General features: G+C 38.2%; 1 protein-coding gene across 1 annotated transcript; it reads right to left on the bottom strand.

Annotated features, from left to right (window-relative positions):
- Window positions 1-82,690: 82,690 nt before the first annotated feature.
- Window positions 82,691-143,357, bottom strand: LOC109050814 (nuclear pore complex protein Nup160-like). Its single transcript, XM_042715813.1, has 35 exons — window positions 143,220-143,357; window positions 140,218-140,326; window positions 137,006-137,216; window positions 136,560-136,785; window positions 134,342-134,417; window positions 134,150-134,264; window positions 133,800-134,039; window positions 133,616-133,713; window positions 125,508-125,592; window positions 125,344-125,412; window positions 121,743-121,826; window positions 121,503-121,673; window positions 120,207-120,306; window positions 119,782-119,947; window positions 119,573-119,697; window positions 119,218-119,378; window positions 117,565-117,701; window positions 114,799-114,869; window positions 114,547-114,706; window positions 113,801-113,870; window positions 112,449-112,547; window positions 107,434-107,556; window positions 107,248-107,343; window positions 106,472-106,566; window positions 105,790-105,886; window positions 99,223-99,328; window positions 98,864-99,024; window positions 95,416-95,476; window positions 93,825-93,935; window positions 92,625-92,748; window positions 92,433-92,534; window positions 92,211-92,352; window positions 91,194-91,319; window positions 83,416-83,511; window positions 82,691-83,076 (listed from the first exon to the last, which is right to left on the bottom strand). Exons 1-35 carry the CDS (start codon window positions 143,308-143,310, stop codon window positions 82,993-82,995), a joined length of 4,188 nt encoding a protein of 1,395 aa, XP_042571747.1. The 5' UTR covers window positions 143,311-143,357; the 3' UTR covers window positions 82,691-82,992.
- Between the last annotated feature and the right edge of the window lie 822 nt (window positions 143,358-144,179).

Raw genomic sequence — 144,179 nt, 5'->3', positions numbered from 1 at the left:
CGACTTGGAAGGATTCAAGACTTGTCAGTTAGCTGGGGTTGATCCGACCATGTGCAGTTATGATGGACAAATGCCCATTGAAGGGGAAAGTTAAACCAAAAACAAAAATTAAAACAAAACCAAAACACACTCAACCCAAACCAATCCTACTTTAACTGTATATTCGCCCAGGCCTGGGCCTGGGTAATTTTTGAGGTCTGGTAGAAAATTATGATATGAGCTACAAAATAACATAGGGTGTAAACTCATATGGATTAATCATTAAAAGAAACACACGCATTCTTATTGCTATGACGATGATTCCGCAATGTCTATTAAACATTTGAATCACATGGGAATATTTAAACCTGCTTTCACACAGCCACTTATCCAGAGACACCTGCCCTCATTATGTAAGCTTTATGTCTGAAACAGCTTCACAAATAGTCTACAAAATAGGCTACATTTCTGTTTTGCAAACCATTAAATAAAAACAAAAGTATTAGGGTAAAGGTTTACAGTCGCAGATATATGATGTTGCAGCAACTGCGTTCCAAATAAGAAACTGACCTTTGGAACTCATGTTATGCGTCAAATATAGATTGTATATGTTACATTAGGCAAGTATAGCAACCCAGTGACTGTTAAAATGCATTTGATGTCTAATTCATTCAAGAGTACAAGAGTTCATTAATTTATTTCAAATATTTTTTACATATTTTTATTTTTAAAAGGCTCATTTATAACATTATAGGCTCATTTATAACAATAAATAAAAAAAATAAGAAAGTGAATAAGCCTACATATTATTTTGTTTTTGTCTAATGTTGTTTGTTTTCAGAATCATAGAAGAGCCGATATCTCTATTCTAAAAATCAATTATCCAGAGTCATGTTTACACATTTGTGAGGTACAAACACACTAGGACGAAGTAGATCAACAAAAAGGTATTGTAAATAGAAAATCAAGGAGAAAGGCGAGTAAACAAAAATCACATAGAGGAGAATGGACACTAAACTGAGAACAGAGCACAACTAATAATGGGAAGCTAATAACGAAAATTGATGACATACACCTGAACCAAATGACACAATCAACAAGAGACAGAAACTAGTTCACAGGGGAACAGGTTAACAGAAAACAACAGACATGTGACAGTTCGCCCCGCCGGGAAAGGTGCGTCCCTGCGCGTAAACATATTCCATCTGAGGAGGAAGGGTGGGGGCTCCGGAGGAGGGCGAGGAGCAGGAGCAGGGCAGAGAGGTGGCAGAAACAAAAAGAGTTTTGCAAAATAATTTTATATTATTATTTATGTTTATGGAAATTTTCATAAACCTTCTCACCAATGTCGATATCAAACTAACACAAGAAAAAAAAAGAAAAAGAACTCAAGCTCACATGGAGATAAATAAACAGTCAGTGATTAAATGTAGTGAGAGATTTTCTCTCAGTGTTGTTTGATTAACATGAATGGCAGACAGGACAAAATACCTCACAAACTCTATTAGCCGCTAATGCGCGGCTTACACACTCCTCTCACACAGAAAGAGAGACAGCGCGTGCATAAAGTGTTGTTGGTTCATTAGCCTAAAGTCAGTTGTTTTAAACCACAGTGCTTAAAAACACGTGCAAACATGAAGTTTTCGTGACTACACGCACAGCAACATGACATGAGCATGGATGCTGTTATTCACGTTTCTGGCTGCATCCCTGTGTAATAACATGTAAGACTGCTGTCATTCAAATGATGAAAAAGTATTGCCGTAAACAATGTATGTTGCGGCACCTCAAAATAAAGGATAGAGCATAATATGAAACGATTGACTTTTAATTTTGTCCATCCGATATATGTCATCATATTGCCAGCCCTACATGTATCCAGATAATTCCATACAACTGTTGACACTGCAATATGCAATTTGCAAAATTAACCTTGGCATTACTGCTTTTATTTGCATGAAAAGTGCAGAAGTGTGCTCAAATTTCTGTCTTTGTCTCTTCTCTAGAATGGCAAATTTATCCAGTCATACTTCCTGTTACTTCCTGACATTATTTTCCATACTTGGACAAACATCTTCTTAAAATACAAAGAGCTTAAGCCATGCTTTTTAAGTTTGTCCCTCTAAGGAGTAAACAATAAGATATGAATGTATTGTGATGTTGATAGTAAACATTTCATACTATTTCTGTACAAGCACATTATTTAGACTATATTATAGTACAGGTACTGTGTGTGTGTGTGTGTGTGTGTGTGTGTGTGTGTGTGTGTGTGTGTGTGTGTGTGTAATTTATGATGGCCAGGGTAGTGAGTGCACTGGAGTTACACAAGTTTGTGCACTCTTAGTGCTGAGTTGCAGCAGGAAGGGCATCCTGCATAAAAAGTGCCAAATCAGCTGTGCAGATTATTCAGCTGTGGTGACCTCTGACTATGGTAGCAAGCAGAAAGGGGAGAGAGAGACTTTGACATTAAAAAGCTATTTATTTTCCATTAAAAGCATTGTAAACATACATTTATAACTTACAACCAGTTAAAAAGACCCTTATCATCTACAAAAAACCAACCCCGTCTTTACAGTGCTATCCTTAGCTGATGTGGGGGCCCAGTGCGAGGTAGGGAGCAGGGCCCCCTCAATCTTTTCGTGATTGCGTTCCAAGTTTATTCACTACTAACACTCTGCCTCTGTAAGAAAGCCGGGCTTGAATCCATTTCCATCTCTGCAGCTTTCCTGTCACTTTTTCTATAAGTTCTTCCCTATTCCTTTTAATGTTCAGTACCAAAAAACAGCTCAAGTATCTTAACACCCTCTTTATTACAAAGGCACTGACGTGGAAGCTGAGATGGGTTCTGATCTGACCATTGATCCAAATACAATGTGTCAGTTTTTTTTTTTCCCAATTAACCCTTGCAGAAGATGCACTCTGAAAGATATTGAATCATGAAAGCAGATGTTTAACATCATCTTCAGTTCTATAGATAACTGTCATGTCATCAGCATAATCTGTAAATTTCACTGTTTGTGTATTTGAGAGGCAAAATAATGAAATTGTCGATCCTTTCAACTTCTCTCTCAACATCCTTCGTACATAAAAAAAATTAAATAATCCTCTGCGCTTCTGCCGCGAAGCAGTTTTCTATTATCTATCATTTCACTGTGTGAAAAATTGGCGCCCCTGCTTGCTGAGAAGGTGCCATGCACAGAAGCTGTGTGTGAGAAGGGAAAAGGGAAAGGGGAGGGGAGGGGAGCGGAGTGGGGCGGGGCAGGGCAGTGCGGTGCGCGGCGTGGTGCGGGGGACAGTTCACCTCTGGGTCTCTCTCCCAAATGGAACGGTCCCACTGTATAGAGCAATACTCTAATGAAATTAGTGGGCTAAAGTCAGTCAAAACTCGACTTTCTTCCAAATAACTCACATTTCATTCATAATATTATAAATACAGGCCTATAGTTCCTGCACATTTTTGTTTTTCTGAATTGTGTAAAAATGGCTAATAAAAATAGGTAATACAAAATGATTATGTGGTCACCAAGATGAATTGGTTTAGTCTTGACTTCTGGTCATGAGTGACCAGTGTTGGGGGGGATGGGAAATCTGTTGATTGTCGAGTGCCAAATAAACACAGAGGTGGACAGGAAAAGATCAAAGCCATCAGGTGCCCAATTTAGAAGAAAAAAAAGAGGAAGAGGAGAAACGAGCAAAAGATAAAGGTATGCAATTATGTTCTCTCTGTATGATTATTACAGTATCCATATCATGAATGAAGGGCTAATGTTAAGTGGTGGGTATAACTCTTAAGCTGGTAGCCTTTTTGCTATGATCCTTGCTATGCTTATATAACAATTTGGTTTTAACTCAATAAACACGATATATCAATCAGTTGGGTTAATGTTAGGCCCTGTAATTAACCAACAGAATTTTCAAATCTGTGTAATTATAATTTAAATCGTACTACTTTTCAAATTGTATTTGAAATAAACCAACATCTCAGACATTATGTCAAAATGTTATGGGGTTTCAAATCAAAAAATGACTTTCTGTTACTGAACAGGGCATTGATTTCAACAACTGAGTCCTATTGACTACTACAGAGGACATAGCATAACATACGAATAAAATATCAATTTTTCAAAAATGTTTTTTTTTTTTTTTTTTACCATTTGTTTATTATGCTCTAAACAATGTGATGACATGAAAAAAAAAAAAAAAATCTAAATTCAATTATGTAACCCTCCTATTATGTTTTTAGCTGTATAAAACATAATCCTACGGTCTTTTTGATTTCAATTTCAATTCAAAAATTGTTTGTATAGAATGTTCCTGTGGCTCAGTAGTGGTAACATTAAAAGGATTATCAATTCCCATAAAATGCAAAAACACTATGCATTCCATTTTACACAGCACACAAAATCAACACAAAATGAACTTTTTTATTTGTTCAAATTTCTTAATGTAAAGTTTGGGGGGGGGGGGGGGGGGGGTTTTTTTTAACAGTCATCTTGCAGACATGCTATCCGGGATAGGCGATGAGTTAATGTTTAACCCCACTACTTAAACGGATCCCCTGCTCTTGAACACCGCTTTTATAGTTTTGGAATAAACTATGTGAATGAGCATAGGCGGACAGTGAACCAACTCCAGGGTAAGGCCAAATGCATTAAACATCATAAACCCTTCTTTTTTAGGCAACATCCAGACATGGGTGTCATGTAGGCCTAGGCTAATAAAATATGTTTAATGGGATGGAATTTGTATCAAATGTGATTACAATTTATTAAAAACATTAGAAATTGATAATTAGGCTATATAACGTTTACTTGCCATGGTTATTCAAACAGCGAATAAAATTATATAGAAAGTGACATTATCAATAACTTTGATCTATGGCGAGTTTAAGCACTCTCAAAAAAAAAACAACTATTGTTATAAATCACTGAAGCTGTATAAAATGTGAAATAAATCTCTTACATTTTACGTGCATCTGTGCTTTGTTGTTTATGAGAGAACACCTAAAATGAAAACACGGTGCAACATGAGCAGATCTTAATTTGATGGCACAATAGACACTGTCTGTTCATTTTTCACTTTGTTAGCAACAGACGTAATAGATTTAATTTGTTTGTGCAGGGGCATTTTTGTCCTGAAAACAATATTCTCAGCTCTTTTCAACATTAATAATAATAATAATAATAATAATACTAATATAATAATAATAATAATAATAATATAATGATGGTTTTTTTTTTTTTTTCCGTTGTAGAAAATCAGAATATTAGAAGGATTTCTGAAGGAAATAAACTGTTTAACTGCACTTCTCAAATTATTTTGTGGGATAACTAAATATATTCTAAATAAACTACAAACATAAAAATATATATACATACATTTTGTCCTCACATTCTTTCTTGTAACTCCCTTCCCTCTCAGTCACACACCTGGCTGAAAGGCTTATTATGCAGCTCATTATGCAGGGCTTTGTCTTCTCAGGTGTGAATCACACACATATTCATGACAGTTGACGCATACTGGCATATGCCCTAATTGAAACAAAAAGTGTCTTAGAAAATTTAAATTAATCTATTGTTTTTTGTGAGCGAGTAAACAAGATGATTTCGCATCATTTTGAAGCAAAAATTCTAGGCTACAAGGTCCATGTTTGAACAAATGCTCTGTATGTGTTTTATGACCTTATTTCAGTGACTTCAAAAATTTTAGTTTTTTGCTAACCCACGCATAAACGTTGTTTTCCCGCCGTCTCAAAAACACAATCATGTACATACATGCTATATACATATTATTGTAGTCCAGTTTGTACTGAATACAGTGTTTTCAGACTTAAGCCATGTATATTTTTCTAAGCAACTGAAAAAAAACACAACAGTCAGGGCATGTCAAAACTTCTCCAGACCCCCCAAACCCCCTTAGACCTCAGAGGGTTAATACTGCAGTGGGAAACTGTGGATTTTAATTATTGTGATCCAACATTTGCCTTGCCTTTCAGGATGAAAAGAAAAAACATTTCAGGCGAAGGATAATACACTTAGAGACTGTTTTAATGATCTATGTGACTATTATTATTATTATTTATTATTATTATTATTATTATTATTATATATTGTGTGAGTATTAGGCTTATCATTATTCCTGATCACTGTTTGTGTGTGCTATGATATTGTAATATTTACCATTATATAATCAGAAGAGTATAGAAAAGTTTATGAAAGTGTCACTCCACAATACATAAAAAAAAAAAAAAAAAAAAATATATATATATATATCTTATATATATATATATATATATATATATATATATATTATATATATATATATATATATATATATATATAAAACGGGGCAGGAATAGCCCAATATTTAATTCCCCTGGTGATTTCCCTCTTTTTAAGTTTTCGTTATGATGCAGTTATGCGTGCTGTCTCCTTTAAGAGTTTGTGCATGCGCACGATAGAGAGAGTGCGCGTCAGAGGGGAACAGAGAGCGCGCTGATTGAAGCAGCAGGTAAAAGTGAGGAGAAAATAGTTGATAAGAAATTGTTAAATGCATATAATACAGGCTGATTATCAACTTGTGGACCTGTGGTGGTTTCAGTTGTGTGACTGCCACCGAGTGGATGACCTAAGTCAGTGTTTATATTAGTATTTGTTTGCTGCATATGAGAGATCTCCGGTGGGGGTAGGGGGGGATTCAGGCCTACTTCGACGGAGATTGAGCGTAAGTTAATTTAAAATACATTTTGAAGACTGTTATAATGTAGAATAATACAGTGTAATACATGTATAGAAGGAATATGGCAGTAATTGTTTTATATTATACTATTAAGAGGGGAGAACAAGCTTGTGAGATCGCATGTGCCAGTTTCCACGTGATTGATAATGCGGAGTCTCATATAACAGTGAGTTTCTTTTTCATTTTATTCTCCCAAAGTGTGTTTACATATGTGGCATGAAAAGTATTGTACCCTGTATAAAGCGTATACTGTTATCTATAGTCTGTTTACTGATTAATATGTTTAAAAGAGGTTAAAAGGTGAACTGTGTGTAATGTGGGTGTTGTATTTATGTGGCAAGATGTGCAGATTTTTCATGTTTGCTCATGCTGTTGTTTTTTTGTTTTTGTCTGTTTTACCAGGCACATATAAGCCACTGCCTTTGTATTGCACACCTTTATTGTTTCTTTAACACTGGTTGCACTATTTCAAGTCAATTTGGGGCTTGTGATCTGGTGTTTTGATTAGAGGTTATTATTGTAAAAGACTTATTTTTATTCTTTACATTTCTTTTTATACCTTATTTCACTTTCTGTGCCCATTGAAGTGAATTGGGTAACGTCACTTATTTTGTTTTATTATTGTTTTATTTGACTTTTCTTGTTTAACTGGATTGAAGTCCTGAGAAAATACTATTTTTTCCCCTGAACCAAACATTTATGCTGGGTCTCCATTTGAGGCTCAGTCAGAGAATAAAAGAATCCTTTTCAGTAGATGTCTTGGCATTGTCTTTTTCTTAGTATATTAGAAGGACGTCTAGCCGGCCACATATATATATTGTTAATATGTTATAGCACTTTTAAGTTACAATAATCAGTGTCTAGCACACTACCTTTAACATTTATCCATTATTTGCCGCCCATTCTATCTGCCCCGGGAGTTTTCATTGATCATCGTTACTGCTGTCTACATTCCACCTCAGGCAGACACAAGCTTGGCATTGTCTAAGCTTCACAATGTGCTCTCGCGGTTACATTACCAAAAATGGCTGGTCAACGAGTTAAACTCTTTCTCCAGCCACTTTGAATGCAACCGAGGCAGCACGAGTCTGCCGATCAGCGCGTCATGAAACAGCAGTCAGAGCAGCAATATTCATGTAATCAGAGGACGAGGTTCGGAGGGCTCTAAAGCGAGTGAACGTCAGGAAAGCAGTAGGTCCTGATGGGATTTCTGACCGTGTTCTGAGGTCCTGTGCTGATCAGCTCGCTGGTTTGTTTACGTCTATTTTCTAATGAGTCATCATCCCTGTGCCTAAGAACAATAACCCCCTCTTGCCTGAATGACTATCGTCCAGTTGCCCTCATGTCAACATTCATGAAGGTCTTTGAGAAACTTATAAAAAAACAACAACATTTGCTCCTCCATCCCTGATACTTTGGACCCTCTTCAGTTTGCCTATCGCCCCAACAGATCTACTGAAGATGCCATCTCTCACGTACTGCACTCTTCTCTCAAGCACACTGACAGCAGCAATGGGAACTATGTAAGGCTGCTATTCATTGACTATAGCTCAGCTTTCAATACTACAGTCCCCATCAAGCTAGCTTCCAAACTCATGGATCTCAGCCTGAATTCTTTAATCTACAACTGGATTCTTGATTTCTTCACTGGTAGACCTAAAGTGGTGGAAGTGGGCCAGTTTTACCTCCAACTCCATCACCCTGAACGTAGGAGCCCCACAGGGCTGTGTCCTGAGTCCCCTGCTCTACTCTCTCTACACACATGAGACTGCGTGTCTTTCCCACAGGTCCACATCTATTATCAAATTTGCTGATGATACTGTGGTTCTGGGTCTCATTTCCAACAATGATGAAGCCGCATACTTGGATGAGGTTAAGAAACTCACATCATGGTGACAGGAAAATTGTCTCTCTATGAATGTGAGTAAAACTAAAGAGCTGATTGTGGACTTCAGGAAGAGATAGAAGTGGCCCTATACTCCTCTTATGATCAGTGGGACCCCTGTGGAGAGGGTGAGCAGCTTTCAAGTACCTTGGTGTAAACATCTCCGAGGACCTGACTTGGACTTCACACATCCAAATTCAGACTGCAAAGCCCCTGCAGAGAGTTGTGCACTTAGCTGAGCACATCTCAGGGTCTGCGCTCCCCCTCTCTGCAGGACATCTACCTCAAATGCTGCAAAAGGAGAGCTGTTAAAATCATTAAGGACTCTAACCACCCTGGTAAATATCTTTTCATTTTACATTTTACTACCATCTGGTAAGCGCTTCTGTAGCTTGAGGGCAAAAACTGAGAGACTTAGGAGGAGCTACTTCCCCCAGGCCATCAGGCTCCTAAAACTTAAATTCAGTCTCTTAACTTCTACATGACCTCACTTAATTATCAGTAAGATACTTAACATACGCACATTGTCACTACCACACAGCATTTTATATATATATATATATATATATATATATATATATATTTTTTACTAAATTAAAAATTAAACCTTCTATTGCTTCTATGTAAATACCATGTACAACCTGTTTGCACATTCTCCTCTTGTACATTCCTGCCCATCTTAATATTTATTAAGTCCACAGTATACTGTCCTGCACATTTTATTTTATAACCATTTTATCTTACTTTTTTCCATACCATATTTATGTATAATTTTCTTGTGTTTGTATTCTTTAATTGCACTGTCCATGGAGCAGACCTGACTTACATTTCACTGCTGGACATATCCTCTCCATATAACCATGTATGTGACAAATAAAAATCTTGAATCGTTGAATCTTGAAAACATTGTGCACCAGTATGAGTTTGAACTTGCGCCAGCTGAGTCAGTCGGCTGCTCTCGAAACGCTATTGCGGTACTGTGATGCCACACGTGACAGTGACATGACAGTGACAGAATTTCTAACCAGCATGCACTGCTTCAAGTCAGACACCAATCGGTCTGCGCAGTGCGGCATGAAGTCAAACGCACCTATCCTTTCTGAATGCGAAACCAACGTGTTTCAATTGCACCTAGGACTTTACCGCAGCCGGCAAAATGGCACGGGGCTCGGCCTGGGACATGGCTGCATTTGTCGCTTCGCCCCATGCTGATTAGCAGGCCATGCCCACTTGAGCTAATTTGAAAGTGAAAGTTGCACTTTTCAGTTATTTCCACTAATTCAACTCAAATTGTGGAGTGTATTAAATAAATTCAATGCACACAGACTGAAGTAGTTTAAGTCTTTGGTTCCTTTAATTGTGATGATTTTGGCTCACATTTAACAAAACCCACCAATTCACGATCTCAACAAATTAGAATACTTCATAAGACCAATAAAAAAAATTAACATTTTTAGTGAATTGTTGGCCTTCTGGAAAGTATGTTCATTTACTGTACATGCTCTCAATACTTGGTAGGGGTTCCTTTTTGCTTTAATTACTGCCTCAATTCGGCGTAGCATAGAGGTGATCAGTTTGTGGCACTTCTGAGGTGGTATCCTCCTGACGGTAATCTTTGACAGTGGCCTTCAGCTCATCTGCATTTTTTGGTCTCTTGTTTCCCTTTCTTCTTTTGTTCTTCCTGAAGACCTGGCACACATCACCCTCACTGATTTGAAGAGCAGCAGGTGGGGAGAGGGGGTTTGCAGGAGGACAATAATATTGTGTAAAGAGATGGTCTGAATGGGTGTGGGGCATTTCAAATTTACAATAAAACTTATTCAGATCCTCAGCAAGTTGTTGATTCGCCTCAGTGCAGGGGGATGGTATCTTGTAGTTTGTGATGTCTTTCAGACCTTTCCACACTAAAGCTGGGACACTGGAAGTGAACTGATCTTCCAACTTTTTAGCGTAGCTCCTTTTAGCCACTTTATTCAGTGTGTTCCTGGCCAGATTGTACTAGACTCTGTCCCCATTTCTGTAGGCAACCTCTTTGGCCAGACGAAGATATCTGAGTTTTTGCTGTAAACCATGGCTTATCATTGTTGAATGTTAAATAAGTCATGGTAGGAATGCATATATCCTCACAAAAACTAATATAGGATGTTACGGTCTCTGTGAGTTTGTCCAGATCGGTGGTAGCAGCTTCAAAACACTCCAATCAGTGAAGTCGAAACAGGCTTTTAAAGCCCACTCTGTTTCATTGGTCCATCTCTTTACAGTCTTTACTACAGGTTTAGCAGATTTAAATTTTTGCCTATAGGTTTGGTATACGATGAACCAAGAAGTGATCAGACAGCCCCAAAGCTGCTCATGGAACAGAGTGATATGCAATCTTTATTGTTGTGTAACAGTAATCCAGTAAGGTGCATCTCAATAAATTAGAATGTCATGGAAAAGTTAATTTATTTAATTTATTTCAGTAATTCAACTCAAATTGTGAAGCCCCTACGAAGTATTGAGTACATGTACAGTAAGTGAACATACTTTCCAGAAGGCCAACAATTCATTAAAAATGTATTATTATTATTATTATTATTATTTTTTTTTTTTAATGATTGGTCTTATGAGGTATTCTAATTGGTTGAGATTGAATTTGGTGGGTTTTTGTTAAATGTGAGCCAAAATCATCACAATTAAAAGAACCATAAGACTTAAAACTACTTCAGTCTGTGTGCATTGAATTTATTTGTACACACGAGTTTCACAATTTGAGTTGAATTACTGAAATAAATTAACTTTTCCACGACATTCTAATTTATTGAGATGCACCTATAGAGTTCTAATGTGTGTTTCACAGTCTTGCCGAGAGTGGCAACTTAAAAGAATTGAAGACTTGGCAATTAGATGGGGTTGATCTGACCATGTCCAGTTATCAATAAAAGATTGCGATCTTGATTCAAACACACACGCAATCGTATTGCTATAACGATGATTCTGCTATGTCTATTAAACATTTGAAATCACAATCATGTTGGGATATTTGAACCTGCTTTCATGCAGCTGCTTATCCAGAGAGAGCGGCGCTCATTATGTGAATTAATTCAGTCAAGAGATTCGCTTATTTCAATTTCTTTTTTTTACATATTTTTATTTTTACTAGGCTCATTTATAACATTCTAGACTCATTTATAACTATATATATATATATATATATATATATATATATATATATATATAATATATATATATATATATAAAAAACCTAAGTGAATTAGCCTACATATTATTTTGTTTTCGTCTAATGTTTTGTTTTTCAGAATCGTGAAATAACAGTGATCTCTTTTTTCTAAAAATCAATTATCCAGAGTCATAGCTTAATAAAAAAAATATGTAAAATGTACAATCTTACAGACATAATGTACATTATTAAAACTTCTTTCTTTCTAATAAACAACATTAAAAAAACTTCCTTCCTTATGTAGTACAACAACAAGGATTTGGCACATTAATAATGCATTATAATAAAAAATTCTGTTACGCTCTATGAATGTGTGTTCCACTGTGCTGCTCGTAGCCAGTCCCAGATTAAGTACAAATAGGGCTCTCAGGCTATAGCAAAACCCCAAGGGCCCCCCGACATAGTAGCGTATCTTGGTGCCTTTTTTTTTTTTTTTTTTTTATATACAGTTTTTTTTTTTTTTTTTTTTTTTTTTTTTTTTTTTTTTGCAAATTTTCCAACATACATAGATACAATGGGTATCCACATCAATATTTCAGGCTACAATACATTAAAAGTATAAATACATAACACTAGATATTAAGTCAAAGCAAACAGGTTTCCAAAAGCAGCAACAATTTTTGAGCATATAAAACTACCTTAAGGAGTTTATTTTAAATAGTTTTATTATTAGAATCTCTTTCTAGCCCTAGAATCATCTGGACTGGTGCTGAAATTTCGGCCCATCTGGCCCACACCGCTCCCCATTAATGTCTTGCTGGGGTTAGGGCAATTGGAATAAATACATTATTTAGTAATAAATAATGGACGAAAACAAAATTATATTTTTGAATACTTAAAATGCATTTAACAATATTAACAATTAAATTCTCCTTTGTTGTAATTCATATTTTTCTGCTATTTAAGTTTATTAGAACAACTAAAATCTACAAAGTAAATCTATAAATAAAAAGCTAATTCTTGAATCCAGAATTAACCGTATTAGTAAACCTTTATAAAAGTGACCTGTTTGCCTTTGTTTGACCCAATATTTAGGCTATAATTTGTAATTTTCATGACATTAATAATAAATATCATATTTCTACAGTGTCAGTAACTGCATGTTAAAGGTGTCATATGATGTATATGCTAAAAAGAACATTATTTTTGTGTGTGTCTGGTGTAATGCAATTTGTTTATGTGGTTTAAGTTAAAAAAAACAAAAAACCTTTTTTCATTATTTTCCACATAATGTACATTATAGTTTCTCCTCTATGCCCCGCCTTTCTGAAATACATCAATTTTTCCAAAGCTCATCATTCTGAAAATCGAGGTGTATACTGATTGGCCAGCTATATAGTGAATTGTGATTAGCTAAATGCCTCATGCGTGTTTCGGAAATGTTACGCCCCTTACCATACTGTGATGACGTGACCCGGCGGGACAAGATAAAACTAATAAAACCCATTACAAACAAGGCATTTGTTGCATCCAGTGAGGACATAATTACTGATTATAATAATCTTTTTGCATATCATGCTGCCTAAATATAAAACCATGTTTGCATTTGTGATCGGAGAAACAACAAAAACAACAAGTGCAACTCTACACTGCTTAAAAACTCATGTTTGAATCATCAGTGCCAAATTCTTTAAATATTAAAACTTACTTACAGACTGTGAGTCAGAAGCGCCAGACTGTCCGTGCACAGTTGGAATTGCCCCACTTTATAGAAACAGACACCCCATTGTAGGCTACTCTCCCAGGACAAGGCTCGCGTTGGCGCCGCACACGGTTGCTTCAGTGCTTGACTCTCCGGTGTTTGTACTGTTTTCGTTTGTTTTTTTCCTGTTCTTTGTTTATCAAACACGATCAGTTTCACCAGGGATGAACTGCTGAATATTCGGCAGAACACACCACAAAATCTTCTACCGGATTTTTCAATTATTCGGAAGTTTTACTGAACCTTGTAGTAGGCGGAGCGATCAAGCACTTCAGGACACGCAGACCGGGGAGAGAGCCGGCATGCTCATCAAGCTCAGAAAGCGTGGATTTCGAACACCGTTGCCTTGCATCCATCTGGCAAATCTCCACTCTCTACCCAACAAAATGGACAAACTTCTTCTGCTCTCTTGGACAAATAAAGATTTCTCACACTCTGCTGCTCTGTGTTTCACGGGAAACCTGGCTGAATGATGCCATTCCGGACAGCGCGTTCCACCTGCCCAACTTTCAGCTGTTTAGAGCAGATCGCGACGCAGAATCATCAACGGGGAAATCATGTGGGACAGGACATGCTTAACATCAATGAACGGTGGTGTACAGATGTAACTGTGTTAAAGAAGATGTGCTATCCTGAACTAGAAGCGCTCTTCATTAACTACAAGCCGTTCTATTCAGCGTGGGAGTTTCACTCGTTCATTCTTGTGAGTGGTTACATTCTGCAAATGCACGTGAGCTCAGCTTTACAGAAACTTGCTGATCAGATCACAGACTCAGACCCCGGACTCTGTTTTTATCATCTTGGGGACTTTAATAAAGCAAATCTTTCCCGTGAACTGCCAAAGAATGTTGTGGAAAAGTTAATTTATTTCAGTCATTCAAAATATACAGGTGCATCTCAATAAATTAGAATGTTGTGGAAAAGTTAATTTATTTCAGTAATTCAACTCAAATTGTGAAACTCTTGTATTAAATAAATTCAGTACACACAGACTGAAGTAGTTTAATTCTTTGGTCCTTTTAATTGTGATGATTTTGGCTCACATTTAACAAAAACCCACCAAATCCAATCTCAACAAATTAGAATATGGTGACATGCCAATCAGCTAATCAATTCAAAACACCTGCAGAGGTTTCCTGAGCCTTTAAAATGATCTCTCAGCTTGGTTCACTAGACTACACAATCATGGGGAAGACTGCTGATCTGACAGTTGTCCAGAAGTCAATCATTGACACCCTTCACAAGGAGGGTAAGCCACAAAACATTCATTGCCAAATAAGCTGGCTGTTCACAGAGTGCTGTATCCAAGCATGTTAAACAGAAAGTTGAGTGGAAGGAAAAGGTGGTGGAAGAAAAAAGATGCACAACCAACCGAGAGAACTGCAGCCTTATGAGGATTGTCAAGCAAAATCGATTCAAGAATTTGAGTGAACTTCACAAAATTATCGACTGAGGCTGGGGTCGAGGCATGAAGAGCCACCACACACAGACGTGTCAAGGAATTTCCTGAACCACAGACAACGTCAGAGGCGTCTTACCTGGGCTAAGGAGAAGAAGAACTGGACTGTTGCCCAGTGGTCCAAAGTCCTCTTTTCAGATGAGAGCAAGTTTTGTATTTCATTTGAAAGCCAAGGTCCTAGAGTTTGTAGGAAGGGTGGAGAAGCTCATAGCCAAAGTTGCTTAAATTCCAGTGTTAAGTTTCCACGTCTGTGATGATTTGGGGTGCAATGTCATCTGCTGGTGTTGGTCCATTGTTTTTTTGAAAACCAAAGTCGCTGCCCCAGTTTACCAAGAAATTTTGTAGCATTTCATGCTTCCTTCTGCTGACCAGCTTTTTGAAGATGCTGATTTCATTTTCCAGCAGGAATTGGCATCTGCCCACACTGCCAAAATCACCAATAGTTGGTTAAATGACCATGGTGTAGGTGTGCTTGACTGGCCAGCAAACTCACCAGACCTGAACCCCACAGAGAATCTATGGGGTATTGTCAAGAGGAAAATGAGAAACAAGAGACCAAAAAATGCAGATGAGCTGAAGGCCACTGTCAAAGAAACCTTTCGCTTCCATACCACCTCAGCAGTCCCACAAACTGATCACCTCCATGATCACCTCCATGCCGAATTGAGGCAGTGATTAAAGCAAAAAGAGCCCCTACCAAGTATTGAATACATGTACAGTAAGTGAACATACTTTTCTAATTTGTTGAGGTCGTGAATTGGTGGGTTTTTGTTAAATGTGAGCCAAAATCATCAAAATTAAAAAGAACAAAAGACTTAAACAACTTCAGTCTGTGTGCATTGAATTATTTTAATATACAAGTTTCACAATTTCAGTTGAATTACTGAAAGAAATTAACTTTTCCACGACATTCTAATTTATTGAGATGCAACTTACTGGATTACTGTTACACAACAATAAAGATTGCATATCACTCTTCAAAAGTTCACTTCCAATGACTCAGCTTCAGTGTGGAAAGATCTGAGAGCCATCACAAACTATAGGCACCATCCCTCTGCACTGAGGCGAATCAATCAACACTTGCTAATGACTTGAGTGAGTTTTATTGTAAATTTGAAACCCCCTCACACCCATTCTGACCATCTCTCTACACAACCGTTAACACCCTCCTGCAATCCCCCCCCCCACCTCCTGCACTTCAAATCAGTGAGGGTGATGTGTGCCAGGTCTTCAGGAAGAAAAAAAGAAGAAAGGAAACCAGGCCCAGATGGTGTTACACCAGCCTGTCTGAAAACCTGTGCTGACCAGCTGGCCCCCATCTTTTCACCAGATCTTCAACAGATCTCTGGAGTTGGGTGAAGTCCCTTCCTGCTTCAAACACTCCATCCATCATCATCCCTGTTCCAAAGAAACCCAAGATAACAGGGACTTAACGACTACAGACCTGTGGCTCTAACGTCTGTCATCATGAAGTCGTTTGAAAAACTGGTTCTGGCTTATCTGAAAGACATCACTGGACCCTTACTGAACCCCCTGCCATTTGCTTACTAAGCAAACAGGTCCGTGGATGATGCAGTAAACATGGAGGACGTGCACTTCATCCTTCAACATCTGGACAAAACAGGGACTTATGTGAGGATCCTGTTTGTGGACTTTAGTTCGGCTTTCAACACCATCATCCCATCAGCCCTCCAGACCAAACTGACCCAGCTCTCTTTTCCTAGCTCTATCTGTCTGTGGATCACCAGCTTTCTGACAGACAGGCAACAGCTAGTGAGACTGGGGAAATTCATGTCAAACAGCTGCTACACCAACACTGGTGACCCTCGGGAGATGATACAGTGGAGATGATCGTGGACTTCAGGAGAAACCCCCCTGCACTCCCCCACTCACCATCATAGACAGAACTGTGGGCGGAGTGGAGTCATTCAGATTCCTGGGAACCACTACCTCTCAGGACCTGAAGTGGGACAATCACATTGGCTCTGTTTAACCCTTAGGGGCCAACAAACGCTAATATGCGTTTTGTGGCATAAATCCCCTGATAAGGCTGAAAAGAACTTAAATTACACTTTCAGTTTTGATCGTACAGATAGAGCAATACATCAATCAAATCTGTAAAGGGTCTACTTTATTAATATACACTCCTAATAACAACAAAACACTGTGCTTTTTGTAGAATAAGAGAAAATAAACAGAGTGCATTCTCTGCCCTCTCGGTCACCACTCTTCACAGACACATAAATAAAACAACCCGAATCTCAGCGAATACTTGCCTCAAAGACAAGATACATATATGCATAAAAAGCTTGAAATGTCTTCTTTAAATTAACCAATTAAAGTCAAAACAGAATCTATTTTTATGTAATCCGTATGAAAGTAAGGAGTTGTCTGGTTTCTCTCCTGTATCGACTCATTATAGATAATAGGCTTGTTTGAGATGAGCAAAATCTGTGCAGAACCGATCACCGGAGATCACCGCGAGATGCATGCCGGTTAGAAAAGTGTCCTAATTACATCCGCCTTGCTCTGATGTCATGCTGACGTGTGCCAAAAACTCTCGCAAACGGCGAGGCGGCTGTGTTGGATGATGAGCAGTCGAGTGCAGTTGCTCTCCACCCGACTGCGCTACTCAAAACAAAGACTCCAAAAGAGTGATTACTGTATAAAAACATGGACGTAGTGTCCGTGACGTCACCCATAGACTCCTGAAGAGTGATTTTAAAGCTCAAAGTGTACAGAGCGGGCCGTTGTCATTTTCACAGCGCGTCACCGCGCGACTCTCCCGGATAATCGAAAATGGGCAAAAAGGCGGGAGCTGGTTGCTGAAGCCACGTCCACCTAGCTCACTGGCAGTGTCAGCAGCGGCAATCCACCAGTCACTCACGTGGCCACGCCTTTAATTATGCAGAACTTTAAGGCTTAATATCATGAAGGGCAAAAGAGTTATAAAAAAAAATCACCCCCCTCACAGTTGTCATGAAGGGCAAAATTAGCTATATATACCAAAATCATTTTTTGCACCAGGCTGTAAGCATGTTTTTTCCTGCTGTAAAGTTGGGCAATTTAACATGGGGAGTCTATGGAAATGACTCCCTTTTGTAGCCAGCCTCAAGCGGCTAGTCGATGAATTGCAGTTTTAGTCACTTCCTTTAGGCCGTTACATAGTCAACACGGCCAACGCGAGCAAGCAATGCGAGCGACGTGAACGACGCGCCCCCTTTCATAGTCTAAACAGTGGACGCAAGCATCACGGGCGATGCGTGTATGCAAACACCCGCTCACGAAACAGGGGGTAGTAGAGTCGGGTGATATTAGTAGAGTCGGGTCACGTGATATTCAGATCACAATGACAACTGAAGAGGAGTGCATTCTATTGCTGGATTTTACATCTGACGTCAACAAAGGCAGCACAGAGATTAGCGTTGGTATCATTTGCTTAGTTGCACTAAAAGAGTGTTTCTGTTCACAAAAGCGCTAAAACTGAGCGTTTTATGCCTAGAAGCTCAAACATAAGTTCATGATCATAAATCTAGTAACTCACTGAAATCTGTTTTCTGCAATGCAAAAACATTACATTTAAGATGGTAGAAACACCTTTAATGTGGCAAGCTTTAGTCTTAACTTTGTATAAAACCATCATACTATGACAGAGAAAGAAGGTTTTCAGCACTTGTGTGCTTTCTTTCAGTTCATTTGCTTAGTTGCACTAACAGAGTGTTTCTGTTCACCAGAAGCGCTAAACTGAGCGTTTTATGCTTAGAAGCTCAAACATAAGTTCATGATCATAAATCTAGTAACTCACTGAAATCTGTTTTCTGCAATGAAAAACATTACATTTAAGATGGTAGAAACACCTTTAATGTGGGCAAGCTTTAGCCTTAACTTTGTACAAACCATCATAATCTGACAGAGAAAGAAGGTTTTCAGCACTTGTTTGCTTTCTTTCTTTTCACATTTTAATGTTCATTTGCTTAGTTGCACAAACAGAGGTGTTTCTGTACACAGAAAAGTGCGCTAAAACTGAGCGTTTTATGCTTAGAAGCTCAAACACAAGTTCATGATCATAAATCTAGTAACTCACTGAAATCTGTTTTCTGCAATTGCAAAAACATTTCATTTAAGATGTTAGAAACACCTTTAATGTGGGCAAGCTTTAGACTTAACTGTGTACAAACCATCATACGCTAACAGAGGAAAGAAGGTTTTCAGCACTTCTGTGCTTTCTTTCTGTGCCTTTGCTTAGTTGCACTAACAGAGTGTTTCTGTTCACAGAAGTGCTAAACTGAGCGTTTTATGCCTAGAAGCTGAAACTTGAGTTCATTATCATAAAACTAGTAACTCACTGAAATCTGTTTTCTGCATTGCAAAAAACATTTCATTTAAGATGGTAGATACATCTTTAATGTGGGCAAGCTTTAGGTTTAACTTTGTACAAAACCAACTGAACATACTCTTCTGACAGAGAAAGAAGCTGTTTTCAGCACTTGTGTGCTTTCTTTCATTTCATTAAGTAGTTGCACCTTTAACAGAGTGTTTCTGTTCACACAGAAAAGAAGGTAAAACTGAGCGTTTATTTCTTAGAAGCTCAAACATAAGTTCATGAACATAAATCTAGTAACTCACTGAAATCTGTTTTTCTGCAATGCAAAAACATTACATTTAAGATGGTAGAAACACATTTAATGTGGGCAAGCTTTAGTCTTAACTTTGTATAAACCATCATACTCTGACAGAGAAAGAAGGTTTTCAGCACTTGTGTGCTTTATTTCTGTTCATTTGCTTAGTTGCACTAACAGAGTATTTCTGTTCACAGAACCACTAAACTGAGCGTTTTATTCTTAGAAGCTCAAACATAAGTTCATGATCATAAATCTAGTAACTCACTGAAATCTGTTTTCTGCATTGCAAAAACATTTCATTTAAGATGGTAGAAACACCTTTAATGTGGGCAAGCTTTAGCCTTAACTTTGTTCAAACCATCATACTCTGACAGAGAAAGAAGGTTTTCAGCACTTGTGTGCTTTCTTTCTGTTCCTTTGCTTAGTTGCACTAAAAGAGTGTTTCTGTTCACAGAAGCGCTAATCTGAGCATTTTATGCGTAGAAAACAAAACATAATTAAAATAAAACCAATATTTCAACTCACTGAAACTCTGTTTTCTGCATTGCAAAAAAATTCATTTAAGATGTAAGAAACACCTTTAATGTGGGCAAGCTTTTAGTCTTAACTTTGTACAAACCATCATACTCTGACAGAGAAAGAAGGTATTCAGCACTTGTGAGCTTTCTTTCTGTTCATTTGCTAAGTTGCACTAACAGATTGTTTCTGTTCACAGAATCGCTAAACTGAGCATTTTATGTTTTATGCTTAGAAGCTCAAACACAAGTTCATGATCATAAATCTAGTAACTCACTGAAATCTGTTTTCTGCAATGCAAAAACATTACATTTGAGATGGTAGAAACACCTTTAATGTGGGCAAGCTTTAGCCTTAACTTTGTACAAACCATCATACTCTAACAGAGAAAGAAGGTTTTCAGCACTTATGGGCTTTCTTTCTCTTCATTTGCTTAGTTGCACTAACAGAGTGTTTTCTGTTCACAGAAGCGCTAAACTGAGCGTTTTTATTCTTAGAAGCTCAAACATAAGTTCATGATCATAAATCTAGTATCTCACTGAAATCTGTTTTCTGCAATGCAAAAACATTACATTTAAGATGGTAGAAACACCTTTAATGTTAAAACAAACAAACCATTGCAAAGTCTTAACACTGATCCAGGTACCATTTCTGTATATGTGGGGGATAAAGAGTTAAAGAGGTGAGTCCTTGTGCATGATGGAGAAGGACAGCGTTACCTGCAAGTAATCCTGTAAGACAGAAAGAAAGGAAATATTATTACATTTAAAAGTTTTTGAACAGTAAGATTTTTTATATTTTATAAAGTCTCTTCTGCTCACCAAGCCTGCATTTATTTGATCCAAAGTACAGCAAAAGTAGCAATGTTGTGAAATATTTTTACTATTTAAAAATAACTGCTTTCTATTTAAATATATTTTAAAGTGTAAATTGATTGCTGTGATCAAAGCTGAATTTTCAGCATCCTTATTTCAGTCTTCAGTGTCACATCCTTCAGAAATCATTCTAATATGCTGATATTCTGTTCAAGAAACCTTTTTTAATTATTATTATTATTATTAATATTTAAAACAGTAGAGTACATTTCAGGATTCTTTGATGAATAGAAAGATCCAAAGATCAGCATTTATTTGAAGTAAAAAGCTTTTGTAACATAATACACTATACCATTCAAAAGCTTAGAGTCATATTTTTATTTTTTCAGAAAAGAAATTATAGAAATTATAGAATTAAAGAAATTACTTTAAATTGATAAAAAGTGATGATAAAGACATTTATGAAAAGTGATGATAAAGACATTTATGTAATGATAAAGTGTTAAGTGTTTTTTCTGAACTTTCTATTCATCAAAGAAACATGAAAAAAATATACTCAGATGTTTTCAACACCATCATAATAATAAATGTTTTTTTTGAGCAGCAAATCATAATGTCCTTCTCCGTGTGCTGCAACCTTGTCGTGGTGGAGAGTCTTGCGTGCTTCTATGATCCTGAGAGCTATGCTGGAGGGAGCCTATTGCTCCTGGTAGGTTCAACCATACCAGACTGGTCTTGGGTGAGGAGTGAGACGAAAGGCAGCACCTGGGCCTCCAGGTTGGGGGTTGGGCGTGGCGCTAACAATGCCACCCTGTAAAAAACCTACTGTTACAGAAACTACAATGAGCAATACTACTTACATCTGGCCCATAGTAGACCCTGGTCACCCAAACTCTTCGGATGGCAATATGACCACCCCTGATGAAATCCGAAGGGAAGTCAGGAGTGTGAAAGAGGGCCTACTAGGACCTAAAACCAAGATCCGCATTGGAACATGGAATGTCCGTACCATGTGGGAGACCACCAAGACAGCACAAGTCCTCAGTGAGATGAAAAAAGGTACCACCTGGACATCTTGGGGATAAGTGAGAGTCACTGGATCGGCTCTGGTCGTCAAGTTCTGCATGAAGGGTCTGTTATCCTCCATTCTGGTCACGAGAACACCCATACACATGGTGTAGCCATTCTAATCTCCAAAGAGAAGGCCAAAACCCTGCTAGAGTGGGAACCAGTAAGTGAAAGACTGATCCAAATACGCCTCAACTCAAAGTTCTGTAAACTCACCATCTTACAGTGCTATGCACCAACCAATGAGGCTGAAGAGGAGGTCAAAAAAGACTGGTAACTGCAAATGGCGGTTTCCAAAGTACCCCAAAACGACGTTATTCTCCTAACTGGCGACATGAATGCCAAAGTGGGAACCAACAACCTCAACAACGAGAGAGCAATGGGCAGACATGGATGTGGCGACAGAAACAACAATGGTGAACGCCTTGTTGATTTCTGCACGAGTAACAACCTGGTCATCGGTGGCACCATCTTCCCACACAAAAACATCCATAAGCTCACATGGCAGTCACCTGATGGTAGGACCATCAACCAAATCGACCACATCATCATTAACGGTAAATGGCGCAGGTCACTGCAAGATGTTAGAGCCTACCGAGGTGCAGATGCCTATAGCGACCACTACCTAATTGCTGCCACCATTAAACTCAAGTTGAAGAAGTTAATCCCACAAGGCCATTGGCAGAAGAAAACTGGACATTGCAAAGCTCCAACATCCTAAAGAAAAACAAGGAGTTTGTGTTGGAACTCAGAGACCGCTTCGGCACACTAGAGGCTTCCTGTGAAATAGAAGAAGAACCCAGCAAATGGAATGCTATCAAAAACCATATATTCTGAAACAGCACAAAAAGTCCTGGGCTTCAAACAGAAAAGGGCCAATGAATGGATATCCGCTAACACTTGGCTGAAAATCGAAGAGAGGAAAGAGCTGAAGGCAAAGTTGCTGAACATCAAGTACCAACGACTCCTCGAGAAAACCAAGATGTCCTATAAAAACAAGGACAGAGAGGTGAAGAGGAGTGCTAGAAAAGACAAAAGGGTCTTTGTTGAACACCTGGCAAGTGAAGCTGAAAAAGCTGCAGCCTATGGAAATCTGGGCACAGTGTACAAAATCACAAAGCGACTCTGTGGCAGATGCACAAACCAAACTACCCATGTTATGGACAAGAATGGCAACATCTATACATCAGAGAGTGAACAAGCAGCCAGATGGGTTCAACACTTCCAGGAAATACTCAACCTCCCTGAACCTGAACAACCAGCCAACATCACAACAACAGAGGATATCCTGGAAATCAACACCAACCCCCCTGACTCTGCTGAAGTTAAAGCTGCCATTCAAACCCTGAAAAGTGGCAAGGCATGTGGCATAGATGCTATTCATGCCGAGATGCTTAAGGCTGACATTCTAACATCAACAAGAGTGCTGACGGACCTATTCCAAAACATCTGGAACAGTAACACCATCCCTGAAGATTGGTCCAAAGGCCTCATTGTCAAAGTCCCCAAGAAAGGCAACATTAAGAACTGTGACAACTGGCGTGGAATTACTCTTCTGTCTATCCCAAGCAAGGTGTTCTGCAGAGTCCTTCTCAATCGCATGGAGACAGCCATTGACACCAGAATTAGACAGGAGCAAGCAGGCTTCAGGAAGGGAAGAGGATGTATGGACCAGATATTTGCTTTGCGTAACATCATAGAGCAGTGCTTGGAATGGAATACACCCCTCTACATAAACTTCGTGGACTTCAGGAAGGCCTTCGACAGTGTCCATCGACACACCCTTTGGAAGATACTGCAATCCTATGGAATACCATCAAAGATCATCTCAATCATAAAAACATTCTATGAACATTTTAAGTGTAGTGTCATTATGGGAAATCACCTCTCTGAGTGGTTTCCTGTGCAGTCTGGAGTGAGACAAGGGTGCATCATCTTCCCTATCCTCTTCCTGGTCGCCATAGACAGGATTACAACCAACACCATAGCAGACAGACCCAGAGGCATCCAGTGGACTCTGCTCTCCCAGCTGGAAGATCTTGACTTCGCTGATGATCTTGCTCTCCTATCAACCAACCAGTACAACATGCAGGCTAAAAACTGATAGGCTGAACAACTTTGCCAGACAAGTTGGGCTCAGTATTAACACCTCCAAAACACAAGTGATGTGTGTCAATTCCATTCCCACAGCACCCATCCTTGTTAATGAGGAACCACTTTAGTTTGTGGAAAATTTCACCTATCTGGGCAGTCTCATCAGTAAGGACAGTGGGGCATCTAAAGATATTAAAGCAAGGCTGGGAAAGGATCAGGGTGCCTTCTCCCAACTCCGTTCTATATGGAGATCAAAACAATACAGCCTTAAAACGATGATGATCCTATATAACTGTAATGTAAAAGTCTGTTCTGCTGTACGGTTCAGAGAGCTGGCCAGTTATCAAAACTGACATGAGGAATTGAATGGAAGTGTTCCATAATGGATGCCTCTGACGAATATGCCAGACTTTTTGGCCTAATAAGATCTCCAACAATGAATTGTACAAGAAAACGGGAAGCTGGAGTATGACCGAGGAGATTACACGAAGACGCTTGAGATGGCTAGGACACGTGTTAAGGATGCAGCAGGACAGCGTCACAAAAGTCAGCCTAAGTTGGACACCACCTGGTAAAAGAAAACCAGGGAGAGCCAAAACCACCTGGCGCAGAACTGTGACACAAGAGCTGGAACAGATGAACCGGTCATGGGGAGAGGCCCAACATGCTGCCAGGGACCGAATACAATGGAGAGTGCTCATTGAAGCCTTATGTCCCATAGGCTATGTTCATAAATCAACATAAACAAATCAGAATGTCAACATGATTCCTGAAGGACCATGTGACTGGAGTAATGATGCTAAAAATGTATCGTTGAAATCATAGTAAATTACATTTTAAAATATATTCAAATAAAAAAAGTTATTTTAAATAGTAAAAGATATTTCAAAATTTTACTGTTTTGCTGTACTTTGGATCAAATAAATGCAAGCTTTGCAAAGAGAAGAGACTTCTTTAAAAAACATTAACAATTTTACTGTTTTGACTGGTAGTGTATAGGCAACTTTATTTTTTTCTATTATTTCTAGCTTTTAATTGGCATAGAAATCAGATAACTGCTGGACAATAATCAATAATAATGATTTGTTAATGTTTATATACTACAAACACTTTTTTAGTACACAATAAGGCAGAATATTACAGTTTCTATACTGTAATAAATACTATGTCAATTAGCACTGCATTGTAACTTCATATACTTTATTTATTACCTGGAGATGACACAAATAAACCATATATTGTCACAGTCGTATGTTTTAACGTCTTCATGTTTTCAAACGTTTTTTGTTTTTCTGTGAAAGCAACTGTTTTCATACAGCAATAGCTGGACGCTGTTGTCCATTTCCTGGTTTGACTTTCTGCCCTTCGGCTTCAAATATGAATGAAACACACACTGCATGAGTGTTTAGCGCTCTGTGATGTTCATTTCACCTTATTCTGGGTCCAAATAAAATATCAGGTCATCGCAGACTATCCTGTATCTTTGAGTTTAAATCTATATTTATTCACACCAGCTCTTGAAAACCTCCATACGAACACACTTGCCCAAAAACGTGCGGGGGACGAATTTACGTGATATTAAAAGTGTTGGATGGGGGGGGGGGGGCCACGTCCCCTGCTTAATCTACGCCCATGCAAGCTATATTTCATAGGAATTCTTTTAAACATGATTACATGCTAACAGGACTGTTATCAGTAGTGTAATTGATCTGGTTCTGTCAAATTAATCAAAGATTTGATATATCTTGTGACACATCAAACTAGCATTTCCACTTGTGGATTTACCAATGTTGTGATAATGTCAAATGAGACTGTACAGGGGCTGAGGCAATGACTAAGGACAGCAGTAGTGTAAACACTTGTACATTATCATACAAGTGTTAAATTGAATTACTGAATTAAGACTTTGATGTGAGACTCTGTTTAGAGTTCTTACTAATGGGGCATTTTACAGACTTTTACCCTGTCCAAATACCCACACTTGTAGTCGTGGCCACTTGAGAGTGCATATGTGACAGTGCGGGCACAAGACTGTCCTAGGTCTTAATAATGCCAAAGCACAGTGCCCTTAACGCACATAAACCCACACTATCTTGAATACTCTGGATCGTTTGTCGTGGAAATTCTAATTCAATAACAATTTTGTAGAGGACCGAGAATGAAAAACCAAACAGAGTTTTGTATTTGTCTTGCTTAAATTCTCAGAGAGCAGGGTGTTCGCATTCTCAACTATCTAGATGATTGGCTGATACTAACACAATCTCGGGATCAGTTGTGCAAGCACAGGGACCTGGTGCTCCGGCTCCTCAGCCTGTTGGGCCTTCGGGTCAACTGGGAAAAGAGCAAACTCTCGCCGAAGCAGAGGATCTCTTTTCTCGGATTCGGTCGAACAGACAGCACGCCTCAAAAGAGGAACGTGCGCAGGTCGGTGCTAGCCTGCTTGAATATGTTCAAGGGCAGGACAGCGGTCCCACTGAAACTTTTTCAGAGGCTCCTGGGGCAAATGGCAGCGGCACTTACATACGAGACCGCTCCAGCACTGGCTTTATGGCCGAGTCTCATTGGGTCTAAGTTACACCGACCTGTCGCCAAACCCTCACCCCGTAGTCAGATCTTGTGTTTCTCCGGGCAGGGGTGCCCCTAGAGCAGGTCTCCAGGCATGCTGTGGTCTACACGGATGCCTCCACCACCGGCTGGGGGGCCACGTACAATGGGCATGAAGTCTCAGGGGTTTTGACGGGCCTGCAGCTGCAGTGGCACATCAATTGCCTAGAGTTGTTAGCAGTGCAGCTTGCCTTGAACCGTCTCAAAGGTCGCTTACAAGGCAAGCAACCCCCCACCCAAACATACAACACAACGACCATTGCGTACATCAACCGACAAGGTGGTCTGCGCTTCCGTCACATATTGCAACTCACCCGCCACCTCCTCCTTTGAAGTCGGAAGGTTCTGAGGTCACTTTGTGCTGTTCACATTCTGGGCCTGCTCAACCGTTACAGCCGACAAGCTGTCTCAAGCAATGCTCCCGGGAGAATGGCGACTCCATACCCTGACGGTCCAGCTGATTTGGAGATGCTTTGGAGCCGCTCAGGTAGACCGGCTCCAAAGCATGTAAGCATATATGACATCTCCACACAGCCAATACCAGTCTTCCAGCACACTGGTACCTTCGTTGTCAGGCACATGGGCAGCTATTGTGGTAGGCCTCTGTGTGTAAAAGTGATGTTAAGCAGATAGTGTTGTGGAGCAAACAATGGTCTTCTCAAAGTCGAAAATAAAACTCAAGAAACGGAGTTCCAGACTTTATAGAACACAGCAACAAAGCCGAGATGACATCTGCATCTAAGTCTTTGTCTGTCCAGGCACCCATATTTATACCTCATTCTTATCAGTCTTTTCAACCAAAAAACTGACAACTCAGTCTCTGATTGGTCTTGCCCCATTAGTTTTGCTACGATAAATTCATTCTCACTTTGGTTTACCTTCTAATCGTAGATTCCTTCTAGTTTGAACCATTTTCCATTTCAACCTTGGTCTCATCCTCACTCCCTAGATGCAGGTGTCCTCATGGCCAATCATCATACTTGTTTGTGCCAACCTTAACATATTCTTGGAAGTCACCCAAAGTTCAATAGTTCACTCTAGTTCATTGGCGCTGCCCAAAGGAAAGCACCATACTTGCCCATTAGGGGCATCTAAGACTCACAGCCTATATTAAGATTCTAATATTGAAATAATGATAAAAACAATCACTATTTTGATTGTATTTATTACCATACATAATATTTTTGAGTAAAATTTCACAACAACAGCTCATGTACATGTATCTTGTTGCATCACTTGTCGAGCTGGTCATGTAGATTTTGCTGCAATGGTTCGGATGGTATGTTTCCTAAAAGCTCAAGTCCCTCGCTGTCATCGGTTGGCTTGTACTGACCTCAAATCACTCCCACACAGTGATGTTGCTGCGTTGTTCAGCTCCCATACACCACTGTATGTTTGTTCACCTTAGTCAGCCAGACGTCCCCCCCTTGGCATGGGGCAGCTGGTCAACCACTTTATTGATCTGTGGCCCTCTGGAGGCGCTGGAACCTTCCAGCAGTGACTGGCGTGTACCCACGTAGCTCTCTTTGCCACTTTCACCGCAATGTGTTATCAGCAGGACCTGGAGCTGACCGTTCCACCTCTTAGATTTCCAGTGTTTCCTCCTCAAGTCCTTGATTACTACGAAATTTCCAGGCCTAATATCATGCAAGACTCCTTCAGCTGGCTTGGGCAGATCATCTGAGAGAGAACAAGAGACAAATTTCGACAGTAGTTTAGCATGTCATCTGCACACAAAGCTGTAGAGAGTAGTGGTTGTGCTTCTGGTCTGCCAAACAGAATTTCAAATGGACTCAAGTTAGACTTTCTTCTTTTTCTCATTCTCATATACATTAACACAATGGGGAGTGCCTTTACCCAAAACAGACCCGTCTACTCACAACACTTCATTAATTTGTTTTTTATGTCCCACCTGAGTGATGGCTTCATTTGCAAAAGGTGTGTCATTGTCACTCGAACATTATATGACTGAATGGCTTATTTGGAGGTGGGTGTGCCGCTTAAGGCAATCAATTGCCCTCTGTGCACATTGCTTGTGGCACTGATCATACATGATTAACAATACTTGTCCACAAAGGAAAGTGAATCACTTTGTGAACCAATATTGATTAAGCAAAATCAAAACATTCTCTCTTTACTCACGTAATCTATGCCATGTACAAGTTTTGCATAGTGTGGGAAAAAGTGTTTTGGTAGACATGGTTTGTCTTCAGTAGTCAGCCAAAGGTTCTTTTTCAGTTTGCACTCGGCCTTCAACCATTGTTTTTTCTCCTCTGCTATGGCAAAAGCTTGCATTTCTGTAAGAGAATCAGAAGGGAGTGTGAATGAGTCATTGTTAAAGGGGTCATATGATGGTGCTAAAAAGAACATTATTTTGTGTATTTGGTGTAATGAAATGTGTTTATGCGGTTTAAAGTTAAAAAGACCTTGTCTGGCCGGAGCGACGAGACATAAACATAAAAACCCATTATATACGTGATATAAACATGATTTTTTAGTCGTGTTTTCTTTTGGAAGGCAAAAACTAAAGTAATTTCCTTTCTCAATGAAACAGCTTCACACCCCACATTGACTTGATAGAGCCGTTAGAAATCACAGAAGACGCTGCGCGCGGCCGGTGTACGGAAGCCTGTAAGCTTTAAACTCGCTCTCGCAAATGCTTGACGGCTCTTAAAAATAAACATTTATCGCTTTGTTTTACTTAATTTTAATAAAGATATGAGACCTGGAGAAAGTCTGCAGTATTTTTTATTGGCACAATAAAATGAATCTTAACATAGTCATATAAACAAATAACACTGTAAAATAAAACGTTATAACAATTATATGTAAATAATATCTATAATAGTATAAATGTTTTAATAAGTTATGAAATTTGTTTGTAATGTTATGTTATATTTATGGTTCATTGGCCGCTGCTTATGCTGTGATTATGCGGTCCGTTAAGCAAGAACGCAGCACATCTCAATACTCGTAATGGTGTGTTCTCGCGTCCTTCCGAGTTCGTTCTTCCAAGGAAGCTTAGCAAGACTGGTCTCCACGAGAACGCAAGTCCGTTCTTTGCGTTCTTGGAATTGAAAAACAGCCATTGACTCTCGCCGGTTTCGTCATAGATTGCGACATGCCGTGTTTCCGGTGATGCGTGTTTTGGTTTTGAATGAGAAACACGCGCCTTAACAGAGTGGATTGGGTATTTTCAGCGTTTAACAATTTAGATTATTCCCTGCACCTCGCACTACTATTATATTCTGCCAGAGAGGACTGCAACTGCAATGTATCGTCATTTGGACTACTGTGGTACTGCTCTTTGACACACCTGTAATAAATTATTATGATTAAGTTACATGCGTCTATCTGTTACGTTTCTCTTATAGAATGCATTCTTTATATACTCACTCTTTATTGGTTGATTTGTTCTTTATAAAAGTAAATAGAAAAATCAATGCAAAATGTTTTATATATTTATTTATTTATTTTTTTAATTGCACAGTTACATGATGTGTGATTTTTAAGTCTGATTTACTTCTGTTATGTCACAGCTTTATTGGCATAGTTTGTGTGTACATTAATGTACAGATGTGGGCCGGGATCTGGGCCAACACTATGTTGCTGTCTGGTTTACCAAAGCATGTCACAAAATGAATAATTGTGATTATAGTAATATACAAGGGCAATAATCTGAAATATTAAGATTCTGTATTCCCAGACAGCAATATAGTGTTGGTCCAGATTCTGGCCCGCATGAAATCCAACAAACTGCTTGCTGTCTGGGCTGGGTCTGGGCTATATAAGGCTCAGGTGTGGCTCAGATTTTGGAGATTCTGGTTTACTTAAGGCTGAGAATTGGCACCAATAATAAAACCTGTTTTTGCCCAGTTCAGGGACAGTTCAGGGTGATTAACTGGCTGAGATTCGGCCCGGTTATGGCCCATGTGTTGCCCTTGTCTGTAATCCAGTTCTGGGCCACTTCAGGGCCGTCATTCTTTGCGGCACTTGGGCCGAGGGAAAAGTGATTGTGTGGCCCGGATCTGGGCCAGAAGACATTTGCTATGTGGGACACTGCTGCCTTGAGTGAGCAGAGGCCGGAGGCCTAAAGTGAGCCACGGTCTAGGTGAACCGCGGCCAGCTTGAGTGAGCAGAGGCAGACTGCTTGAGGCGGATTCTACAAAGGAGCGTACCTTGTGCTTGAAGCAACTTCGTCCATGGTGAAAGCTGATCCGGCGATCCACAGCGCAAAGTTGATGTATTTCCTCAGCGACCAGCATGGATCAGCCCCAGACATGACGAAACGGATATCGTCCTCTTTTGGAAGGCCAAACAAAGTAGTTTCATTTTCACAGTGAAACACACAGCATCTACTGTATATGACATGGCGGCGGCAACAACAATACTACAACGAGAATAAAAGGTACGGCTTCTTCCTTTGCGTGAACATCTGGGCGGCATTATACAAATCTTCCCACATACTGACGTAGATATGTGGGGGCATGTTAGAACGAGCCATTTCAGGAGTCTCAACTATTATAAAGAAAATCTCTTTGGATTTGATACTTTAGTCTTTGCAACTTTACATATCTTCTTTATTCACCAAGAGCTTGTAACACTACAGAGAGAAAATCACATAATATGACCCCTATAACTTGATCATTTGAATATCACAAAATCATTATTTTGTGTGTTTGGTGTAACAGAATATGTTGCCATGCTCAACATTTGTTGTACATTATTATAGGTCCTCTATGCCCCGCCTCTCTCAAACTCGTCGTTTTCTACAAAGTGCCACCTTCTGACAAACGCAGTCTTCTCTGATTGGCCAACTGACCCAGTCCAAATTTAAAGACAAAACAAAAACAAAAAAACTAAACACAAATAAAAATCCCCTTACCATAACCACCAGCTCAATCCCGAAAAAAAAAAGTAAAGACAATTAATAATGTCCTTAGTTTTACCATCAGTTCAAGCCCGAAATTGGAACAGGGTTGCGTGACAGACACAGTGAAGAAGCTCCTATGTGTTTGCAGTACACAAACCACGGATGGTTAAGACAGCTGACTCCACTGTGTGACCCTCTCTCTCTCTCTCTCTCTCTCTCTCTCACACACACACGCACACGACACGCAAAATGCATTTGAACAGTCAATAGCAAATACTTTAATAACAAAACATACTTGCAGTAACTGATTCAGAAGTGCCAGATTTTCATAGCAATTACCTCCTCTGGTTCACGAAACGGTCATCCATAAAATGTGTTGCTTTTCTGTTGTAAGTAATCTTAAAGTCCTAAATGCATCTACTTTCGGAAGACCAAACACAGTGCTTTCGCCTAGATACACACAGCATCTCCCTGACATGGCTGCTTCAACACTAACTGCGGTTACTGAAACCATGCCTTCTTTCTTTGCATGAACATTTGGGAGGCATTACGCAAATATTTCCACATAGTGACATAGACATGTGGGGGCGTGTTTGAATGAGGTATTTTAGGGGGGCATGGCAGAGTCTTAACTTTAATAAAGAATATCTCTTTGGATTCTTATATGTGCTTATAACAATGCTGCTATTTTGGATTCTTATATGTGCTTATAACAATGCTGCTATTTTATCTTGGTTTAGAACAGGCTTACCATCAGACTTTAGAAATTTCCTGTGTTTCCACAATGCCCCACAATCATGTATTACTCGAAAAATAGGCCACAGGTCTCCCCCATGATCCTGTAACAGAACAGAAATCATGAACCCATTTTCTCATCAACAGTTTGTACAAAATTTCTCTCTGGGTCCGGAAGTCCCAGGGTTGGTGATGTTTGTAACAGTAATATATTCTCAAATGCTTTCTCTGCTTCTGTATAAAAAATAAACCATCCATAAACATTTATTAACCACAAATAAATCATAGAAATTGTGTACACATATCGGGATTTATAAAAAATAAACTTGCCGTAAATATGTATGCACCTTATGGACATTCTAGACCATGCGTACGCACTCTTTTTCCTGGCGTGAGAAAAATTAAGTATGCAACGATTTTAAAATCTGTTTTCATTTTGATATACACATTTACATTAAATATTCCACTCTCATTAATGGAGATAAGAACTGAAAATACATAAAGTCATTATGCAGAAAAATTATATGAATTTAGACATATTTAGCGGAATGCGCTTGATCACTTTTCCTGTGGCATGCTGTTTGGATGCACACTGCTGGCTGCAGGAGTCAATGTTCTGTGGTAAGAAGGAGCAGAAGGAGTAGAAGGAGAAGGAATAAAGAAGTATTCATAATGATGTGAAACTAGGCATTCTCTCTCTTTAATTCTTCATCACGAGTTTCATACATTACAAAATCTGGCGACGATGTCTGTATCTGTACCCATGCCTGCATCTTTTCTTCCGACTGTCGGAGAGCCCACTATTCCATTTTCTACATGGAAGAAAATTTTTCAAAACTACTTGCGGTGCATGAGGTGATGCTTGGCCTGATGCCAGAGTTCGTGCAGTTTTGTTACATTGTCTCAGAACGGAAGGTCAGAGACTTTTCTATACGCTGCCAAACGGGGGTGCAACATATGATGAAGCCATGATACTCTTGATACATCTTGATACTCAGCGCTGTCTGAAACCTCAAGTCAGTATATAGCGGAGTTACGTCATCTAGCAGTGGATTGTCAATTCGGAGAAATGGAGGATGAAATGCTACGGGACCAACTAATTGAATGGGTTTTCCTGGCCGTAGTGAGAGATAGATTGTTACTTGAGTCGGAACTTACATTGGATCGCGCTTCAGCGTTAGCATTTCAAATGGAATCGGCAGTACAAAATGCTACACTCCTTTCAACTAATAGTTCAACTTCTGCTCAGGTTCAAGCCATCTCGAGAACAAAGTCCAGTTTCAAACGAGGTAAACAAAAGAGTGAAAAAATGCCATTACAAAATGGGAAGCCACAGACTTCAAATAAAAGACGCTGTTTTCGCTGTGGAACAAATACTCACTTGGCCAATGCACAAAATTCTGCTGCGTCAGCCACATGTCATCACTGTGTAAAGAAAGGACATTTTCCAAAGGTATGTAAATCGGCAGTTGTCAAAGAAGTGAAGGAAGTTATGGTGCCTGAACTGACTGTGCTGCTTGTAAATCAGTCCCCTGACAAAATTCGATGCCAAGTAGAATTGGAAGCACCACAAGGTAATAAAATACCAGTTGAATTGATTGTCGATACAGGATCAAGTGTGTCCATTCTGCCTGAGACACTGTTCATGAAACACTTTGCTAATTGTGAATTGAAGGAACCTCAAGTGAAGCTAGTCACTTAGTCACATGAACATTTGCCAACCTTAGGCTGTTTCACTGTTTCTGTGTCACATGATGGTGTTGCAACCACTGCCAATTTTTTTGTGGTCAAAACGGGGTCACCACTGTTGGGCATGGACTTGATCAAAGCCTTAAACTGTCACATTGTGGGAGATAGAATTGTTACATCATCAGGTCCTGCTGTTAGAAATATGTAATGCATCAGCCAGCTCACTTGGATGTGTCAAAGGCTTTGTGCACAAAGTACAGATTGATCAGTCAGTTAAACCAGTGCAGCACAAACTACACAGATTACCGCTGAGTGTATGGGAGGAGGTTTCCAAGGAAATTCATCGCTTTCTGAAGGATGGAAAAATTGAAAAGATCGATGCTTCGCCATGGGTGTCACCAATCATCGTAACCAGAAAGAAGTCTGGAGAAATTCGGGTTTGCGTGGATTTGAGAGAGCCTAATTGGGCTGTAATTACTGACTGCTACCCACTACCTCATATGGAGGATCTTTTCACTAAGCTCAGAGGTGCTACAGTGTTCTCACAAATTGATCTGCAAAGTACATACCACCAACTACCTTTGCATGAGGAGAGTCAAACGTTGACTGCATTCATCACACACGATGGATTGTTCAAATTCACAAAGGTTCCTTTTGGGTTGGCTTCGGCGCCCTTTGCCTTTCAAAAAATAATGAAAACAGTTCTTGAGGGTCTACCAGGAGTACAAAACTACTAAGATGATCTCATCGTGTCCAGCCAAGATAAAGCTACCCATGATGCCAATCTAAAGGCAGTGCTGACTAAACTCACTAATATAGGCCTGAAACTTAACATGGAAAAGGGGTCTTACATCTTGGTTTAGCAAGTTCATCCCAAACTATGCAATGGTAGTAGACCCCCTGCGTGAGATACTCAGATCATCTCAGAATGGATTTATATGGACGGAGGCAGCTGATGCAAGTTTTCAAGAGCTAAAGCAGCTGTTAGTCCACAGCCCAGCCTTGGCTTTATTCGACCCCACCTTACCAACAGTCATGTCCACTGACACTTCAGATTATGGCATTGGAGGTGTCATTACTCAACTTCACCCAGATCAGACAGAGCGTCCAAAAGCATTCGCTTCTCGTACATTGACGCCAGCTAAAAGAAAATACAGTACAGTTGAGAAAGAGGCATTAGCCTCTTTAGTGTGTCTGGACAGTAGAACGTTGGAGGACTTACCTTTGGGGCAGGAAGTTTACACTGAGGACGGACCACCAATCGCTGACCACATTACTGGCCACCAGAGGAATGAACAGAGCAGGAATGAGGATTGCTCGCTGGTCGGCCAGACTACTCTGTTTCAACTACAATCTGGAGTACAGAACAGGTAAATCAAACTTTGTCGCTGATTGTTTATCACGACTACCGCTACCTGATTCAGATGCTGGCAAGGGTGAGGAACTAGACCTAATCACAGAGATTTCAACGGACCTTTCAGGAGCCATTTCTATGAAGGAACTCCTTGAGGCATGAAAATCTTGCACAGAACTGTCCAAGCTGCATACCCAGATTACAGAAGGCTAGCCTAAAACACATAAAAACAAATGGATCCAACAATCATGGCATACTTTCAGGTCAGGCATGAACTAGCTAGGGATAAGTATATCATGAGAGGACAGAGATTGGTTGTGCCAGTTACTTTGCGCTCTAAATTCATTCACTTAGCACACGAAGGACACCAGGGAGTGGTACAAACTAAGCAACGGCTAAGAGAATTGTACTGGTGGCCTCGTATGGACTATGATGTGCTTTCAATTATTGCTTCTTGTTCCGCCTGTCAGTCCTGTGACAAGACTGCCCAGACATGTTTATAGATTGCAATACTGGGTCAGTCCACTAGAGGCTGCAGGAGTCAATGTTCTGTGGTGAGAAGGAGCAGAAGGAGCAGGAGAAGGAATAAAGAAGTGTTCGTAATGATGTGAAACTAGGCATTCTCTCTCTTTAATTCTTCATTACGAGTTTCAAACATTACAGATTTTTACTTTAATATATTTATACTAAATACAATCTTCCCCTGACTGGGATTCATAAAGGGATTTTTGCGCAGGTTCTGGCATGGTTTTATAAATCTGAAAACTTTTGTGCGTACGCAAAATCTAGCTTTTGTGCATACATACATTTTTAGGATGAAATCTACAGAGAGTTTTATAAATGAGACCCCAGGTCAGTTTGTCATGTGGTTGCTAGTCCTTCCTGTGAGCCAAAGTGCTCAGGGGTAATTCTTCAATTGCATAATTTAGAATGAATGTTTGACAGTACGAACACATGCCCAAAAATTACATTAGTTACTTTTGCGTGACAGGCTTTGGGATATTTTAAATTGCTTCTTTTCATTTCTTATATAGAGATTTACTATGCTTAGTGATGACATGACCTAGAAACGTCACTTCTCTTTTTACAAATTGCAGTTTTGACATACTGACTCTGTGACCCTCAGTAGCCAAATGTTTTAGAAGTTTTACAGTATCTTGTTTGCATGTTTCTTTATCTTTTTAACAGGGAAAATAGGTGTACACACAGGAGAATCCTCACAGGGCACAATTACCCCAGCTGCTCTTAAAGCATTACTCCACTGCAAAATGAAAATTTTGTCATTAATCACTTACCCCCATGTCGTTCCAAACCCGTAAAAGCTTCATTCGTCTTCGGAACACAATTTAAGATATTTTGGATGAAAACCGGTAGGCTTGAGACTGTCCCATAGAGTGCCAAGTAAGTAACACTGTCAAGGTCCAGGAAAGTATGAAAAGCATCATCAGAATAGTCCATCTGCCATCAGTGGTTCAACCGTAACGTTTTGAAGCGACAAGAATATTTTTTGTACACAAAGAAAACAAAAATAACGACTTTATTCAACAATTCTTCTCCTCTGTGTCTCTCCAAATCAGCGTAGCGCCATTTCGGCAATTCTGAGCAGTACACAAGTCGGCGTACGCTCTTCTGTGTTCTCTTCGGATAATGAGACATGTGGAAGAGAATCAACAACATCAAAAAAACATTTGCTGTTCATTTCTTAAATCAACAGCAACAGTGCATCTGATTTCTGTCCAGAATAACCATTTCAGGTCTATTGTGTCTATACACTGAAAACCATTTCTGTTCAAACATTTAATTTCTTCCATATGATATACAGTATGTGCTGAGCAATGTAAATCAGAGAATGGCATAATTTCAGAATTTGGTGAAACTCTGTCTTTTGCAGCATTGACAGATTTTTCACATAATTCATCATTTTCAGTTTCCACTGGTAAATGTACAACTGCGATTGTTGGATTGTGTCTAAAGTTTGAATTTGGCACTGGACCACTTGAATTCCATCTGGGCTAGATAACAGAGATATACCCAGTCTGCACATTAAATCTCTTCCCAATACATTTTGGGGACAGTTTTCTGACAAAAGGAAACAATGCTTAAAGCTCATGCCATTATCATCCTCACATCTCAATGGTACAGTGAAATTTTCTCTGACAGTATGACCAGATGCAGAAGTCGACCAAACAAAATCTCCACTTTTTATTTTGGAATTGGATCTATTTCATCCATTTTAATTACTGAGTTGCCAGCCCTTTCGACTCCTTTTAGCCATAATCTAATCTGTGGCATTTGTTTATAAGCTAAATCATTCAAATGAATATATGTGCCTAACTTTTTATCAAGAGAAGATTTGTCGTTTTCTAATCTTGCAATGTGATAAATTAACAAATCAACCAGAATTTTCTTCATTGCTGTTAGCTGGGTTAGACAATGTGTGTGTGTGTTGTTCTTATCTGTTTCTGATGAGTGGCCTTGGTGGACTTTGCTCTCGACCCCCCCCGTCTGTTGCCCCCAGTTTGAGCATAAGTGAACATTTCAGTTCTTGCATGCTGGGGCTGAATTCTTGACAAAACATCTCCAAATCTTTTGCAAACTTTTCTCCAGAGTCTTTAGGGTGTAGCAAGTGTGTCATAGCCTCTTTCAAGTCCTTCTCATTACATGGCTGGAAGACCATTACAGTTTCCTCTGGTCTGGCCACTTGAAATCATGGGAAAAGCACTTACATGCTCTCCTCTTTCCTCCAGTTCATCCTCGTTCAGGCTGTCTGGCTGCAGTGTCACTCTTTGACAAGCTTTAGATCTGGTGCTGATGCCAGCCATGGAGTATTTCGTCACTCTTACGCCGCCACTGGTGGCAGACGGTCTGGATGATCTGGATGATGATGATGCTGTCGAGGTTGTTGCAGGGGAGAGTGCTTGCTCTTCTCTCTGCAGTTCGAAAATCAGTGCTTGTCTTTCATCGGGTGGGCTGTTATGCAACAGGTATCTTTTTTTTTTTTTGGAAAACCATGATTCTAAACCTTTTCGGGTATGACTTCCATAATTCTTTTCATAACATTGTAAATTGCACTGTCCAAATCATCTAGATCGATCTTAGATTTAACATTTCCAGACCGCATTTTTGCAATCCAAGACTTTACCTGGAGTCCTCTTTCCCTCACATGTAATCATCACCACCTTGTGGCTTTGCACTTGCTCGCACAAAGTCTTGTCACCCCTCTGTCTTGCATCTTTGCAAGATGGTCCTGCTCACTCGCAGACCTGTTTTCCACTTACCCGTGAAAAACTGTTTCACTTGCTCATGAAACCAAAGGGTGGCTTGGACTTGCGTCATAAATTCTGGGAATATCAAACCTCAATTTACCAAATTAAAACCCCCCTTTATTTAATTTTCATGACAACTGGAATTTCAAAATCAGTCTCACCGTTTGTAACACGTGTTTTCTGATCCACTGAGAAGCCAGAAGTGAAGGTCCACAAGCCCCCAGATATCAGTCCCCCCTTGCCTGAAGCCTTTCAGGTTTAGGGCTAAACCCTTTGTGGGTTTAGGGCAGAGGTGGAAAGTAACAAATTACATTTACTTGCGTTACTGTAATTGAGTAGCTTTTTTGTGTACTTCTACTTTTTAAAGTAATTTTTAAAATCTGTAAATTTACTTTTACTTAAGTATATTTTGTTTGAAATATTGTACTTCGCTACATTTTAAAGCACATTAATTACTGAGTAAAAAAAATAATAAAAAATTCACTCCCTGGAAACTACTGCAGTAATGGGCAGGAGGGCAAACTGGTGCTAAAATCACAAGAAAGATACAGACGGACAAAACAGGCATTAGTGGTGCAGACACCGCTGAAAACGAAACCCCGTCATATTCTGAAGTTGAACTGAAGGAAATGAAGTGAACCGCTGACCATATTTATACTCTATTATGCAGCGTAAACTGTGCTTGCCTAGGGAGACCAAACTAGCAGCTTATAAAATCTCGACAAAACATCAAACAAGCATGTAGAGGTAAGCTAAATAATTGCATCGTTGCATTGGTGGTTAAAATGAAGCTTTGACATTTTAGCAAGAGGTTTTGCACAAATTAGCCAAAAAGACAATGGTGCGGAGTGTGTGATATATATTGTCTGCGATAATATCATATTTGTTTTTTTTAACGATGTGCGTGTGCATTTAGAGTGTTCTTTCACTGTGTGATTCAGTCTGCTAAAATGCATTTAGAATGATCACAAAATTGAAAATATAGGGGCAGAAAATTTATATATTTATATCATTTCATATAAATATCACACAAATATTTATATTTATATCATTTCATACAGGGCCGGCGCTCCGCACACGCACATCACGCACTGCGCGTAGGGCACCAAGTGCTTGGGGGGGCACCAAAAAATCTGGGTCGTGAAAAAATCATCACAATAGGCTACTAGTATAAATAACAAATAAAATATTTCTAAAAGCATGTTAATATACAAAAGCAATACAAAAGTAATATAGGCCTAGACCAAATTAGTCGAGAAAAAGGTGAATCTCTGTGCCAGTCTCCCTCTGGTGCCCCCTCTTCCCCACCTCCCAGTGGTCGGTTCGATTATGCCTCAATCAATGTCAAATTTGGCAGACACCGACCTCAGACATGGCCTTCGGGGGCGGAAAAAAAAGAAAAAAGAAGAGACAGCGGGATGATGCTCACGCGTCGCTTGCAGGTAAGACAATGTTTTAAATAAAAATGTTAGTTTTGTAGCCCTTGCGTGTAGTATGCATGTCCAGGGGCGTCGGCGCGTCCGCGTCGCTAGTAGTGCAAAAGATCCGGGGCTTTTAGCCCTGCATGTTGAGTCTTTTATTTTAACGGGGTCCGGGGAAATTGTGAAACTTGGGCTGTTAAAGATGGAGTTTGTTTGAGAAGGAAAGGAAGGCCAATCGTTGGGGTCCTCATCGTCATATTTGAATGACAAATAAAGCTAATTTTCCCCATACGTTACAGATGTGTCACGTGTGCATATAGCTAGTGCAGAACGTTCCCTATTGTAATTTCTTCGCTTCAATACAATGTCTATCTGCCTCAGTCTGAACTTTAGAAAAACCCTGCAACTGAACGTGATGTGATTTTTGCCAAATTAGGACCGCTTAGATAAAGATTTTTCGTTGTTGTACTATGGCTGTCACAGTTGCCTCTGCTGAGCGAAGCTTTTCAAAGCTCAAACTCATCAAAACGTACCTGCGTTCATCAGTGGGGCAGGAACGTTTAAGTGGTCTGGCTGTCATCAGCATCAATAGGGACGTGGCTCAGAAACTGTCATATGATGACCTGATAGCTGATTTTGCAGCTAGGAAATGTAGGCGTGTGCCTCTGTATCTGACAACTGATGGTAGTGAAAATGTTTAATATAGTTCTATAGAATAGCAGAATGGTCTCTTTATAGAGATGTAGTCCCTCTGTTGAGTAATTTCTACTGTGCAGTTATGCATGGTTATTTGCAGTTTAAAATGTGCACTTTAAAATTCATACTTCATAAAATTCATACACTTATACTGTTATTTGCACTAAACTTTTTTTGCACTTTTAACTTTCTGTGTTTACATTGTTCAGTTCCAATTATTCATTTGCAGCAGTTATTTTGGAAGTAAAGAGAACCTAAGAAAGAAATTCTGAATGGTAGTTATTTCTTTGGTTGGTGGGGTGGGTGGGTGGTTGGTTGGGGAGGGGAGGGGAGGCAACCAGGCAAAAATTGTTAGCATGATCTGAAGTAATTGCGCGCCTTTCTTCAACACATTTTATATAAATCAAAAGCACACAAAGAATGCCGTCTTTTCCTCCAGAAATCATCATGATTACTTATAGATTTTTTATTATTATTATTATTTTTTTTACAACAGTTCAGTAAACAAGTTAATCAAGAGACATGTGTTTTAGACACCATATTGACTGTTTTTGCTCTATTTCTACAACAAAAAATAATTCCGAACACAGCCAACAAAGCACAGTTTTGCATCTCTGAGCAACATGACAGTGTTTCTTTCCTGAATGAATCAACCATTTAAATGATTCGGTTCAGTCGCAATGACTCACTTATTAACAGTGACCTGCTGACACATACTGGCCATTTTAATTTCACATTTAATTAATCTTGATTTTTTAATTTTTTTATAATTAATTTCTTATAATTTCAAATGAGTATTCAACATTTTATGTCTTGTATATCAAAACGTTAGTCATGCAATTGTAACTGCAGGTTAAATGCATTCATGTCCTGCATTAAACAGTGTGTAAATACATCTAAATGCCACTTCCGATGAAGCTTCTGCGTTTCCTCTGCATTGAAAAGATGAATTTTGTTGATACTGATTTGCCTGGTAACAGCCCAAATGTCTTATTCTAAATAACTGATTCCTTTAATTAAAAACAACTGGTTTGAGATTAATAGGCCTATCCCAGTGTTACGGGTGCTGGTGGGTTAATCAAGGCGCACGATGAAGGATATAACAAAAAGGCTTTTAATGATCCACGGGAGAGAAAAGGGCACATCCAATAGTAAATAACATTAACACAAAAGGAACAGAAAGTCCATGACTGTGACACCCAGGGGTGTCAAACTCAGTTCCTGGAGGGCCGTAGTCCTGAAGAGATAGTTCTAACCCTGCTCCAGCACACAAATCATGTAGTTTTCAAATAAGCCCAAATGATTAGATTAGCTGGATCAGATGTGTTTAATTAGGGTTATATCTAAACTGTGCAGGACTGTGGCCCTCCAGGAACTGAGTTTGACACCCTTGGCCTGTCCCATTTTTGCCTCCCTCCCACTGTTAAAATGTAACCAAGTAATTTTTACTCTGAGTAAATTTTAAATGAGCTACTTTTTTACTTTTACTTGAGTAGATTTTTAGACTGGTTCTTTTACTTGTACCTGAGTAAAATTTCATTAATTTAATGGTACTTTTACTTGAGTAGAATATTTTTGTACTCTTTCCACCTCTGGTTTAAGGTGACCAGCCAACTAACGTCCTCAGATCCCAGACGATCAGCTGTTGTATCCCGTCACTTGTCACCAAGTTTGTCGTGGAAATTCTAATTCAATAACAATTTGTAGAGACCGAGAATGAAAAACCAAACAGAGTTTTGTCTTTGTCTTGCTTTAATTCTCTACAGAGAATGATCTTGTTTACACACAGCTTGAGTCTGTGTGCAAAGTGATAACACATAGACTCACAGCCCACTTTTTATACTATGTTAAAAGATACACTGAAGGATAGATTAGGACATTTATATGGCGTGTAATATGTACTTAAATGAGATTAATGCAATCAATACAAAATTAACCAAATTAAAAATTTCCATAACACGCTTTTCAAAGCTTAGTGTATCAAAGTTTAAATACAGGAAATATGTCAAATAAGTTATCAAGTGGTCAAGACCGCAAGTGTGGGTATTTGGACAGTGCAAAAGTTTAAGAAACAACAAATGCTGTGCAAATTATAACAGCAGGAATGTTTGATAAAAGGGTAAAACTAACACAGACCTACTGCTGCAAATGTCTGCCTCCACAGCTTTCTGTCATGTCTGTTTCTGAAGGAATACCTCTCCACAAACACGACTGGGCTGACTGCTTCCTTTACGCCTTTTTAGCTAAAAAACAAAACAAAAAAAAACATAAAAAAGGGAGAGAAAATAAAATAGAATTATATAGAGAATGTTAATGATCTGTGATCAAAATATTTAATATATAAACTGATATGATATTCGCGGCCTGGTGAAATATACCAATTAGAAAAACTAACGGAATGCATAATCGATATAAAAAACTGGATGATGAGTAATTTCTTACTGCTAAATTCTGAAAAAACAGAGGTGTTAATTATAGGACCTAAAAACTCTGCATGTAATAACCTAGAACGCTAAGACTTGATGGCTTGATGCTATTTGATAGCAATCTTTCCTTAGAAAGCCACGTTTCTAGAATTTGTAAAACTGCATTTTTCCATCTCAAAAATATATCTAAATTACTACCTATACTCTCAATGTCAAATGCAGAAATGTTAATCCATGCGTTTATGACCTCAAGGTTAGATTATTGTAATGCTTTATTGGGTGGTTGTTCTGCATGCTTAATAAACAAACTCCAGCTGGTCCAAAATGTAGCAGCTAGAGTTCTTACTAGAACCAGAAAGTATGACCATATTAGCCCGGTTCTGTCAACACTGCACTGGCTCCCTATTAAACATTTTATAGATTTTAAAATCATGCTTATTACTTATAAAGCCCTGAATGATTTAGAGTTCAAAGGTACAGCGCGCACATCCAAAACAATAAAAACTGGGTGCTGGGCAGACAAGTAGTTGCAAAGGTAAACAATGAGTCCGCACACCAGAAAATGCTCCTAGCAATTTTAATGATAGCTCACCACGTGTAACGTTTCAGGTTTGCAGGTGTCCTTGAAATTTAAAATTGCTAGGAGCATTTTCTGGTGTGCGGACTCATTGTTTACTTTAATGATTTAGAACCTCAGTATTTGAACAAGCTCTTGTTACATTATAGTCTTACACTTGCGCTGCGTTCTCAAAACTCTGGCAATTTGATAATACCTAGAATATCAAAGTCAACTGCGGGTGGCAGATCCTTTTCCTATTTAGCACCTAAACTCTGGAATAACCTACCTAACATTGTTCAGGAGGCAGACACACTCTTGCAGTTTGAATCTAGATTAAAGACCCATCTCTTTGACCTGGCTTACACATAACACACTAATATGCTTCTAATATCCAAATCCGTTAAAGGATTTTAAGGCTGCATTAATTAGGTAAACCGGAACTGGGAACACTTCCCGTAACACCCGATGTACATGCTACATCGTTAGAAGAATGTCATCTACGCTAATATTAGTCTGTTTCTCTCTTATTCCGAGGTCACCGTAGCCACCAGATCCAGTCTGTATCCAGGTCAGATGGTCACTGCAGTCACCCGGATCCAGTACATATCCAGCCCAGATGGTGGATCGGCACCTAGAAAGGACCTCTACAGCCCTGAATGTCAGCGGAGACCAGGACAACTAGATGAGCCCCAGATACAGATCCCCCGTAAAGACGTAGTCTCAGACGACCACCGAGACAAGTCCACAGGAACCAATTGAGTCCTCCGCACAATGTTACTTTGCTGAAGCCTGGAATTGAACTGCTGGTTTCATCTGGCCAGAGGAGAACTGGCCCCCCAACTGAGCCTGGTTTCTCCCAAGGTTTTTTCTTTATTCTGTCACCGATGTAGTTTTGGTTCCTTCCCGCTGTTGCCTATGGCTTGCTTAGTTGGGGACACTTAATTTACAGCAATATCATTGACTTGATTGCAAATGATTGCACAGATACTATTTAAACTGAACTGAGCTGTTTGATGACATCACTGAATTCAATGATGAACTGCCTTTAACTGTCATTTTGCATTATTGACACACTACATTTCCTAATTAATGTTGTTCAGTTGCTTTAACACAATCTGTTTTGTTTAAAGCACTATATAAATAAATGTGACATGACTTGATATGATTGAACTGCAAGATGGAAAAAATACAGATTTTTTACATTAAAAGATATTAGAAGCATGGTACAGTACATTTTGTTATTACTGTGATATCTCATAAAAGCACATCAAAACTACCATTACAGTGGTACAACCATAGTAAGTTTGGTGATTACTGTGCTATTACTATACATATAACAGTAAAACTACAATTACTGTAGTAAAAACATGGTAAATATCCTATTTAATTCAATTCAATTCAAGTTTATTTGTATAGCCCTTTTTACGATACAAATCATTGCAAAGCAACTTTACAGAAAATTAAGTTTCTACAATATTTAGTAGTAGCTTATCAGTGATGACTGTCAGTTTATGTGCATATGGCAGAAATGTTCAGAAAAATCAATAAAAAGACATAAACAAACAGACGATTAACACTATTAACAGCAATTATGCAATCAAACTTATAGCAAAATGTGGTAATTCTGTATGTTATCTCTGGGTAAGCGTCATCTGAGGTCCTCTAAGGGGTTGGCATCATCTCTTCTCAGGTGTTCTGGATCCACACTGGAGCTTGTGTAAATCCTAGTTGCTACGGGATTTACATCCCGTGGCAAAACAGAGAAACAAATAGAGACATAATTAGCATAGCTGCTGTTCCAGCCTAGTAAAATTAATTTGTTTAACCCAAGCTAAAGAATAATAATGTGCATTTGATCAGATATAACTGCAGTCCAAAATTATGAGATGCATTATTTGAATGCATGGCGAAAGAGGTGTGTTTTTAATCTAGATTTAAACAGAGAAAGTGTGTCTGAACCCTTGGATTGTTTTGGTTATTTTCTATGAGTTTGTGGATATGCTCGGCCCTGGCAGTTTTTAGAGCCTGTCTATACTGTAGCTGGACATAGTGTTTTTCCATGCAATTCTAAAAAAATAGTCCAAGTTCGTTTTTTTCTCCATTTGCGCTCAAGGACTACGAGTTTCTTTCTTGAGAGAGGTGGGTATTACTGTTTGCAATACCATGGGTCACAGTATGAACGTTTTTTCTCTAACCTTTTTTTCAGTTTGATGGGGGCAAACAGCTTTTTGTAACTAATGTAAGTTAGAGAAGATGGTGCCCATGTTGCCAGTTTTTTGATTTTCGTCTAGTTCATGTGTATTTATGGGTACACAGAGCAGTTGAGATAAATCAGGCAGGTTATTTGCGAATCTGTCTTTGGTGGCTGGAACAATAGTTCTGCCCGGACGATAACGCGAAGCCATATAGTTATTATCATCAATACACAGAATGCACGATACAAGGAAATGGTCAGTAATATCATCACTTTGTGGTACGATATCTATATCAGTAAGAATGATTCCATGCGATATAATTAAATCTAGCGTATGATTAAAATGATGAGTGGGCCCGGTGACATTTTGCTTTACTCCAAAACAGTTTAATAAGTCAGTAAACGCAAGTCCTAATGCATCATTTGAATTATTAACGTGAATGTTAAAATCTCCAAAAATTAGCGCTTTATCAGCGTTAACCAACAGGTCTGAGAGGAAATCTCCAAATTCTTTTAGGAATTCTGTATACGGCCCTGGTGGTCTAAACACAGTAGCCAGAATTTGGGAGCAAGAGATACGATAGATTCTTTTGCATATCAGACAGTATGTAACATTAAGCAGAAGTATTTCGAATGATTTAAACCTGTATCCCTGTTTTCTGGGTAACACTGAGAATATCACTATATATTGTTGCAAAAACTCTTCCCCCACGACCAGTCTGACGGGGCTCATGGTTTATTAACAGTAGTTTTGGTGGAGTAGACTCATTAAGACCAATATAATCATTTGGTTTTAGCCAGGTTTCAGTCAAGCAAAATAAAAACCATTATCTGTGATCATTTCGTTTACAATAACTGCTTTGGGTGTGATTCATCTAATGTTTATGAGCCCAAACTTTAGAAATTGTTTTTGTTCATATATTTTACATTTTTCTGGTCGGAAACCACGTCATCTGGTTTAATCACGATAAGATTTTTTCTAGATCCTACATTAATTTATATTTTGACCTCACTATTCTGGGAAACAGACACAGTCTTAATAGATTGGACAGCGCGGTTGAACATCAGCTCTAATATTTAAGCGGGTAGAACAAAAGCCATCATAGCAGTTATTTGAGAATTGGCTTACTAGTCATATGAAGTGTAGAGTCCTGGAGATGTTGTCCGAGAGGAGTTCCGCTCCGACTCTGCTGGGGTGCAGGCCATCAGCGCGAAAAAGCCTAGGACGCTCCCAGAAAAGATTCCAATTATTAACAAAGAGCAGTTTCTGTTCTTTACACCATGACAATAACTATTCATTTAGAGCAAAAAGTCTACTGAACCTTTCGTGTCTTCGTCGATACGTGGGCAGTGATCCTGACACAATGATCATCGCCGCGGGCGTTGTGCTGTGCACCGTCTTGATCAGGCTCCTGAAGTCCCTCTTCAGCATCTCCGTCTGCCGTTGCATGGTGTCATTAACCCTGGCGTAAGGCACGACCACTCTGGTGCTCTCGTCGTCCTTCAGGATCGCAGGTATCTGCGCAGAAACATCGAGAACACGAGCACCAGGGAAACAGTGAGTGTGCATTTTACCTTTGGCTAAAGTAGCACGGATGTGTTGGACGATGGAGTCTCCGACGATCACAGCGTCGCATTCCGTCTCGCGGAGGGGAGCGCAGCGGTTCCATGTGGAGATCTCAAAGACTGGAGGGGGAGAGGTTGTCGCCCGGGCCCTGGCTTGCATCCTCCGCTGCGGATGCACCCAGGGCCCATGGTGTCCCGGCACGGTGTAGAGGTGGTAGGACTGTTAGCAGCGCGCTGTATACTTACCGCGGACTTGTGACCATCAGCCCGGGAGGTTTCCAGCAAGGCTCTCCGCTCTCTCAGCTGGGCCTGCCTTTGCTCCAAGACCTGAATCTGCCCCGAATGCAGCTCGAACATTTCGTCACCTGCACTCAAAGCTATACAGTCGTGGCCAAAAGTTTTGAGAATTACATAAATATTGGAAATTGGAAAAGTTGCTGCTTAAGTTTTTATAATAGCAATTTGCATATACTCCAGAATGTTTTATGAAGAGTGATCAGATGAATTTAATAGTCCTTCTTTGCCATGAAAATTCACTTAATCCCAAAAAAAACCTTTCCACTGCATTTCATTGCTGTCATTAAAGGACCTGGCTGAAGATCATTTCAGTAATCATCTTGTTAACTCAGGTGAGAATGTTGACGACCACAAGGCTGGAGATCATTATGTCGGGCTAATTGGGTTAGAATGGCAGACTTTGACATGTTAAAAGGAGGGTGATGCTTGAGGGGAGAGAGGTTGAAATCCTTGTTGCTTTCCATTGTTAACCATGGTGAGCATGAGCTGCAAAGAAACGCGGACCTGCAGCCATCATTGCGTTGCATAAAAATGGCTTCACAGGCAAGGATATTGTGGCTACTAAGATTGCACCTAAATCAAAGCACAATTTATAGGTTCATCAAGAACTTCAAGGAAAGAGGTTCAATTCTTGTAAAGAAGGCTTCAGGGCATCCAAGAAAGTCCAGCAAGCGCCAGGATCGTCTCCTAAAGAAGATTCAGCTGCGGGATCGGAGTGCCACCATTGCAGAGCTTGCTCAGGAATGGCAGCAGGCAGGTGTGAGCGCATCTGCACGCACAGTGAGGCGAAGACTTTTGGAAGATGGCCTGCTGTCAAGAAGGGCAGCAAAGAAGCCACTTCTCTCCAAAAAAACATCAGGGACAGATTGATCTTCTGCAGAAAGTATAGTGAATGGACTGCTGAGGACTGGGGCAAAGTCATATTCTCTGATGAAGCCCCTTTCCGATTGTTTGGGGCATCTGGAAAAAGGCTTGTCCGGAGAAGAAAAGGGGAGCGCTACCATCAGTCCTGTGTCATGCCAACAGTAAAGCATCCTGACACCATTCATGTGTGGGGTTGCTTCTCATCCAAGGGAGTGGGCTCACTCACAATTCTGCCCAAAAACACAGCCATGAATAAAGAATGGTACCAAAACACCCTTCAACAGCAACTTCTTCCAACAACCCAACAACAGTTTGGTGAAGAACAATGCATTTTCCAGCACGATGGAGCATCGTGCCATAAGGCAAAAGTGATAACTAAGTGGCTCGGGGACCAGAATGTCGAAATTTGGGTCCATGGCCTGGAAACTCCCCAGACCTTAATCCCATTGAGAACTTGTGGTCAATCCTCAAGAGGCGGGTGGACAAACAAAAACCCACTAATTCTGACAAACTCCAAGAAGTTATTATGAAAGAATGGGTTGCTATCAGTCAGGATTTGGCCCAGAAGTTGATTGAGAGCATGCCCAGTCAAATTGCAGAGGTCCTGAAAAAGAAGGGCCAACACTGCAAATACTGACTCTTTGCATAAATGTCATGTAATTGTCGATAAAAGCCTTTGAAACGTATGAAGTGCTTGTAATTATATTCCAGTACATCACAGAAACAACTGAAACAAAGATCTAAAAGCAGTTTAGCAGCAAACTTTTTGAAAACTAATATTTATGTAATTCTCAAAACTTTTGGCCACGACTGTACATACATTTGCCATTAAAGCAAGTAACAGTGAGTAAAGCAATGGTAATGTGTGTGAATAGTGTATTAGCAATGCACCGGTGTTGAGCGACAACCACGCTGGCGATGCTAATGGGCTATAAGCTACTAATGGACTCGGGAAATCAAAATAAAACTAGTGATAACAAGGCGCTCTGATTGTTTTTGTTGTAGAATACGATAGAGGATATATTCACATGTTATAGAAACGAAAATGATGGTGTATAAAATAGATTTCAATAATAAAAAATAGTCGATGGGTTTTAACTTCAAATTTCACAGTAAAACTATAGTTACTGTTGTAAGTGTCGTGGTTACCATGATTTTACTACAAATACAACTTACATCTTTGAACCTGATATGAATATAAAACTGATCCAAGGTTTATGACACGTCACGTGACGTTTAATCACCCTAGTTAGCAGGTGTGTTCATTTAAACGCAATAAAACTCAAAGACAGTCTTGGATGACCGATATAATACAGCGATTAAACATATGGCAATAATCTGATTAATAAAGAAGACAAAATAAATTTTATAACAGACATTAAAACAGCATATTTACGACTACTCATCCAACTTGTGGCACACGTAAACTGATGGCAAATATTACCATGTGTGCTGAAAGAGACTTCTTGAATGTGATTTCATATTGATAAACATCTCATGCCCTTCTTGTCTGTGTACTGACACCAAAAGTTTCCCACTGAAAGCAATGTAGGTCCCAGTTCCTCGATATAGTGGGGGGCACCTTTGACGTCTTCATAGTGACGCTAAAGGCACTTGACAATGCTTCAGTTTTTGACACCTTGAGTAAGAATGTATTGTGCGTTCAAATCTGTCTTTCTGCACTGCAAATAACATTTCATTTCATATGGTAGAAACATCTTTCATGTGGGCAAGCTTTAGTCTTAACTAGGGCTGTCAAATGATTAATCACGATTAATCACATCCAAAATAAAAGTTTTGTTTACATAATATATCTATGTGTACAGGGTATATTTATTATGTATATATAAATACACACACATAAATTATGTATTTAGAAAATATTTACATGTATATACATTTATATATTTTATATTCTTATATTTTATATTATATATAAATATATTTAATATATAAACATAACATATTCTTCTTAAATATATACATGCATGTGTGTGTATTTATATATACATACTTAATAAATATACACAGTATACACACATATATTATGTAAACAAAACTTTTATATATCAATCTTAGTCGCAGATTAAATCATTTTACACCCCAACTCTTAACATTTCATAAAGAAAATTTCTCTTACAGAGAAAGAAGGATTTCAGCATACTTGGGCTTGCATTCTCTTAATTTGCTTAGTTGCACAAACATAGTGTTACTGTTCACAGAAACACTAATCTAACTTCTTGTGCTTAGAAGCTCTAACATAACTTTATGAGCATAAAACTCCTAATGTATTCAAATCTGTCTTTCTACATTGCAAATAACATTTCATTTCACATGTTAAAAACATCTTTCACGTGGGCAAGTTTTAGTCTTAACATTGCATAAAGCAACTTTCTCTTACAGAGAAAGTAGGTTTTCAGCATATTTGGGCTTGCATTCTCTTAATTTGCTTAGTTGCACAAACAGTGTTACTGTTCACAGAAACACTAATCTAACTTCTTGTGCTTAGAAGCTCTAACATAACTTTATGAGCATAAAACTCCTAATGTATTCAAATCTGTCTTTCTACATTGCAAATATCATTTCATATGTTAAAAACATCTTTCACGTGGGCAAGTTTTAGTCTTAACATTGCATAAAGCAACTTTTTCTTACAGAGAAAGTAGATTTTCAGCATATTTGGGCTTGCATTTTCTTCATTTGCTAAGTTGCAATAACGTAGTGTTACTGTTCACTGAAGCACTAAACTAAGCATCTTGTGCTTAGACGCTCTAACATAACTTCATGAGTATAAAGCACCTTAGCTTCCAGCTTCTCTACCGTTCGGACGTTCTAGCTTACTGCTCTGCGCTTTGCTTCTTATTTCTGTACTTTTCTCTGATTTTTACTTCAGCAGATCAGCAAAGTGTTCAAACAACAGATTTTTGGCACTAAAACTAAAAACTCTTTGGGACTGGAATAATACTACAAAAAGAAGACTTTGGCTCCCACTGCCAGCAGCTTACATTCCAGAGACGGGAAAACATCTGCCTACATTCAAACAGAAGAGAGAGAAAATGCCTCCTGTTGAATATACTTGTTGCATGAATTGCTGCAAACTTCTACAAAGGATTGTGGTTCTTGAAACAAAGTTACTTGCTGGACTTCCAAAACAGGCGGAACACTCAGCAGACCGTCATCATGGACCCTCTCAGCATACAGCCTGTGAGTCCCATGAATCTTCTGAATCTCAACAGTTTATACCAAGTGTAGAGGAACAAGCCGAAACTGATCGCCACACTAATTGATGGCACTAACAGGGAACAAGACCCAAAAGAACATGAGACATCAGATTGTTACGAGTTTCTCGTATTGCTGCCGTAGCATCCTCTACCCCAGATTCGACTATGACAAGGCTTGTGAATACTGGTATTCTACCAGCCCCTATACATCTTGAGTACAGATTTGAAGCATTAATGAATGCAAGTGAGGAATCCCCAAATGTGATTAAACATGGATTGGATCAGCCAGCAGCTAACACTGCTACTAACAGGCCCTCAAGGTAGAGCAGACAGCGGCATTCAGCTCAGAGCGCAGCTGAGCCCAGGACTCTGATAGTGGGTGACTCTATTATCAGAAACATCAGTAGCAGGACTACAAAAACATGCTGCCTTCCTCAAGCAACGGTCTCTGATGTGAACAAGGAACTTCAGAACATTCAGATGAAGAACAAGGCTGCAAATCGAATCATCATCCAAGTGGAGAAGAATGATATTCGGAAAGAGCAGTCAGAACTCCTTAAGAAGGACTTCAGTGAACTCTTTAAAACACTTCGAAGACTCAAAGTTCAGTCGTTCATCAGTGGACCACTCCCAGCAAGGGGAACAAATATGTTTTCATGGTTGCTTGGGCTGAACAGATGGCTACAAAGATCTTGCAATATAAAAAGAGTGAATTTCATTGACAACTTCAATCTTTTCTGGGGCCATAGACAACTAACCAAACCGGATGGCCTCCACCCAAATAAACTTGGTGCTAGATTGCTTAAGGACAATATCTACTTTTCCCTCCGTCATCCTTCAGCAGAGTGTGTCAATTCATTCAGCACACACACACACCAGGTCCGATTCATCATGTGGTTGACATATCCCACAAGGACACTAATAACACCATGCAGCCACAACAAGCACTGCTGATGGACACTATCCCGGCTGAGCCCTGCCCACAGAGCTCCTCACAGACAGACTGTGATGTATCAAAACAGCTACAAGACTCAGCACCCAAGGACAACTTTCTGGAAAAACAGCCAGGGAAGCCAGGACAACATATCACAGTCACCGGAAACACCAGAGACACAGCCCCACTCACTGGACACATTATCCCTCTCTCCAGCATCTCCACTTCTGTGCTTCTCACAGAAAATGGAGGAATTGGTGTATGCTGGGACTAAACTCTCCCACTCATTCACTGCAAGCCCACAGATATCAACAAAAAAACAGCGGGCCCCCTACCACCAAAGCCTGTGGGCCCAGCTCCTGTGAGACCTCTCCGACCACTGCAGGGAGACAACAGAGGGTTTGGGCCCAACGCCAGGGCCCAAACCCTCCATCTGCTGTAGATGAACCAAAAACAACTGATAGCAGTTCTCAGTGATATGTGTCGGGTCCCCACTATAATAGCAGCAACATTCAGAAATGTTTACAGAACAAGCGGGAACCCAGTGTGCCTGTAGCTTTCTCTATTTCCGTTTTATCACATGATAGAAAGTCTAATGCCTTTTCAAGCCGAAGGGCAAACTCATCTAATCTGCGGCTTATTATGCATCAAACTAAGATTGATGTAAAGACACAAAGCACTGCCATCAAGCTAGCATTTTTAACACTCGCTCACTAAAAAATAAATCATTTCTAATCAATGACTTTATAACCACAAACAATCTGGATTGTATGTTTCTAAACGAAACATGGCTAGAAGACAGCTGCAGTGCAACTGTCCTCAATGAAGCAGCCCCTCCTAACTTTACTTTCATGAGTGTCTGCAGTACTGTTAGGAGAGGTGGAGGTCTAGCTGCTCTATTTTTAAGATGTCTATCAATGCAAGCAAGTGTCATTTGGTCAGTACTTGTCTTTTGAATATCTAGGGATTGTGCTGAAAGGTGCTCCACGCATTCTGTTTATCATTATTTACAGGTATCCAAAATACTCTCCAGCCTTTTTTGAAGTGGTCACAGAAATGTTATCAATGATTTCCTCAGAGTTTGACTGTTTAGCTATTGCAGGGGATTTTAATATTCACATAGATAATGCAGAAAACAAAACTACAAAATAAATGATAACGGTTCGAAACACTTCTGACCTGATTCAGCATGTGCATGGACCCACACACAAAGGTGGACACACTCTAGATTTAATCATCAGTAAGGGTCTAAACATTTCATCCATTGTTATTAAGGATGTAGCACTATCTGATCACTTCTGTATTTTCTTTGATATATTAATCTCTGCTACCACTGAATCTAGATCTGTCTCTGTCAGAAGGAGATGCATTAATGAGAACACTAGTGTGCTGTTTATGGAGGCTATATTTTTAACACCAAGCATTTCTGCAGACTGTTGATGTTCTCCTTGATTCCTTTAACTCAAAAGTTAAGAATGTTATTGATGATATTGCTCCAATAGTAGTCAGTAAGAAAACAAACAGACAAAAATCAGTTTGGAGAAGATCAACAGCAGTTCAGACTATGAAAAGACAATGCAGAAAAGCCGAGCGGATGTGGCGAAATAAAAAAAATTAAAATCAACTATAACATCCATCACTCCCCACACTCACAACACGCACATCACGCACTGCCACCAAGTGCACCAAGTGCCACCAAAAAAACCAAAAAATCTAAAAAATCATCCTCATCACAATAGGCTACTAGATAAATAACAAATAAAATATTTCAAAAGCATGTTAATATACAAAAGCAATAACAAAAGTAATCCTAGACCATTAGTCGAGAAAAAAGGTGAACTCTGTGCCAGTCTCCCTCTGGTGCCCCCTCCTTCCCCACCTCCCAGGGTTTTCGATTATGCCTCACAATGTCAAATTTGGCAGACACCGACCTCAGACATCCTCGAAAAGGCACCAAGAGTCGGGGGGCGGAGGAAAAAAAGGAAAAATCGAAAGAGACAGCTTCGCTTGCAGGTAAACAATGTTTAAATAAAAATGTTAGTTTTTGTAGCCCTTGGACGTGTAAGCTAGGGGTCCGCGTACTAGTAGTGCAAAAGATCCGGGGCTTTTAGCCCTGCATGTTGAGTCTTTTATTTTAACGGGGGGGCCAAATTGTGAAACTTGGGCTGTTAAAGAGGAGTTTGTTTGAGAAGGAAAGGAAGGCCAATAAATTTGAATGACAAATAAAGCTAATTTTCCCCATACGTTACAGATGTGTCACCCCATATAGCTAGTGCAGAACGTTCCCTATTGTAATTTCTTTCGCTTCAATACAATGTCAATAACTTTTTAGAAAAACCCTGCAACTGAACGTGATGTGATTTTGCCCAAATTAGACCGCTTTTAGATTAAAGATTTTTCGTTTGTGTACTATGGCTGTCACAGTTGCCTCTGCTGAGCGAAGTTTTTCAAAGCTCAAACTCATCAAAACGTACCTGCGTTCATCAGTGGGGCAGGAACGTTTAAGTGGTCTGGCTGTCATCAGCATCATAGGGACGTGATGCTCAGAAACTGTCATATGATGACCTGATAGCTGATTTGCAGAGCTAGGAAATGTAGGCGTGTGCCTCTGTAGGGGCCTATGACAACTGATGAAATATAGTTCTATAGAATAGCAGAATAATGGTCTCTTTATAGAGATGTAGATCCCTCTCTGTTGAGTAATTTCTACTGTGCAGTTATGCATGGTTATTGCAGTTTAAAATGTGCACTTTAAAATTCAATACTTCATAAAATTCATACTTCATAAAATTCAGTTTTACTGTTATTTGCACTAAACTTTTTTTGCACTTTTAACTTTCTGTGTTTACATTGTTCAGTTCCAATTATTCATTTGCAGCAGTTATTTTGGAAGTAAAGAGAACTAAGTAAGAAATTCTGAATGGTAGTTATTTCTTTGGTTGGTGGGTGGGTGGGTGGTTTGGTTGGGGGAGGGGAGGGGAGGGGAGGGGAGGGGAGGGGGGGCACCGCCAAGCATTTGTGCTTAGGGCACCCAAATGGCTAGCGCTGGCCCTGGCATCTATAAAGACAGCCTTCATGCTTTTAATGTGAAACTAGCCACAGCTAGACAGAATTTCTTCTCAAACCTTATAAACAGTAAATTAAACAACACTAGTACTCGGACCACTGTTGAGAGACTGACAACCCCCCCCCCCCCTGATATTGAGATCATCAATATCAGGAAGGCGATTAGCACATCCTCAAGCAATGCAAAGGTCAGACAGATTTGGCTGCAATATCAAAAAGATACTATGTCTATTTTTGAAGCAATTGATTGCAAAATTTTGGACGAAATAGTGCAGCACCTAAAATCGTCAACCTGCTATCTTCACACACTTCCCACATCTTTTTTCAAAAGTGTGCTTAACTGTTTATAAGCAGTGGTGAACGCTTCTAAAGTGGTGAATGCCTCACTTCTTTCTGGGACATTTCCAAACTCCCTGAAAACTGCAGTTGTTAAGCCTCTCCTGAAAAAGAGCAATCTTGATAACACTGTTTTGAGCAATTATAGACCAATATCTAATCTTCCTTTTATAGGCAAAATTATAGAAAAGGTATTTTTTAATCAGCTGAACAAATACTTAAACTCAAATGGATACCTGGACAATTTTCAATCTGGTTTCCTACTGCATCACAGCACAGAGACAGCACTCATTAAGACAATAAATGATATTCGCTTAAATTCTGACTCTGGCAAAATATCAGTGCTGGTATTGCTAGATCTCAGTGCTGCGCTTGACACTGTCGATCATAACATACTACTAGAGAGACTGGAAAACTGGGTCAGGCTTTCTGGGATGGTACTCAAATGGTTCAGGTCATACTTAGAAGGTAGAGGCTATTATGTGAGTCTAGGAGAGCATAAGTCTAAGTGGACGTCCATGACATGCGGAGTCCCACAAAGCTCAATTCTTGCACCGCTCTTGTTTACCATGTACAGTATATGCTCCCACTAAGTCAAATAATGAGAAAGAACCAAACTGCCTATCAAAGCTATGCTGACGATACACAGATTTACCTAGCCTTATCGCCAAACGACTACAGCCCCATTGACTCCCTCTGCCAATGTATTGATGAAATTAATAGTTGGATGTGCCAGAACTTTCTTCAGTTAAACAAGAAAAAAACTGAAGTTATTGCATTTGGAAACAAAGATGAAGTTTTCAAGGTGAATGCATACATTGACTCTAGGGGACAAACAACTAAAAATCAAGTCAGGAATCTTAGTTTAGTTTCAGTAGTAGTCATGTCAAAGCAGTAACTAAATCAGCATACTATCATCTCAAAAACATTGCACGAATTAGATGTTTTGTTTCCAGTCAAGATTTGGAGAACCTTGTTCACGCCTTTATCACCAGCAGGGTGGACTATTGTAATGGTCTCCTCACTGGCCTTCCCAAAAAGACCATTAGACAGCTGCAGCTCATCCAGAACGCTGCTGCCAGAATTCTGACTAGAACCAGAAAATCTGATCATATCACACCAGTCCTCAGGTCCTTACACTGGCTTCCAGTTACATTTAGGATTGATTTTAAAGTACTTTTACTTGTTTATAAATCACTCAATGACCCAGGACCAAAATATATTGCAGATATGTTCAATGAATATAAACCTAACAGATCACTCAGATCATAAGGATAGAGTCAGTTAGAAATACCAAGGGTTCACACAAAACAAGAGGAGTCCGCCTTTAGTTACTATGCCGCCAGCAGTTGGAATCAGCTTCCAGAAGAGATCAGATGTGCTAAAACATTAGTCACATTTAAATCTAGACTCAAAACTCATCTGTTTAGCTGTGCATTTATTGAATGAGTACTATGCGATGTCCGAACTGATTGCACTGTACTTTACGTATTCACTGTATTTTATGTAAAATCATTTTCTATTTTTAACTGTTTTATATTCATTTTAAATAAGTCAATTTTTAAATAATTTCCAAAGTTTTCAAACTGCTTGTTTTATTTTTGTTATTATTTTGTATTCATGATTATTTTACTTTCTTTTATGTAAAGCACTTTGAATTACCATTGTGTACGAAATGTGCTATATAAATAAACTTGCCTTGCCTTGCCTTACATATCAAAATCTGTCTTTCTGCATAGCAATGAACATTTAATTTCATATAGGAGAATCTTTCATGTGGGCAAGTCTTAGTCTTAACATTGCATAAACCAACTTTCTCTTACAGAAAAAGGAAGGTTTTAAGCATATGAGGGATTGCATTCTCATCATTTGCTTAGTTGCACTAACACAGTGTTACTGTTCACAGAAGCAATAAAATAAGCTTCTTTGCTTAGAAACTCTAACAAAACTTCACAAGCATAAAACTCCTACTGCGTTCATATCTGTTGTTCTGCACTGCAAATAACGTATCATTTCACAGAAACATCTTTCATGTGGGCAAGCTTTAGTCTTAACATTGCATAAACCATATATCTCTAACTGAGAAAGAAGCTTTACAGCAGAAGTGTCCTTGCATTCTCTTCATTTGCTTAGAAGCACTAACACAGTATTACTGTTCATAGAAGCTCTTAACTGATTTTGCTGTGCGTTGAAGCTCTAACATAACTTGTTATTAGTAAAACTTTGGTAAGACTTTGTGTGAAGCCCATATTTAAAATTGATTATAAGATAATCCTTAAGGCATTATAATTAATTCATAACGTATTATAAAAAGCCTTATTATATGTTGTATCATCTCATGATTTATCATAACAACAGTTTTAATGTATTATAATATTTATTCCTTTGTGGCTATCCACCTTTTTCATCAATGCGGAAGTAAGCCTATGGGTGAGACTTCCATTTCATTAGCTGCTATAGGTAAATAACAAGGAGAATAACAACATGCAGTAAATGGTAAAACTGTTTGAAGTACAAACCAGTGTGTTCTTAATTAAGATAACAGATTAAAATAATATGACAGGGCACATCAATTGTCAATATCAAGCAGCAAAACAAAATTTTGTACCATTTTTACGTCAGGAAAAAGGTGGATAGCTTTTAATACTATGATGATTTATAACACACAATGAACACAATGCATCCACTTAACTTACAATGGATTATATTTCCCATAGTTATAATGTTGTGACACGTGTCCCGAGCTCTCGTCAGCATTGCCCTGGAAACCAAGCCACCACACCTGCACCTGTTCATCACGGGCTGAGCGGCCACACCTGCACCCCATCAGGCACTGGCTTCATAATCCTGGGAGATGCGCACACTGGTGAGAGATGTCTCCAAAGACTCGGCTAACCATTAACCTCTGTTATTTTGCAGACAGCAGTGTGTGACTGCCAGATCCGCCACGAACGGATAACACGGACCCACACCTCACAGCGCACGGAAGGAGAGAAAGAGAAGCGAGAGAGAGAAAGGCAGAGCACGGAGCACCAGAACACCTCACTTTAGTCATTTCCCCCCATCACTACTCAATAAAAATCCACCCTTCAGGGAACTTCACTGCATCCTCGTGTCGTGTCCTTCTTCACCCCGTCACACTGGTGGAGAATGCGGGCATTACAGTGAAGAAGTCACCTTTCGCCCTTTCTGGGTTAATCCGGTAGTTTTTTTTTTTTTTGGGCTCACACACCCTCTCTGTTTCCCCAGGTGGCGCTCCTCCCCCATGTTGGATGAACTGCTGAAGCACCTCACAGAAGTGAGCATCCGCCAGCAGCAAATCATGGAGCAAATGGCCTCCCGACAAGGGAAAATCGAGCGCGAGCTTGCCGCGCTCCGCACTGCCGCTGCTCAGCGAACTCCGCTGCCTGACCCCAGTGCCTAAGCTGCACAGTTGATCCCGAGGATGACGGTGCATGATGACGTCAAGATATTCCTCCAAATGTTTGAAACCATCGCAGTCCGGGAGGTGTGGCCCAGGGACTCTTTCACGATTGGACCTTCAACCCGCAGCAGCCGGCCCGTGCTCAAGCCGCTGAGCTCTCTCACCTCGCCCAACACTGACTACTGGCCGGGGGTCCCACCGCACACCAGGTAGCGGAGCGTGTAGTGGTCGACTGCCTTCTCCGAGCCCTCGCCATCGCTTCTCAGCCTGACAGCCCTGCCGGGAACCGTCAAAAACAGAGGACAGCGAGGAAGCCCCGTCGGCGCCCTGTGTTGCTGGCCTCGGACAGTCCCAATGATGGTGAGTCACCCTCCCAGAATCCTAACCTCTACTTTGATCTCTTCCAGCAGTTGACTGGGGCCAGGGCATTTGCAAGAGAGCAACACGAGGACGACCGTTTGAAACATTTCTGGGCCCAGGTGAGGATCGCCGAAGGGAAAGAGCTCCAGCCAGCGCCCCATCCAACTCCTCACTTTGTGGTGCAAAATGGCCTGCTTCACTGTGTCGCACAGCGTAGGGGGGAGGAAAAAACCCTGCTGGTAGTCCCTCAGATAAAGACGGAATCGGTGATGGAGCTAGCCCATGCACATCCCATGGCAGGCCACCTGGGGGCCCAGAACACTATCCAGCGCATCCGCGACAGTTTCCACTGGCCGGGCCTGGAGGCCAAGGTCAAGCACTTCTGCCAGGCCTGCCCAACCTGCCAACGAACATCACCGCACTCCCCTCCCCCCAGCCCGCTGATACCGCTGCCCATCATTGAGGTACCCTTCAAGCAGATCGGGATGGATCTGGTAGGGCCGCTGCCGAAGTCCACCTGGGGGCACGAACACATCCTGGTCATCCTGGATTACGCCACCCGCTACCCTGAGGCCATCCCCCTCCGTAAAGCCACTGCAAAAGCCATCGCCCAGGAGCTGTTCCTGCTGTTTAGTCGGGTTGGCATACTCACCCAGATACTGACTGACCAGTGCACCCCATTTATGTCCTGGCTAATGGCTGACCTTTGCCAGCTCCTGAAGTTAAAACAGCTCCGCACCACTGTGTACCACCCCGCAAACCGATGGACTGGTCGAACAGTTCAACCAGACGTTGAAGCAGATGTTGCATCAGGTGGCTGCCAAGGACAAGCGGGACTGGGATAAGATGTTGCCCTATGTACTCTTCGGTATCCGAGAGGTGCCCCAAGCATCCACTGGCTTCACCCCATTCAAACTCCTCTTCGGCTGGCAGCCCCGCGGCCTGCTTGACATCGCCAGAGAGGCCTGGGAACAACAACTGGCTGTGCACCGAACCACCGTGGAACACGTGCGGGAGATGTGAGAGCGGATCGACAAAGTGATGCCTATAGTCCGGAAACACCTCGCCAAGGCCCAACAAGCCCAGCAACGACATTACAATAGGGCGGCCCAGCCACGGGAGTTCCAGCCAGGAAACCATGTTATGGTCCTGGTCCCCACGGCCACATGCAAATTCCTGGCCAGCTGGCAGGGGCTATACACCATAACGGAAAGAGTCAGCCCCGTCACCTACCGAGTACAGCAGCCAGGAAGAAGAAAAGAGGACCAGCTGTATCACATGAATCTCCTGAAGCGCTGGGTCGGGACCGGACCCCAGCTCTCTGCCCTTGCTAACACACCTCCCGTGGTTGTCGACATGGACCCTAATCTCTCGGCCTCCCAAAAGTCGGAGCTGCAAGAACTGGTCAGTAAGTTTTCTGATGTGTTCTCCCCCCAGCCTGGGCGGACCCACATCCTCGAGCACGACGTTCGCACACCACCTGGAGTCATCGACCGGCAGCGGCCTTATCGTGTCCCGGAGGCTCGGCGACACGCCATCGAGGAAGAGGTGCAGGAGATGCTGAGGTTAGGGGTCATCGAACCATCATGCAGCCCGTGGTCCAGCCCCATCGTTATGGTTCCAAAGCCCGACGGCACCTTCCGCTTCTGTAATGACTTCTGCTGCTTAAACGAAGTCTCCGAGTTCGAAGGTTACCCGATGCCACGGGTTGATGAGCTACTGGACCGACTGGGAAGGGCCGGGTTTATCTCGACCCTAGACCTCACCAAAGGCTACTGGCAGGTCCCCTTAACAGAGCAGGCCAAACTGAAGACGGCGTTCTCGACCCCATGCGGCCATTGGCAGTACCAGGTCCTTTCCTTCGCCCTGCACGGGGCCCCCGCCACCTTCCAGCGCCTAATGGATGTCCTCCTGCGGCCACACCAATCCTATGCGGCTGCCTACCTCGACGATGTCATTATCCACTCGGAGACTTGGGAGGACCATCTGGAGCGGCTGCGGAAGGTGCTGTGGCAGAACGGAAAACTCTGTATGCCACGTGTTTACTTTCACTTTGATTTCACAACTCAATGACGTAACGGGAGGCGTGCATATCAATTAATGGGAGAAATAAATATAGGGGTGAGGCTCACACACCGGGAGAGAAGGGACGTCACCAGTGAACAGTTCTCGTGAGAGTGTGGGAGAGAAGCTGAGTTGGAGTTACCGTGTGGAGGGCGGCTCGTGTTCCTGTCGACCTGACGCTTCCAGACATGCTGGTTACCCTGAAGTTCGTGAACGGGCGGGAAGTACCTTTCACGTATGAGCTTTATTCAGTTAATCCAAATAGGGAAAGCCGGACGTAAAAAGGATCATCGTTGAGTCCCCGGCGGTCTCTAGACACTCTTCATAATCCTTGTGAGATGCTACACTTGGGTCAGTGACGCAAAGCCATTCTCTCACACAAACAATCAGTCCCACACGCGCACTCAGTCCCACACGCACATACACAAGCACGTGCTATGCAAATGCACCACCGATGGGTTCATTTTATTTAGTTTACCTCGTTGATCGAGCCTGATTGATATATACGGTTTTGTTGATTGTTTGTACCTCTTACTCCTACGAACTACTTAGTCAGTGGGTGTTACCTACATGAGCAAACTGGGATTTAAAAGGGACACGTGAATATACTACTGAAAGCCCTGTTACAACGAACTGTGACACATCTGGACATATCTTAGGGTTTAAAAATAGATACTCAGAACAAAGAGAAAATAAGTGGAGTCTGGAAGTATTCTATTGTCTATAAATCTTTGTTTTCTTTTTTTTGTTTTGTGGCTGTATTTTTTATTTTTATTGTTTGGTGTTGATCAAACTAGACTTTCTTTGGCAGTGTTTTGAGTAAAACTATGTTGTTAATTACAAGTTTTGATTGGAAGGAAAAAAAAGAGACAAAAGACTGTGAATGATTTGAGTTTATTGAATGTAACACCTATCCTGGTGTTTTTTTTTTTTTCAGGCTTAGACCTGTCTGGCGCCCGAAAAAGTTGAATTAAACTATTTATTGAAATCTTGACTGCAAATTGGTTTCTGGGGGCCCACCACCGTTACAGTGCAACACCCCAACAAAACAACCTAACTCCAATACAGTGTCACCTGGCCCTCGCTGAAGCAAAGTCAGGCCTTATTAGACCCCAAGAAAAGAAGGTGACGGCCATCCTCTCCGCGCCGCGGCCTACCTCCAAGACTCAGGTACAGGCCTTTTTGGGGTTGGCGGGCTACTACCGCTGTTTTATCCCTAACTTCTCCCCTGACAGACCCGACCAGGAAAGGGCAGCCAGAGAAGACTCCTGGAGCCCTGAGGTGGAGGCAGCGTTCCAGCAGATAAAAACAGCACTCACATCGGAGCCAGTGCTCAGAGCCCCCGACTTCAACCACCCCTTCCTGCTGCAGACGGATGCATCTGATACAGGGTTGGGAGCCATCCTCTCCCAGGTCCACGACTGCGAGGAACACCCGGTGATATATCAGCCGAAAGCTGACCCCAGCAGAGCAACGATACGCGACCGTCAAAAGAGGCGTTGGCCGTCAAATGGGCAGTCCTGGAGCTCTGGAATTACCTCCTTGGCTGCCAGTTCACCCTGATCACCGACCACGCCCCTCTGCAGTGGATGGCCCGAGCCAAGGACACGAACGCCAGGGTGACTCGGTGGTTCCTCACACTCCAGGATTTCCACTTCACCGTACAACACCGGGCGGGGGCGGCCAACGCGAACACCGATGGTCTCTCCAGGATATGGGGAGCTTTCGCAGGTCTATCAGGGTCCACTCCCCGCCCTTCCCGCTACTCCACAGGAACAGGACGACACTTGGGGTTGAGTGTGACACGTGTCCCGAGCTCTTGTCAGCATCGCCCTGGAAACCAAGCCGCCACACCTGCATCTGTTCATCACGGGCTGAGTGGCCACACCTGCACCCCATCAGGCACTGGCTTCATAAGCCTGGGAAACGCGCACAGAGGTGAGAGATGTCTCCAAAGACTTGGCTAACCGTAACCCTCTGTTATTTTGCAGACAGCAGTGTGTGTGACCGCCAGATCCGCCATGAACGGATAACACGGACCTACACCTTACAGTGCACGGAAGGAGAGGGAGAAGAGAGAGAGAGAGAAAGAAAGGCAGAGCACGGAGCACCAGAACACGTCAATTTGGTCATTTCCCCATCACTACTCAATAAAAACCCACCCTTCGGGGAACTTAACTGCATCCTCGTGTCGTGTGCTTCTTCACCCCGTCACAATGTATTATAAGTCTCTTATCTTGCCTTTGTTAACTTTTTATTATACTTGAAAGAGACAAAAAAAAACTATAAATAACAACGACAATACTACTACTAATAATAAAAAAAGAATTCTTAAATTCAAATTTATTTGTATAGCGCTTTTCACAATACACATTGCTTCAAAGCAGCTTCACAGAAAATGCATGTCTACTTTATAGCTTAGAGTGATCTGTTCTCAGAAGTGAATGGGTCCAATAATGTTCATTTAACAAATGAACAGTTCAAGGTAATAGAACAATACAGTTAGCTAACATTAATTATTTTCAGGCAGAAGCTCATTAAAGTGATTATGAAGTGTGATGTTTGATTAAAATATAGATAAAAATTTGGCAGCTGTGCATGTTGATTCAAGCTGGCATCATCTGGGGTCCTCAGAGGGGTAAGATAGTAAGATACTATACAAGAGGTGGGTAGAGTACCCGAAAACTGTACTCAAGTAAAAGTACTTACGCCAGTCTTCAGTCTCGCATAATCTTTCAGAAATCATTCAAATATGTCTATTTACTATCAATTATGTTCTTTTTAGCTTTCTATTCATCAAGAATCCTAAACAAACTGTCACAGGTTCCAAAAATATTAAGCATCAAAACTGTTTCCAGCACTGGTAATCAATCATTATATTAGAATGATCTCTGAAGGATCATATGACTCTGAAAATTGGAGTAACAGCTGATGAAAATTCTGATTTGCATCACTGAATTAAAACATATTTTAAAGTATATTAATTATGCATTATATAAAAAATAACCTCTAAAACGGAGAAGAGTGAAAACTCCTCACACGACGGCTAAGTTAACAAACATCTGAACATAACGAAACAAATGCACATTGACGGATCTTCTTCCATCTGTTCTGCAAAATGTAAACAAATGTAAATATTGTGGAAATACCAATATTAATTGTGTCTAGGCGAAGGCATTCCTCCTGGAACAGAGCTAATGCAGGTTTGGAGGGTATTCATTTCATAGTCTGTGACAGCTTATTTAATGTAAAAATTATACATTGTATTTAATGTATAAGTTACACATACAGCAAACTGGTAATGTCATAGTGGTATTGTGTACTGTAATCGAATGTAGCCTAAGTTATACATGTTGAACCGTAGACAGCACACGCTGTGTTCATCTAATAAGATCTTCATCACTAGCAAACAATAGCCTTTGCAGATTTGCTTTCAATTGACTGTAGATCCAAAGCCACGTCTTCAAAGCTCTTGATGTTCTTAAACTGTCTGTTACAACTCTGAGTGAACCACTTCAGACAGCTCAGCGTGCGCGGCGGGAATCAATTCACTGGTTTGCCAACTAGTTTGATCAAGCTTTTGAACAGAATTGACTCAAAAGAATGAATCATTCGTGAATGGGCATCGCTCATTGCCAAGAGAAAAGTAGACGGCTCGTTTGGAATAAACTGAAGCATTTATAACTTGTATTGCAGTGAAATAAAGTAACAAGAGGAGTGTGGCCCACAGTAACGAAGTAAAAGTACAGGTTAAGTAAGAGTAAAAGTACAGGTTAAGTAAGAGTAAAAGTACCCATCTTTAAATATACTCCAAAAGTATTAGTTACCCAAAAAATTTACTCAAGTAAATGTAACTGGTTACTACCCACCTCTGCTCCACACCTCATCACGCATGTACAAACTAACTCTCACTGGAAATGTAACTTGACAGCATGTGCATGCTTTTAGCGTTTTGCTTAGAAACACTAACATGGAAACACTAACATGTTATGTTATGTTTATTTAAATAGGGACAAGTATGTCACATAAACACGTTACATACTACAACATTTTAGCCAAAGCTAATTCTCAATGTCCGTCCCTAGTGAGCCTTTACATATACTCATAACTCATAGAACCAACACAGTCATGCTGTTGAAGCTGGTTCACCAGCATGATCTAGCAGGGTTGAGTACGAGTAGGCCAGTTGTCTGTATGCAAGCAGTGTGTTTGGGGGAAAGCATTGTTTTTTTACTAGCATATTTATATGTTTAACATATCAATGATGCAAAAACCATATAAGATCAAAACATGATTTATTGTAATATATAATTATAACTTTGTCATTTTTTTTAGCGCCATCTGTTGACAGCAGAACTGAACATTTTAGTTGTTTTAGTAATGATTACATTATTAATCAATGTTATCAGAAGTTTTGAAAAAAAAAAGAAGTCAAATTTCAAACCAGTGGGGAAAACCTGGATGTGTGCACTAATCGGTTAAAATCCATTCAAACGAAATTGTGTTCATTAAACATTCAGAGATTTGAAAACAAAGAAAAATCCCAAATAACAGCTAAACAAAGTTTGTTCAATAACAGGGAGGTTGTTGAGAAGTGCTATTGCTAATAAAGAGCTCTTGATAATGAAAGTTCAAAATTGAAAATTGCTGTTTTTAAAAAATGTAATGCTAATTTGCTAAAAATCCAGCTGTCAGTCACTTATTCCAAAAAAATTACATAGTAAAAGGTATGTCACTGCAGTCAGAAGCATGAAATATTGTAGAAAATAGTAATAGCACTTTCAGCAGTTGCTGAAGTAAAATTAATTCAACCAAAGTCAAGGGCCAAGTACACAAATACCATAATGGTGACTTGAAACAGACCATAAGAAAGAAAAACCCAAAATGGTTTATAATGATTGTTTTCAAAAACAATCTACTGTATTTCACTAACTGCAACAATGCTTCAGTGTTACCTTTACTTTGTGGAGTGGGACCATATGAAAACTGGGCAGTGTTTAACACTGAGGGTTTTGCTGTCCCATTAAACATGTAACCTGCATCAGGCGTCTTTCTTATAATATTTTTTAAAAATACTTTATTAAAATTAATTGGATCATTGATTTTTATTTAACTATGAACACACACTAAGACACATGATATGTAATGCGTACATGAGTTTTTTTGTGGTTTTGCTGGAATCATACCAACACCCAAAATATACACCACATCAGCATTCCAAGCTGGCCCCAGCAGGCAAAACATACCTTATGTTGGTCCACCAAGCACACCTGCTTCCCATGCCGGGAACCAGCAAACCTAGCAACCAGCATCCCATGCTGGAGACCAGCAAACCAGCAACCAGCACCTCATGCTGGTCCCAAGACATACAACTTATCTGTGCTTTCTTTCCACTTTATATGCTTCAACTCACTAACATTCACATTCTTGTTGTGCATAAAACAACAAACTCATTAAAATGCTTTTCTGCATTGCAAATAAGAACTTGTTTTAAAAGTAAGAATCATGTTTAAAAACTGCAAGCTCCAATCTTTATCATGCATGTACAAACTAACTCTCACTGGGAATTAAGTTTTACAGCATATCTGTGCTTTTTTCGTTTTATTTGATTTGAAGCATTAATGAATGCGGGTGAGGAATCCCCAAATGTATGCGTGTGAGGAATCCCCAAATGTGATTAAACATGGATCAGGTCAGCCAGCATCTAATATCACTACTAACAGGCGCTCAAGGTTGAGCAAACAGCATCATTCGGCTCAGAGCACAGCAGAGCCCAGGACACTGATAGTGGGCGACTCCATTATCAGAAACATGCTGCTTTCATCAAGCAACCATCTCTGATATGAACAGGGAACTAACATGTTTTCATGGTTGCTTGGGCTGAACACATGGCTACAAAGATCCTGCAATATAAAAGGTGTGAACTTCATCGACAACTTAAATCTTTTCTGGGGCCATAGACAACTGTTTAAACCGGATGGCATCCACCCAAACAAACCTGGTGCAAGAGTACTTAAGGACAATATCTACTTCTCCCTCCGTCATCCTTCAGCAGAGTGTGCCAATTCACTCAACCTGAATAGTACCCACACACTTGGTCTGAGTTGTCATGTGGTTGACATCCCACAAGGACACTGAAAACACCACGCAGCCACAAGCACTGCTATTTTCTTTGATATATTAATCTCTGCTACCACAAAATCTAGATCTGTCTCTGTCAGAAAGCGATGCATTAACAAGGAGACTAGTGTGCTATTTATGAAGGCTATATCTTTAACACCAAGCATTTCTGCAGACTCTGTTGATCTTCTCCTTGATTCCTTTAACTCAAAAGTTAAGAATGTCATTGATGGTATTGCTCCTGCAAAAGTCATTAAGAAGACTGGCAGACAAAAAGCACCCTGGAGAAAATCAACAGCAGTAAAACGTATGAAAAGACAATGCAGATGTGGTGGAAGATGAAACTTGAAATTCACTATAGCATCTATAAAGACAGACTTTATATATGTGCTTTCAGTGTGGAACTAGGCAAAGCTGCTACTTAAACTTTTAAATTCTTAAATTTTATAAACAGTAACTTAAACAACACTCGCACTCTTTTTGCTACTGTTGAGAGAAGTCAGATTCCCAGTGAAATGCTCTCCGATAGCGAATACAATGAGTTTGCTTCCTTCTTTTCTGAGAAAATCAATAATATCAGAGAGGCGATTAGCAGCACATCCTCAAGTTATGCAGAGATCAGACAGATTCAAACCGCAATTTTAAAAAGCAGTTACTATGTCTTTTTGAAACAACTGATAGCAAAATTTTGGAAGAAATAGTACAGCACCTTAAATCATCAACCTGCGACCTTGACACACTTTCCACATCTTTTTTCAAGTGTGTTAAACTGTTTAGAAGCAGATCTCTTTTAAGGCCCGAACTCCAAGACTTCAAAGAACTAGCGGCGATGAAAGCCAATGCTGTTGTCGCCTCACATCTGCAGCGTCGGACCAAAAAGCTGCACTGGAACCAGGGCCGGTGCTGGCCAAATGGGTGCCCTAAGCAGAATAGTATTGTTGTGCCCCTACCTCTATAAAACACACACACACACACACACACACACACACACACACACACACACACACACACACACCCCTACTATAAAGGGTCAAAATAGAACTTTACTAAAGTATAAAATCAAATAAATAAATTGTAATTAAACTGTATTATTTATAAATTACAACTGTTGCTCTAGAGAGTTAACTAGGCTATGATTTTATTAATACAGTTGTCTGATTGATTTAATAGTCTCAAGCATTCAGAAATCACACAAAATAAAATTAAGCAATTTTACTACGATAACCATGGTTAATTTTGGTAAGGGTTGCGATGTCCACGTTTTTGTTGAAGAAATTATAGAGGCTGTAGGATTTCTTTCGCAAAAAGGCGGCCAAAAAAGTTAAATTAAGTTGATATTTGAATTAAATGGTCAATATTAAACAAGGATTTGATCGTCCTGTAAGTAACAACAGCAATTGTCATTTGCAATAGTGTAAATTATTTAGGCTATGTTGTATTAGCCTACATTATGTATTTTAACAGTATTTTTCAATGAAACCATAGCCTATGATTAATATTAATTAACCAATCGCCTCTTTGTTTTATATAATTCACCTTAAGTTTTGGAAACTAGAATATTAAGTCAAATGCGTTGTCGGTGGTGGTGAAATTATTACTGACATTAAACATTTAGTCATTGTCAATATCAAAACACGTTACTAAGGTCAACAGTCAAAAAAGTTTCACAGGATTATGAACGTAGCTACCTGAAAGTAGCCTAATGGACAGGCTTCATCTCGGGCTTTTTTCTTTTTCTTTTCTCTGCGCCGGAATGCGCTGATATGTTTTCCCTGATATAGCCTAGATGTCCATTAATTATGATGATAATTATATTCAGCCGCAAACACAAGCTCAGATCCAGCAATAGCGCATAACATGTAATTTTCCTTCATGCCTGCCTATACTGTCTACTGCATTCATCATAAAATGCATTATATATATTAGGGGTGTAACGATTCACACATTTTATCGATGGATCGATTACAAACCCCGACGATGCATCTCTCGCATCTCTCCTTCACGCGCTCCACGTAGCGCAGTATTAAAGTGTTCAATGGACCAATGGACCGAGCTGCGTGACCAACTTGACAGCGCAGAGAGGACGTTTTTACCAGCGCCACCGTACTGACAGCGCAGTGTGAACTAATCTCACCAGGGCAGCGTTGATCTATATTTGATGCCTCAGCAAGTTCGTTTGGGTGCGCGCAAAAAATATGACGTCATCGCGGTGTTGCCGGAAGTTCGCTTTGAGTGCAGTATTACTCTCCAGAAGTTCTGTTTTTTCCTGTATATAACATAATGAAGATCAGTATTAAGTTATTAAATTTCTTTTGCTTATTATCTTTCATATTACTACATGTAAACAGTATAGTTTTAGCTACTTTGAAGCACATATACAGGTGTACTCAGTCTAGTTCTGTAGGCTACACAATAATAGGGAAGACTGCTGACTTGACAGTTGTCCAAAAGACGACCATTGACACCTTGCACGAGGGGGGCAAGACACAAAAGGTCATTGCAAAAGAGGCTGGCTGTTCACAGAGCTCTGTGTCCAAGCACATTAATAGAGAGGCAAAGGGAAGGAAAAGATGTGGTAGAAAAAAAGTGTACAAGCAATAGGGATAACCACACCCTGGAGAGGATTGTGAAACAAAACCCATTAAAAAATGTGGGGGAGATTCACAAAGAGTGGACTGCAGCTGGAGTCAGTGCTTCAAGAACCACTTCGCACAGACGTATGCAAAACATGGGTTTCAGCTGTCGCATTCCTTGTGTCAAGCCACTCTTGAACAACACACATTGTCAGAAGCATTTCCTTTGGAAATCAGGGTCCCAGAGTCTGGAGGAAGAGAGGAGAGGCACACAATCCACGTTGCTTGAGGTACAGTGTAAAGTTTCCACAGTCAGTGATGGTTTGGGGTGCCATGTCATCTGCTGGTGTTGGTCCACTGTGTTTTCTGAAGTCCAAGGTCAACGCAGCCATATACCAGGAAGTTTTAGAGCACTTCATGCTTCCTGCTGCTGACCAACTTTATGGAGATGCAGATTTCCTTTTTTTCAACAGGACTTGGCACCTGCACACAGTGCCAAAGCTACCAGTTCCTGGTTTAAGGACCATGGTATCCCTGTTCTTAATTGGCCAGCAAACTCGCCTGACCTTAACCCCATAGAAAATTTATGGGGTATTGTGAAGAGGAAGATGCGATATGCCAGACCCAAGAATGCAGAGGAGCTGAAGGCCACTATCAGAGCAACCTGGGCTCTCATATCACCTGAGCAGTGCCACAGACTGATCGACTCCATGCCATCCCGCATTGCTGCAGTAATTCAGGCAAAAGGAGCCCCAACTAAGTATTGAGTGCTGTACATGCTCATACTTTTCATGTTCATACTTTTCAGTTGGCCAAGATTTCTAAAAATCCTTTTTTTGTATTGGTCTTAAGTAATATTCAAATTTTCTGAGATACTGAATTTGGGATTTTCCTTAGTTGTCAGTTATAATCATCAACACATTTGAAATATATCAGTCTGTGTGTAATGAATGAATATAATATACAAGTTTCACTTTTTGAATGGAATTAGTGAAATAAATAAACTTTTTGATGATATTCTAATTAAATGACCAGCACCTGTATATTTAGTAGTCACGATCACAGCAGAAACTTCCATTATTTTCTTTTAGAATTAAAATGTTATGGTTTCATTCATCAAGGCATATTTTAAGTAAATTGTACATTTAAGGATATTTGTGTAACTGTTGCATATGATTATACTTGGGGGGGAAAAAAAAGAGTAAAATGTACTGATACTTTTCTGTCAGGACATTAATTTTCTCTTACAATAACAATGGTTTTATTATAGTGAAAATGCAGTAACCAGGATTGACTGTATTTTTTTTAACACAGTTTAACTACAAATATATGGTTAAAAGGTTAGTGTAATAAAATCATGGTTAATTTTCATGTGTTTTCAGATAAACCTAAAACACAATGCAGTGCAAAATTAAAAAAAACATTGTATTGAATTTACATACACTGGCCCCAATTTTTAAAAACAATTTTTTTTTTATTAATTAGATTTTATTTATCCGTTTTTTTATTTATACAAAATTATATATATATTTACATTTACATTTAGTCATTTAGCAGACGCTTTTATCCAAAGCGACTTACAAATGAGTACAATGGAAGCAATCAAAAACAACAAAAGAGCAATGATATATAAGTGCTATAACAAGTCTCAGTTATCCTAAACACAGTATACGTAGCAAGGGCTTTTAAATAATATAATAAATAAAAAGAAAACAGATAGAATAGAAAAAGAATAGAGCAAGCTAGTGTTAGAGGTCTTTTTTATAATTGTATAATAAATGAAAAGAAAATACATAGAATACAAAAAGATTAAAAAGGTAGTTCATTTTTTTTTTTTTTTTTTTAAATAGAATTAGAATAGTGAGTGAAAAAGTTAGAGGGTCAAATAAAGATGGAAGAGATGTGTTTTTAAGCCGATTCTTAAAGATGGCTAAGGACTCAGCTGCTCGGATTGAGTTGGGCAGTTCATTCCACCAGGAGGGAACATTTAATTTAAAAGTCCGTAAAAGTGACTTTGTGCTTCTTTGGGATGAACAATCAAGCGATGTTCACTTGCAGAACGCAAGCTTCTAGAGGGCACATAAGTATATATATATACTAGAAACTGGGTGTGCTCCTCAAGACGACTTATATATTTTATATGTGCAGTTTTTCAAAGTACAACTGTTTACATGTAGTAGAAAGGTAAGCAAAAGAAAAGTAATAACTTAATACTGATCTTCATTATGTTATGTGCAGGAAAAAAAACTTCTGCAGAGAGTAATGTTCGCGCTGCGCTGTTGTAACCACATGATTCTCGCAACAAGAATTCCCCCACAACGCCACCTATACGGACTCAAAATAAAACACACAGGTACACATAACACTGTATAAAAACAGGTTGTAATTGATCAGCTGGTGAGATTAGTTCGGCGCTGGTAAACATGTCCTCTCTGCATTGTCGAGTTGGTTGCGCAGCTTGGTCCATTGAGCCGATGACAGGTCAGCGCGGCGCGAACACTTTAATACCGTGCTGTTTCGTTCCACTTTTGGGTTGTTTGGCTTCCCATACTGCACAGACTCCAGCCGAGGCAAACACGTGTATTGTGCGCATGCGTGAGAGGAACAAGATGTTCATATCAGCAGCTATTAATAGTATATATTCATCATTCAAAAGGAGAAACCGAAACTAAGATATGAAAATGTAAACAAAGCAGCGCTTGCTTACCTTTTTGAATATCAGTAACGTTGATAAATGTAATCATTTTAGGCGGCTAATGTTGTTATGAAAACATTTTCATATAGAATGTAATGGAAAAGATCACGTAACATTTAAACAGCCTTCTGTCTCTACCGCCTTCGCTCACTTGCTCTCACTCTCGCCAACGGCCGCAACGCCAATTCAGTGCTCTGTTTTATTGTACTGTTTAGATTGAAATTAAAATGTGATTGCAATCAAGTCTTGTCTTTTAGTGGTAACTTACATGGCATTTCTGCAAATTTATGTGGCATTAGTGCAAAAACAGACACTTCAAAATTCCTCAAACAACAACAACAAAATGTATCAGAAAAGCTGTGAGAGGAGCAGTTGACCACTTCCAGAAAAATCAGTTGATCTCTATGGGCCTTCTGCTGAAATTGTATGGTTATTACACTTTCTTTTCCCAATAACTGTAATTCCTGTTTTCTCTAACCAGTAGATGGCAGGATTCTGCCCCAACATCTGGATCAATAAACAGAAACAACCACTGATTTAGATTAGAATTAAAGTGATTTTCTTAAATAATAATAATAATAAAAAAATCATAAGCAAACTAATAGTGTATTTGAGTAATTATTTTTATTGTAAATGAGTAAAAAAGTACAATATATTCCCAAAAACAGGGCATAAAACTTTTTTCTGTCAATGAGGTGCATGCACTATAATTTAGTTCAATAACATATATTTTTTATATTTTGAGGCATGTGCATTCCCTGCAGTGTCTGAGAACAATTTTTCAGACATAATTACGAATTACTAAATTTATTAAATTTTGCATTTAGATATATATTTAGACATTACCAAAGAGTACTTGTTTTTTTTTTCTTTGCTTGAAAGGTTGATATATGGCGCATTATTGTTCACAGTAAAACCTGAACATAGAGAAAGATTTTTATTACTCATAAAGTCCAAATTCAATAAAAATGTTTAAAAATGAACAGGAATACTTTATTAGAGCTTAATCCAGTTGAGTCTGATTCAATTTATAGCCACATCAGTTAATTTATGTACGTGTGTCTGTTTTGCATTCTTCATTTTTTGGAGTTTAACCCCTTCATTGCTGTCAGCTTATTTCCTGCATTGTGGCTGTATTATTGTTTTTAATTATCAAATTTGCAAACATTTGCTTCATCATTGGGAGATGATTTGGGCTGGAATATCAGTAAGTGAGATGAAAGGTCCCTTTAGAGTCTCAAAATGACTTCTACAAGATATGTAGAGTTTATAACGGACCATTTTCTGCTATGGTATCAAATGGAAATTAAATAATTTTCATGCAGGACAATGCACTATCCCATGTAACCACAAAAACACCACAGCAATAAAACTGTTTGAAAATGTATTTCTACGCACTGTTAAGGCTTCTCTTTGTGAGCTTTGGTTAGGGGTGGCTGAAAACTGCTTTGTGCACAACTGCCAGCCTGTGTGGAGAGATTCTTAAAACTCCAGAGACACCAGCAGCTTCAAATACCTGTTTGCTGCTCAGCAGTGGCTTTTTATAGCTGACCTTTTAATAAATTCATTTGTTTGACAGAAACTTTCCGGTTTCACTTTATTTTGATGGTCCCTTTAACACATTCTGTTGACTATAGGTAACATTGCACCTACATGTATACTAACTCTCACTAGAGTGTTAATAAAGTATTAGTAGACTGGTAGGGTTAGGGTTAGAATAAGTTGACATGGACTTGCAAAATTAGTCAGTAGAATGTCTGTTGGGAGACAATCACAATAAAGAGTTAGCAGATATTAAGCATAAAGTCTACTGATACTCTAATGTGCGTTAGCAGACATGTAGGTGTAACATTATTTATTGTCAACAGAATGTTCTAAAGGGACTATCAAAATAAAGTGTTACCAACTTTCCTTATAAGCCTTTATCTACCAAGTTCTTCTGGGCTCTAAATCGCTCAGAAATCTTTTGACAGTTCAATAATCTCTATTCAGTTTTCACAAAATATTTTTTTTTTCATGCTTTTTCAAGACATTGAACTGTTTCATGCTTCAGGAACATCTTTCTTCCACTCCATATTGCATGAGAACTGTGCCTTGCTTAATGTGGACTATCCTCTTGGTCTTCCATTTACCTAAGAAGGCCTGGCAAACTAATTAACAAACCTATCTTACTGATACCAGTTAACTGAAAATATATGAGAAATAAAATGATCACTTTATTAGTGAAACTAAAATCCTACTGGTATATCACTTGCACAATCATTTAGAACAGTGTACATGGATGTTAGAGAGTGGCATTATCAGAAACCATTGCATCTTTGTCACGGTGCTCATTCAATAGTGACATTCAAAGACAAACATGCAAAGACAAATTTCATTCCATTCTTACTTATCTGACTTGCAGTTTTTTCAATTGCTAACAAGCATTGTTCAATACTGAAGCCACATTTTCAAAACTGTTCACACATTCAGCGGTAAAGAAGTCTATGCTAAACAAACTATGAATTATTTTTAATTGCCTTCAGACAAAATGCATTCAATGACCACATTTCTCAAAATCCACAAACACTTTTGTCATTCATACTCCACAACCTGCAAAACACTATTTATTTTCAGCACATTTTTAAAATGCTAACACACTGCTTTCAAAACCGATAAAAGCACATTCAAATCAGAACAATGGTAAACCATTTCTGCAGGAATTATATTGAAATATAAAATCTTAGCAGAATACTTGCTGTGAAATTGAATAATAATTATTCCAAACACAACTTACAGCAAATTCAACTGAAAGACAAGCCAGATGTCCAATTTGTATTATTATTATTATTATTATTATTATTATTATTTTCTCTGTGATCTTTTTGATAAACAAATGGGATGGATGCTTTAAGAATGATTTTCTTTGTAAACATGGATTAAGGAAGACATTGGTGGGGAAAAATGAGTGGCAGAGAGGGAAGACTAGCATCCTTACAGTACTGTACATCCATCCATTCCATACATTTTGCTAACGCTTGTCCTATGTAGGGTGATGGAGAGGCCGAAGCCTTTCCTGGGTCATGGGCAGGAAAACCCCCTGGATAGATGACCAGTCCATCACAGGGATGATGACACACACACACACACACACACACACACACACACACACACACACACACACACACACTCTTACAGTCTCCAGTTCACCTGTCCGGTATGTCTTTGGATTTCACCTGTCCGGTATGTCTTTGGATTGTCCACACAGGTTCAGCCTCCTAGAGCAGCTGGGACTTCACATACCTCGTTATGCTAGACAGGCTGTTGATGAGTCTTTTAAAAAAAATTTATTATTGCTTCAGGAAATTATTCATGTTTTTATTTGATTTGATATGATTATATTTTTCAAAAATTTTTATTTTTGGCATGTAAAGAACTTTTTTCTCATTCATTATTTGTGCTGTAATACAATCGGTAAAATGAAAAGATGTTATTCTTGTCCTATAATGAAATATTTATGTGACAAATCATTCAAACTTCAAAGATAGAAGATTATAGTTTATGTAATGCTCCTTGTTGTTAGTGGTTTTTAGATCAGTGTGATGAGTGCTTTTGTCACCAAAACAAATTCCTTGCATGTGAAAACATACATACTTGGCAATAAACCACTTTCTGATTCTAATTCTGATTTATAATATATTTTGGAGAGAGAACGCCAGCTGTAGTGCACAGTGGTTATATTTAAATCATTCAATTGGCAGCACTTTTAGGAAAAAAAAAATACAAAACTAAAAAAATTATAATGGATAACAAACATTTTTAATGTAAAATATTTTTAAGGTTAAACTTTTCTTGTTTATTATCTAAAGTGCTGAAGAGTAACTTTTTGTCACCTCCAATTTACAAAAAAATGATCTGCATAGAAAGAAGCTGATAGACATCTTGACAGAAGAAAGTCAACACAAACTTCAGTCACAGGATAGCAGTTATGATGCCCAGTAAATCTGCAGGTTGCACTTTATTTCGATAGTCCACTTTAGACATTCTACTAACTATAAGTAACTTGTAACTACATGTCAACTACATGTCAACTAATTCTCATTCATTTGCAACTACATGTCTACTAACTCTCAGAGTAGACTGTTAGGGTAGGTTTAGGGTTTGTGTTAGGGATAGGTTTAGGGTTAGTATAAGTTGACAGTAAGTTGACAAAGAAAGTGTTAGATGATATTAAGCAAACAGTCTACTAATACTCTACTAACTGCTAGTTGACATGTAATTGCAAAGTTACTTACTGTTAGTAGAATGTCAAAAGTGGACTATCGAAATAAAGTGTTACCAATCTGCATATATGTAATGATATATGCACAAAAAAAGAAAATGCTGTACATCTGATATTTTTATTTTGTTTATAAAAAGTATACATTTTGCTGCAAATGTTTGAAGGTTGTGAGTTGGCAAATAAAAGAAAAAAAAGTTTAATCTAATTCAAATGAATAAAAAAAAATTGAAGGAAGTATAGAACACTTTTCGGTTCTATTGTATTTGTGTTGTCTATTGTATTATGTTGTTAGGAACAAAAACAAGCCAGCAGATATATTAGCATGATAACTGGGTTACCATTAGAGCTCATGAATGCATGTATTAACTCACTACAAGCTGAATTGGGTTTGTGATGGGAGAATAACTGCTAACTTAGAAAGGTTAAATATTAAATTTAATACACACAATTTAAACACAAAGATAGTATTATTTTAGAGGCACATGAACTAATAATAAGAATTGATGTAAAATGTGGGAGCAATGCATGCAGGTTTTGAAATGATTCTACACAAAGGTCAGACACTTGTATAGTGATGTGGCAAATAGAAGACCAGTACATGCTTTACTCGCAAAATACATCACTGAAGATTTGAGAATTGTTAAACGTAATGAAAGTGTTTCATAGTTAAGTTAAGAAAATGAAGTCATAGTTTATTAAAGCAAAACCAGTACGCGCTTTACTCGCCAAACACATCACTGAAATTTTGAGAATTGTTAAATGTAATAAAGTTGTTTCATAGATATTAAGTTATGAAAACAAAGTCATAGTTTATTAAAGCAAAGTCATTTTGATGGCAATAAAGCAGATAAAGATTTGAGACTCTGGTAAAATTATTAATTTAGAATGAATTAACCAAGTTATGTGACGAAAAAACAAAAGGCCCTAGATGACATATTAAATAAATGTGCTCTAAAGCAACAATGAGTGGTAAAAAATTGTAAATGTAAATGTTCAATATATAAACATGAAGTAACATGCACGAGAATACAATTACCCTGCCTCATTGTTTGATATCTAGGTAATATATTACTCATAATGGTTAATTATTTTGTTTATTTCCTGGAAAGGTATTATATAGGTAATGTAACTCTTACATATGTATTTTACTGATAATACAATGAATATGACATTTGTATGATGCTTTATAGTATTCACCCAGTAGTATGGTGAGGGTTAGGATGGAGAGCATTGCAGAGTTATATGTGTGTGCAGAAGCACTTTGGTCAAAGCGATAAGGATGAGACCACTTTACATATATATTATGCTCAAAGCAGAGAAGAAAACATGCACTAGAGCAACTCTATATGTAGTATACAGGAAGTATGTTGCCTTGAGAACAGAGTGCAGAAAAGATACTGGAGGTTTAATATGCACCCAACATAAGATTAATTAGGGGATGGATTTCCTGATTGTTTGTTATTCAGATTTCTTTTATATAAAAATTAGCAAATTCTGTTTCCCGAGACCAGATGTCTTCTTTAAATCTAGGAAGCATTTCTTGATTGGGAGTAACCACACATAGCTGTTTAATTGTTGTGTCATTGATTACTCTCCTGTAATCAATGACATTTAAAAGAACCATTTCCCTGGGTAAGTGATTTGCAGATACCTTCTTCTTTGATCCCAAATGAATAGGAATTATTCAGGTTACTAAATTGTTTTTCACAGCTCTTATTCAGTCACTAAAATCTGATGGGTAAGTTGACCACCGTTCAGTGTATTTCCTGATATTTTGAATTATGTTTTCACAGTATAATGTATGTATAATTAAGTCCACTTTTTTTGTTATATCAAAATATTTTAAGATCAATATCCAGCATGATACTGTTCAAAATCTGCCAGTTTTGTAAAAAAGTTTGTTGGGTATACCAGGTAAATCACCACATCATCTGCAGAGATTATTTTGTTCTTCTCTATTGATTTGCACACTTGGCAGGTTTGTGTCTTGTCTGATCATTTAAAAACAAAGGTTCTATGTAGTCGTGGCCAAAAATATTGGCCCCCTTGGTAAATATGTACATTTGGTAAATAAATACATTGTTTCCTTAGATGATAAGAATTTAAAGCAGAGGGGAAATATCATTATGAAATGAATGTTTTTCTCAAATACTCGTTGGTCACAATTATTGGCACCCCTATAAATTCTTATGAGTAAAATATCTCTGAAGTATATTCCCATTCATATTCACAATTTTGAGCACTCCAGCATGATTATAAACATGAAATCATCCAGTTTTGGCTTCCTGTTTCACAGAAATATAAATAGGAGGGAAAACAAAGCCCAGATTCCCTTAATCATCCATCACAATGAGAAAAACCAAAGAATATATTTCTGATGTGCAGCAAAAGATAATTGAGTTTCACAAATTGATAAAGTGGCTTTAAGAAAAGAGCTAGAGCAGTGAAAATTCCCATTTCCACCATCAGGGCAATAATTAAGAATTTCCAACCAACAGAAAATGTTACAAAACTGCCTGGAAGAGGACATGTGTCTATATCGTCCTAATGCACAGTGAGAAGGAGAGTTTAAGTAGCTAAAGACTCTCCAAGGGTCACAGCTGGAGAATTGCAGAAAATAGTTGAGTCTCTGGTTCAGAAAATCTTTAAAAAAAATTGTCAAACAGAACCTACATCAACAAATGTTGTTTGGGAGGGTTACAAGAAAAATTCTCCTAGCTCATTCAAAAACAAACTAAATTCCATATTCAATTATCAGCCATGACTGGAACTTTAAATGGGAATGGCTTCTATGGTCAGATGAAACTAAAAAAATGAGCTTTTTAGCAGCAAACACTCAAGATGGGTTTGGTGAACACAGAGAAAAAAAAGTACCCCATGTGTACAATGAAATATACTACTGTATTTGTGATGTTGTGGGCCTATATTTCTGCTGGAGGTTCTGGACATCTTGTTTAGACACAGATAAAAAATCAGTAAGTGACTGACTCTGTTAGAAATCTTATAATGGGCCACCGTACAATAACCCAAACACAAACCTCAAAAACAACACAGAAATGGGTCACTGAGCTCAAAACCAAGCTTCTGCTTGCTATAGCCATTCCAGTCCTCTCACCTGAACCCTACGGAAAATGAGAGGTGTGAACTGAAGAGGAGAAGTACCAACATGGTGCTGGGAATCTAAAGGGTCTGGAGTGATTCTGGATGAAGGAATGGTCTCTGATCTCTTGTCAGGTGTTCTCTAACCTCATCAGGCATTATAGGAGAAAATTTAGACCTGTTAAACTGGCAAATGGAGGTTTCAAAAAGTATTGAATAAAAGGGGGCCATTAATTGTGGCCAATATGTATTAAAGAAAAACATTTATTTCATAATGATATTTCCCCCCATTTTAAATTCTTATTATCCAATGAAGGATACATTTTTGTGATTTTTTTTTTAAATAAAAGACCAAAAGGATTAACAATGCAGATGAATTTTCACAGACTTTTTGGATCATATTTACCAAGTAAATATTTTTGGCCACGACTGTATATAACAAACAGAGAAGGGCTCAGGCAACACCTGTCTCCTTCCAGTACTAATGTTATGGTAGGCAGTTTGATATATTGAGTTCTGCAACAAATTTCTAACAAACCCGACCACAGACTTTCTGCATCTAAACTAATTAAAGCTGCATGTGTTTTGTTTCTTCGTTTTCTGTTTATTATGTTTATTAGGCATTGTCACATGTTTGCCATCTCTTGACAAACATTTTGATCCTTATCTATCAGGGGCCCATACCATGATGACAGTTGAACAAACTCAGGGTTACAGGATTAGTTTTGAGTTGATAAAACCAGACCAATACACTCAGGCCTTGCTGGTACCATGATGATGATGATCAATTTTCTGTGAACTCAGCCTTTGATCCTGAATTCATTAATTATTATGAAGTGCATAAACATGAAAGTGTGACATCAGTAGCAAACAGATCACATGACTTGAAATGCAGATAAACTGTGATTCACTTCCTGTGAGAGTGTCAGCACCATTCACAGTGTTATTCACTTCTCTTTCTGCCAAAGATTAAGAAAAATATTACGCAGCCATCTTGCCAATAACTTAACTGACCTTGGGCCTATCTCATAGTAGTTTTGTTTTAAAGGGGACATCGGATGCACATTTTCACAAGTTGGTGTGATTCTTTAGGGTATTCATGAAATGTCTGTAACATACTTGTTGTGTAAAACTACACTCTTTTTACACTGTCAAAAACAGCTCTGTTCACAAAGACCCGTTTCAGTGCATGTCTCTTTCAATGGTAATGAGCGCTCACCCCACTCCTCTTTTCCTTGGTGCATGTCGGCACAAGATGCGTGAATTGCTACTTTGGACTCCTTACTGTATATGGCTCAGAGGTGTTCTTCTTCAAATAGCTAGCTATCTATGTAGAAACTGGCTACAAACTGAAACAGCTCACTGGATGAGACAGTTTCAGACACAGACAGACACAATGGCTGCTGTTTTCCTTTCTGAGCTGGCAGACATGCCAGAAACCTAAGTGCGCCAAAAAAAAAAAAAAAAAAAAAATGTTTTCCTAAAATCACTTTTTTTTCCCTCTTTATTTATTTTTAAGAAAGTTGTTTTCCTTTCTGCAATTTCCTCCTGCAATTCTTTTGTTAGTTGTAATGTCCAACTGTTTTGCTTTCCATCTCTTTATTGTCATTTTCATCCATATCTTCAATCTCCAAAGTGTTTCTCTATTTTATTTAAATGAACATTCAGGTAAATGGCACTATGGTCAGAAATGGTAGTATGGGGTTCCCCCAAGTGTCAAATAGTCCCAATTCTTTATATTTTATAATAAAACATAGTTTAAAGTAAGATTGAATAATTTTGTTATACGTTTTCTATTTCTCTTGAGACTGGTAAGAGAATGAGCTGATTTTGCAGCTTGGTATTAAAATAGGTTATTTTTGGACTGAAAAGAGAGTTATGAGGTCTGCAACATATCAATTAAACAAAACTGTTTTATTGCATTCCTTATTTAAATGACACCAATTAAGTCAAGAGTACAACATATAAAGTTTAAGATGTTTTGAACTGTATCTATATAAAAATACACAATTTTCTATTTTTTAAGAGGCTGAATTGACACATCAAATCATTGATGCAGATGTTGTTACACTTTCCATACATTTTCAGCATGGGAATCAAAAAGCTCAACACAACTACATGCCACAAACATGATCAAAATTGTCATCAACATTATTTATACTCCCGTTCATGACCGAAGTGCAGTTCTGAGTGGCTGTTAACGGGCCATGAGTCTGTGTCTGCTGCTCTGATCCACCAGTCTGTGATACTCTGCTAGTTTATCTTTCAGATTCTTGTACATCTGTAGACAGAGAAGTCAAGTCAAGTCACCTTTATTTGTACAGCGCTTTATACAATACAGATTTTGTCAAAGCAACTATACAAAGTCAAACAGGAAAATAGTTTGTCAAAGCCAGAGAACATCACAAAACCATACATGCAAAATGTCATACTTTGATTTCTTAATTGCCCACTTTGAAAATTAAGATTTTTACTGAATAGATTAGACTCATCTGTTGTTGAATTGTTGTTTAATATCTAACCCATCTCAACAGACAAGAACAGGTTTCTAAACTTCTGTTCAAAATCATGAAATAAAAATCTCAGGCATCATGACAAATGTAAATGAAAAATACTTCACCTTTTCATTGATCTGACTTTCACTGAGGTTTCTTAAGAGCTGATCAATCGATGTATATGGCAGCCACACCAGGGATGCTGTAGCTGAGAGCGGCCGCTGTCAGGAAATCAAAGGACAATAATAAATCCACTCAGAGTACTGTGCAGAAGTAGATGTGACAAATCTGCAAACATTCCTTCTGCAAAGAGTGTAATAATCCAGTAAGTGGATTGTGAAACCCTACTTTAATGAATATATACATGTACATTTATATTTCATAATACATAGACATACAGTTTTTGTTTCAAATTGTTTATTCAAATTATTGATTCATCAGATTTTAAAAAAGCCAAAATCTATTTTCTGTATTTTATTGAAATAAATGGGTTATTTCACATCTTGCTCAAATTTGTACGCCAAACAATGAGAAAATTAAAGACTAAGATAACAAATATAGTGACTGTAGGGCATTAAAAAACCCTGTCCCCCAAAAGACCTTGCTCCACAGTTTAAATGTCCACAAAAAAACGCACCATTTAATGCTGTAAAGTAAATCAGTGGAAAGTGGATTTTGCTGGTGTTTCAAACGTGAGCAGCATGCGTAACAATTGAAACAATGAGAACAGAAAGTATTTTTAAAATATGCTTGTGTCCAACCTGTTTGCACAAACTGCTATTTGCATAACTTTATTATTAGTTGTAAACTAATTAGGGATGCATGATATAATTTTTTTCAGAACCGATCCGATCCCGAAAATTCTGAGTCCCTGCCAATTTTTTTTTAAATCAATGTAGAATTTCTATACCTCTGTGTGTTGACCTGATCATCACTGTTTTGTGTTAAACACAATCTACTAAATATAGACAACTTAATTATACAGAAAAATAACAAATGAGAAAATATAATCATAATATATGACAAAAATACCATTAGAGACTAGTTTAGTGGAAAATTCAGCAGAAAAAGTTACTCTAATAATTTTATAAAATTAAACAATAAGTGAAAAAACATTATTTAGAAGGGAACAAAAGTGAGTAAGTGAAGGACTAAATGTTACACATTGCTCTTTTGGCACTTTTCCGCTGCATAGTATGGCACAGCACGGCTCCCTTTTTAGCCTTACCATTACCAAAATGTGACGTGTAAACCCTGCTGATCACTGATTTGCCAGAGAGAATCCAGCGAGGAAGTATTATAATATGTAAGGCTCCAACAGAGTGGTGAAACTATGATGTCACTTAGCATTTTAGCTCTTCTGGTTCCATCATCCCAGAGTCAATGGGTATTTGAATGGGATTTTGGTTAAATCCCTTAAATATGGTCTGTTGGTTCACTCAAGCTCAAGATATTTTCACGTTTTATTCTACAACATAAAACACACCAGTTACACCCTACTCATGATTTTTTTTTAAAGCTGTTACATTTCTTTAAAAAAGACGGTTGCTGGAGATTACGTGACCCTTCGGCAGCAATGCACGCATAGTCCTTTGCTCTGCTCACTTTGTCAGAAATTGTATATATCCTGTCAGTAAATTTTGAACCACTCTTTACCTAGCCCACTATGAGTACCCCAGCAGTCAAGGACGTTCAGAAAAGAGAGACCTTTCAAATTTTGTAACAACACACCCTTATGACAACAAATTTTTTATGTGGAAACCAGCCATTTGTCCAGCCCTCTTAGTCTACATTGGGCATAAACACATGCGGTGACTTATATGATAACCAAGGACTCTGCTCATTTCAAGAAGAACTAAGAACTCATTTTTGTTTACCAGCATCATCATATTTTGTCTTTTTTCAGTTACGTTCTGCTCTCAAGACCTATGGAGTTCCCGGGGCATCCCCTATTTCCTCTCATCCTATGTGGGATTGGATCACACCATCCTCTGGTTGGCCATCTGTTTCTTTAATATATAGCAAACTTAATGGTCACACTGCAAAGCCTCTTTCTATTAAACATATATGGAATCGTGAATTAACAGATTTTGATTTATCAGTTGACTGGGAGAGGGTGTGGTCTAATCTAATCTTAACTTCTAAAAACTTTGCTCATCGTCTTATCCATTTCAAACTCATCCATAGAGCATACACAACTCCTTACAAAAGGTTTAAAATGAAACCGCAATTGACCTATCTGTAACACTTTATCATCAGGTACTTTTCTCCACGTTTTGGGAATGTCCAATTGTTGTCAACCTATGGACACTTGTGAATTCTGTTTTATCCTTTTTACTAAAAATTGATTACACGTCTAATCCACGTTTATGTCTTCTCAATGACGATTCCAACTCCTGTATAAGTTCATTAAAGAAGAGAATGCTGTTTGCTGGTTTTACAGCTGCAAAGACGACAATAATACAAAACTGGTTTGCTACTCATGTGTGTGTAAAAACATTTTGGATTCATAGCCTCCTTAAAATAATGACTTGAATTACAAGTTTACAATGTTTTTTTTTTTCAGATTGTAAAAATATTGATATGTCTGTTGCACCCACTTCCCCACTTCCCTTTTTTGAATGTATGAATTTATGTTGAATCAAAAAAAAAAAAAAAATAAAAAAAAAAAAAAAAAAAAAAAAAAAAACCTCCTCAACCTCCACCAGTGTGCAGCAACCACCTGGGATGGGAAAATAACTTTGCTGATGCTACTGGCCTTAACTAGATCATTTTAAATTAAAATTATTATTATATTAACCTATAATTTTACGTGATTGTTCTTCTTGTTTAACAGTTTTTTCATATATAAATTCAGTTGAACACATTCAACACGTATTATTAAAGTGTTGACATTTCCCAATAGCACAGCATGACTTTATGAACTACTTTACTTCTAAGATCGATACTATTAGAGATAAAATTGTAACCATGCAGCCGTCAGCTACAGTATCACATCAGACAGTGCACTATAGATCCACTGAGGAACAATTCCACTCATTCTCTACTATAGGAGAGGAAGAATTTGTTTAAACTTGTTAAATCATCTAAAACCAACAACATGTGTGTTAGACCCTATTCCATCTAAGCTCCTAAAAGAGGTGCTTCCAGAAGTCATAGATCTTCTTCTGACTATTATTAATTCGTCATTGTCATTAGGATATGTCCCCAAAACCTTCAAACTGGCTGTTATTAAGCCTCTCATCAAAAAACCACAACTAGACCCCAAAGAACTAGTTAATTACAGAACGATCTTGAATCTCCCTTTTCTGTCCAAGATACTAGAAAAGATAGTTTCCTCACAATTATATTCCTTCTTAGAGAAAAATGGTATCTGTGAGGATTTCCAGTCAGGATTTAGACCATATCATAGTCTGAGACTGCTCTCCTTAGAGTTACAATGACTTGCTCTTATCATCTGATCGTGGTTGTATCTCTCTATTAGTGCTATTGGATCTTAGTGCTGCATTCGACACTATTGACCACAACATTCTTTTGCATAGAAAACTTTGTTGGCATTAATGGAAGTGCATTAGCATGATTTAAATCATACTTATATGACCGCCATCAATTCGTAGCAGTGAATGAAGAGGTATCAAATCGATCACAAGTGCAGTATGGAGTACCTCAAGGCTCAGTACTAGGGCCGTTACTCTTCACGATTACATGTTACCCTTGGGAGATATCATCAGGAAACATGGTGTTAGCTTTCACTGTTATGCTGATGATACTCAGCTCTATATTTCTTTGCGGCCCGGTGAAATATACCAATTTGAAAAACTAACGGAATGCATAATCGATATAAAAAACTGGATGATGACTAATTTCCAACTGCTAAATTCTGAAGAAAAAAAAAAAAACAGAGGTGTTAATTATAAGACCTAAAAACTCTACATGTAATAACCTAGAATGCTGTCTAAGACTTGATGGCTGCTCAGTCAATTCTTCGTCATCAGTTAGGAACCTAGGTGTGCTATTTGATAGCAATCTTTCCTTAGAAAGCCACGTTTCTAGCATTTGTAAAACTGCATTTTTCAATTTCAAAAATATATCTAAATTACGACCTATGTTCTCAATGTCAAACACAGAAATGTTAATCCATGCGTTTATGACCTCTAGGTTAGATTATTGTAATGCTTTATTGGGTGGTTGTTCTGCACGCTTAATTAACAAACTCCAGCTAGTCCAAAATGCAGCAGCTATAGTTCTTACTAGAACCAGGAAGTATGACCATATTAGCCTGGTTCTGTCAACACTGCACTGGCTCCCTATTAAACATTGTATAGATTTTAATATCTTGCTTATTACTTAAAGCTCTGAATGGTTTAGCACCTCAGTATTTGAATGAGCTCTTGTTACATTATAGTCCTCCACATCCGCTGCGTTCTCAAAACTCTGGCAATTTGATAATACTTAGAATATCGAAGTCAACTGCCGGCGGCAGATCCTTTTCCTATTTAGTGCCTAAACTCTGGAATAACCTACCTAACATTGTTCGGGAGGCAGACACACTCTTGCAGTTTAAATCTAGATTAAAGACCCATCTCTTTAACCTGGCTTACACATAACACACTAATACGCTTCCAATATCCAAATCCATTAAAGGATTTTTAGGCTGCATTAATTAGGTAAACTGGAACTGGGAACACTTCCCGTAACACCCGATTTACTTGCTACATCGTTAGAAGAATGGCATCTATGCTAATATTAGCCTGTTTCTCTCTTATTCCGAGGTCACCGTAGCCACCAGATCCAGTCTGTATCAAGGTCAGATGGTCACTGCAGTCACCCGGATCCAGTACGTATCCAGCCCAGATGGTGGATCAGCACCTAGAAAGGACCTCTACAGCCCTGAATGTCAGCGGAGACCAGGACAACTAGATGAGCACCAGATACAGATCCCCTGTAAAGACCTTGTCTCAGACGACCACCGGGACAAGATCACAGGAACCAGTTGTGTCCTCTGCACATCTGACTTCTTCCATCTGACTTTGCTGCAGTCTGGAATTGAACTGCTGGTTTCGTCTGGCAAGAGGAGAACTGGCCCCCCGACTAAGCCTGGTTTCTCCCAAGGTTTTTTCTCCCTTCTGTCACCGATGGAGTTTTGGTTCCTTGCCGCTGTCGCCTCTGAATTGCTTAGTTGGGGACACTTCATTTACAGCGATATCGTTGACTTGATTGCAAATGATTGCGCAGATACTATTTAAACTGAACTGAGCTGCATAATGACATCACTGAATTCAACGATGAACTGTCTTTAACTGTCATGTTGCATTATTGACACACTGGTTTCCTAATTAATGTTGTTCAGTTGCTTTGACACAATCTTGACTTGACGAATAATTACAATTTATTCCTCCCTCCCTGACGGCACTTACTGACACTTGATAGACTTAAACTTAACTGTCCTTCATGCTAGCCCTGACAACTCATCTATGTAAGACCAGCATGTAGGCTGCAATGCTCTACATGCCCAAACTTATAACGATTCTCGCCCCTCTCTATGCTCTTTTTATCATCTGTGAAAAAGGACATGAGGCTGGAAATTGACAGAGCCATGACTAGCTTTCAAAGAAGTTTACACTTCAGATGAGGTAAGCGCGCCAAGCAGGGTATGCATGCACACCATATAATCATTCAAATATGCATTAAGATAATAATCTGAAGGCAGAATTATAAAACATGTATTTTTAAACATTCATAACTGTAAAGCAAAATAAAAATTATTTATTACACAAAGGAAAACTATCTAAAAGAGCATTTATAAATGTTTTTTTATATATAATGTAATGTGGATTAAAATTCATCCACAAAGTAAATAATTATCATGGAAAATGTTTCTAAAAAGTTTTTATGGAAGCGCGGTGGTGATGACGTTGAAGGCGAGCGACCGTGTGCTATAGTTCGTTTATGGCCTAATGTTAGCTTTTTAGTTCTGGCACCTGTATTTAGCTATAAAAATTCATAAAAGTTATATTATTTTGTGAAGATTTTCTCAATGGACAAAACGTGCAAGTTTCATGAGCTATGGTTGCACAAAGAGCTTATTTTTTGCAATAATCCAAAAGTCTATCAAAAAATCCTATTGGCTTTTTGTCGAGGGAACCAGTGTGATGCTAACAGCTGATCCGCCAACAAAGTGATGTCATAGTTCCCCCTCTCTATACAGAGCGGCACTAAGCTCTTATGCACATCCCGTGCGCACAATGATGCGCTTGAAGCAACACAGAGTCACAGTGCACCAAATAAAAAAGTTCAAAGCACAAAGAGAAAAGATATTGAAGCGTAGTGTATTATAACTGTTCAACAGAGTCTTTTCTTTGAACAGTTTTACATTTCAGTTCCTGTTCGCGTGAAGAACGATTCATAGTGCTCTCTACTCCAGTGTAGTGTTCTAACACACACCTGGTAGAAAGTATCATGCTTTAGAAACAGCAATAAACTCCAGCAAGATAAAGTCTGTATAATCATAGAAATGCTGAATCATCTTGGAGAGAGTTTCATCTTCTTGACTGTCATAACCAAACGCCACATGCAGTTTGAATACTGAATGGAGGATGACAGACAGCTGCAGCAGAGAGAAGAGTTTAAGTGAACTTGAATTTAATGACTTAAATATTCATCTGAACCTCACATTAAAATATGAAATGGCTTCAGAACACTGGGATTATAGTGCCCAAAAACTTTATTGTGCTTTATAATGTTTTTTGCCTTTCGAGGGGCTCAAAGGGGTGGTTGATTGCAATTTCACTTTTTTAACGTTAGTTAGTGTGTAATATTGCTGTTTGAGCATAAACAATCTCTGCAAAGTTGCAGCACTGAAAGTTCAATGCAAACAGAGATATCGTCTTGTAAAATTCTGGCAGTTTAATGCCTACAAAAATGGCTGGTAAGGGACTACAACGAGCATCTTCCCAGGTCCGTTACGTCATGAACCCCGGTAAACCTCGATAAACAAGCAACAAAGTGGGCGAGGCCATGTTGTGCTGCTTTAGAGAAGAGGAAAAGAAAACTAGGGGTGCATGTAAAAATCTGTTCATATATGATTCGCGATTCTGTCTTTCTCTGATTCTAATGGATTCACAAGTTTCAAAACCAATGTTCAAATACAGCGGTTCTCAATCCTGTTACTCGCTTCACCCTGCTCTGCATCTCTCTCTCGCTCTCTCTCATTCAGATCGTCAAATCAGCTTCAACAAACTTTTCTTTTTATACACTTATTTTCACATGGAGCACATCCTGAGCTTGAGGGGTGGGATGTTCAGACGTGCTCTAGAGGCAGTTTAGCCAATTACAACACACTGCGCCAGCTGACCAATCTCATCCCATCGCTAATTTCTGAGGGAGGGGCTTCATAAAAACAGGAAATAATCAAGGCGTTTGTTAGAGAAGGGACACATCGGTGTGGAATAAAGGTAAATTATGTGAAAAATAATGCGTTTTAAAAAAAATGAAGCATGAACACATGTTAGACTGCAACCCGTAAACACAATCAAACCTAGAAAAGAAAAAAAAAAACGGTCACCACACCTTTAACAAACAAAGAATAATATACGCACAATATAGGATTTGGATCAGTCTGGTCTGACCAATACCTGATCAGGCAGAAAATGGCAGTATCAGATCTGATACGGATACTGAGTATCGGATCAGTGCATCCCTAAAACTAATACACCCACAAACTGCAAATATGCTTTGTTAGATTTTAAGAGCAAAAGTGTATTCATTATTTGTAATCTTAGCAATTATCGACCGTAATGTCTACAACAGATCATAAAGTTTTAATTCATTTTGGATTGTTGTGAAGAAAAAAAAATCTTGAATACTTATTCATTCAAATTGTAATAGTAGTCAGGCTACATACCTCTATACCAAAATACTGATGTCCCTTTCCAAGCAGAGCATCCACATATTCCAGCACAAGCTCAGCTGCAGACTCCAGCTGATCATAGTTCAGATAGAGACGCAACAGCGCTGCAGCATCGACTTCCTGAAAGAGAACCACAACCATCCTTTACGTGTTATACAAACAGAGAACAGGGATGGTGTAGAAATCATGTCTGTAAGCATACAAAAGGTAAAGATAGCAAAGTAAGCTTTGCTTTTGTTAATTTTATTACTTTTTTAAAAACATTTTTACAAGCAACATTTTTCATTAGTGAACATCACAAAACCTACCAAAGCAGATGTCTGCCTAAATTTCAGTTTAAATTTTGAAAAGCACAACCACAACAGGTCTGTTCCAAGAAAATTTGATAGGAACCTGAATTGCTGTGATCATTTTACCTCAAAGTGACAATGATCTGGGTAATATTATAGGAGAAAATTACCAAACATTGTAAAAGCATTGATGAAGCTGTATATACAGGTGCACTTGTCGTAATCGACAACACAGTTCACAACTTTATACAGGGCTATCAATCATCACAACGAAGCAAGCAAAATAAATATAAGGGGTCACAAACAGCATTTTCTTTTTGATTTTAGTGCTCTAATTTAAACAATCTGTTTACAGGGTAATGTACCCTTTAAGACTTAAATCACTTCAAACACTCCAGTGAGTGGTTCAAAGAGGTGAAGATAAAATATTAAGTGTAACAAAAACAGGAAGTACAAAACAAGTTGTTTTGCAGCTTGATTTAAAAAAAAAAAAAAAAAAAGCTTAAATGAAAGGTACTCACACAAAAGCGTTTTGAGGTCTGAAAATTACTATTACAATGATATATTACAATATTACTCTAATATGTCAAAAGATCATGGATAATATAATCTCTCAATTAAGACCCCTGTCTTTTAGAAGCAATGCTAAAAAAAAAAAAAAAAAAAAAAAAAAAAAAAAAAAAAAAAAAAAAAAAAAAAAAAAAAAAAAAAAATCATCCACCTTGTAGGCATTGATTAGCCAATCAGGCACTGGCACTCCATGTGAGAGCAGCTTGTTGATGACACAGCAATGATACTGAGCGTTCTGTGAGGGATATTTCTCCAAATAGTGAGCTAACAGCCGCCAAGCTTCATCTGTCGCGCTGTGTGGAGAGAAATTCAGTTTAGGAAGACAGTGCAGAGTTCATTGCAATGATCAAGGTCAAGGAGTATTTTAACAGACCTGGACTCTTTAGTAGTAATGACAGTTGGCAACTGATTGGCTGCAAGCCAGTTCCACACCTCCGTCTGGTCCCGATCACCTTTACACTGCAGTTTAATACACCTATAACAAAAAAATAAATAAATATGCAGTGCAGAAATCAGAACAAAAAGCAGCCTTCTGATTAGGCAGACACAGGATTGATCAACTTACTTGAAGGTCAGTCCTTCAAATACAGGTGTGAGGGATAAGTTAAAGGTCTGACATAGTGTCAAGGCTGTGTCAAAAAGTCCTGTTTGTACCAACAGGGCCACCATCTCTTGTGAATTTGCACCACCTGTAAGAGAAATAACACCAGGATAAAGTTAACTTTTAAAAAGAACTCAGGAAATAGTTGCCACTATTCAGGCAAAATGTGACTTTGCAAGCTCAAATATAAACAATAGCATTACGTATAGCCATGCAAAGCACACCCCATGAAAACTTTATAAAAGGAGGCATATTCATAATGGATCTCAATCTGAACAGCACTGAAGGGCAATCTTTAACATTTAGCATTGTCTGCTTTGGCAGAAATAACCTCTTGTAAGTGATTCTTACAACAGTACTCTTATGATTAATTGGGAGAATTTGCTGCTCATTTCTCCATGAAGGATTCCTTGAACTGTGTGATATTAAAATCTTTTTTAGTAAGTGTAGATGTTTGTTTGAAGAGAGAGAATAACATCAGGGCATGAACAAGGTTGTAAAAAAACTAAAAACTAAATAAATAAAAAATAAATTAACAACAGCAGCAGCTCATGTTAACCAACTCATGTTAATCATGAAGCTTATTTATAAACTTGAGTTTATGTAAAATTCTTTGACAATTACATGGAGTATGTGAAAACAATTGTCCACTCTTTTGCAGATTGTAAGTTAAATAAAAAAATTTTAAATTCTTTTGACGAAACATTTGACAGCTGTAAAATACATATATAATTTGAAAATGAGATGCGTTTTCAAATGCACCTTATAACTGACTCAAAATCACAGACTGCACCCCATGCACAGAAATTCTCCTGAGGAATAGTGCTAGTTCTTTCATGCCTTTTAAAACACAAATAAATCTAATAAACTTAAAAAAAAAAACAAAAAAAAAAAACAAGCATGTCCCATTTTGCAAAAGTCACATTAAACGATTTTACTGATTTGCATGTGAAGTTTGGGCTTTTATGTAGGAGCTAAAGCACGCTGCCGGAAAGGGTGCGGAATGGGGCACAATAATCATCTCGATTATTGGATTTTCATAATAGTTGGAGGTCGAAATTTAATCTGTATATCAATTAATTGCATAGCTCTATTGATACTGATAAAGGCAACATAATTGAACAATAATTTAAAAGCGTCTTCCAAAAGGAAGCATGTCATTACCTGCAATGGCTGCTGAGGGAGGTTCCTGCTGAGCCAATGTCAGACGACTCCGAGCAAGAACATACTCTTTCTCCAAGTCTTTCAGCTCAAGAATGTCGATCTGTTGACTTACTGTGATCACATGACAAACAACTTAAAAATTTGTAGCATTTAAAAAAACAACAGCACCAGATTTTCAGAAACTACATTTCCTGTTCATCAATAAGGTAAGAACCAGAGCCAATATAAACCTAATATACTTGACTGAATTAAATTAATTGAAAATTGTAGTGTAGTAGTAGTAATAGAATATGTTTGTGGTCGTAATGATGACAGTAGTGCACACAAAATAGTATCTGTTCTGTGCTCCAGTGCAGTTAGCGCTCACACTGCATGCGTACCGGTGTCAGAGCCCAACCAAACCGTGCCCTGGCCCACCTCTTCCAACCAGGCCAGGGCCAGCTAAACGAACCGCGCCTGGCACGGAGCGCTCACACTAGTCAAACGAACCGGGCTTTGGGGGTCAAACGTGCTTGGGCATGGTTCAAAATGCCTAGTGTGAGTAAACCCTAAGAATCCAGATATTCATTCAGCATCTGTGCTGGCTGATTCAGGTAATGATTCATTAGATAAGAGTCATTCAAAACGATAATTTGAGAAAGAACCAGATTTATGGACTATACTATGGTCATCCTATATGTTTTGCATGCAGCCAGCAAACAACACAATAGCAAAAGGTATGCGATAACTATATTAAATTTTTAATCATCTTAAATGACTGTGCTTGTATTAAGCCTAAGGTTGCAACTACCTAATATGTTAAGCGGGGGGACACGTAGAAGAATTTTAATAGAAGAGTATTGATCTTTACCTGTCAATAATATGACTACTAGCATTAGGGATGCACAATTAATCAAAATGTAATCACAATGGCAATCAATCACGATTAGGCAGAAACTGCGATTGTCATGTGTATCTTTCAGTGAAGCACGGTTCTGTGATCAGCAGTAAATCTCCATCCAAAGACGAAAGGGAGCTCTTGCGCTCAAATATGCACGTGACTAATAAACACACGACTATGGCAATAAACAAAAGACTTTTATTGATTCAACGTGACTAATAAACACACGACTATGGCAAAAGGATTTATTTTAAACATCTGACTGACATTATGAAGTGAATTTGGAGTTAAAAACATGTTATTAAATGTGGTATTTTCACATGCTCTCAGATTGAGCAGCATTTACTACACAGAGCTGTAGTTCACTGAGAAGATACGCAAACAGCTGTCATTATCACGGTCGATTTCATCGATTTCATAATCCTACAATTATATCGTCTGCGATTATGAACGCAATTTTGCATAGCTTGTCAGAGAACTATGGCTCTGCATATTAAATGCTGCTCCACCTGAAAGCAGGTGATGGAGATTTACTGCTAATCACAGAACCGGCTTTACTGACTAAATGCGCATGACAATCGCAATTAATCGCGTGCGATTATTCGTGTAGCCCTAACTAGCATACACAATTTGATCATGTTTATGTTGTAAAGGTTGGGACAACAGAGTATAGTCCACACAATTTTACAGGGTGATTTGGGGAGGAATTACCTGGATCTGCAGCAAATTCGCCATCATAGTTCCTTTTTGGTGATGTGCCTGGTCGTTCGTACTAGTCAAAAGTTAAGTCATGATATATATTAAAATACATTATAATATGTTACAAAATTAGGTTAAAGATGTATACACAAAGAGTACTGTGCAAGTCTTATGCACATTAGATGCTTCACAAAACTCATACAACCTACCTATTAAAGTTAGGTTAAAGACGTTAATTGATAAAAATCTATCCATGGAATTATTTTTGAAAAACCCTTTATTTTATAGCCACATGCCTTCAGCACTGTCTTTGACACTTGGAACAACAACGGTGGTTGTTCTGACAGGACAACTTTGCTCTGTAAAGCTAGTTCTGAGAAAAGCTCTAGCATTATTTGTTTTACAGATGCCACTTGGTATTTCTTTTGATGTTTTCTATCCAATGTAATGAAATCTTTATGTGTGACCTAAAGTCTCCTAAATCTCATGTGTGTACATATTCATTAGGGGTGCAACGGTATACAGAAGTCACGTACCTGGGTTTTGGGGTCACGGTTCGAAAAGAGTATGGTACAAGAGGAAATGTATTTTTTTCTTTTATTTTGAACAGACAGTAGTGCTACATGTAGCATGAGCAGCTGTTTTTGATTTGAATTAGACTATAATTTCAAGATTTAAAGCAAAAACAAAATGGTCTGAATTTAGATTTGTAAAATTATGCTACATAAGACACCTGCACAAAACAAAAACAGCAGGAGGAATGAATGAAAATGCAAATTCACTTTCTGACAGCAGGTGGCGCTTTTCGGAACCACAGCAATATAGTGTTTCCTTGGTTACTGCTGTAAACAAACCAGGTGCACTTACAAACACCATAGCAACACCATGTTACTTTTGCTCACTGTTCCCCAATGTGGTTGATAAGTGCAATTGTCTGTTACCACTGTCATAAATACGGTCGCTGTGTAAGCTTGCCTGTGGGCAGCACAATATACATGAATTTGCTGACTTAGCTGATGAAACCGGCGAATGGAAAAACACCGACCAGGTAAAGTAGCCTGTGTTACACTGTGTTCTACAAATATCATTATATATTTTTATTTATTGTTACTCGATAATTGAAAAATACAAAGACAAAAAGAACGGTAGTATGTTTGCCTAGGTTTTTTGCTTGCAAAATCATATGTAGCATTGTGTGCAAAGGGTGTAATTTGAAAGCAACCCTCTACATTACAAGTAAATCACTTGCATATGTGACTAAATCTTCACTCTGGTGACTAAATGATGTCTAATATCAGCCAATGGCTAATAAATTCTCAGATTTTACTCGCTAGTGTGTGAGTTTGAGGCTAAGTATAAGTTTAACAGATATATTTTCACTTGCCGAACACTCTGAGTGCTTCAGAGTTTCTCTCTGTCAAGCGATCTGTGATATTTTCAGTTCATCTCAATGGATGCACAGCCTACATGTGTTTGTGTATTTGGCGTACCTTAGACTCTAGTGTGAAGGCGCACAACTCGCGTCGCTTTCTCTCACATGCGCGAAGTGAGAGAGAGAGCGAGCGAGTTTTACAGATCATGCAGAGTTGATGCGTTACATGTAAAAAATATTCTTTGTTGTATTTTCCTGTCAAAATAACGGAGATCCTTTGGATTTTTTTCAGTTTTTAAGAACTGCCGGGTTTTCTGGTAGTGGGCGGAACTAATGCGCAAACGGCAATCTCATTGGCTGGTGCTCACTTATTATCGTCCCTGTTTTGATTTCAGCAAATCAGTTCCTGCGAATGGACACAACTGATTAATACTCATGAATCCAGCAGCTTGTTCATTCTTTTTCTTGTGCATGTTTTACTGTCGTTATTAGTAGAATTTGTATTATTATTATTATCATCATCTTCTTATCAGTATTATTGTTTTTTGTTTTTTTTACAGAAACACTGAATGATCAACAAAGCACCACCACCAGTCCTAAACTCAGTTAAAATGTCTATGCATTCATACATGGTTACCGAGTTTTAATTATAATTAGTAAAGTAGTATATTATTAATTAGTACTTGCTTATCCAGATATCGTTATAATGCTTGACTGACTGATGTTAAGTATGTACTTTCAGGTATTTAAAAAGCTGTGCCATTTTAAAAACATATACAGTATTATACTATTTTTTTATATATATATATATAATTATATTATATATATATATATATATATATATATATATATATATATATATATATATAGATTATATATATAATATATCAGTCTGGCGGGTAAACTAAAAAATTTACTAACCAATGGCAATGCCAAGGTGTCCGTAGAGGGTTGGAAAGTGAAAGTGACGTGACATACAGCCAAGTATGGTGACCCATACTCGGAATTCGTGCTCTGCATTTAACCCATCCAAAGTGCACACACACAGCAGTGAACACACACCCGGAGCAGTGGGCAGCCATTGAAATGTCGATGAATTGTTGAAATGGCCAACTTTACAGCAGAAAAAAATGTTTACAGCCTGGTACAAAAAGTGGTTTTGGTCAATATAGTTAATTTTGCCCTTTATGACAACTGTAAGGGTGTTGAATTTTGTTATAACTCATTTGTTTAAATTATACTAAGCCTTAAAGTTCTGCATAATTAAGGGCATGGCCCCTTGAGTGACAGGTGGATTGCCTCTACTGTCACCACTGTCCAGCTAGGCGGGCATGTTACAGCAACCAGCTCCACCCACGTCCCTACATAGCTTTACTTTAATATTGGATTATATGGAGGTAAGAGGGAAAAAAAATGCCATCTAAATATTTCTGAAAACGGTCAGTTCCTCTCAGAGAAACATTCATATAAACCCCTACATATTTCTCTTATAATATATTTCGAACATAATGAACAGTGCGTTTGATCTGATCTGAAAGAGCATTTTCTCCTCTTTCAGACTTATAAAAATTCCACACAAATTACATTTTGGGAAATGATTGCAATGCAGTATGTGTGCAATTCTGGAATAGAGATCTGGCAAAATAAAACTAACAACTGCTTCCAATTTATAGCCGGTCGGCCAGTGCATCTCTAGAACCTAAAACTTTAACACACTGCTGATTTAAATTTTATTTATATGCTATAATTTAATATTTTTTATATTCACACTGCTGATTTAAAACAAGCAGGTGGTTCTTCAAGCCCTTGTTTGCCATCTGAACTTGCCATTCCTGCTTTGGGTTGGTGTGTAGATCTTCTCTTCTGCTCTTTTTTGTTGTGGATTCATCACCTATGACTGACTGTATCGTCTTCTGACTGCATGAACTGAACCATGACATCAGTACTGTGACGGTTTGGGACGAATACATGTACTGTTACACCCCTAATATTCATAAGTAGGTCTACATGTATTTATTTTCATTCTTACTGAGCTAATCGCTGACTGAGCTCTCCATCCAAGCAATTAAAAATGTTTCATATGCTTACCGCTGCTCCAGACGAGGGCTGCACAATCCATGCATAGTCCGGATGAACGAGACGCAGGCAGCTGAGGGCAGCTAGATAACAGTTCACCTGCTTCTGGAGACCACGCAGTGTTCGCACCTCACGGCCCAGACGCATACCGTACTCAAACATCACTGTACCGGCAAATACACAAAAAAATGTACTGTTGGCTTAATGGCCATATCGTGCCTGAATAAAACAGTTACTTTCATTGCTCATTTGAACAATAAATCAATAATAAATATAAAGTTGAAGGAGGATTTAATTTATTTTTACTTAATGTTTAATCCTTTCCCCCAAAAAACTTGAAACCTCACTGTAACGCTGACCATCAGTTTTACCTTTCCTATAGTTGTGACGATTGATATGAAAAGCATACAGAAGCTCATAGTAGTTGTGAGTCATGAGGTCCACAGCTCTCGCACGAGACTCAATAATGCTGACCACCTGAAGAACACGAAGCACAAAACAACAGAATAGCTTGCTAAAAATACAAGTAATAATTGAAGATAGGGCTCAACAATAAGAATGGCCTAGGGACAGTGACGTTCCGGAGATATCTGTTGAGAATGTATAATTTCAGAAGGCGGGGCATAAAGGTATAGAGAATTTTAAAGTTTAGCTCCTTCAGTACTCCAGTGAGCTCTTATCGCATTATAGTCTTTCCCATCTCTATAACCTGGCTTACACATAACACACCATCAGAGAGAGTACAGTGTCCTATGTGACCAAAACTTTGATTGATGAGTGTCATAAAAAATCCACCCCCCACCCTCCCTCCCACCCTACTGGACACCTGATGGACACCTGTTCCTGTACAGTCCCCACCCGTCTAAGTGACCATCTGTTTATCCATCCCAATGATCTGAAGGAATTTATGATTGTTTGGGAATGTGTTTCTGTGTGGGCCATTGAAAACTGTTCAAAAACTATGTGCTTTAAACTTGAAAATGTAAAACGTGGTATGATCATTAAACGGGATAAGCAAAGTTTTTACTAAAGTTTTTACATACACAACGCATTTCAAGAAAAACATTAAAACATACACGAAATAGGAACAATGTAATGACTGTTTTTCCCAGAAAAAAAGTAAAAATGGGTCAAGGTATGTATTTAAGTGTTGTTAACCTGTTAACGTGCACCAGGACGTGGGTGCACTGAACTCTCCTTGTTTGCACGTCAATGTTTACGAATAGATTAAATGAAACGGGACAAATTTAATCTTGACAAACTATATATCATTATAAAGCTCTAAGCCTCAAGCATCGACGACAGGTCGCTGTTTTTCAATGGAAAGCTTATAAAGAATGTATTTGCTAGATTTGTGTAAACAAATCAAAACATAAAGAAATAAAACGCAGTACATACCAGATTCATCATAATAACGAGTCATAAACACATCCACAGCTGTAAATCCCGGTTAAGTTAGGAAGGTAAGGGTCCACTGAACGACATCTCATGGAGCACGTTTAGTACAACGAAGCAATAACGTTGTAATATGGATGATATTCCTTTGTTTACATTTCAGTTCTTCAGGGACAGAATTGTTTGTGTCTGTTACGGAATAACTTGCGCTCAGAAACTGCGTCTTGGTAGTAAAAAAACGGCATGGTTTTGTAGCGTGCAGTGTCACAAACAGAATGGGACGATCCACTAAAAAAAAAGTGAAAGATAGGCAGAAGATTGTTTATTTGAATTCTAGCTCTCTCTCGTGACGGCTCGTGACGCACATATCATCTGATGGAGGCAGAACTTATCGATCGCCTTTTTCTTTATTTTTAATTTTTCAACATTTTTTATATGTGTGTGAGTGTGTTTTATGTTGAATGTGCCTGTATCTGCATGATTACCATCTGTTTGAGCGCAAATCAGCACGCTATAAATGTTCATCAAAGAAACCTGAAAAAATTCTACTCAGTTGTTTTCAAAATCATCATAATAAGTGTTTTTTTGAGCAGCAAATCAGAATATCAGAATGATTTCTGAAGGATTGTGTGACTGGAGTAATGATGCTAAAAATTCAGCTTTGAAATATTGAAATATATTCAAATAGAAAACAGTTATATTAAATAGGTTAGTAAAAATATTTCTAAATTTTACTGTTTTGCTGTACTTTGGATCAAATAATTGCAGGCTTGGTGAACAGAAGAGACTTCTTTAAAAAACATTAACAAGCTTACTGTTCTAAAACTTTTGACTGGTAGTGTATACTTCAGACCAGTTAGGACATAAAGTAGCAGTAATGAATTAGAACAATAAAATTTGATAAAGTATTTTAAGATATTCGATGCAAAACATATTTGATTTATTGTGAAAGGATAATTCTACTCCGCGAGCAGCACGTAGGCAACAAAAGACAGCAGAAACCAATAATTTGTTACGTCTCATTTAGCAGTTTTTACAGCAGTGTTTAATTAGCATTTAACACACTGAATCCGGAGCGACATGACGAGGTCCATACGGGTTCTGTTGTCTTTTGACGTTACAGTAGGTTAAATCATAACATGAAAACTTTATCGCGTGATTCGTGTCATCGCAACATACTGTAACATACTTACAGTGTGTGTTTGAAACCTGTAACATACATAACAACAAACATACAGTGTGTGTTTGAAAAAAGGATGTAATCGTCCTTTGCTTTTTTCTGGGGTGGATTTTATCCCAGACGGCCTAATAGCAAAGTGAAAGAACAAACAAAAATTCACAACAGCAACAAGAGATTTGAAGCTCATAGCAGACGCGCCTAGGAGATGATTCACTCTGTGATTGGCTGAAAGTTAGTTCACTCAAATCTAAGTAACAAATCAGAGAACACTGCCGGAAATATTCACGCTGGATCCAAAAAAAAAAAAAAAAAAAAAAAAATCAGAATCACCTGTTTCTAAAAGTTCCTAACACTTCTCCCCACCCCTCCCCCCCCCCCCCCGTTCCCCCCAGTTGCTACGCCCCTGCATATGCAAAAACAGGCTTGAAGTGTTGGCCATGTTGTAATGGAGCAACCATTGTTATGCTATCTTGTGTAGCATTAGGATTCATGTGTTCCTGAAACAAAATAATTTTCTTTATCTTTAGAAAAAGACAATCAGGTCCTACTGCTGTTGTCTGAATATCTAGTCTGTCTTCATCATGAAATTATGAACCCATCATCAGCACCATTCTGGAGAATGTGTGTTGTGTTAGACAGGGTGTTTCGTGACCCAAGGGGGTATGTATGTTGAGTTTTCTCTCTCTGCGTGTTGAGCGTGACCGGTATTTTTACAGGCTGTTAGCTAATCATAAACTAGGTAAGCAGGACATTGTAATAATATGTTAAACATGCGATAAGTCAGTCAATCGTGCATCCAGAGTTTTATCTTGCTGCGTGTCTATAAAAAAAATTCTGCAATGGCTGTACTTGTTATGATGCTTGTTTTATGAGCAAACCCAGGTTGCAAATGAGTTACAAACCCAGAAAACATTTAGATGTTTTACAACCTTTTGAAATACAGTACACTGATATGGTCGCATCAGTAATCACACAACCCCAGACACCCAGCGCCGTTCTCATTTCGATTCACTACGTGAGATGCAATATTTAGCCTTTCATGTAATGTTGTAAAAGTTTAGACATTCTACGTCTATTTCAACTGATAACAAGTCTTACGGCAAGAAAACCCTGTCTTGATTTTACCACTTTCATTCCAGTTAAATATTTGTAATCTCGGTTCAACCCTATAACTGAAGCCTTTTTTTTTCCCTTTTTTTTTCATAAAAACTAACAAAACACAAGCCATCATATCTCAACAACCAAACGCAGTTTAATTGCAATTCCATCATTCAATGAATTTAAAAAAAAAACACACCACTGACTGGGCAGCAGAGCTGCACTAGCATATGGCAAGGAAGCCTGCCAGAGCCCAACGGAATGGGCAGGGTCATCTGGCTCACTTAAACAAGCAATCCTCCATGTAACTCCTAATGAAACTATGAACAAAGAGACAACAAGATTCAACAACATCCACAGCAACGCAATACACACATTACACATCACCCATATCTCAGGGAACTGAGAACCTTAATAACTGAGCACATTCCCTTTCGATACTTCCAGGGAAGGCTCCACACAGCCTCAGCACTCAGGGAGGGACAAGAGAGTACAGGAATAAGGCAAAGCCTAAGAACTGGCTCTGCCCTGGGCAGGTGTATGCCAGCTATGCAGAAAGGACCCGGGCTTTTAAGGCCGGGACATCCAGATTACAGAACCTGGCAAAGGTGGATGGTGAGGTCCAGCCGGTCGCTGCACAGATCTCTCAGATGGACACACCACTAGACCAAGCCCAGGACGAGGCTATGCCTCTAGTGGAGTGGGCCCTAACTCCTATTGGGCATTGCAGGCCCAAGGAGGAGTGTGCTAGCGAAATAGCAACTACTATCCATCTGGACGGCCTCTGCTTCATGACCGGAAGCCTACAAAGAGTTGTTCCGACTGCCTAAACAGGGCAGAGTGCTCAATATAAATTCTCAGAGCCCTGACAAGACAGAGAAAGTTCAACTCTTGGTCATCCTCCGAGCAAGGAAGCACCGATTAATTAACAACCTTCACTATAAACTCAGAGAAAGTTCAACTCTTGGTCATCCTCCGAGCAAGGAAGCACCGATTATGTAATAACCTGGGCTCTAAACTGGATGGAGAGGACCTTAGGTATATACCCATGCACTGGCTTCAGGATGACCTTGTGCTTTAATGTGGAAGGGAAACGTCTTTTCCAGCAACTCTTGGAGGAAGGAAAATATCACTGATATGTCGCAGGAGGTAAGGTCTAGCCAATCTCCTACTCAGCAGGTCAGTCTTCAGCGACAAGGTCCAGAGGTCAGTTGATTGTAGTGGCTCAAAGGGGGGACACCTCAGAACTGTGGTCAAATCCCATAAAGGGACAGTAAGGGGGCGAGGCGGATTCAGCTTCCTAGACCCTTTAAGAAAGCGAATAACCAAGTTGTTCCAGCCCACTGACTGGCCGGCTATAGGAGCGTAAGAAGCTGCTAAAGCTGCTATTTAAACCTTGAGTGTGGAAGGGAAACGTCTTTTCCAGCAACTCTTGGAGGAAGGAAAATATCACTGATATGTCGCAGGAGGTTGGGTTTCTGCCGCGGGTGATGCACCAGGCTGAGAAGACCAACCAATTTAAGGGAAAGCATAAAGGAGGAGGTTGGGCCAGTTGTAGGCCAACACATCCCTGTCTTTCGAAAAGTAAGTTGGGCAGTGAAAGTTGTCTTTTGAGGCAAAAAGATCGTCCTCTGCTTGCCCAAAAATCTCCCAAGTTTTCAGATTCATTTGCGGATGGAGCATCTACTTCTCTAAGAGGATATTGCATGTCTGCTCCTTGGTTCAGTATGCCCGGAACATGCGTTGCTGTCAGTGCACGCAAGTTGAGGTCTGCCCATACAAAGAGGTGCTCTACTAGGAAGAAGAGCCGCCTCTGAGCAGACTAGAACATGGTGTCCTTTCAGGTCTGTCAGGAAGGTCAAGAGGGCTCGACACACTGCCAGCATTTCCAGGCATTTGATGTGTAACCAGCTTTCCTTCTTTGACCACGAGCCAAAAGTTGGTTTACCCACGCACAGTGCTCCCCAACCTGTGTTTGACGCATTTGTCAAGACAACCTTCCTTCTGCAGACAATGCCCAGAGTCATGCTCTTTTCCAGCCACTGGGGACTCTTGCAAGGGGCCAGAGCTGCCACGCAGGCCTGGTGTACCTTGATACAAAGGCGTCCCTGATGTCAAGCCTGGGGCAGAACTCTTTTTTCAAAATTTGAATGAAGCCGTAAGCTGTTGTACGGCCAGCGCACTTTCTGGTGCAACTACCACCCTCATTTGGGTCGAGTGGAAAAAAATACCCAGAAACGAGATCCACTGGCTGTGGGACAGCGAGCTTTTGGCACAGGCATTCTAAGTGGCTGAGGAGGAGGGATTTGTGGAATAGAAGCTCGGTCTCTGACTGGGCCAGTCGTCAAGCAAATTCAGAATGCAAATTCCCATCTGTCTTAGAAGGGAAAGAGCCGTATCCATGCACTTTGTAAAAGTGCGAGAAGCCAGGATCAGCCCGAAGGGAAGGATTGTGTATTGATTAGCCACTCCCTCGAAAGCAAATCTCAAGAATCGTCTGTGATGGGGGGCTAGCTGGATGTGAATGTAGGCAGCTGTCAGAACCAGAAAAAAGAACCAGTCCCCTTGGCATATTTGTGAGAGGATCTGTTTCAGTGTAGTCATCCTGAATGGTTATTTCATGAGGGCGTGGTTTAGGTGCCTGAAGTCGAGGATGGGCCGTAGGCCACCATTCTTTTTGTGGACCAGGAAGTAATGGCTGTAGAAGCCTGACTTGCTCTGAGCTGGGGCACAGTCTTCCCAGCTCCTTTTGCAAGCAAATTCATCACCTCGGCACGCAGTACATGCTCAGTACATGAAACGTGGGGGTCTGCGAGCAAACTGAAGCATAAACCTGGCATAAATCTTTTGTTCCAGATAACACATTATTACCATTTATTTATTTCATTTCCCTTAGTCTTACTTATTTAAATGTTCTTTCTGTTCTCAATGTTATATATGTATGTTTGTACCAAGAAGTCCTAAAAAAACAGCAAATTCCTTGTGCGTTTGCACACACTTGGCGAATAAAGCTCATTCTGATTCTGAACTGAATTTAACTGAAAAACTGAGTGTTTACTATTGCCCTCTTGCATTATTGACAAACTATTTTCCTGATTAATACTGTAAAGCTGCTAAATAAATGTGACTCAAGGTGATTTAGACTTATTGCAAAGAAAATGCTACAATATTTACACCTAGAGCTGAGAAAATATGCACGTAGTATTAATAGCATCTATTGCTAAATACCTGTAAGGTACATGCATGAGTGACTATTCTGACATACCTCATCATGTAAATTAACAAATGAGAACTGGACGAGATCCCTGAGTTGAGCACGCTCGCACAGAACCACCACCAGCTGTCGGAGACAGTCCAGCTGCCTGCAGACATAGACAAGACAGAGAGCTCAAGTATTTCCTTTTAAACTGGCTAAAGGTGATGATACACGGGGCAATGTTGCTTGGGCACTTTCCCATTGAGAATGGGCAACAAATTTTTATCTGGATACAAGGTTGGGCGATGTCTACAAAATTGCCAGCGGACGATGTCTACAGTGAAACATTATTATGGACGATGCGACCGTGTTTAAATGCAGTTTAAATGCCAGGCATTATAGTGGCTTCCTGATGCCTGCAATTTATATACGGTATAATAACCCAATGTATAACTAAGAGAGAAAGTATTGAAATATATATTTTCCTCTCATCTCGGATTTATTCCCTTAAGGGGCTCCGTATAAACTGATTTTTTTTTTCAGAACACGGTATTGGGGGGTATGGGGGGGGGTCACGATCCCGGCTCATCATCGTGATGTCTATCAGTCTAACCATACTGGATACTTAAGATCAGTCGTGGGTCCTGTCTCTCACCTGGTTGCCCGTTGACGGCAACATTGCCCAGCAACACTGTTCAAAAAGTTGCCCTGTGTATCATCACTTAAAGAAAATTATGTCAGTGCACAGTACCTGCTAGAATCAGGGTTTTGCATCAGAGCCTCGTATGCCTGACTGTTGTGTCCAAGATCCAGATGATGCTTAAATATACGAGTCCACAGAGCAGCCTACAATACAAGTGTCAGTTTCTTATTAATAATAAATAGAGATAGATATTCTCCAAATTATGTTTGAGATATACCACAATATATGGATAGCCAAAATTTTCATTATATTATACAGCAATTACTGAGTTACTAAGAAATCTCTAATTCCTGAGATATTCTTTATACTTGGCTTCCCAAATAAATGTTTTTGGCTTGGAATTAATGAACTCTATAAAAGGCTGACAAAAAATATGAAATGTTATAAATATTCCACATTTCAGCCAAACTACAATGGTTGATACAGTTACTGTTATTAGAGTATGTGTATATAAAGGGGATGACTGAAGAAGGAAAATCCTTCTAATGAGGCAAAACATTTTGTCATGTTATCCCTGTCACTGTTGTTGAGGATTTCTGTGGGTTTCATTTATTTCTTCTTCTTAAATGGCATTTAACAGCAATTTACATAACTAAATCACCATTAACACTTCTTTTTATTAACAAAATGTGTCAGAAACAATACGCATCATTTTATTTTTTATCCCCACATTTACATTCTGAGGGGAAAAGGTAGCTATGCATATTAGGGTTAATCCAAACATTACATCAGACAAAAAAAAAGAAAAAAAGACAGGATTACACAATTTATTTACTGTAATGAATTAATCTTTTTTTTAAAAAACAAACAAACAATGCTGTTACCTGGCATCTCTCATCATTGACAGCTTCAGATATGGCCAATGTTGCCAAATTAACAACAAGCTCTGGCAAACCAATGTCCTCCAATAACCTCAAAACCTAAACACGTAAACAATTAGAATCATTACATTCCCATTAAGATGCTGAATCATCATATTAACATGGTCTGTACATTTAGCTGACACATACCTTGTTGTAATAAAGTAATCGTGGGGTGGTTGCAGTGGCTGCCTCTTCGTCTGAACCTGTGAGTTTCATTAAAAACTCTTCTTTATCCACCTCAGCGGCTGCTTCCTGGAAACACTGCAATGCCTAAAACCACAAAACACACATTCCAATTTGCAAATAGGAACAATTCGACAGCACTTTACTGCTTCTGGAACAATTTTGTGAACAATTCTTTTTTTTTCTGCAATGCACATATATAAATAGAAAAAAAAAAAAATATATATATATATATTATACACACATATATATACATATATATATATACATATACATACAAATAATAAAAAAAAAAAAAAAAAAAAAATCACATATGGTGCCTGTTGTCCTGCGGATCATAAGCACGAGTCTGCATATATTAAGAACTTTTACAACTATACAGCCTCAGCATGAGTATGACCACTTTTTTGTTTTACTAAGAATTTCATATTGAATCTAGGGGGTAATCTATTAGACTGTGAATATCAAATGCGGCTTTACCAAGCTCAACTTTCAGTTTCAGGAGTACAGTTTAAAAATTACGCCTTTATTCAGAATGTTACTGAACTTAAGAAAGAAAAAATTAAGAAAGAAATTTAAGAAAATAAATACATTTTTATTTTATCTTAATAAATTTCTTAAATTAGCCACTAAAAGAAACAATATTCATTGCCCCCCCCCCCACCCCTTTTTTTGCCTGGTCTCAAAAATTTCACAATCTAATTAAGATGATTCACAAGACAAATTAAGAAAATACATTTCCTTTTTACAGTACTCAGTTCACCCCCTCTGAAACTTAAATTCAGCAATTACTCTTTGCTTGGAAGACAGATTAAAATTGTTTGCAGATATAATGTTTCAGCAAGTCTGTTTGATTACCAAAGAATGATGTTAAAATTATTCAGTAAAATAAGAAAATAATAAGTGATAAAATAATTACACCCTCATGAAAGTTACAAAATAAAAATTGTCTGGTGCAAGTAAAAGGCGATTTTTAATCAACAGGTGAATGTACTGTATTGAATCAATACATTTAAGAAAAATAAATTTCTTGACTATTAAAAGTTTAACATAGCCCACTGAATCAGACATTATGCTGACAACAATTGAACCACTCGGGAGAGAATAGTCAGAGGGTGAACCAACTTTAGGGTAAGGCTAAGCAGCCTAATGTTACTGTAATTCAGGGGCAGTTCTAGACCCTCTAGACCCTAGGTGGGCCCACCATCCCCCCAATCCACGTATTCATGTAAACACAGTCAGTTACGTCTTAAGTGAACTTAAACAGTTAAGAAAATTTTGGATGTGCGTCAATATGGCAGATCTGTCCATTTCTTATTTCAGTCATTTTAATCAAACCACAAAAGAAAAACAGAGGATCACTTGCTGCTCTAAATTCTGTAGCTTTAATGGATATTTGTGTATATTTAATTAATACAGTCATACAGTTTTCACAAGCACTGTAAAGTTTGGGGAAGTCGTGGCCTAATGGTTAGAGTGTTTGACTACTAACCCTAAGGTTGTGGGTTCGAGTCTCGGGCCATCAATACCACGACTGAGGTGCCCTTGAGCAAGGCACCGAACCCCCAACTGCTCGCCGGGCGCCGCAGCATAAATGGCTGCCCACTGCTCTGGGTGTGTGTGTTTACTGCTGTGTGTGCACTTTGGATGGGTTAAATGCAGAGCATGAATGCTGAGTACGAATGCTGAGTATGGGTCACCATACTTTGCTGTGTCACGTCACACTTTTTTTATTTAGATGAAATCCTAGAACCGCCCCAGTGTAATATATTAACTACAAACATCAAACCTGTCTTTTTAGGCAAGTACCAGATGTCATGTAGGCTAATAAAATATTTGCAATAGGACTGAATTTGATTTATCATGATCACAATTTAATCAAAACATTGTAAGTTACTAATAACATTTTCATTTCAATGGTTATTCAAACAGCAAAATTATATACAGAAAAAGGGTGAAGAACCATATTATCAAAGAACATCATCACTAACTTCGATATATTGAGAGTTTAAGCACTCTCACAAACAAAACAAAAAAACACAAACAAACAAACAAAACTTTAGAGTTAATCCTTCTAAACCCTGTCGAAAGCATTGATTGTAAGTTTATTTTAATCATCAGTCTGTCTAGTATATATTGCAGGAGAGTATGTTGAGTTTAAACGTTATATAATCAAATCACTGTCAAATTAATCAAATTATGTCACTGTCGATCGGTGCCAGTGCACTGTATTGATAATGCTACTAACTTGCTTCTGAGTTAGCAATGTATCTATATACATTTTACTTGTAACACGGTTAATAAGTTTGATGTAATTTTGATTGTTAATTTTCCATATGTCTCTCATTTATTTTACAGTTTTACTCGGTTCAATTGCCTATCTAAACCACACACTGGACTAAAAGCAAGGCGCTCATATGCTGGCTCTTGGACAGAGTTTGGCTTGCTGTTTATTTATATTACACGCTTGGAAAGCAAAACATACAGAGAGAACAGTACAGTAAAAAGCCATGGATCAGCAAATGCAAGAGAAATGTTCAGAAGCGAACATACAAACGGAACGGAGGGAAAGAAAAGGCATCTTCAGAGGGTCAGATCTAAATGCTCATTATCTTCCTCCGAGCCTTCTTTCTATAGCTCCTCCAAAAAATACAACATCATCAGAAGAAGCTGAATGTGCCAAGATGGCATTCACAAAAAAAAAAAAAAAAGAAGAACGCAAGGCTGGAACAGGAAAGATCTACTGAGGTATTTGTAAAACATCAGACAGGTGAGCTCTGACCTCTGAAAATATCTTCCTTAGCATGTGTAAAGGAATCAACTCCATGTTTGATCGATAAGTCTCAGAGCATGAGTGCTCCATATGATGGCGACACAGATACAGTTCAGGAGCAGAGCAGAATATGTGATAGTGAACATATTCATACTTCCTATACAATCTTCCTCGTTTCATCCCGAATGCTGCATTAATATATACTTCAATATAATGAAATCGAAGAACGAACTGATGTGACATCATTTTGAACAAAATCTGGCCAAAACAAAGTTTGTTTTGTGTTCATTTTGGGGAGCTTGAAATGGCTTGCCAAAGCAAACTTTATGGAAAAGTTCATTCCCGGCTGCAAAACACCTTCGTACTTCCATTGGTCCATGACGATTACATCATAAGAGGTGTGTACTGAGGCTCCGCCTTCTTTCAAGAGGAACTCTTCTCTGGGTTAATTTCATCTGTTGAGTCCATGAAGGTGAGATGTCTTCATAGTGGAGAGCCACTTTATAGTAGCAAATTAAGTTTTGCTTTTAAGTTAAGTTTTTTAAATTAAGTTTTTTCATCTTTAATACTGCTGCTTGCTTTTAAGCAATATATTGAATAAAGTGCCATGTAAATACACGTGATGTGACTTCATGGAAGTGCTAATCTGCAGAGCTCGTGCAAGCATACCCATGTTGCTATGAACAATATAACATTATAAAAAATGCTTGCTGTTCTCTCCATTTTTGTTTTGTTTATTTTGTTACTAAGAGGAAAGCACGCAGCATATATTTACATGTTCATTTAAACGTCACTTTCATCAGAGTGTGCAGGGTCGGGATGTTCGATAACAGTATACCGCTGCTCACCTTTTTAGAACTTAAAAAAGAACTTCGATTTAGGAATATATTGGGGCCTTTAGTCTTCTGAAATACCTCCATGAGTATGGTTGAAAATGTCAATTCTCCACACGCTTCCCACATGGGGGGAGTATGGGAACGCATGATCCGCGTATCCAGCAGAATTCTAGATCGTATGTAGTTGCAGAGGAAACATGCTCACTTGACTCATGAGGTACTTTGCACTCTGATGGCAGAGGTGTCAGCAAATTTTAAATTCTAGACCTCTGGTTCCTATCGCAGCAGATCCTTTTTCTCCATGCATACTCACTCCAGCAATGCTCTTAACCCAAAAGCTCAGAGTACCTGTTCAGTTCAAGAACTACACTGAAAAATACCTCTTGAAATGTCAGTGGGAGCGAGTGCAGGCATTGGCTAACGAGTTCTGGAGCTGATGGAGAAAAGAATACATTAGCACACTCCAACCTCAACGCAAATGAGACTAACTGAAACCTGCATGCTGGAGATGTTGTAGCAAGTTCGGTCCCCAAGGATAAGGAACGACTGGCCTTTGGGCTTAATCACATCCGCCTTCCTGAGCAGTGACGGAATGGTCCGCAAGGTAAAGGTTAAAACAACCTCAGGCGATAATGTGAAAACATTTTTAAGATCTATTTTTGATGTGATCTTACTGCTAGCCAAGTTAATCTAAGTAAGACTAAACACAGACTGTTATAGTGGCATTAATAATACAATAACAGTAACATACAAGATGAAGCATTTATATCTATCTCATTCTGAAACATGAAACAACATAAATATACAAAAAAAAAATACATCATTCTTCATACTATCTATAAACATTCAACAACCATATTATACACTTTTTTTGTTTTATTCTTTATACATGCTTATTTCATGCTTTAACTAGAAGTAACAAGGGAGAGATGATGCACATGCCACTTGAAATGAGGCGGCTACAGCAATGTCATGCCACATTAAAAAGCACCAATTTTTTTGTTTTATTCTTTTAATGTTTTATTGTCTGAATATTCACAAAATTAGAAAATCAGACCCCTCTCCACATAAAAAAAAAAAAACAAAAATCATATCGCTCTTATATTATATTTAAGCAAAAACTACAAATAATATTTAGTGTTTTGTTCACTCATTAACTAAAAAAGCATAGAGAAAAAGAATGATTCTTGGGATTTAAGAATCTATAATAAAATATTACAAATGTATTAATCAAAATAGGAATTGATTAAACTGGAGTAAATGCTGTACTAGATATATTACAGTTAATACAAATGTGCAGATTTTCTTACAAAAGGACCCCAGAGGCTGCACAGGACAGAGGACACACCACTGGTTATACATATTCTTACCTTTTGGCCCTCACCGCTGGCCAGATAGCAATGACCCAAAACAAAACGATAGGATCCCACATTCACCTGGCACCAGGGTCCAACTAACCGAACACATTCCTGTAGTGAGGACAGAGCCACAATGACAAAAAGGTTAAAACTTATTTATAGGCATTACTAGAACTATATAATTTATTTTAAAAAATTGTTAGTGATATTAAAAATATTATTTTGTGTAGACCATCTGCAGGCTACATATTCAAATCAAGCTGAAGAACTGTTATTCCATTTATTTTTTATTATCAGTAAATCAAGACAAAATCAAGACTGTACACTCCATATTTACCCCATCTGTTCAGTCAATGTTAAATTCAGTGGCCCACTAAAATATTACAACAGTTAAATAAATAAATAAAACTACACTGTATCAGCCGTGTACTGTATGTGCTAGGAAGAGTTTGTTGGAAATTTGACTCAGAAGAACAGAAACAACTAAATACAATAGTATTTTCTGCGCTCACTACCACAATGTCACAACCTCTTTATTTATTCCCTTCACTGTGTGTGTAAGAACAACTGACCAAAGATATTAAAGAGAAGATTTTGGGGTACTTGGATGAGACATACAAAGACCCAGTCAGCTAAGACCTTATACCCTGAAGTCTTTATTCAGATCCAAATAAATCAAGGAGAGGAAGGAGGACTAATATAATGACAGCAGCTGCAGAGATAATACAACTGGTGCTGGATCAATATCTAACTGACATGTCTACAATGTACACTCAACAGAATTTGAACTAAGAGCAACCTGTAGACAGTGGACACTAAATCAACTAAAAACTAAATGAAGGACATTCTAATTCTAATTTGGCCAATATATATCTGAGCCCCAAGCAACAAGAGCACCATCATTATCCATCAATTATTACTTTGATTACTCGGAAGAAAAAATATATAAAAATTATTTTCATTAAAAAATAAATTGCTTTTAATTTATTATTTAAGAAAAAAAGGATTCTACATCATGCCCAATGTTGTCCTACGATCAATGTGCAATATGAGGCTATGATAAATATATGTAGGCTATACACTGTGCAAATAAGGGTTAAAACAAAAACATTGCCAAAAAACTATTGACTGATCACTACTTAAAAGAGGAATTAAAATCACTAAAAAAAAAAAAAAAAAAAAAAACCTAAAAAAAAAAAAACTAATAAAACACAACCACATATAATAAGACAAAAAGGAACACACATTCACTTATCTTAAGACCGTAATTAGAGTTCCTTTGCTGTTGTATTTTTATGAGGACCATATAGGATCTGGCAAATCATATTTCTGGGAAATTAGACAAGTGATAACTGGTGTCTCACCTGCAGTTGTTCGTACTGGCAGTTTACCATCAGACATTCAGGAAACAGGAAACTGGGATTGCTGGGCCAGCTAGTGAAATGATTTAAGGGAAATACTGAACTCATTACACCTCACCCAGATGCTTTACAATGAAGAACTGGCTGAAAATATCAAGTGTCTAGTAGTGATGTCAAGTAGCAGTACTTAGGCACCAAGTTGATACTAAAATGAAAACCGATATTCAATACATGAAATAAACTGACTGAAAGGTTACTGCTTTAAAATGCTCATGTGCAGATGAAAGTCTGTGTACTCTAACAGACACCCAGGACACGTGGCTGTGTGTGTCTCTGCTTGCATAATCCAAAATACTTGTATGAGACAAATTTTCACAGTCAATTATGTCTAAAGGGACTATGAACACATTCTATGTTGTACTGTGTTTCTTTGCTCTCTGTATCTTTGACTTTTTACTAATGTTACGAGTCTATATATGTTTAGTTCAAAATTACTTGACATTTACAGAACAATAGTTTTACTTTTTAATTATTTAAAAAAAAAATTTATTCAAGTATAAATCAAGACCTCCGTGAAGTTAGCCCCCCACCCAACGCAAAACGTCAGCAAAATAGTCTTAATCGTTTGTACCTTTGGTACCGAAATTCATATAGAGAATCATTCAATTCAATTCATATTGGTACCAACTACTGAAACTTTGCTATCATGGCAACACTGGTGTCCAGCATACTACACATCAAGAAGATACAGAAACTGGCAGAATAGTGTCAGGACACTGGAGATCATTTGTGGCCAATGCAACATGGTCTGATTGCCCTCCACATCCTGCTGGGAGAAGATCTGAGACATGATGGCTTTACGGGCCACATTCTGGTAGAACAACTCCACCACAGTTTGAGGATTCAACACTAAAACAAAAGAGAAACAACACAGGGTTAACAATCAGCGTTCTCATTATCCGTCATACACTGTCTATACTGAGGCAATTCATTTATTTTACCTGATCTTCTGGATGTAGGAGTTGTGGAGTCGGACAGCTCCAAAACAGACAGGTGCTGAAGATCAGCATTTCTAAAGAGAGACAGATAACACATGAAATAAGTAAACACAGTAACAATTTTATAACTCAAAGATAAACCAAAAGAAACTGCAAGTCTATGTAGTATCTCTTCTAAAAGAAATATATATAATAAAATAAAGTTCTCCTCTCCCAAAACAAAGAAAAAAATCATATTGAAATACCAATGTCATTAAGGTAGTTTACATAAACACCAAAGTTGTGTTGTTTAGAACTGTTTATATCTCTCTTAATAGATAAAAAGCAAACTGGTTTTACACTAATATTTTGCAATCCAGCAACTGTAAGAATTAATGCTAATTTAACCAATCCCTTTATTGTAGCTCACATTTCTGTCTTGTTTTTGTAGTTTTAGTGGGAGAAAGCAACACTAGCTAAGCAAAATCAATAAAACTGAGCCTAAACAAACTGAAAAATTAGGGGACATTAACATGCCATATGAAGCAACAAGATTTCAACACCCACCATATCTTTTGGAAAGGTCAGAAAATTTTTTTCAGAACAATCTTGCACATCCTTTGTTTCTGTTCAAAAGTTTTAAACCCCTGTTTCTTAATGCACTGTGTTTTTGCACCCTTTATAATAGTTGTGTATGAGTCCATTAGTTGCACTCGTGTGAAAAGAAAGATCTCAAAATCATATGGTCACTATTTGTAAAGGGTTCAAACATGCAGGACATGCTGAAAAACAAAAGAATGTGTAAGACCTGAAGGACAAAAAAATAAAAAAAATAAAAAAAAACGGCTGTGCTGGTCAGTGTGACAACCAATGTTCCCTTCTAAGCTGTGCAAAAATTAGTTATTATACGCTATTTGATTGAAATGCAAAATAACTGCATTGCTCGGGCAAACCACTAAAGAGTTGGTGTCGCTTTAGATTAAGAATGCGGTGCAGTGAATGCGGTTTACAGGTTTCATAGAAAGAGAATGAGGTGTGCCAAATCATTCGCTGTAGAAATCAAATACATTAATGGTTGCAGATGAAATAGCTCAACACGAGAGCTAACACAACAAAATAGCGGATGATGGGCACAGAACGGTAACAAAACTCTGAGACAAGTACACCGTGTCTACTCTGGACGTGAGTGGTGCGGCCCAATGTGACAAAATAGGCCACTATAGAACCCATCATTAATCAGTGATCCATTTACACTGGATGCCGCGCCGCGACACGACAAATCCCCAGCTGTAAACTGATGCTCGTTCTATTGTATGACGTTCTGTCAAAAAATTCTAATTATTTGAAATGGTCGCTTACAGATCTGTTTAAATGCTTCAGTTTGTTTTTAACATTATATTATATTGTATTATATTATAAAACCTAATAAGTACTTCATGAAAAAGGGGAATTCATAAGCAATATCTGTTTCATTTTCATATATTATATTAATATTAAAAAATGAACTGTTCTGAATGAGATTTTATTTAAAAAAAAGTATTTCTTGGTAACAGCACTGTAAAAAAAAACTTTTTCTCAGGTAACTTAAAATGTGCATAATTTAGTTACATCAAGAGTCAAATCAAGTATAAATAGCACATTAAAGTTAAAAGTTACACACTTTTTTGTGTGCGTGCTGTACAGGTCTGGTATAAAGAATGTTTTTGCTCAGGTGGCCAAAATGTCCGCCCGACAAAGAAAAGTTTTGCTCAGCAAGAAAAATAAATTAGAGGGAACATTGGTGACAACCACCCACTGTGTTGGTACGGCAGAACACATTTTTGCACATATGATTTTTTAATTATTTTCTTTACATAGATATTTGGACAGAAATGAAGTAGAACACTTTGCTTACAAAATAAATAATTGGTTAACAGCCAAATGTTAAAAATAAGACATGTAAATAATTGGATTCAAACCAAAAAATAGAAATATGTAATAAAACACAAATTTTTATTTCGGCAAAAACATCCATTTACAGTCCTATCATTTCACTAAAAATGGATATCTGCAAACTGTAAAATGTATTCCACTGAATATGGAATCTTTTGTTTCTTATCTTCTATTTTCACATAGGGTTATAAAAGTTAATTTTTTTCCTTTTCTTAATTTTTATTCACAATTTTTGCATCCTTTACTATGTTTTTTTTTTTTTAAATGCTATAGACCAGATACCTTTTTATTTCCCAAAGTCTAAAAAGGAGGCTAATTAATAAAAAATAGCCAAATAAAAAATTGATGGCAGGAAAAGTACAAAGTCTAAAAGGGAGGCAAATTAATTAAAGATGGCCACAGATTAAGTTGTGGGGGTGAATTCTTAATATCTATTTTTTCTGATATCTACTTTTTCCACGTGATGTGCGGGGCTTCACAGTATAAAGCATTTCATAGATAATCACCAGTTTCACTTTCCCAGCAACATAACATCCATTATAAATGTCTTGCTCCTGCGTAAAAAACAATGAACTCTGACTATTTACAAAGTGTCGGTTGCTTTGGATTATTGGAAGAAAACATGAAAAGTAGCTCTGTCCTGCTCGTTTCCCACAGCCCTCTCAAAACACATAGCCTCATAACCTCATACATGATAAAACATTTATCTTTGTGAGGAATGTAATTAAACTTGCCTTAGTTCTGAAACTTCTATTGATTTCTAAGTTCTACCATATACACACATTTGCAATAAGAATCATGGCTTAAATATAAATTTTGAAGTTTTTTTTTTGGATTGGACTGGATGTCTGGACTCACAGTATGTCAAGTGGAACAGATGAGGACAGTGTCAGGCTCATCTGTTTAAGCAGGTGATAGGTGCACAGCAGATTAGAGCATCGAGGAATGAAGTCTTGCTGCAGCTGCAATAACTGAGCACTGCCTGGAACAAATACCTGCACACACGATCAATAAACAGAGCACAGAGGCTATAATTGTTAACAGAGCTTCTATATATATATATTATATATATATATATATATATATATATATATATAGAAAATTTATTTTTTCACTTAAATATTTTCAAAATTCTGTATTTAAACTGTTTTTCAGAATTATTTTTCAGTTAGGGGAACACCAGGTTTTTAAGTCACCGTGTTACATTTTCTTTTCTTTTTTTTTCATTTTATGTTTTTTCTGTACATTCATTTGAGTACAATAATATACCATATTTCAAGTTACATATAATGCTCAATGCAATGTCTTTTTTATAATATATAGACATATACAATTACCTAATGTGTTTCAAATATAAATTATACTCAAAATTTGTTAAATTGTATCAAAGTACATTTTTTCCTTAAAAAAAACAAAAACAAAACAAAAAGTAACTTTACATATCCAGGGTTAGAACATGTGTCCTAATTCATTTCCATCCAGAATTACCTCAAATGACTTTCATTATGTATGTAGGTATTAAACAGAGCATGTATATGTACACACACAGCATAAATTATATACATATATCCAGCTATACATGAATCATCTTCTACTTATTTATAGCAGCAAAATCAGACCTTCTTCCTGATACATATAACCCATTGCCTTCATTTTTCCAGAAACTCATCCTTCTTTAAATTAACATAAAAAGGTGATCCATCATATAAATATCTATGGTCACATCTATACAATTATCTAAAGTTGGTCTCTCTTGTTTGAACCATTTAGGTGTGATTGCTTGTTTACTGGCTGCCAAAAGCACACCCATTATGTATTTATTATCTACTGTTACTATATCTGGACATACTGTGTTACATTTTCAAGGCAATTCCAGAGATAATTTAGTTTTTGGATTTAGCCTTCGTTTTTGACAAAAACAATGGTGCACCATTCAGCTTCATTTAAAAAAAAAAAAAAAAAGCTAGATTTTAAGTAGATTCATTAAAAAGTTTGACTCCTAACCCTAAGGTTGTGGGTTCGAGTCTCTGGTCAGCAAATACCACGACTGAGGTGCCCTTGAGCAAGGCACCGAACCCCCAACTGCTCCCCCAACACAAAAGCATAAATACCACCCCACTGCTCCTGTTCACTGTTCACGTTCACTTTGGATAGGTTAAATGCAGAGCAAAAGCAGAGCACGAATTCTGAGTATGGGTCACCTTACTTGGCTGTATGTCACGTCACTTTTTTCACTATAGCAATTGTTCAGATTCTTCAAATCATTGCTAGCACATTATTAATATCCTGAAGTCTGAAGTAAATTCTGTTTTTGTCATAATTATCAACAATGTATTTTAAATAGAATGTGCTAATCTGTGCTTGCCACATATCCTAAATTCAAATGCACAGTTTTTGCTTTCAAATGTCCATTTTCTACATTAAAAGACCATTTTTTGATGTTCAAGTTTTAACGTCACAAACAAGCCTAACTGAGACATGTGCTAAGTATATGTGAGTGTGTCTACTTACATTATTTCCAATTCGCAGGTACAGCTGCTGCAGGATGAGCAGGTCTCTGCAGAGCAGAGTTCGGGTCATAGCGGTCTGACACACAGCTTGACCGATCAGACTAGCGGCCACACTGCTGCCGTAGAGCTGTGAGAGGCTAATGCGCACTCTCAGAGGCTGACCTGCAAAAAACACCACATCAGTGCTGATCAGGGCAAGAGTCCAAACCTGTATTTAAATAAACCAAGATATTGCCACAGATAAGAATGGTTTCAGAAAAATTACAATGATTTTTGGGCAAAGTACTCTTTTACACATCGCAGACAACATCATCATTCACCACAGAACACTTAAAAAGGTGTATATAAAGGTGTACCAGAGTGTCTGGAGTCGGTCTCTGCATCAGTCTCCAGGTCCAGTTCTCTCAGCAGCATGTTTATTGCAACAATGGGGTTATTGATGTCTTGCAGTTTGTTTGCAATGTCCTGAATCACATTCCCACTGAAAAAAATATTTCACTTTAGACATCAAACTGATCAGTTACTGGTGTGACTGCATTAAATCAGTAATTCAAGGGATACTGACTTGTCACTGGCCAGAAGACCCTCTAGTACTTTTTCTGACACTTTCTCTGGAGACAGCAGGTCCTCAAGGGCTTTCTCCATATCATAGGCCATGTCCTCCGGAAGAGACTCGTTCACCATGCGGAGACACTGAACGAGCTGCAGGATGTCATGGCTCATTTCTGAATCTAATAAAAGACCACCACTGATGACTGCTAATACCGGTTAAAAAAATAATAAAAATTATATATATATACCCTGAATGCACTGTAAATCGCTTTGGATAAAAGCGTCTGCTAAAAGCATTAATGTAAATGTAATACAACTCAAATATTCATGTCAACAGTGGCTGGTTGTTTTACTATGTGGGCAGATCATGGCATTAAAAAGTTTTTATAAAACAAGACTTTATAAAACAAGCAGCCTCTCAAGACATTGCCCTCTTACCCTCAGCAATTGGAGTCTCCTCTTCAGAAATCAGGTAATCATCCGAGGACAGGTAAAGATGGTCAATAGCAAAGCAGGGTAGTAGGAAAGACACAAAGCCCTAGGAAAGTAGAGTAAAAAGATTAGCCATCAACCGCTTTATCACCAAGGCTGATATTTGACATTTTTTGATTATTGTCATCAGCCCGTAGGTTTTTGGTCTGACTGGTGAGAGCTGAAAATGGGACTTTTATTTTGATGGTACTGATAACCACATCACAGCACATTACACCAGCTCATGACAGTTAATTCACTTAATCTTTTATTCTTTTTTCACTGTCAGGTCTAATAATAAGAAGGCACAGACTATAATAAAACATCTCATATCTGTTACTCAAAAAAATATGAATTTACTGCATTTAAACAATTCTTTGACTATCTACATTTACATTTAGTCATTTAGCAGATGCTTTTATGCAAAGCGACTTACAAATGAGGAGAACAGAAGCAATCAAACCAACAAAAGAGCAAAAATATGTAAGTGTTGTGACAAGTCATGGTTAATCTGACGCAGTACACATAGCAAGGTTTTTCCTTTTTAAATAATAAATAAAAAGAAAACAATTAGAAATGAAATAAAATAGAGTGCTAGTGTAAGAAGGTCAAGTGTAGATGGAAGAGATGTGTCTTTAGCTGTTTCTTGAAGATGGCTAAAGACTCCGCTGCTCAGATCAAGTTGGGCAGGGCATTCCACCAGCAGGAAACAGTTCTAATAAATCTATCTAATAAATATTGAATTCCACAAATATCCTAACACCTTAAAATTAGTTTATTCTGCATTTGTGTTCCAAGTTAATACTTAAATTAAAAAACTGTAATGATAGCAGCCTTTCTGCAGTACCAGGGTTGATCCGGTACCCACTGCTGCTTTCAAATGTTAACATATAACATGTGTGAGAGCTCTGTGAAGAGTGTAATGGGTTTCTATTTACAACACGTTTTTGCAGCGCTGAGCACTGTAACCAATCCATTGTGTCAGTACATGAATAGAACGAGGCATCAGTTAACCATCAGAGATTTCTGTATCCAGTGTAGAAAGAATTTCTGTTTATAATAAGTTTTGTCTGTAGTCATGTCACACACCACTCATAGGGCTGGGCAATATATCTCATGCGATTGTCACGCGCATCTCGTCAGTAAAGAAAAAACAAAGTAAATAGGGATCATTTTGATTTCATTTGACTTTTACATACACGGAAACACTTTTTGGACTTCAACTAAATGAAGTCTTCCAGCTGTGAGCCTGGGAGATGTTACCTTCTTAAGGATGCAGACCATGGCTGTGGCAGGGCTGATGTGCAGAGCGAGTGGTGTGGACAGCACATCCTGGTACTGCAGGCAGCAGGCGTAAAACTTGGACCAGAACTCCACCTGCAGCAGCCGGTAGTCCTCCTGACAGAACTCGTACTCTGTCACGCTGCCCTGAAGCTGAAAACAATGTTTAGTGGTAACACAGATGAAGAAATAAACACAGAGGGGAAAATAGCACCACCTTACCTCATTTTCCACTGTGACCGTGACCTCTTTCTTCAACTCCTCCCACGACAAGTCAGAATATCGCTCTGTGCCTCGTTTGTAGATCTGGACAAAAGGAATCAAATATTCTAAATAAACGTGACTTTTTAAGACCCACAGAAACCCTGATGTAACTTGCTGTGTTGTTGTGGAGGTGGTCAGAGGCATATGTGACATCACAATGTGGAAGCAGTAAAAAACAAGTTTTGGCTGCTGGATTTCAACAAATGTAGTGTTAATTTCGTTAAAGAACACTATGATGAAAAATGGTCATTGACCAACTTTTTTCCCCATGATGACTAATACGAGACGATGACGAGACGACAATAAGGTCAATAAACAATAACTCTGACTATATTAACATGCAATATCACTGACGATAAAAGTAAAGACTAAAATGCATTTTAAAAAATTTAAACTTTACAAAAATCTTTTTATCTTCGTCAAAAAAATATATATATATATTATCGCGGACTGCTGTACGTGCCCTTGCAATCTGGCAACCATGGGCACGTGCTTCATTGCGGATGTGCCGATGATGATCTGAAAACACTGACAAACAAGTAAGCGGAAGTTTAGCAACTTCCATATGATAATCTCAAATGAAAGTACAGTATCATTCAGCCAGTCTGTGTTCTGTCATGAGATCTCGACTATATTGTTTGTGATTATGGTTGCTAAATAAATGCGCTTACTAAACTGCTGTTGTTTTAAGAGAGAAACATTATCGCAATTTGGAATTACTATTAAGGATGTTGTTTCTTTTTACCAGTTTTCATAATGTTGACAGAGAGAGTGCATATTTAAGTCTTTGATATTAATTTAAATGATTAAATAGCCTGTAATAAATCAGTACACTAGATAAAATAAACCATGTGTATGAGTTCTCATTCTGTTGGTTCGTGCTTATTGGTGAAAGTGCAATAAATTTCTCAAATGACAACAATCATTATGATTTTTATTTTGAGAAAAAAATAACTCTTTATCAGTTCAACAATTGTACAGCATGACGAAAATGTGACTAAGGGTGTATTCACACCAGGAAAGACCGCTAGTTCACTTGCTTTGATCCGGACCAAATACTATGTTGATTTTTGTTTGTTTGGTGCGGTTCGCTTTCACACTGCCCTTTTTGCAAGTGAACCAAATATTGTAAACAAAACCACACGTGTGCTAAGGTCATCCATTCATTGGACAGAAATTCTCAAGCAGGGAAAATCAGGAAGTTCGAAAACAGGCTAATCACATGGAGATTTTTCGTAGTGCAATTGTTATTATTTTACTGATTTTCTGTTATTAGCTACAAACGCAATATGAAGACACTTATGAACATCAGATGAGACAATGTCATCTATAAGATGATGTAACAAGGATTTTGCGAAGACGAAGAGGTGCTGCAAGATGGTTCCGGTGGAGAAAGCATGCTCTTATGTGCGCCTACCATGGCATACTGACCATGGCACTGCGTAGAAGACGGATTAGATATATATATATAGATATATAGATATATATATATATATATATATATATATTATATATAAAAAAAAAAAACAGCGCGCATAGGAAAGCGATGGAATAATGGGGCCGTATGTTAAACGTTTTAGCATTCTAAAACGCTTAACGTACCTAAACACCGACCAGGGTTTATGTCAAACCTTGTAATAAACACTAACTACCATCAAAAAAAATGAGCCCTTATTCCACAGATAAAGTGAATAATATCACATTAAGCATTTTCTCGCCATAGAAGTCCATTATAAGGAAACAGCTTAACGTGGTTTAATGTAGCCTACCTTAACAACGACCGTGGAAAACCAAACATCTGTCAAATTTTACTTATAATAATCACTTGCTAGTGTCATAAGAACGAGCTCTTATTCAGCGTATGAAGTGAATAATATCTCGTTAAGTTAATATTAAGTTAATATAACTTTCTCCCCCACAGGTGTCCGTTATATGGAAACAGCTTATCGTGGATACAAAATGGTGTTTATTATGAGTTAAATCTGACAGAAGTTTGGTCTTCTCTGACAGAAGACAGAAGTTTGGTTTTCTCCAGACTGTTAACTCAAAAGGCGCAGTGCTTTCTATGGTTGAGTCGGATTGAGGTTGGATCATATTCACACCTTAAAAAAAACGTACCAGAGTTCGTTTGGAACCGAACTGAGACCACCTCTTCAGCTGGGTCTCTGTTCGGTTGTTTGGTGCGATTGCTGTATTCACACCTGCCAAAAAGATCCGCACCAAAGGGGGAAACAAACTAGAGTTCATTTCAATCGAACCAAACAAGACAGGTGTGAATACACCCTAAATTTTCACTGACTAAAACTAGACTAAAATGCTCAGACATTTACTCCCGGTTTCACAGACAAGGCTTAAAGCATATGATGCGATTTAAATTGTCCTTTCTCTTTGGAGTGTTACAAGCTCTTGGTGCATGAAGAAGATCTGTAAAGTTGCAAAGACTAAAGTCTCAAATCAAAAGATATATTCTTTATCAAAGTTAAGACTCTGCCACACGCCCCTAAAACAGCTCATTCAAACACACAATATTTGCATAATGCTGCCCAAATGTTGACATAAAGAAAGAAGGCGCTTTATTTGGCCTCCCGAAAGTAGATGCATTTAGGACTTTAAGATTACTTACAACAGAACAGCAACGCATTTTATGGACGACCATTTCGTGAACCTAGGAGAGGAGGTAATCTGGCACTTCTGAATCAGCTACTGAAAGCATGTTTTGTTATTAAAGTATTTGCTATTGACTGTTCAAATGCGGAGTTTTGCTGGTGTGTGTGTGTGAGAGAGAGAGAGAGAGAGACAGGGTCACACAGTGGAGTAAGCTGTCTTAACCGCCCATGGCTTGTGTACTGCAAACACATACGAGCTTCATCACTGTGTCTGTCACACCACTCTGTTCCCCTTTCGGGCTTGAACTGATGGTAAAACTAAGGACATTATTAATTGTCTTTACATTTATTTTGAAAGATGAAGCTCACGATTATGGAAAGGGGCGTTACATTTCCAACGAGTGCTTGTGTTGTTCGGCCAATCACAATGCAGTAGGTCAGTTGGCCAATCAGAGCAGACTGCGCTTGTCAGAAGGAGGGAACTTGTAGAAAACTATGTGTTTGAGAGAAGCAGGGCATAGAGGACCTACAATAATGTACAGTATTTGAAAAATAATGTGTTTTTTGAACATTAAAGCATGTCAACATATTCTATTTCACCAAATAATCTTTAAAAAAAAGCATCATATGACCCCTTTAAGCCTAGTCCCTGACTAAAATGTAAATCTGAGCTGTTTCAACTGAAAGAAACTTGCACTGATTGATCTTGAAATATGTCAGTGCCCTTGTTTTGTCTCAAGATGCACACCAGTAATGTTTTTTCTAAGGCATGTTTATAAAAAATACTTTAAAATCCTAATTGAACTATGGCCTAGTCCTGGCTCAAGCAAAGGAATACTGCTGGGAGGAATACTTATAAAAAATGGCTTCTGGGAAATGTAATTGAATAATCTATTGTGTATTATATTATATACTCATATTAAGAGTGAATTGAAGTATATTTAGATTTTTACCTGTAAAGCTTTAATGATGGCTGAGGCTGTGAAACGCAGAGGTGAAAAAAGTACATCAAGATATATTTCCTGTTAAAAGACAATAGTGTTTAAGACAACTCAAAATGACAGAATTTTTAAAAAACATCAGTTTCAGCATTGACATTAGAAGCAAACGCTCTTACCCGTGGGTCTTTGTCTTCACCAACGTGAACTTCCTCCTCTGGTGATGGCTGGACAAACACCTGGTTCCACGTGCCTGTTGTGTTGCTAAAGTTTTTAACATAAGTGGCAAATCAGGAAAAAACTGTAAATATTTATACATTAATACTGCACTGTCACCATTCTGTCTCAGAAATTATGAAAAAATGAATTAAAAAAAAAAAAAAAAGGCAAGCTGGGTAATCACAAAATACAGTTTTTAAATGATAATTGTTATTTATTGAAAAAAGTTAAATCTTATATCAACTGGGCCTGTGCGAAACTGTATTTGCCCCTGTAGTTACTAATTCCCAAATCTATTAAACTGCATTCATAATGAATTTTCAGCTAAACCAGATGCAATAAAACCCAATAACTGCCAAAAAGCTGTCACTGGGGTGTCCTTTTTTGTAACACTTTATAATACTTTTTTTATAATCATTAGCAAACATTATATACTGCTTAACAGATCATTAGCTAATATATTCATATACAGCTAGAAAAATGAGAATGTTCTTGTTAATGTTTACTAATGAACTTACTAAACATTACCTAAAATATGAATATTTAATGTAAATTGAAATGCTTACAACTGTCAGTAAACTTTTAGTTCATATGATCTTCATTTGTTGGTCTTTGTTTGTTGTGTAGACCTCTATTTACACATATTAACAAACAGTCTATTAAATATTTGTTTATGTTTTTGCAGTACTCAATCTAAAGTGGAATCTATTCATCATTTTTAAATGTTTATGAACATTTACTAATCATTAGTACCTTTATGAGCCGTCATTCTCAATGGCCTGTTACAAGGTTGAGTGAAAAAGTGTCCCGAAAGACCTGAATTTACCCTATTCACACATCTTTACTAATCATTCATTAATCATTTGTAAATGTTTACTAATCTTTTAGCATCTTTATGGGCATTGGACTTATGTAACAAGGTTGAGTGGCTGGTTTAGTTTAGCTAAACACTTGCTAAAGACATAACCGATTGTAATTTTGGTGTAAAAATGTTTTTATTGCCTCAACACTCACATTAGTATACTACGCTTCAGTATACCATTAAACAGGATAGCAATTCCTTGAATTACAAATAAACAGGGAAAAACAAATAATTTTTAACAGAAAAATAGAAAAACAATACAATATTAACAGATTGAACCGTGTTCCCTTATAATAATCCCTTTAACCAACCCTTAAACCTATCCATACCACCAAACCTGTCCCTAACCACCCTATCACACCTCAATAGCAGCAAAAGACAAGTGTTAATCATTTTAAACACAAAATCTTTGTAATCATTGCGGGTTGCAAAGCTAAATTACAAAGTTTATTAACAAAACTCTTATTGGACTCTTTGAATAGAAACCATATCCATGAGAGTTAATGATTTATCTCCAAATGGAAAAAAATTTGGCAAAGCTATTACCCGAAGGACAAAACTTCTGCAAATCTTAGCGAACCTTCCCAAGGACCGGCCGAAGGAACTGCATAGTTTATTTGCTAGTAAACTTTTGCTTTTTTGCTTTGTGTTCACTCAGGTTGCCTTTGTTTTATGTTGTATTTCGTTTACACAGAAAAACAGAATAAATCAGGATACGTTAAAGCCTTCAAAAAAAAGAGATGATACATGCGTTCACACAGGCATAAAGCTTCAAAAAAAACTCCACTGAGATGATACAGAACGGAACAGACATAAAGTGAAAGTTTGACGTGACATTCAGACAAGTATGGTGACCCCCTACTCAGAATTCGTGCTCTGCATTTAACCCATCCGAAGTGCACACAAAAAGCAGTGAACACAAAATCACACACCCGGAGCATGGGCAGCATTTATGTACATTGGGGGTTCGATGCCTTGCTCAAGGGCACCTAAGTTAAAAGGTGCAGAGAGAACTGTACAGCACTTCAGACTCGAAAAACCCTTAATTGTGAGTCCGATCTCTCTAACCATTAGGCCACAGTAGGATTTCATGCACTGATCTTTCAATAGTGAGTAAATTTTTGCAGGTCAGTGATATAAAAAGTGTACAAAATAACATCTGTAACAACAGTGTGTGAGTAAATTTTAGCAGGACAGTGATATAAAAAGTGTACAAAATAACATCTGTAACAACAGTGTGAAACTGAATGGCACACAGATATCTATTGGTATAATATGCGTCACATGACTAAACCATCAAAACACTTTTTTTGCAAAATCCACATTACAACACAAATAAAAACAACAACACAAAAAAACCACTTTCAAATATATCCACCAAAAAACCATTTCAAAAAGCTCAGTTTTCCTTGATAAAAATGACAACTCAGTGTGGACGGAAGGCCAAAACAGAGTGAAAAAGATGCATTTTCAAACAAAAACATATTAGTGTGGACAAAGCCTAAAGATGTGTTCACATTTGGCAGATTTGATTGGATTAAAGGGTTCATTTGATGCGATTTCATGTTTTCCTTTGTCTTTGGAGTGTTAAAAGCTGTTTTGCATACAGAAGATCCGTAAAGTGCAAAGATTAAAGTCTCAAACCTAAAGAGATATTCTTTATAGATGGTTTCAACTGCAACAACATAAACAAACACTGCAAATACTGCACATGCACGCTTTTGTGGCCCTATCTGATCTTCCAGTAGACTTCCAAATAGAATCAACAACAGCTAAGTAGTCCCTCTAGAGTAGATTATTTTTGATAACAAGCTAAATATGTTTGCTGCATAAATCAGACTTACAAAAAAATGCAAATTCATTCTCTGCCAGCAGGAGGTGCTTTAAAGCAGCGAGAAACAGCGGTTTCCCCAGTAACTGCTGTACACAAAGCAGCACTGAGCTCACAAATGCTGCTTTATTAGGCATATAACATGCAAGATAAAATGAAAATGACATCTTTCAGAAATACAGTGATATAAAAACACCCGCACCTCGTTTTGATTTTAAAACATGCAGTACTTGCTAGGACTGGTCCGAATACCATTTTTTGAGCTTCGAAGCTTCGGTAGTAATCAACAGAGAATATTCAATGCTTTGGAGGGAGAGGCTGATCATATTCTTCTCTCTTATAAAAGGCAGGAATCTCTGTGTGTCTGTCTGTTTGCATTTGTATTATGTCAAGAAGCGTTCATCCAATCGACTTCACACGTGGTGGGTGTGTTGCCGCGGACCCAAAGGAGTGCAGCATCGTATTTTGGTGCAATATGGACATGCAACAAGGGACCGGGAGCGGCGCGCCTCACGCAGGCAGGGCTTATATGCTCCGAGAACGAACACTGCACTAGTGATACAAAACACAAAGGTCTGTTACAAGCAATAATTTTAATATTATTATTAGGCTGGGCTACTGTATATTTTTTATGACTGCTATAATCTCAAGTATTTTCCAAGCAAATTAAGTGCATGTTTTTATCATGTGTATAATTATGATTAGCGGATCAAATCAGCTTGTTTTTTATACCAACAATATACTAAAGGCGTACTACTTACAGATCTCTGGTGATTTTTCAAACTTGATGTGCTGTTGTGGTAGGCCAGTTTCAAATCACATATCTGGCACACTACCTTTGTCTTGTCCTTAGTTAATTTAAAGTGCTGCCACACAGCTGAGGTTTTTGGCATTTTTGTCTTCTCTTCCAGATTAACTGAATCATGACGTTCACTCATGGGCGATTCATTAGCCACTTGTCCACCTGACGTGAAAAAAATAAATAAACAGAAGGCGACGACGGGTATAATATCAATAAGAGCAAATGTTTCCTCCACAAACCAAACTGTCTCAGACATTTTTTTATTTTTTATATTTAACGTAGCATAGCTGTTTTCTTGTCTGTTTGATCAAATAGCGCGCTTCCACTTATTTAGCCAGCTATGGAGAAACTGGTAGCCAGGCAACAGAGTGGCAACTTCACACACCTGCACTGTAACAGCATCGAGAATGTCTAACTGTGCTGAGAATAGTTTGTAATCGTGCTGCACCGTACCAGGCTCACGTGGAAATACAACTGTAACCACACCTGACAGTTCTTAAAACAGTTCGGCCCGATAGTAAAAAAAAAAACAAAAAAAAAAAAAAAAAAAAAAAAACCCGGCTATATTCAAGAGCAAATGAGAACCATTTTGCGGTGGATCACAGGTGTAAAGAAAAAATAATTCAAATCTCAAAATTGAAAATCGAATGCCAACCCACTGAAGGAATATTCAAATAATCGAATATTCTGGTCCAGCCCTAGTACTTGCTTCTAGGGCTGTACGATAATGGTTAAACTGATAATCACGATTATTTTGATTAAAATTATAATCACGATTATTAATAACGATTATTCTAAAAACTGCTAAAACCAGCCTAAACTTAGCTCGTTTAAGCTGGTCTCCCAGCCTGACCAGCTACGGAAGTGGTCAAAACCCCTCTAAAACCAGCCTTCTGACCAGCTTTGCAAAGATTAATACAAAACACAAACTAAAAGCAAATCAAAGAAATCCAATAACATTTCATGTGTCCTTTAACCAACCTCCACTGACTATACGCTGACTTCATTTAACCAACTATGATAATACAAAACTCATAGTTTCGGTTAGTGTTTTGTCATCTGTATTCACATTACATTTTCTAAGTGACAATTTGTTCGCAAATGGGAAAAAACACTCAGATCGCACAGTAAATTTGGTCAAAGATCGTTAATACACACTGACAACTAACATTGCCATACCATTTTCAACACGAAAACTGGAAAAAAAAACTTTAGAAACTCTAGAAATTTATTCCAACATTCCAATTTATGTACTGTTTTTGTCATAGTATAGGAACAGGTAGGAAAAGCGGCATCCTCAAACACAATAGATCCATTATTGAAACTCAGTGAAAGTTTGATCATGGCACATTTGGTAACACATTTGGCTTGTGAAAAAAAACACACATTGTCTATATCAGGGGTTTTCAACCTTTTAGGACATGTGCCCCCCCAAGTTTGTCTAATTACTTTATTAACAATAACATAAACGCCAATATCCATTAAAACTATTAAAGCACCGAACAATTTTTCTTTTGCTCTTGTTGATTAACATTATTTTAATAAGAAATGCATGGATCCATTATACTGATGTAAATTTGATATTTTCTTTATTGTTTACGTTCACTTAAAACAACCGACTGTGCTTACAAGCATACTTGTCAAGACAACCACTGGTATTCACCTGCTGTCTGAGAAGTCTACAGCTATTTGTTTGTGCACTTTACATGTGTGCGCGCGCGGTGCACATAGAAATGCTTTATCACAGCGCGTGAGTACCGCATTGAGATGTCTTGGGCTTAAATGGCTTAAAATTACTTTAGTGTTTAAACTGACAAGACTGAGAATGAAAAACTTTTTTGAGGAAGCAGCACTGGCCTGATTGTTAAGATAGTTTTTGGGGGCTAAGGTGACAGATGGAGGGCTGAAACCCACCTAAAAAGGGTTTAGAACCGCCCCTGGTATAGCGATCTTAATGTTGATCAAACATAAATATATAACCAGTTTACCTGATACAATGTTATGGCTGAGCGTGTTACTGAGATAACAACATGCCGACACGGCTAATCGTAAATCATCTAACACTGTAAGCGTGACTGATACTCCAGACTCTGCTCTAACTGTCTACAAGCAGTGGGAGTCAGATTGCCCCCTAGTGGATGGCTAAAGATATGCTAACTCATATTCATAAATCCTCAAGGGAATGTCACTGAATTAACTGATACTCGCGCCCCCCTTGACAGGTGCCGGCGCCCCACAGGTTGAAAACCCCTGGTCTATATTACACTTTCATGTAAGCAGAATATTGCTGTGGAGAGATCACTAAACTCGTATGTTTTCATATCATCATCAGTGCTTGTTCCGCCATCAGTGAGCACGCACAGGGTTGCCACATTGCACAAATTAAATAAAACACCGGGCACAAAGTGTATCCTTAAAGGAGAAAAGTTCTGTTTTGGGGCTTAAAGCTCTTCACATCCGGCAACCAAAAGCATGAACGCTAGTGAAGACTTGTTAGCAATGCAAGATAACTCAAATGCCAAATTAAAAACACGTTTCAGGATAAATAACAAGCCAGCCAATATCGTGATGATTATGTTTAATTAATCGAGAAAGGTGGATATCATTTTCGAGACTAAAATATGATTAATCATGCAACCCTACTTGCTCCTGTTTATTCAATGAAGCCTTTTGGAAAATGACCCATTTGGACTACAACACATATTTTCCAGGATTTGTGATATCACAATTATCAACGAATGGGACGAGACCTGGTTAAGCTGCACTAGAGAAGGCAAAAAGTGTTATCACAATGCTGGAGACACGCTAGCTTTCCCAAGGCAGACGAACTTAGAGTGGTTACAATCATCCAGGCTTAAATCACGCTCAAATTGATTTGATTCTGACGCAGTATTTACACTGAAGCTTGCAGCAGGTGGCTATGGTAAGGGGCATGACATTTCCCGACCAAGCGCCGAGTGCTGCCAACCACAACACACACTGGCCCAGCTAACCAATCACAGCACAGACTGGCCCAGCTAACCAATCACAGCGCATTTCGTATTTCAGAAGGCGGGCCTTCATTTGATACAGTAATTATTCGAGCCGTTCATGCCAGACTGGGGAGAAAGGTGTTGTAATAATTTGTAATAATGTAAAATATGTGAAAAATAATGTTTTTGAACAACCTAGTATGAGAACCTATTCTAGTACCACCCCAAAACAAAACCAAGACTTTGTAAAAGAGCATAATAGGACCCCTTTAACATGCCCCCACGTCTACGTCACTGTGTGGGAAGATTTGCATAACACCGCTCAAATGTCCACACAAAGAAAGAAGGCGTAACTTTTATTCTCGCTGTAGTATTGTTGCTGCCGCCATGTTGTGGAGATGCTGTGTGTTTCGTAGCGAAAGCCAAACTACTTTGTTTTGCCTTACAAAAGAGGACACAACTAGAAATCAGTGGTTAGGTTTTATTTACAACACTATTCCAGAAAAGTACAACCCAAATATGCGCATTTTAAGAGGAAAGTTTCCTGAACCTGGTAAGGGGTATAACATTTCCGTCACATGCTTGAGGTATTCGGCCAATCACAACGCACTGGATAGCTGGCCAATCAGAGCACACTGTGCTTTCAGAACGATAAGCTTTGTAAATAATTATGTGTTTCAGAAAGGCAGGGGCATAGAGGAGCAACAATAATATAGGATAATAAAATAATGTGTTTTTTTAACCTTAAACTGCGTAAACACACCAAATACACAACATAATATTCTTTTTAGCAACATCATATGACCCCTTTAAAACAAACTCTGAACTACAAGTGTGAACACACCATAAGTTAGTCTATGACAAAGCACTATAAATTCAGCTTTTTAACTGGAGGAAATTAATTCAATGATTTAAGAGATGAAAGTGTTCTGTGCTTCATCTTACTTTTGACTAATTTAATTTGGTCAATTTAATTTTGTAATTCTTGTTATAATTTACATTCTCAGTTTATATGTGATACAGATGATGTGTGTTTGAGGTGCAGATGAAGACTTCAGATACAATTTCTCCAGATACAGTTAAAAAAAAAAACTAAGCAATGGTGCATATATTAATAAAAAATAAAAAATAATCAAATAAAAAAAATATTATATAAAACTTAAACTAACCAATAAAACAAAAAAAAAAATTTTTAAAAAATACAAAAAAAAAAAAAAAAAAATATATATATATATATATATACACACACACACAAAAAAAAAACAAAAAAAAAAACAAAAAAATAAAAAACATGAAGTGCATTAAACATTACATTACTTTAAAAAGAAACAAACAAAAAAACCTTACGAACTGATCAAAATAAAATTGAGGTCTCAAAATCAACAGACTTTTAGGACATGCTCATTTTGTTATTCAAGTGTTGATGTGCTTGCCCCAGTAACTACTGCTTGCAGTAATAACTTACATGTTCTGTTTACTGTGTTTTGATAGAAGTATAACATTTAAGACAAGATTTGTATTTATAAGTTCATTTCTCCAGATGATCGGTTGCCAAATACAAACCTCAATAGTTTAAACTGTAATCAAACTGTATTACTTACTGCTCAAAACTGATGTACTTCGCAACAGTCTGGTTGTCATTATCCAGCCAAACAGCCCAAATATCAGTCGCAGTCAAGACAAAATCCACTAGTGTCTCCTGTTCCAAACAAACACACATAATTGTGAGTATACTTCCAGCAGTTATCACAAGAAATACTCCATGTTTACTGTGTTGATCTCTACCTGTGTTGAAAACAGTGTTGAGATGTGATCCAGGCTGTAGCGATTGTTCTCACTGGCCACCAGCTGAAGCACACAGAACTGACTGCGTTTGGGTACTGCGAGGTAGATGGCGAGACACAGGCCGATGGATGAGGAGAAGAAGAGACGGAGCTTATGAGCCTGTGCTGGAGAAGCCTTCACCTCCCCACGACCCGCGGGCATATAGTCCAACATATCAGTCACCAACAGACACATCTGATGCTAAAAGACAAATGATTAATGCGTTATTGTGAGTGGCATGCAATTTTAGAAATGTCATCTTGATTAAATGAATTTATATATGCATCATTCTCTCCTGGAGCCAAACTGACCTTTAATGACCACATGCGCAGCTTATGATCTTGACACAGCGCAAATATGAAAGTGTCATCCTCTAGCTGGTGGACAGCCAGACTGATGGCCAGGTCAGAAATGCTCTGATCTCCCCTGTGAATGGACGTTCTGTTTAAACCAAGTATTTGCTCTGTTCTAAAATTTTAATTTATGGAAAATAAATAAAATACCTGATGGCGGTGGGCATCCAGCCGGCCAACCGCTGCATCATTGAACTCTGTTTCAACTCCAAAACGGACACAGTCCCTTCATAACAGAAAGTGGAATCATTATTTTCTATAAACACAGATATCTGCACATTAAAACTTGAAGGGTTAGTTCAGTCAAACACAAAAAATCTGTCATCATTTACTATCACGTCATTCCAAACTCATAAGACTTCTAATCATCTTCAAAATGCGAATGAAAATATTAATAACATTCTCTCCGAATTTTTGTCTATCCAATGAAAACCACGCAACCAAAAGTTTCATGAAAAAGACCAAAAAGCCATTATAAATGTAATCAATATGAATTAAGTGGTTTATTTAAGTCTTCTGAAGAGACACAATCATTTTATATGATGAACAGGCTTTTATTCATATATAAATACTGATTAACACACAGAGCTCGTCAAATACAGTAAAAAGCTAAACCAAACAACTTGATCCCGCCCTCAAACACTGTAGCTTGTTCATGTGGTTAACATCATATCGAGAAAACGTAAAGGTTGTTTTATTTTCATTTCCGAAAGATCAGACTGCAAAAATCAGTGTTAAAAATAATTTGAGAATCGTTGAAAAATGAGGTGATATGCATAATTTGAGAAAACTAAAGTGTTTTTAGACCTTGCATGCATGTAAACCTATAGTAGGACGCTCCCAAAACAATATTAGGAACATTAAAAATGGCATAATAGTTAAGACTTTGACAAACGTGAATGCTTTTCACTGAATTTGCTAATTTTTTTTTTACTTTTTACAAATTATGTTCAGAAGACATACTAAATGAGTCTCATGGAATTTCAAACTATTGTTTACGTATATACCTTTTGTGTTCCACAGAAGAAAATCATATGAGTTTGGAACAACATGACACCGTGTCCATACCAATCACGCCTGCTGATGTGACTCGCCACAACAGCTTGAGGCTGTCTACAATGGAGACGTCACAGCAATGTTTCAAATTATTTTTCTTGAGGCTAGAATTATTTGAATCTTACAATTAATGCTTTTTTTTGCTGGAAGCAAACACACTGCTATGTCAGAAACAGAATAGGACATCTGTCAATTACTGTCAATGGTTCGGTGCTATGCGATGCAAGCAAAGTAGATAACTTCAGTAATTACAATGTTTCTCTTTGGATTCTAAAACTATGACCTTTACAAGCATATTTAAGACCGAGATATGCAAGACATTTTATACCTTGTATTTTAAAGGGGGGCTACAATGGTGTTTCATGTATTCAGAATTGTTCACAGTGTTAAAGAGATGGATTCTCATGCAAAACATGGACAAAGTTTAAAAAAATAATTTGAACGAATGATAGAGAATTTCTGTGCCGAAAATCTTACTTCCAGGTTGGTACAAGTTTCGGCTGGTTTTTTTTTTCCGATTGTGGATTTAATGACGTAGACAATGGTGGAACTCCTTATATGAGCAATTCTCTCGGAAAAGCACGCCCACGCACACGTCGACCAGAGGAGAACGAGACCGCGCTCATCAACGCGCTTCATCGGGAAATCCTCGGCAGCGCTGCATAGGATTTGTTCAAAAATGTCTCTAAATAAGTGTGTTTTTGATATGAGGGAAAGTTTACCGTGTTCAGCTTCCCAAAGAACCCAGTGTTACACGAACAGTGGATGCAGTTAGTTTTTCCGGGGCAGCAACGGAGTGTAGCAAGTGCGTTTGTGTGTTCTCATCATTTCAGTGACGAATGTTTTATAAACAAGGCCTCGGTCGACGCTGGATTTGCACATCATTTGGTATTAAACCATGGAGCGGTCCCAGGGATAAAAGACCCCATTCATGTAAGTACAACTGCATCATATTTCTGTCTTTTGTTGGAAATCAGCACATAAGTGAATATATGTTATTGGAAACAACACGAAACATCAGAATTATAGCTCCGCCCACGGCACGCCTCCAGGAGCTCGGCTTTTTCGGAGAGAATGGGAAAGCTGTATTTCTCTTTTATAAATATGATAAAACTTAAGACTTTTTGGAGATATGAAGGATGCAGTACTACTCTATAGGTACTCAAGATTAACATGAGATTAGGTGAAACTGTTGTGTATGTTATGTACCCTTTAAAAAATGGTTTTAAAACATTTTCAAACTTTAACGACCCACAGACTACCAATGTATATAGAGTAAGACAGACAGATAAAGAGGACCGTATAGACAAACCATCTTGATCATGAGCAGGCAACGTGACAACAGTAATGGCGCCTGATGGTGAGGCGAGAGCAAACAGTGCCTCCCCCTGATGACTGATCCATGCGGCTGATGTGGACGGAGCGGACGTCTGTGTTCCTTGTGCAAACGGGAGCACATAACTGTGGGCAGGTTCGTTTAAATTCAGCTTCCCAATGTCCGTGAAAATGGACTGCATTTGGAGTTCAGTCACCAGATCCTATAAAAGATGAATCTGTTAGACCACACAGAGTATAGATCATATAAAGAAGTAATATCATTACATTCCTCATCTGTCAAAATTCATACAAAAAAGTTTTAATATTTTATAATACAACTGTTACACATAGATTCTAGCTGCACCTGCAGGGGAAAAAAACCCATTTTGATTTAGCAGCAGTCAGGAACTGCCAACGAAAGGCAAAGGTCCAGACACTTACACTGCGGTACATGTGGGAGGGGTGCGGCAGCACCAGGCGATGAACTGACTGGCTGGTGACGATCAGAATAATGACGTTGTTAAAAGTCTCTTGTATACAAACTCCTCCGGGCAGCAAGAGGCAGTTTGGGATACGCAGGCGGACAGCATTATTCAGAAGATTGGTGTCCAACGACTGCTCAACAAACTGAACTGTGTCACCTGAGGTGGACCTAGAAAATAAAAGACATGCTGAAGCATATATACTCAAAGTCAACCAAACTTAACTCTCACAACAGAGGAACTCAGTGATTTTGGGAATGTATAAAATGTGTTTAATGTATAAATGATTTCATATTCATAAAATTACACCAATTTATTCAGAACATACCATTATATCACATCAGGGTAGAAAACATGCATATTGTATGAGATTACAACTGTGATTGCTGTGATAATAAAGTGTACATTACAGCATTCCATTTACATCTACTTCCACTGATATATATCAGATACAGTGCATTTTAGGATTTAAAGGGGCGTTTTTTTTCACAACATTTACCTTTATTCCACACTTCTCTGTCCCTTCTCTGCGAAAAGGGCTGATCATTTCCTTATTTTATGAAGCCCCTCCCTCAGAAATAGGCGATGGGCTCTGATTGGTTAGCTAGCCCAGTGTGTTGTGATTGGCTAAACCGCCTCTAGTGCTAAACGTCCCGCCCCTCACCTCAGAGGCATGTGCTCCGGTTGTATTGTAAACAATGGCGACGTTAATATCGCCAATTTATTGTAAATATCAGTCTGTCAGAGCCCGATTGAGAAGCAGAGGATATTATTGAAAAGGATCATGCAGAACCTGTGCAAGCATGTTTTTTGTTTGTTGTTGTCTAATACTTTTAGATACGCTGTTGTTTGTAAATGCTACTGCTTTTAATATACAGTTTTATCCTGATTAAAGCTTTAAAACTGTACGGCAACTGCACATGCTTCCATGTTTAATGCTTCTCATAGCTATGTGAAAATAAGTGCATAATTAGAACAGCTGATCTGAATGAGAGAGAGAGAGAGAGAGAGAGAGAGAGAGAGAAAGATGCAGACCAGGGGGACGTGAGGAACAGTATTAAGAACCAATGCTTTAGAACACTGATTTTGAAATTTGTGAATCCATTAGAATCGTAGGAACTTAGGAAGACAGAATCGTGATTTATATATGAATAGATTTTTACGTGCACCTCTAGTTTTCTCTTCCTCTTCTCTAAAGCAGCACAGCATGGCCTCGTCCCCTTTGGTAATTTTTACCAGGGGCAGGGTTAAACTGGGTTTGTGATGTCATTTTGTAGGCATTAAACTGCCAGAAATTTAAAAGACGATATCAGCTTCGTAAGTTTGCAGACACTGTTTATGCTCAAACAGCAATATTACACACTAACTAACATTAAAAAAGTGAAATCGCAATGAACCACCCCTTTAATACATCATTTAAATATGGTTGTCACTGCCAAAACTTTGCCATGTGTGCTTAGGAGCATGAAAAATTTAACTTTTATCCAAATTATGAATAAATTATATAAAAAATATATATAATATAGAACCAATTATACTGAAATTTTTACTGGAATTAGTACTGACTACTTAAACACTACATATGCAATGGTGTGAAAATGTTTATGCCCAGATTTCTTTAGTTTTTGTGCATATTTCAAAATAAATACTTTTAATAGATCTTAAATCAAATGCAAAGTGCAAAGCGCTCGCATCACTACAGAGTAAGCGCGCGAACACCGAGTTGATCCGTCTTTCGCTTCTCATATTTGAACAGACACATACACACAGAATTATGTCAATAGTACCCGTCTCAACGATCATTCTCGTAAACGCAGCCAGTTATGTTTTAAATTAATGTAAACAGCTGAGAAAGAAATCGGTTGTGTATCATTATACTGGATCCGTGCAGTGGTTTTAAAGGGACAGCGGACTATAAATACGTGCTGCTGAATATGTCACTAATATTAATCAAACAACAAAACAGCTATAACAAAGATTAATCTAAATTTAATTCATACAGTGAACACAATGCAGTGTTATTTTACACTTAATTACATTTCTGCACCTGAATACTACTGTTTATTTTATCTACCCTTGTAAAAAAAACTAACTGTTCACATGTCTTTAATCATGTTTGAACTTTCTCAGACTATAGTTTTTGCTGTATATGAAGAAGTACTTAAAGTGTATGGAAAGCAAAGTTACAATGATATAAAATGAGTGTCTTTTTTTTTTTTTGTATGTTCACACTGATGTTAAAATTACTTTTTCTGATTTGTGACATTACTTTTTATGTAACGCTAAAACACTGCTGGTAACTCTTTCAGAAGTTATAGTGATTCTTTCTTTTCCAAGAAAGAATGTGAAACAAATTGGTTATACAATTTTAATTTTTAAATATTTTAAAATATAATTGCAACTCATTTTACACACTTTAAGCAATATCGTATCGCATATCGAATATCGATTTTAACAAGGTATCGCATAACGCATTTTTCTTTAATATTGCACAGCCCTATGGCCTACCACAACAGCACATCAAGTTTGAAAAATTTAGTTCTGTTAGTACGCCTATAGTATATCACTGGTGTAAAAAAACAAGCTGCCTTTATCTGCTTATCAGTAATTTTGCACATGTTCTCAAATACTTGAGAATACAGCAGTCATAAAAAAAACGTACAGTAGCCCAGTCTAATAATAATTTGTCTATATTAAAAGTATTGCTTGTAACAGACGTGTGTTATGTATCACTAGTGCAGTGTCTGTTCTCAGAGCATATAAGCCCTGCCCACCTGAGGCGCACCGCTCCCGCCTCGCGCTGTTCTGTAGTTTATTAAAAGTTTATTAATTCTGAACGTGTTGCGTGTCCATATTGCACCAAAATGTGACACTGCACTCCCTTGAGTCTGCAGCAAAACACCCGCCACGCGTGAAGAATAAACGATTAACGATACAATAAAAAATAAAAAAGAAAAAAAAAAAACACACACACAAAAATACATAACAATATAATAAACAACAACATCTTCAGCACCTAACACAAAAACTTTGAATATTCAGTGTTGATCACTACCGAAGCTTCGAAGCTCAAAAAATGGTATTCAGACCAGCCCTAGTGACAGCGAATCATGCACCATGCACGACTACCCCCAAAGAGAAGCTGAATAGTATTCAAGTATAAGCTCTCACCAGTGGATGAATCTGTTGCTGGTGACTGAGAGGAGTTTTCCACTGTCCTCATATGAGAATCCACCTGCGCTGTCTGCATACTTTACACCGCCTGAGTGAACTGCAACACCTGCCAGACACAATGACACATACTTCAAACAACACACGTAATATAAACAGATAAACTTTGTCTGCAGAAAAAATGTACAGTGCAAGCATAATTATTAGGCACGTTGATATTCTGATCATAAAGTACATTTTATCATTTCCAAACCACATCAATCTTAATAACTACTTTTAATTTTGTATTTGATCATTTATAAGTGATATATAATTGTCCATGAAGGCTGGAAGTGAAAAACTCCTTATATTCATGTGTGCATAATTATTAGGCAGGTTTTCTTTTGCAGATAAAATGAGCCAAAAAAGAGATTTAGCTCAGACTAAAAGTAAAAAAGTATTACATGCCAAGAGTAGGATGCAATACTAATGCAATGCGAGAATTTGCAAAGTTAAACGGTTACTCCACCCCAAAATGAAAATTTAGTTATTAATCACGTCGTTCCAAACCCATAAAAGCTTTGTTCATCTTTGGAACACAATTTAAGATATTTTGGATGAAAACTGGGAGGCTTGTGACTGTCCCACTGACTGCCACGTAAGTTACACTGTCAAGGTCCAAGAAAGTTTGAAAAGACATCATCAGAATAGTCCATCCGCCATCAGTGGTTCAACCATAACATTATGAAGTGACGACAATACTTTTTGTACGCAAAGGAAATTAAAATAATGACTGAAAAAAAAAGTTTTGTCTTCATTGGGATTTTGCTCTGTTCTGATTGGGTTTAGGAAATGGAATAAAATAAATTCAATTGACCATCCTCTCAGGATTCATGGAATTAGTGTTATAAGTACCACAGGCACATCGCTTTTACATTTTTGTAGCATAAACACCATCAAACCAAAGAAAGCTTCGGATCTTTCAATGTTTTTCTATGGCGCTGAAACCTAAAGATGTCCGAGTTCTAGTCCCTTACAGCTTATACTCGAATGCCATTGGCTCATCTGCATTCGAGGGGAGGGGCTTACCGACAGGTCAATTATATTACTTATAAATGATCAAATACAAAATTCATAGTAGTTATTAAGATTGATGTGGTTTGGAATTGGTAAAATGTGCTTGGAACAAAAATGATCAGAATATCAACTTGCCTAATTATTATGCATGCACTGTATATACAAAATGCATGATTTACAGGACATCCAGATATGTAACGTTAATCCTAATACATCTTTTCATCTTTTCAATACCAAAACCCAGCTAAACAGGATTGGACCCCATAATTTCTTTGTCATTTTTATCACTTTAATTCACTTACTTCTATATGTGTGTTATTTCATAGCTTAGATTAATTCACAAAAAAATGTGGATAAGTCATAATATAGAGTTGATGCGGTCAAACTTTTGACTAGCAGTAATGTCATATGACTTCAAAAAACAAAAACATGATGTTGTTAAAACTATCTACAATGATATTAATAGCTCTGTTTCTCTTTCCAACGGCACTTCTCCAAGATTTTATGTTAGCAGAGGTATTAGACAGGGATGTCCCATTTCTCCCTTTTTGTTTTTACTTGCTGCAGAATTATCAAATCTATATGTAGTTAATTGCACTGGTATCACAGGAATTCAGATTGGAGAGGATGAATTAATCATAAGTCAATTGGCCGATGATACATGCATTTTTTTCAAGTAAATTCGATAATTCAAAGTCTAAATAATTTTTCCAAAGCCTCTGGATTAGTAGTTAATACTAAAAAAAGTGAAATAATGTTTATCCATGATTCTGATGTGACCTTGGTTGATGGAATTTTAGTAAAGGATGTTGTTAAATATCTTGGTACTTATATCTGTAAATCAGCCCAAGAAAGAATTAGATTCAGCCAAAAGTATATTCAGTTTGTGGTTACAAAGAGATTTTACAATTTATGCCAGAATTTTGTCATCTAAAGCCGAAAGTATTTCATGCTTTATTTGTCCCTAATAAGGTGGAACACATCAATAGAAAACCACTAGCCATATTCAAAGGGATTTTCTTACCCTAAACCAAATCTTTTAAAATAAACTGGTTAAAAAAAAATGGATTCCTAATATGATTTTCAAGAGATGTGGAAATTTACAGTTTTTGCTTTCATGTGATTTTAAGTCCACAAGGCTCCCTATGAAGCTTTCAAACTTCCACAAGCAAGCTTTAGACTCATGGAAGCTAATGGAAGTTGGAAATTTGTAATCAATAATCTTTAAACATAATTTCCCCTTCCCCTTGTTGATGGTAAAATTCCATCCCGTTCATTCTGTGGTTTCTGACAATAGGGAGCTAGAGGATGTCCTGGACTTTATTTGCATGATGGGAAAATTCCACATTCACAAAGTGTGATGCCTTAACATTAAACCTAATTTTACTTTAAAATATCTTTACATTTCCGTCACACCAAAAAATCACACAACAAAAAAAAAAAAAAAACTCCTATCCATTATTATAAAAAAAAAAATAAATAAAAATTATAAATAAATCCAATATAAAAAATATTTAATATAAATAAATTGTAACTTTTATGATTGTAAAATGATTGTATATTTATTTAATTACTTTTAATTGTTATTGTATCCCCCATATGTTTATGTTCTAATGTTTATCTGTTTCCTTCTGCTATTGTTAATAAAAAAAACATGAGCAATTTCTCTCTCTCTCTCTCTCTCTATATATATATATGTGTGTGTGTGTCTATGTATGTATGTATGTAAGTATATGTGTATTATTATATCCATACATATACACATATATCGTAACACAATATAAATATATAACAGCTATTCGACTTTTATATGATTGTTATACAGCGCCTCGCGTCACGTGCGAGCTGCCAGCACTACAGTCACAGTTTATTCATGCAGCCTATTTTAAAACACATCTGACTGAAAACGCCGCGTCTAAAAACAGTTTAAAATTAAAAGGCTTTACCCAGGTTCAGTGTAATCTGTCTGAATCGTAAAACAGACTCTCTTTCAAATCCGCAGATCTCTATGTAACTCCTCTCTAGCACACCCGCCATCTTCCCGCGTTGCACAGTGGGACTGAGCTCCGCGCTTCCGCTTTTCAAATACTTAAAGAGACAGTAACCTACAGTAGCTCTGCAAATCTGAATCAGTCAACAGGGTACAACCCCAACCCATTATGTTGAGAATTAAAAATAAATTTGATATGTGGTTCATGAGGGATTTGTTACTCAAAGATTATTTTGTCCAAAACCGAGGGATCTCGTTTAGTCATAAGTATTAGATATACCAAAATAGTTTCTTAAAAAATTGACTCAATTCAATTTCATATGTAAAAACAAGCCTCACTAATTAAATAGAAATATTTAATTTAATTAATATTATCAGGGAGGTGTGCCTGATTTGAATCGTTTGAACTGGATTAAACATTTTATTAAACATAAAGATAAGATATAATTTCTAATCTTTTTTTTTTTTTTTTTTTTTTTTGAAAAAGTTGGTAGCAAGGAGTTTATTTTGAAATATGACTCTGAGGTTAACATATTTCCCATTCAGTTATCCAATTTTCATAGATAGGCTCTTTTATGTTGGCTTTATACAAACAAAATTATTCCCCACACAAACAGCTATTGGATTAAAATTATAATGTTTTCACAATTGATAAATGGTGAAGGATATTTATTTACATATACTGAATTTTTAGAGACATTTGGTATCCCAATATCTCCACAAGATTATAGCATTGTATTTTATACAATACCAGCAGGTTTTTTTTTTTTTTTTTTTTTTTTTTGAGAATTTTGCAAGGCTCCAGTGAATCTTATAAGCAATCAAAGTTAAAAAAAAAAAAAAAAAATTAAATTAAATTAAAAAAAAAAACAACCTGCTGGTATTGTATAAAATACAATGCTTCAATACAAAGTGT

This window comes from Cyprinus carpio, chromosome A25, assembly GCF_018340385.1.
Source record: "Cyprinus carpio isolate SPL01 chromosome A25, ASM1834038v1, whole genome shotgun sequence".
NCBI lineage: Eukaryota > Metazoa > Chordata > Actinopteri > Cypriniformes > Cyprinidae > Cyprinus > Cyprinus carpio.
The sequence above is the reverse complement of the archived record's forward strand: the minus strand, read 5'-3'. Positions and strand labels throughout refer to the sequence as shown.

Bases quoted from the DNA above. Each gene is read 5' to 3' on its own strand.
- LOC109050814 (XM_042715813.1), bottom strand. From the start codon at position 143,310: ATGGCGGGTGTGCTAGAGAGGAGTTACATAGAGATCTGCGGATTTGAA. The intron at 92,353-92,432 runs GTCTGTTAAAAT...CTCTCCACACAG, and splicing joins ATTACTACTAAAGAGTCCAG to CGCGACAGATGAAGCTTGGC. The intron at 91,320-92,210 runs GTGGATGATTTT...GTTCTCTTTCAG, and splicing joins GGCTAATCAATGCCTACAAG to GAAGTCGATGCTGCAGCGCT.